We start from the raw sequence: 140,549 nt of genomic DNA on the forward strand, positions 1-140,549 counted from the left end.
AACAATTAACCAAATCTTTTTAAAAAAAAAAAAAGTCTCTAAATGGGAAACACCTAAAGTGTCCCATAAAAATAATGTGCTATTTACAAAACATGATCATAAATATGTGTAGAAATTAAATATTGCATTCTGTGAATGTTACATATTGTTAAATTGGTTCCTGATGGGTCAAATGTGACAAAAATAGGGGAAATCACATTTATTTTCAAAAGTGTCTCATACAAGCCTAAATAACCTGATATTGAATACATTAAAGTTTTACTTCACATCTTGCTACATTAGACTAAACTACAGTTCATTTTAGTTGAGCTCAGATGGTTTTCACTGCAGTGTTAATGACCAGCATGCACTGGTTCCTCATATGAACCACTTTGTGTCTCACATTCAGCCCTAAAAATGTGTCTTTTCCTGGAATAAATATCCATCTGAAACTCCACCTTTTCTTGTTAAAAGCTTGTGGGAAATGAAGCATGCTGCAGAGGGTTCGGGCCTGGCTGTGAGTCACGTTCTGTGAGTGTTTGGCTTTTCCAATCCGTCGGCTCTCGGCCTGGAAGTTGTAAGTGGGACTGCGCGGCGGAGTCGGGCTCTCATTACCGGGCCGGCCGGGTCTCCGGAGCTCTGTCCACAGGAGAGAGCTGCTTTTAGAGGAGCAACTCCCCGCGGCCGTGTCCATCTGAAACATGTCAGCCGCACTCAGATGAATGGGAGGTGACATCTCTCTTGTCACTAATGAGGAGCCCTGAAGTGGTGGAGGGGGGTGGGGGGGGGGGGGGGGGGGGGGGGGGGGGGGGCGAGGGGACCAGGCTCCTCTGGACTTAAACTCTGCATACTTTGAGTGGCTGTGTCTTTATTTTTGCCTCCCTCACGTCCTGTCTTCTTCTTCTTCTTCTTCGTCTCCTTTTCTTTGTGTTGATGCCGTCACAGTGTGTGACTGTTGAGGTTTACTGGCTTTTATCCTGCAGGTGTCACTTTAGGTCACAACCTTCTGCAGGCACTCAGAGCGAGAGGGTCAAAAGTCTAGAAAAATAATCTAAATCAAAATAAGTTTAGTCCCTTGTATTAGTTTATGACGACTCCTCAGCTCAGAGGCATGGAGTTCCACAGGGTTCTGTTTTAGGACCTATATACTTTCACGTTATACATGCTTCCTTTTGAGGCATTTTGTACACTTTTTTTGAGTGTCTTGGACTGAATAATCTGGAGTCTGTTGAGGATACAAATCTCCCATTAAAACCATATTTTAGAAAACAATCAGGTATTTCTTTTTATAGAGCTGTGCACAAAACACATTATTTCATAAAACTGTTGCAATAATACTGTTTTTTAATGCTGAAGTCGACCATCTGACCCCAGACCTTGACAATGTGAAAATGTGGTCCCCCTTAATTGATTTACACACAATATTTCTTTTCACTACATCTGAAGACGTTTGCATTGCTTAATGCTGCATCTGTTCACTCGCAGGATGCACACAAAGTGAAAGTGCAGCATATTTGCTGGAGTGTGCTCCTCAGGATCTTGGTGAATCAGGCCTGAGATCCGAGCGCCGTCCCATATGTTTACCGTTCTCCTCTGCAGAGCAGTCATCCTGCGAACAAATGGCTGCAGCAGGCCTGGCGGCGTGGGGATTTGCTCAGACATTCTGCGGAGATGGTCAGTGCTCTGGTGAGTGTTTGCAGGGCAGCTTCCTGCCACAGCCAACCAAATGCTGCTGTGGAGACCATCTGCTGGGAGAGGGCCGCCGTCTGCCTCGCAGAGCGTGTGTCATCCTCACATGTTCCCGCCTCGCTCTGGTCAGATCACTTTCAGAACGCTTCCCCTTTTTCATCATGCACTTCACAATAACCCTCTTGACAATAACTACCCTGAAAACTGTCTTCTCTGGATTAAATTAGGTTGTTATCGGCATATTGTGTGATTTTCTTCCAGATATGGTAAAACTGATGGCGTTGTAACAAAAACTCAAGCAATCTCTCATTTTACCTAATGCTGGTTGGTCAATAAAGAATGTTGATGCCAATGGCAGCTACACAGTGAGTCGTGTTCATTCATTCAGAAACAACTCTAAAAGAACCTCTAATCAACTACAAACTGAAAGAGTAATACTGAGGACAGACTGGACACTAAAGTTACTCATCATAATGACCATAACGGATGGACCAACGGACACAGCTGAGAAAAACTGAGTGAATCACAAAACTGAAATAGAAACAAAAATATGTGAAGCAAAAGCAGAAAAAGAATGATCCAAATAAAGGTTTTAGTAAATTACATTCACTCATTAAAAAAAAATCTTCATAAACTGTATTCTTGTTTGTTTTTAATGTTTTCTTCGGCCTATTCGGATCATTCAATTTAAAAAACCTTCTGTTTGCAATAAAAAAAAGCCCCAGATCCTCTTATTATGACAGATTCTGGGTCAGTTTCTTTCTGTAAAATCACTTTAAAGCTGCTGGTTATGTTTTGATGGGCGCTAAACCAAGATGATTACAGTTTAGTCAAAGGAATATATTTAACACACACACACACGCACAGAGTGAAGTAGAGTGAAGTTCAACAGGGTGAATCCTGCTCCTGATTGGCTCTTATTTTGATGGACAGGCGTTTCAGCGAATCACACGTCTCAGTTTCACTTGAAGGGCGTGACAAAGATTCAGAGGAAAAAAACGTAGCTTTATGGGTGTTTTCTTACTTTTTAAAACGAAACATAAAAGACAAAGTCTGTGAGATGCAGAAAATTATCGTTTGGGTTCATCTGGGACATTTATAACTCACTTTTTGTTTGAAAGCAGGAATCAGATTATGCAGAATCCATTCTTTCTATAAGTTATATAACTTCTATAGCTTGAACACGATTTATAATTCTTCAGTGAATGTTTTTAGAGCCTTGGAGAGTATATTTTGTGGTGGCTGAGTTTTATTTCTTGATTTTGATTTGATTTAATCTCAGACAAACTCGCTGCTTGTTTCTCTCGCGAGATCTGGCAACATGCCCGATAAGCGGTTTACAGCGACGTTGCCAGATTGGATCCGTTTTCCGCGGACTTCACTTTTTAATTTTCATTTAGATCAAGACTGTAAAACAATCATTAAAGATTGAAATAAAACAAATCATACGAGTAACTAAATCTAGGTCAACTAAACAGAAGTGGTTGTGCTTCACAACGTAACACATTGTATTTATATACAAACTAATGTGGAAGTTTGAGGATAAAGACTGCAATTAATAAACTGTAAATGTTTCATTTACTTTAATGTTCTTACCCATTTAAGCAAGTTTTTTTTTTCATTTTAGGAGACTCAATCTAAGAAATATCCTGTTGTACATGGAGAATTTTGTGAGATTTATTCTCTGTCAGGGTTGTTTGTTAGTGTGACAAAATGTTTTGTCGTTCAGGTTTAGTGATCTGCAGTGATACATTGTTGTTGGATCACTTTTGGAAGTTGCTAAAAGTGCACAGTAAAAGAAATAATCCAATTTCACTTGGTTGCAGCATATTTGATGTCCTTTTCTGTGATTTCTGGACGTAGTTATGAAGCTTTGTGCACTCATAATGTGTTCTCGTGATATATTTACAAGTTTAACACGAGTCAGTAGAGTAATAATAGTCAAGTAACTGCTGTGCTTTTACTTTTGCTCAAAATATCGAGCAAACCGTTTGTAAAATTGTTTCTCAAAACATCTGTTAAAGCTTTTCTTTCCAATGGAAGGAGTGATTGTACTGTATGCACTTCAAATATATAATTATGTATCATTTTTATTATTTGTCCATCATATATTCCCTCCCAGCTTCGTGTTTGTTCATCTCTTTGCTCTGAGAGATCTCTGATCCCTTTTTCTATTCGTCGTTTCCTGGGGGTGTGTTTTATCTATGTTTCCGCTGGAAACTGTCAGATCTGGCAACCCGGCTGTTCTCTGGCTGGCTCGACGGGACAACAACTGTTTCTCACGAGGTCAGCAAACTTCTGATTTTCTTCATTTTTATACATTCAATGCACGATTCACATGATTTATCATGAACTTCCAGCACTTCTGTGTTTACTGATGCAGCGGCCTGATTGCACGTGTTCTGTTAAGACTTAAAAAAAAAGAAAAGGAGAATCGATTCGTACAACATGTTCGAAATCAAAAGTTGTGCTTAATTTCACTGAGATTAAATAATCCACAATGAGAAGTAATGCGAATGATCATGATTCAGGATTGAGTTATATTGTACTATTGTACAGACTTGCAGTTCAAAGGTCTCAGTCTGTTAAATAAGTACACACACACACACACACACACACACACACACCTGATCTGCACCATTTTCTGTAAAATGTAATGTAAGTGTATAAATCACCTTGACTTGTGTTATGCAACACCTAAAACTAAATGAAATGTTGCACAATGAAAATGTAAAAATTCTAGAATAAACTTAAAAGCCCAGCAGAATTCATAGAAAAGCTTATCACACACACACACACACACGCTCAGTCTTGTATTTCTATCCTTGTGGGGACCGTCCATTGACTCCCATTCATGTCTAGCCCCTAACCCTGACCCTTACCCTAACCCTAACCCACACCACAACAAAGCCTAACCCTAAAGAAATGTTTTTGCACTTTTACTTTTTTCAGTAACAACAACATGGTCAAGAAAACACTGTTTCTCCTACTTAGGACCGGAAAAAGGTCCCCACAAGGCACGTCGTTCCACGTTTTGCTATCCTTGTGGGGACATTTGGCCCCGACAAGGATAGAAATACAAGAACGCACACACACACACACACACACACACACACACACACACACACTTCTATCTGCTTGAACTTGTGTTTGAGGACACGCTGATCGGTGTTGACAGTGTTTTTTTCCACATGAAGATTACAGACGTGAAATATTAACTTCTGGATTTTAGTTTTGCTTGAAGATTTTCCCACAGATTGTTTAAAGAAAGTTAAAGATTCGACGATTCCTGTGTTTTTTCCCTGTTTCCATCACTTTTTGTTTTGTTTTTTTTTTCTCCAGAGATCTGACCTGTGACCCGGGCATCATGTCGTCTCTGAGCGGTAAGGTCCAGACGGTGCTGGGCCTGGTGGATCCGGACCAGCTGGGCCGCACCATGACCCACGAGCACCTGACCATGACCTTCGAGTGCTGCTACTTCCCGCCGGCGCCGCGCGACGAGGCGGTGGCGGCGGACCCCTTCCACATGCGCCACCTGCACTGGCTGCGGCAGAACCCGTACAGCTGCCGGCAGAACCTGCTGCTGCAGCAGGAGACGGCCGCCGTGCGCGACGAGCTGCTGGCCTACAGGAAGGCCGGCGGCGGCGCCATCGTGGAGAACACCACCGCCGGCCTGGACCGCGACCTGCCCACCCTGCGGCAGCTGGCCAAGGACACGGGGGTCCACATCGTGGCGGGGGCCGGGTACTACGTGGACTGCACGCACTCGGAGGACACCAAGAGGATGAGCGTGGAGCAGGTGAGGATCCAGAGTCCTCGCTGATCCGGAGCCGCAGGTCTGAACCCCTCCCGCCCGCCGTCTTCCAGCTCACCGACGTCATCGTCGCCGAGGTTCTCCACGGCGCCGACGGCACCGACGTGCGCTGCGGCGTGATCGGCGAGATCGGCACCGGCTGGCCCATCACGGCCAGCGAGACGCGGGTGCTGCGGGCGGCGGCGCACGCCCAGGCCCAGCTGGGCTGCCCGCTCATCATCCATCCCGGCAGGGATCCCGCCGCGCCAGCTGCCGTGCTGCGGATCCTCCAGGAGGCCGGCGCCGACATCGGCAAGACTGTCATGTCTCACCTGGACAGGTGAGAAGTAATCTGCTCATATGCAGCGGCGGCGCCGGGTGACCTTGTAGGGACGAGCCTTCCTCCTCCTCCTCCTCCTCCTCCTCCTCGCCGCTGGGAGGAGATTCATTCACAACATTCATTCAGCCGAAGCGTGTGGGAAACTGTTTCCACTGTTTGAACGCTGAGAGAAAAACCTGTGAGGATTTCCTCTCACTTTGAGAAGGAACTGCTGAACTATAAAAACAGAGGATAACTTTAAATTTCAAAGATCAACGTAAAGATGGAGCTTTTACAAACCTCTGCTGTGGCCGGAGCTCTCACATATGATCATTTTCAGTGATTTGTAGCTTCATTAATGTGGAAAAAAAAGATAAAAATGTGTCAAACTCACCAGTGAGCGACAAGCAACGACGCTGTAAACTTAATTTTTTAACTTTTTCTCTCTTCAGAAATACTGAAAAAAAAACCTGTATTAAGTTACTTTCTGTGTTTTTCCTCTTCTTTAGGTCTTATGATGTTTTCTTAATCACAAAATCACATTTTTGTGCTCATGGAGGCTCCGTTGCGCTCATAAACAATTCATCTATCTATCTATCTATCTATCTATCTATCAAATTATGCGTGGTTGTCATTTAGTGGCTTCTCGACCTGCCAGGAGCGACTTCCTTCACTCAGACGCTGATAATCACCCCCATCGACGAGGCCTCCCGCTTTTCTTTCTTTTTTTTTTAAATCGTTCTGTAATGAGCAGCCACTGCTGCCGTCTGAGGCCGATCAACAGTTACCATGGAAACCACAGGATCAGAAACACCGGCCTTTTCCTGTAGCGGCTGGCGCCGGAGACGGAGGGCCGTCAGGCGCGTCAGTCACGGGTTTTAACGGCCCGCTCCGTGTCGGATCGCCGCCGCCGAGCGCGTTCTCAGCCGGCCACCTCCGCTCTCTCCGCAGGACCATCTTCGACGAGGCGGCGCTGCTGGAGTTCGCCCAGATGGGCAGCTACCTGGAGTACGACCTGTTCGGCACGGAGATGCTGAACTACCCGTACGACCTGAAGGTGGACATGCCCAGCGACTCGCAGAGGGTCCAGACGTGAGTAAACCCGCTCCGCCGGCCCCGATCGCCCTCCCCCGACCGACCCGTGTCCCCCGTGTCCCCCCCCCCCCGCTCCAGGCTGGCGTTCCTGATGAAGGAGGGCTACGAGGACCGGGTGGTGATCGCCCACGACATCCACACCAAGAACCGGCTCACCAAGTTCGGCGGCCACGGCTACTCGCACATCCTCAACAGCATCGTGCCCAAGATGCTGAACCGGGGCGTCTCGCAGCAGCAGGTGGACAAGATCCTGGTGGACAACCCCAAACGCTGGCTGACCTTCAAGTGAATCGGCGAGGGAGGGGGGAGGGGGGGCGAGCGAGGCAGCCTGCAGATACGTTCCCTTCAAATGACTCAACAGCCCGACACAATGAGATCCCTCGTCGGCGCCGCCGCCGCATTCAGACGCTTTTGGACCTTTAAACTCACAAGGCTGCTCTAGGAGTTCGTCCTCTAACTCAGTGCTCAAAATGTTTTCTGAGTCTGTCTTTTCAATCGGGAAACCATGATTACTTTTTATAGCGGCCCTCATTAATTAAAACTCATTTTCCAGATTTTCATATGTAATTTATTCGCCGGATCAAATTCAGCCTCATTTCATGTTTTCCTCTCTCCTCTCTGGATGTTTCCTGTCCTGCTGCACCCAACTAAATCACTAATTGATTATTTTCTTTTATGTTGTTTTTTTTTTTACACACACACACACACACACACACACACACACACACACACACACCAGCGCTGTTGTTTCATTGTACCAGCCGCTGACATTTCTATGAAATAATGAGCGCGTCAGTGATCAGTATGCCGCTCGGCTGGCGTGTTGGATGAGTTGTCCCGTTGCCCCTCAGTGGGGGGGCCGGGGGGCCGGCGCGTGGCGGGGGGGCCCCTCCCCCTTCTACCCCCTCCTCCCCCTCCCCCTCCCAGGATGAAGGACACATTCTCCTCTCATCTGGGAACAGGTGGCTTCGCAGGGTGACTCCGCGACGTGACCGCCGCCACCGCCGCCGCCGCCGGTGGAACTTCTGGCTCCTCGGGGCGGTTCGGCGAGGCGACGTCCCCACACACACACACACACACACACACACACACACGTGTTTGTTTACACTTTGAAATGGCAGGGTTGTTGGAGATGAGCGGGCAGATTGATGGCTCGCTGTCGGGGAAACGGTCCAGTTCTGTGACGGTGACTAACCGGCCGGACCACCCCGTCGCCTCAACCAGCTGCCGTTTGGACACACACACACACACACACACTTAGACACACACACAGGCGAGAAAAATGATGTACAGCCGTGACACCTCCAACACCACAGTGCCCCTTTAAAGTCGTTTTATCCTGCACAGTGTTAAAATGTCAGATTTACACAAACATGCATAAACAGGTTGGTTTTTTTCTTTTTTTCTTCCACAATTTCACCCTGATGCGACACGTTTCGTTGAAAAGAAAATAACAAAGCACACGAAAAACACGTGAATATGTGAGTATATGCATCTATAACCGAGTGCTAAAGGTCAGTATATGTTACCACAGCAGCAGGGAGGAATATTCACTGTTTGAGGGTTTTAAAAAACATGAAAGTAAATTAAAAAAACATTTCCAGCCGCATCATTGACCCTTGTTGTTTCATAGAATAACTTCACACATGAATCTTTCTGTTTGTTGTTATCCTACATGCTTGTTTGTATGATACAGATTGTTAGATGTTGTAATATATTGGAGTAAAATCAAGTGGCCCCCGCCTCACACGGTTCCGTATTTTCACTGCTCTCTGCTTCTCCAGTCGTCACTGTGTGAAGTTTCTGCCTCTTCTCATGTTATGTGACTCAAAGCTGGATAAAGTAAAGGGCTACACCGGGGGTGTCAAACATACGGCCCGCGGGCCAAAATCTGCACGTCAGTATGATGCGTCCAGGCCGAGACGTGAGCAGTGCGATCGCTGGTTTACTGTCGGGTGATTCTCGCTTTCAGCTTTCTCGTGAAGGAGCATTATTGCTCTGAAAAATGAGCCAAAGCTGAGAAAAAATAAATGTCTTGAGGAGCAACAGACGTCCGCCGACTTTAGCCGAAAGATTTCAGATCTTAAACCAGCAAAAAAAAAGAGAAGACATTTGTATTTTCTTGCATTTTTAGTCACAACAAAATGGGAAATAAATTATGGAGGATCTTCTTTGAATTCTGCATTTTGAACCAGAAAGCTTTGCATGATTTTCTTTGGAGAATTCCATTTTTCCAGATTTAAATGAACCTCTGGCCACAGATGGAGGCCATTTGGGGATTTAGGGTGCAGTTACACTGCATTTTGCTCCAGAAGTCACTCCGTCATTTTATAAGCTTCACATTTCCCAGATTTCCAGACTGTGCCGGTCCAGTCAGCATTAAACCGGACTGTATGCGTCCGGGTCTGGATGAGTTTGACACCCCTGGTGCACACTGTGACCTTGAATTCCCATGAAGGATGTACTAAAACAGACTGTGTGACCTTTGACAGTGCTGAAATAGTTTTCTTGTTTTCCATCTTTAAGATCAAGTTAGAAACTGAACCACCAAAAGCAAAGTGAATAAATGAGAGTTTTTCCCCACCACTGAGTAGTCTGTATATTACAGGAAGAGGTCAGAGGCAGCTTTGATGCCCCCCCCCCCCCCCCCCCCCCCCCTCTCCCTCCCCTCCCTCCCCCAGCTTTTACACCTGGCGCCCCTGAAACCCAGAACCAGCGCGCCGCGTCTGCGATGACCCAGCCGACATTGAACGGAACACGGAGCGGTGAAGCAAAGAATTACGCAGAGCAGCTCTTTAATTCGGACGTCCTCCAGTCTCTCCCCGGTGCGCTCAGTCAGCGTACAGCATGAAGCCGGAGAAGGTGCTGTACTTGTTGTTGTTGCCCCCGTGCGCCTTCCCTCCGTCCAGCTTGATGTAGATCTCGTCCCCGGGCTCCAGGTGGAGGACCACGCTGTTGCTGGCGTAGTCGTAGTTCTGGTCCGCGTCCTGGGCGATGGCGCTGGCTCTCACCTGCGGGACACATTTCACATTTGTGGTGATAAAAGTTTTCCTTCTCGTCTTTCCTGATTCCGTTTCAGGACCACGGACAGCTCCGCGTCGGTTCTCATTGCGCACCAGCGTCACAGAACTCGTGCGTAAAAGCGCATAAATTCACGTAAACGTGTCGATGGATGATTAACGATCATGAATTTAGAGAGACTGGATCCCTCGTGGTGGAGTGAAAAGAAAAAGAGAGGCAGTTACCTGGTTGTTCTTGCAGAGGTCAGCCCACATGCTGGTCCCGTCCCCGCCTCGCATCAGCACATGGTAAACAAAGAAGTAAATCCCGGGAATCGAACAGGTGAACTTCCCCGTGGACGGATCGTAGTGGTTGCCGAGGTTTGTGACCACGTCGTCGAATTTGAGCACCTCGTATCCCTCGTGCTGCTTCTTTAGTCCCGCGTAAAACGCGATCTTTGGGATGGTGTTGTAAGTGGCCGCGCTGATGGCTCCGGTCGGCCCGTTCGCTCCCGGCGCCCCCGGTGGACCCGGGGGACCGGGCGCCCCTCTCTCCCCGGGGGGACCGGCGGGTCCGGGAGGCCCCGGCTCGCCGATCGGCCCCCTGGGGCCCATCCTGCCGACGCGCCCCGGCTCGCCCTGGGGACCCTGGATGAACGTCGGGAGCGACTGCACCAGGCGGTTGTCCTTGATGGGGCTGGTCGCCTTGGCCGTGGCCGTGGCCGCGGTCCCGTGGGAGTCGCACACCATCTGACAGGAGCCCAGCATCTCGTAGCGCGCGGGAGTCCCGGCGGAGTTGACCACCACCGGGATCAGAACCACCAGGACCAGCACCAGCGCGACGCCACACACACCAGTTGCGATCATCTGCGCTCTGCGGGCTCGCGGCGTTCTCCCGAGTGGATGGTCTTCCAGCCTGCTGGCGGGCGAGGTCTCCTCGGAGGGCTGAAGAATCGTGCCTGCTCCCGCACGGCGCCGCAACTTTGGGAGGCAAAACAGTCCCCGAGACGATGTCCGCGCGCAAAAGGAAGCATCCACAACTTTTCGGGTTTGTTTTATGCGTCGCGGAGGAGCGCGCGCGGCTGATTCATCTCCTCCTTCAACCCCAGCGAGGAAAAAAGCAACAACAATAATTTGCGAGAGGGAGGAGAACAGGTTTACAGCCTGCCTCTTCCAGCCGGGGAGCTCATCGCGCGGCGCCACGGGAGAGAGTGCGCTCCACACGGACTCGTTTGTGGGTTTGGAGAGCAGCGAGGGGAGGAGGGGTGAGGTGATGGATGGGACACAATCCACGCGCTTCTTCAATCAGAGAGAGAGAGAAAGTGGACAACATGCAAACTTCTCAGTCTCTGAAACGTGACCGGATTCATTGGACGCGCGTCCGGAGCCGCAGAGTTGAGAATTCAACCGAGATATAAAGCAGTATGTATGACTTTTTCCTATCGATCGCTGCAGCCTTGCATCCGCACCACTTCTTATTATCTAACACTTGTAAAGGTCTTGGGCGTAATTAGGCCAATTTCAGACAAAAAGCTATACCGGGCTGGCACCTGGTCACACCTCAGAGGGCTCCCCTGTCCAATTTATCATGTGGTGAAAATCTATGGAGCGCTGAGAGGCAGAGGGGAGTCACTGGGAGCTGGCAGTGAGGGATGACCCCCACCCACAGCGGAGAGATCACCGAGACGCTCCGGTTAGGATTCAACCTTAAGCTCTCCGGCAAATCTTCTGGAATCAAAACAAATAGAAATGATGTGCGGAGCGGGGAGCTCGATGTGCGCGCGGTGAGCGATGAGGGGCTAATCCCCGGCGAGGAGGGCGGAGGATGCGCTCAGGAATGCAGAGGATGTCAGTGCGCGGACGGCGCCGCGCTGCCAGGTGGGGAGATGGATCACACAGGAGGCCGAATCCACACGCAGGCTTGTTTGTTTGGGAGGAGCGCAGCTTTGATTGCAGCCCCAAATTAAATTCTGAGGAAGTAGCGGATGCAAAAAAAAAAACGAAGAAGAAAAAAAGAAAAGAAAAGAAAAAACGGTGTTTTTTTTTTTAAAAGGGGATTAGAAATCCAACCATGTGCAGCTCAAAAGTGTCAAAACTGGAGGAAAATAGGAAAAATATCAAGTTCTGAGACATAAAGAGATAAAAAGTTACAAGCCTGAGTCTCTTAAGAGCTCATTTCATTAGTGGAGTGTGAAGAAATGTGAGTTCCTGCGGTTCAGATTAGTTCAGCCTCATTTTTCTGCAATTTAAAAAGGCAAGAAAGAAACAACAAATATATATTCTCATGGAAAATATATTTTCATTTAACATCCTTACATCAGGATGTTTCTGCTTTATTCAGCTCAAATCAAATGTTTACATTTTCAGTTTAGTTTTCTACGATTATTTTTTTTCTCCTCTCAGTTTCTATGCAGGTCAAATAAATGCCACCTCTCTGACGCGCTTTTTTGCACTCTTGTTTCAGAAAGGTTTTGCGTTTACACTGCAACATTTTTAAAAGTCTACACAGTGATGCAGTTTTAATGTCGGGCCCCTAGTGGGAGCTGTTCGTTGCTTTTGTCACAAAAACACGAAGTCATTTTCAAAAAGTCTTATTTTCAGTGGTTTTGAGCAAAACTCCGACACTCGAAACGCTCTCACTCCAAACCGTTGAGTGTTGGACTCAAACTGCAGCTATAGAGAAGCTTCCTGTGAAGCTCAACCTCCAAACCATCAGACTGATAATCTGATCAATTCTGGGCTGCACCATGGGGCAGTGGTTCGCACTCTTGCCTCACAGTGAGAACATCCCCGGTCTGAGTCCACACTGTCTCTTTGTACTTACACAATCCAAAAACCTGCAGTTGACACTAATAACTGACTTTAAAGTGTGTGTGTGTGTGTGTGTGTGTGTGTGTGTGTGTGTGTGTGTGTGTGTGTGTGTGTGTGTGTGTGTGTGTGTGTGGTTGTCCGTGGTGTTACCTGCCTCCAATTTTCTATTTTTTTCCCTTAAAGTTTCAAATGAAATCAGAGCAATCTCCAGTCATAAGAGCTTCCTGTGGGCCTTGTAGTAAGGCGTCCTTTTTGTATTGAAGGTACTTTAGTATGGAGGAGGACCCAAAATGCTGCAAGTAAAACTACTTTTATTGTCCATAAGCTGAACCAAAAACTAAAAGACCCAAAAGGGGTGAATTTCCCTCTGCAGAAGGTGCTGTGGCACAGGAAGACATGAGCACAGCCCTTGATGGACCCAGGCACCAGGTGACGACAATCACGCACTCAGGCACAGCTGAAACACATCAGGTCAGGAGCGTCAATCAGACACAGGGAGCTTGAAATGAGAGACGGAGTTAGAATACCTCAAAACACAGGAGATAAACACGAACTCTGACGATAACAGGGTTTCTGTCCACCTATTCGAGTCAATGTCTAAAAAGAAAGTTCTTGAGATGGAAGCAGGTTTTGCAGATAAACAATGAAGATTCTCAAGAAAATTTGACTAGATCAATATTTTTATGATTACATTAAAAAACTCTGTACAGTGAGCTGATCAATGGAGATGATTAGAAACAGGGAGATATATTCACTCCTCTCTGAGCGCCTCGTGTCCATGTAGAAAGGGTCGTGTTTAGAAAACAGCAGAGGGCCTTTTAGTTCACAGAGCTTCTGCTGTTCAAAATAGAAATAATAATCATTTATTTACAAAGGAAAAAAGCTATCCCAATGATTTCAGATACTTAGTGTATTTATATACAACAAATTTTAATCGATCAGTTTCATCAATATCAGTGATTGTAATATTGTATTGTCAAATGAAAAACTAGAAGTTTTTTATTGAATCCTAATGATTATAAACCCGGCAGTGTGGACTATCAGCCTGTTAATTGGACTGTAGCTGCAGTATTCAGCACAGCGGAGGCTTTGTGTCCACAGCTGTCAGTGGAATCCGAGCCGTCACTTTCAGACTGTCCAGCTTGACGGACGCAATTAGAAAAAACTCACCTCAGATTCCACAACTCTTCTCATCTGGAACGATCAGCCTGATCTGGACAAGCTGAGTCCCTCATGTGTTAAAGGTGTGTGTGTGTGTGTGTGTGTGTGTGTGTGTGTGTACAGTCTAATATATCTCAATGAGTTTGATGAGTTTAAACAAAAGAATTGTTGAGTCTCTTTCAGGTTATAAACCCACTTTGAGAGAAACAGTTTTAAAGTCTAGCCGGAGTTCTTGGAGACTTTTTGGTATTAATCTGTCGACTAATCCGCTCCACTTCCGAGCCGTTTACACCCACAGCTCCACTGGAGGAGACCTTGCAGAGCGTTTAAGATCCGGGCGTGATGACGGCACACACCTGAATAGCAAACAGAGTCGAAATGTCAGAGGTTTAAATCAGACGGATTCAGTCTGCCACTCTCAACCCAGGCGGTCGTCTTTCACCTCCGATCTGGAATATAAATCTGTGTTCACACTGAAGGCGAAAGAGGCTCAGATCCGACTGTCTCGCCCACAGCGGAGTCAGATCTGAGTCCGTCTAACAGTCCGATCGACTCAAATCCACGATACTTCAATACGTGGCCCTAAATCACAGATACACACACTCGATATTTCCCGTTAAAGTCTCATGCACAGTCTCCAGGTCTTACACCTCGCCTTGGCGCTGGTTGCCCATCGCTCGCCATCTTCACCGCCACCCAAATGTTCCAGACTCAACCTTGAAAAGTCTTTAAGCGGCGTGTTAGAAGCACCGCCCTGCCTCCGTCGCGTCTCACCCCCCTGGTGTGATCACACTCTTGACATCTGAGTTTCTCAGCCAGGTGTCAAGATAACCCTCCGTTTCCCGTCTAGTTTTAATTCCAGTAATTCTATGAACGGAGCGCGCTGTGTGGAGCAGCATGAAAACCCCATAATGTCTCATCTTAGTTTTCCTGTAGTGTGATCGTAGCCACAGCCTGACTGCTGTCTGTACCGCCACGGGGCGCCGTACAGGCTAATCGAGAAAGAAGACGGCCGGATGGAGCGAAGCCTGCAGAGTCACTGCGGATTATAATCTGAGGGATTTTCAGAAAGAGACGCCCTCGGGGCCGAATGCTCTGCCACCGTTTGACCGTCCATCCATCATCCCTGTAGCCCCGTTGGGCAGGGCAGCGTTCCTAGTTGCTGGAGCCGATCCCGGCCGGCCCGGGTGAAGGGCAGGGGACGCTCTGGACGGGTCGTCAGTCATCGCTAACGCAGGGAGACACACCGGCGCCCGGCAACACGTCCGGACCTGACGGCCATTCACAGCCACAGAGAACAGGCCGATCGCGCAAAACAGGGGGGTTCGAACAAGGAACGCTCTGCTGTGAGGCGGCAGTGCAAACCACTGCTCCACCACGCCGCTTCAACAGCGTCGCCTCTATTAATAGACTTTATTTTAACAGGATCAACAACCTTTTCTTGCCCGGAGCAAACATCAGCAGTTTGTCTCAGAGTTGCAGAGAGTGCTGGTATTTTCTGGGTGAATGGATTCGATCCCACACAAACCTCTCAAATCACGGCTCAGGACCTTCTTATTGAACTTTTTAGAAATTAAAACCATTGGGCGATGCTGCTGTGCAGAAAGTTGTCTGTGTGATGCTGGGTAATTGGTGGAGTCACCATTGAACACTCTGCTCCCTGCTGCCGTTTCCCACCAGTCTGAAAGCTCCGCAGTGGATTTATAGATTTCAGGGTGCGAGCGCTGGACGGCCGAAGCAACCGCAGAACAAATACAGAGATAAGATCTGAAAATATAGGTAGAATTACTGGAAATAAACCTTCATTAATGAGCCCGTCTTAATAATGATCACACATCTTGAGGGAGGAAGATGCTCTAAATGTCAAACGCATTTTGGTTCAGGTCGACTTGGAGCCTCATTTAGCTCGTTTTTCTGTCACGATTATAGAATATTGGTCATGTGCTCCAGATGCCGGGAGGAAACTTTCATTTGCAGACTTTGTGATCAAATATTTCAGATGTTTTACATCAAATTAAGACTGATGAATGATCGATGGAATGATCCATCTCATCCAAAACAAAGGAACAATTAAACAGGCTCCAGCTGTATAAATATCATACAAAACGGACAACACAGGAAATGCAAACCAAAAGATCCATGATGTGTTGATCCCAGCATTCCTGAGCTGGTTAAGAAGCTCCATTCACTCAGAGTCATTCCTCCGGCGGTGACATGTTGGATTGAGGACATGTGCGGATCGCCCGCTGTGGGTTACTATCTTAGTTCACTTGACACATAAGCTTCATCTGCCCCCCACACAGGTTTTATGATGTGATTAATCTGAAATGATTCACCGCCTCTTAATATAAAGGCTCGTCACAGATCACTGAATCGCTGCGTGAATCAGTAAACAAAGAGGATCAGTGTTGGCCGGATACGCTCGCAGGTCTTGCGGAGCCTCCTGCGTTTCGGGAACATACTGTGAAGAACGTCGTGACTCTCAAAGTCTTAATGTACTTAAGGAGAAGAAAATAGTCACTGCAATAAGTCAAGGGGATTGGTGTCCAACATATGGTCTGCAGGCCAAACGCAGGCCGCCAGTGGCTTCAATCTGGACAGCAAAATGGCTTCATATGCCATGAAAATAACACAAAAAATGCAAATTAATAGAAATTATTGAAACAAATAAAACATTTAAAACTAATAGTTTCAAAGTTTCCATGCAGAATAATAACAGAATAAAACGAGTTTCGTAATTTCTAGCTTGTATCTTGAAGTTTTGAAAATACAAGGACAAGCTTAAGCATTTTTTTTTAAGCTATTTTAGGTTTTGCAACAAACTAGGGGTGTCAGAGTTAATCAGATTAATCATGATTAATTAATGCAGGGCAAGATTAATTTTCTAAATTGCGATTAATTGCATAATTAGGGTGAGGGCTTCATTCCATTTTGAAAACTGTATCTTTAATGTCAATATTGTATTAAGTGGGTCTGCTTGGCACTTTATTTTGAAATAAAATTGAAAAAAGTCAACAGGAAATTCTTTCTTTGTGTTTGATCCCAAATCAAAAGGCCTGGTTGGAAACCAGGAAGTTGCGATGCTGAAATTTCAACATTTAATTTACATTGAATTGAAATGAATGGTTTATGGGCTGAAAACTGCCTTGAAATGTAAAACAACAGAATTTTAAATATGCAATTCTAAGCATGATTAGTCACGATTAACTATGGAAATCCTGTTAATAATTGTGATTTTTAAAAAATGAATCTTTTGACAGGCCTGTAATAAACATGTTTCAGACTGTTGTGATGTTTCTCAGCTTCAGCAGTGGAGCTGGGGCTTGTGGGTATTATTAGGTGGTTGTTTTGCTTGACCTCCTCCAGTGACTCTCTGCTGCAGCTTGTTTTCAGAAAACAGTTTTTCCACCCTAGAAGCTTCGATTAACACGTTTTCTGAATGTCACTGTAGATTCATCCTGAGATTTTTATCTGAATTCCTCAAGTATAATCTTCCATAATTCACATTTCAGTAATTATGCACAAGATTGTACATTTCCCCCCCATACACATTATTTGTTCACAAAGTCACAAAAAGTTTGTTTCTTTGTTTCCCTTAAAATATCTGGAAATGTCTGAGTTACATGTCAAATTATTATTGTTTCAACAAGAATTGTCAGGAGAAATGTGTCATGAGAATTAATATGTTTTTGATACTTTAACTAGCTTTATGTTACACTGCTCCAACAGCTGTTATCAGAGAGTTATTATCAACATTAGTAAAAGAGAGACAACATGTGCACGATGTACATGATAAATCACCACGAGCTGAAGATGAAACAGAGTCGAATGTGGTTGTGGAAAAAGTTATCAGACACATTGAGTTTGTACTGCAATAAATGCGAAAGGGAAAAGTACAATATGGGAGATAACTGGTCAAAGAAAAGAATGTATAATAAAGTCTACAAATAAACGTCATGAAGGGCCAGGTGAGAAAACGTCTTTCACCACAATAACAGCAGCTTCTCTGTTTGTCAAACACATTAAAAACGGACTCAGTCATGAACATTAGAATTGTTTTTTTCTGACCTTCAAAATCTTATTGCACCCCGTAAAACAATCAATAAGCATAAAGTTCTTTTAGCTTTGTTAGCTTAACGTGCTAGCAGTGCTTTCATAAGTTTCTACTCAATACTGCTTCCAACAATGAAGGAAGTTGTACTGAGGGATGAAGAGTTTGAAAGAAAAACAGAGAGCTTATGGTTTTTTTACATTTTCTTGCTGATACATCGTCTAATGCTGTATTGACTTGTTAACACTGTGTTAACCACAGGAAATAATAGATCATCTCCCAAAGACTCAAATTTATTGTATTTTGGTGTGAAATTTAAATAAACATGACTGCTTTAACATATACAGTCACTCTGTCTGTCGCTGTACATCAGCTTGCTTCCTGTCTTGTAATATTACATTTAAAGGTTAATTAAAGATCTCCCACAAAGACGTGTGAAAAAAACAGCAGCTATTATTGTCTCCCTCTTGTCATTTTTACCTCGGCGGTTAGCGCTGACAGTAGTTTTGGAGCGCCAAAATACCATGATCCTTTTCTCCAGCGACACATTTTCTGTGGGCTGGTGGCAGAGTGATAAATAGAATAGTATATAATTGAATAATATCTAACGCAGTGGGACATACTGCCGCGGGCTGTGAGTCAGCGAGCACTTGTTAGCGGTCAGGCTCTTTCCCTCCAGTTGGCAGCGGCCTCGGGTGACTCAGGGAGGCGAACAGCAGTGTCAAAATCCTCCCAAACGCCGCGGGAACGCCAGCGCCTCTTCACATCCTAAATATTAAGATTTAAACAAATCGGAGGGGAGAGGCGACCTCCGCCGTGTCCGCGACTGATATTTATCGCTCATTTTAGGCGCGCCGTATTGAGAGTCTCCTCCGGGCGGCGCGCCGATCTGACAAGTTGTTTTGAGTCTCGCCTTCGGAGTTCATTTACAACCAGTCAGGCAGGAGTCCTCCGGGAGTCTGATGATTTTTGACACCCGGACAAGCAGATGTTCAGAGGACATGAATAAAACATGCGGCCCGTCTGACCACAGAGACTGACTTCTCTTCTCTTTTTCTTTTTGGCCCAATCCCAATTCTCTGCTTACTCCTCACTCCTCAACCTTGATCCTCAATCTCAAATTAAGTGCCTCCTAAAAACAAGTGTTAAGGAATGTAATGTCACTTGGAAATGGGACAACCCTTAAAGACAGTTACGTCCTTGGACCACAGGGGGCAGCACTGCGCAAGAGGGTAGAAGAAAGCCGAAAGAAGTGCAGCGTTTCCTGTAGGAAAAAGGTTTAGCCAGGGGGGAGCGCGCGGCGGGGAGTTTTTGGACCGTCGGGAGGGTGCTAGGGGCTCGCGCGACACTTCTTTAGACCGTCCGAAGGAGAGAGAGAGAGCGCACACGCGTGGACCGCTGTTTTTTTCCCCTCTCCGTTGTCAAGGCGCTGCAGAATTTAGCGCGGTGGTGGTGGGGGTGGCAGCAGTGATAATTTTGGTCAATGATCCATAACAACGCCCTTTATAATTGTAAGTAATGCGCCTTGCATTAGAAAAGTTTAACATTTTGCATGTGTGACCTTGTTAATAAATGCATTCAAATGAATTGTCTCGATTTCTTTATTATAGCCTTTGTAAATATTATCTGTGATAGAAAGTTAATACAACTACTCCCAAAGTAATATACACCATTTTTTATTAATAAAATAACAGCAAAACGAACTATTTAACAAGCATTCGGGATTCTCCTTAACTCCAAGGTAGGTCTGGTAGAATCTCAAAATTAAGGGAGATAACGTCCCTTAGTCTCGCTCCTTTCCTCAACTTGTTTAGGAATGGGACAGCACTTAACTTCATGGGAGCGCGCATTTTGAGGAATGAGGAGTAAGATTGAGGATTAAGCAGAGAATTGGGATTCGCCCTTTTTCTTTTTTTTTCTAATGTAATATAAGGCGTGATTTCAATTCTCAAAGGAGGGTAAAAAAAAAGAGGAGAGAGGAACTTATCTGCCTTTGTCAGATAAGCGTGATGCTGCATGAAATATGTATGACCTTGGTGCGGCCTGGGCCGATTGGCTAAGCAGCCTTCAGCTGCGGTTATGACAATCACCGCACCGACAGGTTCTGTCGGGGAGGCTGTGTGTGCTGAATGGGAAGGCTGAATGGACACAGCGCTTTCCAAGGCCTTTTTCTGCTCTTTCACAATTTGCTTTTTTTTTTTTCATTTGTTTTCTTTCCCACAGGAAGAAAAAAAAAAAAGAAAAGAGAGAGATATATAATAAAAAGTCAGCGTGAGCCCAGCAGGGGGGGCAACGCGGTGCGATGCCACACCGCCCATTCAAAGCTGCTCCGGTGCCGTATTTAAGACGGAGCGGCGCTTTTCATTCAAGTGGAGGAAGAGGGGGGGTTGAAAATAACAAAAAAACAAAAAAAAAAACGTTAAGGTGTGATTCTGTTGTTTGTTCTCGTCATTTGCCTCCAGCTGCTCGGATCTGCGGAGTGGGAGGCAGCGCGGCCGGCGTCCCGGTGAGAGGGGCCGTCTCCGGAGGCCCGGGTCCCGGTAGAGAGGCGATCCTCCCACGGGAGGCGAGAGAGCGATCTGGTCACACGACAGAGAGGCCATTCACCGCCTGCAGCACACTCATCTGCGGGGGAAAAAAACGCCTTCGTCAACACGGTGGAGCCACGCCACGGTCCTCAACGCAAGCAAGAAATGGCGCCTTTTCTACATGCATGCTCCTATGTAAAGAGAAGGTCTGAGTCGTCAGTTAACCTCAAATATATGTGTTTGGAGAGAAGATGCAAACTTCACACTGAGATCAAACCCATGGCATTCTTACTGTGAGGCAGGAGGGCTAACCGCTGCACCACCAGAGCATGTTTGATCACGAACATCCTCAAATAGCATCTTCGGCTGTGCGTCTTTCCTCACACAAATTATTAGCGTAATTCCTGGACTATATGTTTACATATAAACTGCATTTTTCAGCCTATGTTTTATTAGTTTGACATTAAGAAGCTGGTAAATCCCATTTTTGACCACTAGATGTCCCTGTATGACGACAGAGCGCAACTTATCAATGTTGCATCTCAATACTGCCGCCTAACGCACAGATGTGCCTTTACTTGGTGAAATATCTAAACTCTGCACAGTGAGTTCAGCTCTTTTCTCCATTCCACCTCAAATCTAATAAAATCCAGCATATTGTCCACTGAAAGTATTCTGGTTGTTTTTCCTGGCAGACAGGACAAAACCTGCAGTCCAGACTGAGGGCAGAAACGCCCTCGAAGATCACCTGAACTTGTTATGAATGTTTGAGTGTTTGGGTTTGACAACCGGAGAGTGTTTAGCGCCAGAGATATATTCCTGTTAAGCAGCTCTTCAGGCCGAATCGCACGCCTGCAGCGCAGCAATGAAGCATTCAGAGTGGGAGCGCGGCGGGGAAATCACCACGCCGGCAACCAAAACAACATAAATAAGATGGATGGATGAATATTTAAATACTTTATTAGTCCCAGAGAAAACAGTAACTGTCTGAATGACGAGATAATTTGATGAAAATACAGCAATAAATTCCCATGAGACAGGCAGATTTACACAATATCAAGTGATATTTACTGTACTTTTTTGGCATCTAGCAGAAAGTAGAAGACTTAATAATGTATATTAATATTGTTTGTTTCTTACAACTAGAAATGATGAAATATGAGCAGTTTTGGTCCTTTCTATTCAAGTTTACAAGAAATCTGAGAGGATAGTTAGCTTGTAATGATCCTGAAGTATTACGAATATTAAAAAAAAAAAAAAAAAAAAAAAAAAAAAAAAAAAAAAATCCCGGAACAACACTTTAGTCTAAAAAAACAAAACAAACTAAAGAATAATTTTTTTCTTCTCACTGCAAAAAGATGAAAAATAGCCCTGTGCTCAGCACTGCCCCCTACAGACAGGCAGATGTACTGAGGCCTCAGTTTCTACTTTTCTACAGTGGTCTTAAGTCAGATAATCCTGTTTCAGACACATAAACCACATTATACGTCTCAATGAAGTGAAGATTTCTGATTAATATGTCTATCGATATTACATCGGTGACAAATAAGGAGTCACACAAAACAACATTGCATGAAATGTGAAAAGTTTCAAAATGTCAGATATCTGCACGAGACCAAACTGATCAGATCATTCAATGAAACGAATCAGTTGTTGAAAACACAGGAAACTTCTCCGGTGTGTCTTTAATCAAAATGAGACGTCAGGTTTAAAATGACCTCTCAACTTAAAACCGGAGATCAGATTTCGTTTTTGAGTCACTTCAGAGTTGCAGCATTTTGGATCTATGGTGAATTCGACCACTTTTTAACTCCAGCCGTGCAGATTTTCAACTTTCTGCTTGACTGTAAAGTCACTTTCCTCCTCCGCAGTTAAAACTTTGCGTATCCTGGAATACAGGATTACAGGCCAGGATTATGATAAAACCAAATCCCTCTTGCAACAACAGCGAGAGGGGGGAAGAAAAAAAATAAAAGGTAAATTGATTTTCAACGAGATGTCAATCGATGCTTTGTTTCTCTGATGGCATCAGAGGGCGGAGTGTCACATTTTCTGCCGATGAGATTGAGCGGCAGCGAGGGGCTTAGTGGCAAATACAATCGAGGAGTGTAAACATACCGAGGGCTACAAGAGGCCGATCAATGGCCCCAGTCTGGGATTGATTAATTACCCCAAGAAAGAGACTGAGGTGCGAGGGGCACCAGAGAAACCTGATCAGAACAAGATTTATCACCCAATCTCTGCATCACCCCGTCCCTCTCTCTGTTTTCACCCCTTTATATGCTTTTCTCTCCCAGCAAATCTGCACCTCAGAGCGTGGCGTCAGCCGGCGAATTACGCCTCAATGCTGCTCCTGTTTCTGCAGAACACAAACAAATAGGGAAACGTATCATGACCTTGGTCCTACGGACATCAAAGTCATTAAAAAATCATCTGAAAGCACTAGGAAGTAAATTCAAATATCAACAATTCTATCAACACGATTAAATTCAAACCATCTAAACAGGGCCATCTGTAGTTTTTATATGAAAAGGTATTGATTATATTTAACTGAAGAGTTCTTGAGTTCACTTTCATAAAAACTGTTTTCATTAATTAAATTATAAATATTAAATTCATCAAGACTTTTTGATGCAAACCCGTGGAACTATTATATTTCATAAAGACATTTCTCTCATATTATACTAACATACTATAACCACTTATCTGATTGTATAATTAAGCATGATAAAATAAGTTGTAACGTATCTTAATTTATTTGTCTATTTATTTCATTAAAAGCTCACAAGCTCAACTGCTCCTTCTTGCAACACCACTTTTCACCACAAGATGGTGTTTTGAGTCAAAACAAACTAAAGAGACAACTTTTCTCTCTGAGACTGTAGCTACAGCAGGACAGTCCAAAATCAGGCCCACCAGAAAATGTAATCATGGCCGTGGGCAAGACAGGGCAAACTGATAAATCTGAGAAAAAACTACTGTAATTTGTCTTCTCAAAGATTTTTTTTTTTTTCGTGGGATTTGAGTTTTTAAAAGAGACAAACCACAACACTGATATATCAGTTATGCTGGCCTTGAAGCTAGCTACCTTATTGATAAAATAACATTAGCATCAAAGCTAACAAGGAAAATGTAAAAGTTACTATTAGTTTTCTTTAAAAATGTAAAATTTTTCATGATGAAATATTTGTGTCTTTTTCTATTACACCTCGTAAATTTTGGGGAATTTTCTAAGTTTGTTCGCAGTTCGTGAGATATCTTTTTTGTCTTCAAATTCAGACTCGATCAAATCTGCAGAATATTGACTTTAGAAAATATTTTCTTTCTCTTTATTTACCTTCAAGTCACTGTAGGTCTAAATAAAAATACACATGGAGAAAACAAGGGCATTATGAAGAGGAGGAATCTCACCTCCCCTCATTGTAACACGAATCAACTCACATTCAGAAAAACCCGGGAAGGGTGTGACGTAGAAAAATCTCCTCCTTTCACTGAAATCTGCAATTACGCCACAACTCCACCAGAATCACGCTGTTTGACGCAGTGATTGCAGTCGCTAAGTACCAGCATGACTCGCCTCCAACTGAACAATGCAGCAGCTGATTGAAGCTGATGTTGCCTGACTCCTGTACACTTAACACACGCAACACCTCCATCCACTGGACTGCAACAAAAAACTGACAGCGCCAGACAAAGAAAACCTGCAGAATATAAATAAACAACCTAATATTGTTGTTTTGTTTATTTATAATCTGCTGTAAAATAAATATATATATATATATATATATATATATATATATATATATATATATATATATATATACATACATATACATATATATATATATATATATATATGACTGTGGTCCTCATAATATATTGTGCATTTGACAATGAGCATAGTTAGCTAAATTAGCATCAACTTGTTAAGTCAGTCTTCAAAATGACCTTGTTTCCCAGAAAATGGCTAATCTGTCCTGAAAAAATTCAGGAAATAACCAGAATAAATGTTTTGTACATTTTGAAAGTCTATATTCTTTATAAAATTTAAGTGTAAAACAAAAGTGCGAGGCTAACATTATGCTAACAGCTAGCTTCCAGCTGAAAAGCACAGCTTTAGCACTTAACATGTTCAGAGGTCTTCTTGATATTCCACCAATGTGCTGGAAGGTCTGCCGTAGAAAAGTATCCAAGTATAAAAATGACAACACAAAGAAAAAAACGTGAAATTATTTGAAGACACAAAGAATTCCAAAACCCGTGACTTTTTTAAGTTTTCCCAAAAAGTCCAATTAAAAACTTGAAAAGCAAACAAGTTTGTGCGAATAAAAGTTTTCGCATTTTGAGGGATCATTGGAGGATTTTATTTTTTGTTTTGGAAGACTTCTGCAACAGGGACCCTGAAATCTTCTTATTTATTGTGTTTTTCCTTCAACTCAGTGGTGAAAGACGATCAGAAAGCCTTTTCCAAAAGAAGCTTTCATGGTTCGGCCCAGACAGCCCAGATGTTGGCTTGGTTCTGTTAGTGATCGTAAATATAATACCTGTTGAAGAGCGTACAACTGCATCAGAACGACAGACACTACAACACTGGAGCTATCCTAGAGCGATTATATGAGTCATTTTTTATTTTGTGATGAAAAAAGTCACAATCCTTTTATCCAAGGATTAGCGATTTTGTGTTCCTGTAATTACCAACATAAAAAAAAAAATCACACACCCACACAAATGCCTGAAATATTGTGGCATTTTATTTTAATTCTGAATGCTGAAAAATAGTGATCTTGAGTGTTTTATTTGTTTGTGTTGGGTGACAGTCACTCCTCACACCACCTAGTGGTACAAAGCGGTATTACAGGACTTTAGCACAGTATAGACATATTCGAGATCCTTGACTATTTAAAAAAAAATGTTATGGTCTTTTGTTATTTTTTTTTAATAAATTTAGTTATAAATTATTTATTATCACTTCAGGGAATAAAGGTAACTAAAGCCTCATCTTGAATTCTAGCCCATGTAAAAACTTTGATCAAATAAAAAGCTCCTTCAACAATCGTTAAATTTAAATGAAGCTCCTTCAGTGCCGACGGTCCCTCATTTTTAGTTTTATTGAGTACAGATGCAAACACCAACTTGACTAACTGCACCATCTTATGGTAGAAAATGGGATTACATTGTGATTACACTGGGTACGCCAGCACTCTGTTACTTTTTCTTTGGTTTAGGTCATTTTTGAATATCAGAAAATATTGAGTGTCTTGTCTTATTTTGTGAGATCTCTTATTTCTCTTTTTTGATCATGTAAAGAGTTGTTAAAGTTTCTCACACCTCAGATTGATTGACAATAGGCCGAATGCTGGAGAGCTTCTGTCACTACACCATCTTGTGGAACTACATGTTATTACAAGCTACGTAGTTAGCATGCATTTCCTCTTTTAGAGTGATTTTTTTTTACTATTCTTTACAAACTGCACCAAAAATGACACATTTTATCTCTATATCAAAAAATGTAATCACAAGTTGAAGTATTGAATCTCTCTCAGCTGCATTTTTGTGACATTTACTGGGAGCTCACCTTTTATTTCCATGCTAAATGCCACAGTGAAGACACAACGCTGACGATGAACAGGGTGGAGCCGTCACTTCACAAACACCACGAGGCGTTTCTTGGGCCGGCGGCTCTCCGGCTCTGGCTGGAGGCCGCGCAGAGCGAATAAAGACCGGTGTCCCGTCACAGTCCGGGAGGGACGGCCGGCGTGACAGCGCAGATGTCTGACTGTCGCTCCGTCGCCCTACATCCACACCCCGACTAATGATGACCTTTGATTCCCGAAAGATGTCAGGAGATGAAAGGGGGGAAAAAAACGCAAAAGCACCCAATTAATTTTGGGCGAGGAGCAGTGGAACGTGTGAGTGCGTCAAGCAGCCGGAGTGAACGGTGAAGGGCTCCAGGAAGACACAAAGCTCACTATAATTAGGATTCAGGAGGCCCTTTGTCAAAGATAATTAAAGCTGACAGCCGCCGCCGAGTGGAGAGGAAGAGAGCAGAAAACCCCTTCAAAAACTACAAGCTTCACTTTAAAACACACTCTTTCACTCCATTCCTCATACACACACACACACACACACACGCACGCTTCAAAACCTGCGGCACCATCCATCATCCCAACTCGCTGGGAAACTGCAAACTAGGCGATAAAACAGATGACAGATTAATGGAGACAATAACAGCGGCTGTGCTGTCGAACCTCTTCGGCCGTTTGAGCCGGAAACGACGGAGTGAGATTATCAGACGGGACAGTTTCACTTCTGACCGCCGAGAAATCAACATTTTCCTTTCCAATCAATCGGTGAAGGATGAAACTGTGGTTTCATAAAAGAAGCATTTTTGTCAATACATTGGTGGCACATGTAATGGAGACACACTGAAATGACAAAGATAGCTTTCAGAAATGTTCAACAATGTTCATGAGAACTTTATGCGTCGGTATTTACAATGACATGTTTCTGTCTGTGTGTTTCAACGCCAGTTTCTTTTCGTGCAGGACACAAACACACAACACTCCAGGTGAGCTTGTTTGAATGCAGTCGTTTAATTCATTGAACAGACTAGTGGTAAACTGACTCTATGCACCATCTGGTGGTAAAATGTGGTATTACAAGATGGGAACAGTTGGGGTAGTGAAATAAAACCCATTGATTTGGCACATCTTCAAATGTGTTTTTTTTCCTATTAATTAAAGAAACAAAATCAAGAAACACTAATCGTCATTGAAGTATTAGAAACACTGTTCTGGTGATACAAAGTCAAAATAATAAAGATGCTGCTCAACACATGATTTAACTCCATGTAACCTAGAAACTGGAATTCATTTTAAATAAAAAAAAAAAAATGCACAGTTGTCGATCATAAACAGACTATATTTTAAGTACAGAAAGAAACAAAATAGTCTTGGTAGTTAAAGTGTTAGACTAAAAAAATGGTAAAAACATTTTACTGCCATAAAAAAATCAGAATTTTCTCATGATTTTCATAACTAAAAAAATACTTAAGTTTTGTGAAATACATCTAAAAACCAAGCAATACTTACTCTTTCAGTTAAATTACTGTGAAAAGCACAATGTCCGTGAAATTTCTGATTCCAGATGCATCTGTACAGATGTCCCCGATTCCAAAAGTTAAGTGAAATTGAGAAGCAACCTTGAAACCCTGATTAAACTGACGCAAAGTGAACTCCGAGCCCAGGTCGAGGTTTCCATCTAATACCACTTTCAGCCACAAGGTGGTGCAAAGAGTCGTTTTACACCATTTAGTGTTTTCTGAATCCACTTCGATTCATTTGGTAAAACAGGTTCAGTCGACAGTAGGATCGTGTGGTTTCCTGGAGTCACAGCATATTCCCAATATCGTTCAGGTTAACCCTCCCCAAACCTTTCCCGGCACTGACAGACACCTGTATTTTTTAACTATACAAACTTCCTCCCAACTCGATCCTCATGCACGAGCCGTCTTCAGAGTTCGCTCCTGTCAAGTACGGCCCCAAGGAATGCAATATTTCAACAAGTCATACACATACTCGCAATTTATAAGCAGCGTCGCCTGGTTTTCCGTCATTCGCACCGCTAAGCTACGTTCAAGCTAAGCTATAGTTCACAGACCTACAGTATTTACATCCTCTGGGAGGAAACCAGCACAGGAAACACAGGAAACCGTCTGGTTTTTTTCTTTTTGCTTTGAGACCATCTGGGAGAGAGTTTTTCCTTGTCTTCTTCTTGACTTCCGTTCCAGTTTGGTTTGGTGTTGGCGAAACTGAAAACAGAGCGTCGCCACCACCGCGTGTGAGAAGTCCTCCGACGTCCAGGAGACCGCCGCGGCAAAGGCACGGTTCTGATTGGCTGATACTTTCCCGTGTGGTGGAGGGGGAGGAGGAGGAGGAGGAGGAGGAAGAGGAGCAGGAGGAGGAGCTCGCTTTAGGAGTACTGCAGCGTGAACCTCTGGTGAAACTCTTTGACGTTGTTCAGGAGGATCTGCAGCTTGTCTTTGGGAGGTAAGATCGTCATCCTGACGGGGGAGGAGAAGAAAACCGTTCATACAGATCACTTCCCCGAACTTTTCAGAAAACCTTTGTAAACGATAAAACGATGCAGTTTTTCAGGTAAACATGGCCACTTTCATCCATTCATCTTGTGCTGCAGACAGTTTATGCTAACATGTTGCCTCTAAAATACACTAATGCTGAAGCGACACCAGAAGAATATCATCAAGTCAAGTTAGTTCAGGGTTAATGAGGCGATCCTCATTAAGCAACTGAAAATTAAATTATTCTTATTAAATTAAAGAGCAATATATTAAAAAAAAAATCATTTCAAAACATATTAACAGCTGCCACTATTACAATAACAAATAAATCTCATTTCTTGAAAATAAAGGATTTTTGTTTTTTAGCAAGTTTTGCAGTTTGCTTATTAAAAAAGGCGCAGTGGTTGGGATCATCATTATATTCATTGATTGATTATAAAAAAAATGCAACTCTCTCCCAATTGTTGTTTACCATTTCTATACATTGTTGGCTGCTTCATGCATTTGCTACTTGCCTTATAAGAACACATAAATTTGATTCTATGTCCTCAATAAGAATGAACTTCCTTCAGAATATTTCAATTAATTTTGCAATTTTTTCTGTCTTGTTTTTAAACACAGAGACATTTTTTTAATCATGCTTTATTGAGTTGAACTGATTCAAAAACCTGCCGATATGAAATGTGCTTTACAAATAAAGCTGAACTAAATAATCATTTTTCCTGCATGTACTTTCAGGGAAGAAGTTAGTTTTATTGACTTATTTGGATGATTTGATCTTGTGAAGGTAAATTTATGGCATGTAAAGGGTTTGTGAGAAGCCTTTCCAGAAGACGCCCTGTTAGATGATTCAAGTTCTGTTTTTGGTTTAATTCAAAGCCACATTTTACGACAGAATTTGTAGATATACCATATTTTCAAGACAACAAGATACAATTGTGATTTTTATATCTTTTAGTTATTTTTCTTGTCATGCAGTTCTTATAATTATGAAAATCTCCACTGGCAAACAACATGTTGGACCACTAGAGGTCACTGTATGTCAACACAGCTGTGACAGAAAAAACCTATATTATTTGAATTAACTGAATTTCTACAGCATATGAGTGTCGTATGACTTTTTTTTTTTGTTCTGCAATAATAGAAACGTAGCCACTGTTACTCAGGTTGTTGTGTAGCACTGACAGTTCATCAATAAGAAAAAAAAACAAAAATCCTGGAAAATGTGTCTTCTAATGTGAATGAATGTGTTTTTTTTATTGGAGATCGATTCATTTAAGATAAACAACAAGAAATTCAATATTACCAATAATGACTCTTTTCATCTTGCTCCTCCATTTCAGATAAATGTGCCTTCCTGCTTTGTCTCTCAGTGGTTAATCATTTGAGCCAATCACTCATCGCCCCCTCTTGTGGTACAAAGTGGTATTACAACACAGTTAATCAGCACTTTTTAAATGTTTACCATTTTCCCTCGGGGCGTCTTTTTGCGGCTCCTCTGATTTGCAGTATGTAGGATAAATGTACAGTTGAGACTTAGCAGATAAATGTGATTTCAGAATCAGAATTTTCACTTTTTGAAATTGCACTGGGCTCTTCAACAGCATTAAAAGACCCCAGTCATTCTTTAGCTCTATGCTACGTTGAAAGGACCGAGCTCCCTGAGAGTGACAGATGTTTGAAGGATGTTTGTCAGGCTGGGTCTGTTCCTGCAGATATATGAGACAAACCAGAGCGTTCGGTACCTGAAGTGATAAGTTCCATCTTTCTGTCCGAAGCCGCTCCCGGGTACGAGGCAGATCCCCGTCTCCTCCAGCATCTTCATGCAGTAAAACATATCGGGCGCCTGTCCTTTTTCCTAACAGACGAAAGAAAGAAAATAAGAGAGATTTTAGAGTAGAAAAATGTGCTCAGGACGTTTTTTTTTCTTGTAGCAGCTTCTCGAAAACCGCTTCAATTTATTGGCTACAGTGCTGATAAATTAATCCTGCCTATTCATGGAAACAATTCTACTGTCCTCCTTCATCTCTTGCATATTTACTGAAGCCCCGGCGTCCTTGAGAGAGGTGTATGAGCAGCAGACAGAGATGACAGAAGGGTTTGTGTAAATAAAACAGGAACAGATGAGTATTGATTGGAGGTCAAATTAATCCGGAGCAAACTTAATTTCCCCTCTGATCAAAAGCTCGCGCGCAAGATTTGGAAATGGTTTTTGAAGTGGCTGGAGTGGAGGAGGAGCGGGATTGATCCGGTGTCGCCGGGTCAGCTCCGCTCTGATCACATCCTCAGCAGACCCCCCTGATACTCCCCCACAACCCTCAAATTCCTCCGGAGCGCTGAGCCGTGGGACAGAAGTCACAACACAAGGCATCGGAAATCATTTGTTCTCTTTAGCCGGCGGGCTGGCAGAAGCACGATACGGCGAGCCCGGCTCCACGGCCCGGTCGCCGGCTGCTGTTAGGGAGCCATGTATAGATATCAATGGACATTCTCTAAATCCTTCGCAAATTATGAACAGGAGGTGAAGGGACAATCAATCCCAAAGAGCTGTGCGACCTTCTGCTTTTTCTCGTTTTACACCAAATAAAGGCTCCTAAACTTGTACAGACATACAGAAACACACGTGAAAGTTAATTTGAGTCTTAGCGCCTTCAGGAAAATTCATTAACCCCCCCCATCATAGACTGACTCAATACACCACCTAGTGGTACAAACCGGTATTACATGCTCAGCCAGTTCGCCTGCTGAATTCAACAAACGCTGTAAAAATGCTGAACAAATAGAGTTTTGTTCAGACAGCGCCAGCGGCTGAGGACTGACCGCGGCCTCCTGGACGGCCTTCTCCGGGATGGTGATGCGAGGGAAGGAGTACATGGCGCCCTGCACCGGGTTGCAGCTGATGCCCTCCACCGTGTTCAGGACCTGCTCGGTGAGTTTGGCCTTTTCCGCCAAGGCACTTAACGTGGCTGTGCGTTCCTGGAAACGAGCACCGGAAGAAGAGATCACGAATAAAGAGACACTCAAGAAGCAGAGAGGGTTTCATCACGCCGCGGCGCGGCATTTCCTCCCGGGTACCTTGATGAAGTTGTTGTAGGAGGGCTCGCCGGGCTGCGGCGGGTTCACCACCAGGTCCATGAGGGCCTGTCCGGGCACGGGGGGGCACAGCCGGACCGACACCAGCTTGGTGAGCTGAGCTTTCACGTCGTCGTCCATGTTGATGATCTCCATGTAGCCTCCGCGGAAGCCACACCTGAGGGGAAAGCCGAGCCGGGTGAGGCCGAGTCGTGACCCCGCCCGGGGCCGGTCTGGCCGGTCGGACACTCACTCTCCCATGTAGCACTTGGAGGTGGAGTGGAAGGAGGCCAGCTCCACCGTCTCCGAGTACTCAGGCCCCATCTCGAACAGCACCTTCTTGAAGGAGTGGAACTGGCAGCCGTCGGCGTAAACGTTGTCCTGGTACACCTGGGGGGGGGGGGACGGACAGCGGAGAGATGAGAGGAGGAAGAGGAGGAAGAGGAGGAAGAGGAGGGCTGCTGATGGAGGACGTGTCGGTACAGTCACCTCGTCCGCCATCAGGAAGAGACGCTCCTTGGCCGCGAACCGGATCACATCCTCGATGCACTGCCTGCTCTGCACCTGACCTGAGAGGAGGAGGAGGAGGAGGAGGAGGAGGAAGAGAGGGTCAGAGGAGCTGTGCTGCTGCCATCTAGTGGCCGCAGTGTGTTTGTGCGAGAGAGCCATACAAAGAGATTATTTACTCAAATCTTCACAACTAAAATCTCTAAAGTTTTAAAGGACGTTTCAGTATAAACACCGCTACGTCATTTTTATTTCTGAGTCGACTCAACAGCATGAAACCTTAAAATACACTCAATTCTATAAATGTTTCGGTTTATTTCTTATAAAACAAGAATCCACCACAGACTATCTAGACTGGATTGTTTGTTGTGTCAACTCGCCATACCAAAAGCAGGTTCTATCAAAGATAAACTGTCACTGTAAAATTTTTTCCTGTCAATATATTTTTGTCATATTAATTAATTCAAACTGATTTTTTCTCACCAGGCGTCAGTTTCATGTCTTCAGTTTAAAATTATAACTTTGGAAGAAACTGAAATAATCCGAGCGGCACCAGAAATGATAATTTCACATGAAGCACTTCTACTTCTAATTCTACAAGCTATTTTAATGTTTTATTCCTTCTAAAACACCAGTTTTACATAAATTGTTATCTTATAACACAAATCATTCTCACTGTATCTCATCAAACTCTCCTTCCTTTCATCATCTTGTATCTACGGTTCACTGCTGTGTTTGATCACCACCGTGTTCAGGGTGTGCTGAACTGCTTTAAAGGTTTTGTATCAATAGTTTCTTTGACTCATGGTAGAAGTGTTTTTTTTTCAATAAAAACCTTCGCATCTAATAGAAGCAGGAAGTTCATGACTCATTTCTGTAATTTTAGCTGAAAACTTCACGTAATCACTCAAATTTAGATAATAGCTAATTTATAAAACTCCAAATCAGGGATGTCCAACTCATTTTAGATTTTAGCTAGATTACATTTTAGGGCACAAAAAGCACAATTTCATCTTGAGTGAACCAGTAAAATAATGTTATAATAATCCTTAAATTTAAAATGTCAAGTTTTTCTTTGTTGTGGTGTAGAGTTCAAATAAAATTTAAGGACTTAAAAACTCAAATCTCCCACTGGATTCATGTCTTCACCTGTCTGCCTTCAAACTGTTTCATTCACACACTCTTCCAGACTTCTGTCTGTGTGTGTTGGAACCTGCTGCTGCCCCATTATTAAAGCACTCTAAAGGCATTACAGTTCGATTTAAGTGATGGCTGATCTCTTCACACAAAGTGGTGAGATTCTCATCAGATCAGAGAGTAATCCGATTACTTACGGTCCATGTAACCACAGATAATAAATGTTGCTGTTTTCTGTGGACGGGGTTGAGTAGATAGATATATGAAGCTATATATTAAGCATCCTGAAGACAGATTTCACTTCCTAATCCCATTAAACTAAAGAATATATACCTATTGTCCCTTTAAAGGTTTAATAATCAGAAGACTGATGAAGCGAACCATCTGTGAAGAGGCTAATACGATTAAACTTTCAGGCTCGACGGCTGAATAATTTAATGGAGCATCTGTCACGGAGATACTCAGGCACAGATAGAACTGAGAAAACACATGAATCAGTTGTGCTTCTTGTTTTTTTCCCTGCACCTACCTGTGGGGTTTCCGGGGTTGATGATGCACAGGGCCCGGGGGTTGCAGTAGCGCCGGGCCTCGTTCACGGCGCGCTGCAGCTCCGGGATGTCCAGGCTCCAGCACGCCTCCTCGTTCAGGTAGTAGTTGATCTGCACGGCGCCCAGCTCGGCCAGCGCCGCCGAGTACAGCGGGTACTGCGGGATGGAGATCATCACGCCCGCACGGCTCGTGCCCTCGCCGCACACCAGCAGCTTCAGCATGGTCTGAGACGGACACGGGATTGACGTGAGAAAAAAAAAAAAACAGAAAACACGACCTGAGGGACAAAATCTTTGTCATTTTTGGCCTTTTCCAACATTTATTCATCAATATATATTTCTTTAAAGACAATTCAATATAAATTACACATATTTCATCACAAATTGTGTAAAAAGTACAGAAATATGAATTTTTTTCTGTCTGTAATCACACTTTTTTGCTCTAAAACAGGAGTAAAATGTTGGAATTTATTCTAAAATTTAACCAGTCAGATCAATTATGGCCCTGAAATTGAATTTAGATGGATAAAAATAGGATATTAGGGTCATAAAGGAGCAGAGAATGTGCAGTCACATGCATAATATGCCTGAACTGAAATTTCTAACCCTAATCTGGAAAACTTCTGTCATGCATGGGGGCGCAACATAAGGCTTGAGGGCCAAAACCTGCAAGTAGGCTGCAAGTGGCCCCTGAACTGAAACGGATTAGACTGTTCCAGCTTCAACACACCTGAATCTAAAGGTAAATGTGGCCACAGAGGAAAGCCTGATAAAGCAGCCCAGGTTTCCAGGATCCAGCGAGTCCGGTCCTGCTGTGCAGGTTTTAGAAATCCCTCTGAATACATGAACGTGTTGTCATAAAGCTCTGCACAAATCCTCCGTGGGCGTCGCAATCAGACAGGCCGGAGCCCGGAGATCGCCGCCACTGCAAACGCCGAGGACGTGCAGCTGGTTTACAGAAAACGAGCGTGGAGCTGATCGGGGGTGGCCGGCTCGTACCACGATGCCGTCGCTCGCCCCGGTGGTCAGGTAGATGTTGTCGGGGTCGCAGGGCACGCCTCCGTCCCGCCGCTGGATGTACTGGGCCACGTCCTGCCGCACCGAGTCGATGCCCTGGCTGGCGCTGTAGGAGCCTGCGGCGGAGCCACAGCGAGGCGGCGTTAGAGGCGGGGCAGGTGACAACGAGCGAGCGGTGAAAACCCGGCGGGCTCACCCATGCTGAATCCTCCACAGGACTGCAGAATGCGGCACGCTCTACTTTTAGCGTCCTCGGGGAACGTGCTGTCGCTCAGGAGCTCGGGGTAGGAGCACAGAGCCAGCACCTGAGGACCACACACACACACACACACACACACACACACACACACACACACACGGGAGGAAACACAGCTCGTTCAGCCAATCGCCTTCAAACCGGGGCGCCACGGAGGGCGGGCTATATTTAGCAGGGGAGGTCGAGGAGCCCACCTGTCTGAAGAAGGTGATTGGCTGCTGGCCCATGGCGTGCGCGTCCCCGATGTTGGCCTTGATGACCTCTGCGAAGGGTTTCTTCATTCCCTGCCAAATATACACACAATGTCCAGAAACGCACGGAGAACACAGAGTGCCGCGTCTTAAAGGGACGGGCGGCCGTCCAGAGGGGCTTCATGTGTCTCATTCACACACACACACACACACACACACACACTCACACACAGTCTACCAACAACCCCCAACTGACCCCACGCGACCTGAGAGCTAAGTGACCTCCCATGAGGTTCCTCTGGGGACTCCAGCCCGGCTATAGAGTTTCTCTGTAACTTGGACAAACTCGCATGGAAACACACTTCTAGATGAGTTGAATGAGAGAAATAATCCAACGGTTTGAAAGCTTCTAAACTAAATGTGTCGCGTCTGCTCGGGTTACTCGCTCGCTGCCTTTCAGAGGTTTTAGATGTTATAATAGATGTTTCAAAAAGTTGCGTGTGCACTGGAATCTGACACCGCCGTCCAGTAAACAGACCAGCTTCACTTGAAAATGTCTAAACGGGACAAAAAAAGATATAAAAATGACTTTATTTCACTGATCAGGTAATTGAGACACATGTTTGCTGATAAATCAACATAAAAACAGAACTGAAGGAGTTTCTCTCACCCGAAGCAGAGAGGTTGTGTGAGGTTACTCGGCATGGTTTACTTCTACTGTATTACACACACTCTCACACACACACACACACACACACGAGGACTGAATTACATTTCAAAACTGCCACGCATTAGGAAGTGTTACGTAAACATCAGACGCCAGTTTATGAAGGAGGAGGAGGAGGAGGAGGAGAAAGCCAGCAGATAAAAAGTACTGGGAGAACTTTCCCAGCCTTGGACAGTCAACAAATTGTGGATGTGTGTGTGTGTGTGTGTGTGTGTATACATTATCACCCGGTAACACACAGACACAGTGACATACATCGCGCAGCGGCCGGCCGGTGTGCGTGAGGGGATCTGTTGACTGTTCTCGGGGTAAAAAGTCATATTTGAGCAGGATTATCTGAGGCAGACGCACACTGAACACCAGATGTTCGGGCCGCAGCGTGACGTTGCAGAAAACCCAGAAAACAGCCTTGTTTTCTCTGTGCGAGTACGGCGAGACGGGAGGAAGCCCGAGCGTCTCATTGGCCGACGGGTGAGGCGTCTCTCCAGCTGAGCCAGTCAGGCGGCGGAGGACGGATAACGCCCCTCTGGATCAAGGTGCTCTGAAACAGGCTGACCTCCTGATCCACAGTCAGTCTTCTTCTCTCTCTTTTTTTTTTTTTTTGTTCTCTGCTTCTTTACAAGAAGATTAACCAAGAAGTCAGATCTGAGACCGGAGGGTAAAACCTGGGATTTGATGCTGGATTCTTTAGCTCCTAACAGACCCTGTTCCCCTCCTTGATCACTGCCAGCAAGCTGCTCATTAGACAAAACAAAGGGCGCTGTGTAAAAACCACATGCCGGGCTTTAATCAGCGGGTCAAAGTGTGGCCGTGAACAGCGCCGACTGCGTCGAGGTTTAGAAACCGGGGACTGCTTTGACTGGGAGCGTCCTGAATCTGGTGAAAACCTGCAGCGGAGAGGAGAGCGAGCCGTCCCGGCCCATTGTGTGACCCCCGAACAAAAGACGAGAATACCACAGCGAGCACTTTCCCAACGTAATCCAACACCCACCCCATGAACTGTCCTCTGAATAGAGAGGGGAATAAAGCAGTGTGTGTGTGTGTGTGTGTGTGTGTGTGTGTGTGTGTGTGTGTGTGTGTGTGTGTGTGTGTGTGGGGAGCCAGTTGAAAACAAATCAAAGTTTTTTGAAGTCACCAGAGTGCCACGATGGACTCATCCACAGCGACTGGAGGTCGTGCTGTTCCAGCCTCCTGGCAGACGAGCTGGACTTTTATATAAGTCTGGCTCCAGGTCAACAGTGCGGCGAGTGAAGACACTCCTCCCAGAGCACAAAACCTACCAGCTCCGTGGCAGTTAGAGGGGATTTTCCATTAAGTCTGCACAATACATCACACATGTATCGTTATATCAACATGACGGCTGCCTAATCCGGTGGTGTTTCATTCACCGCCCTTTACTCCGACACCTGTGAGTAAAATCCAGTGGAACCAAGTGTCTCCGGAAGTCACCCAGTTTGTAAACAGAGTTCAGTTGTGAGAGATCTGATCTGAGCAAACAGATTAGAGAACAGCATCACGAAGACCAAGGAGCCCAACTGGCAGGTCAGGGAGAGAGTTGTGAAGTTTAAAGTCGTTTTCAAGTGCAAAGGGAAAAATTCTGTTGTGATTTGGAAATCCGTTTGGAGCTCGCAGCCACTGAAAATGTAGTTGCGCGTCACCTGGAATATAAATCCAACTTCATCGTCTGTCCAGACAAACGTCAGTTTATTCTGATTGTTAATGTTTATAGTGTATTGTTCTCTGCATGTGTGTGTAGTTATTTCACAAAAACCATCAACAGGACCCACTAGAGCTGAGCTATAAGAGAAAACATTTCAAACGCTGAGCATCTCACGGAGAATCATGCAATCTGTCATCGGAAAATGAAAAGAGCAGTGGCATAACTGCAAACCTAACAAGACGTGGCCGTCCACCTGAAGCGACAGGCAGGTGAGAAGAGCTTTGATCAGAGGAGCAGCTGAGAGGCCAGTGCCTCTCCCTGAACGCACCATCCCCACTGTGGAGCACGGCGGCGGCAGCATCATACTGGGAGGCTGCTCAGAGCTGATGGGAGAGGAATGCAGTTAAATCCATGACTGGAATGGCTTGAAAATGTCTGTTCAGATGCTCTACATCTATTCTGACTGAGCTTGAGATGTTTTTCTAAGAAGAAGAGACAAAGCTGGTCGAGACAAACTTCAAAAGAGCTGTGAAGCCATCTGAAGGCGATTCACCAAAGGTTTTACTTGGGGGGAGGAATACTTTTCACTTTTCAATCAAGAAAGAAGACAGAAAATCGTGCATCACTCTTCTTCCGCTTCAAGTTGTGTTGCTCGAGTACATAAACTTCCAATAAAACACATTTACAGTTGTAATGTTGCAATGTGGGAAACTTCAATTGGTATAATACTTTTACTGTAGAGTGCAAATGTATCATTACTGCAACAACAACATGACGAGCACAAAAACCAAGGTGAAAATAACCAAGAAAAGCTTCTAAATGCGAGATAATGTGAAGTGAATGAGAACAAAAATAAAAACAAAAACCCAGCCCAGTCAGAGGTACTGTAAATTAGGGGCAAGAGAAAGAGCACTGTGAATTGGAAGAACATGGAAGCTATTTTCTATTCTTCACCCTCAGACTGATGAGAACGTGGAGGCTGGAGCCGGTGTGTGTTTGGCTCTGTGTGGATGGAGGAGGAAGCTCACGCCAGCCTGGAGCTGCAGGCTCCACCTGCATCTGTTTCTCTGCTGAACACGTCGGTGGGACCACAAAAAACATTGTAATCGCAATGTCAAAATGAAAAAAAAAAAAGTTGTTTAAACAAAACTAAATCAACCAGAAGAAGCTTCTTCTGGACTCAACAGGATCTGAGATGTTTGGCGGCTGCTCCTTTCCACCATGTGTACCAGAGCCTGATGGGAAGCTCATCCTTTCTGACGCAGGGCACTCGATGGGCGCCCGTCTTTAACAGCAGACTGCACTCGGTACACAAGCAGCCGGTTGCCACATCACCATGAAGAGCGTGAGAGCGTATGACCGAGTCGATGAGCTAAAAAGAATCCGACGCCGAAGGAAAATCGCAACTCGCACACTAAGGTCTCCAGTTACGAGGTCCCTGCTTCCAGACGTCAAACGGTGAAGTAAATAAGCACGTCTGGTCCAGATTACGGACTCCCGTCTCTCGCTGGCCATCATTCCTCAAACAGCTGGGGATCAGAATCACAAAGTGGGTCAAAGAACAGCGAACGGATGTGGGGTTTTGGTGAAAGTTAGAAATCAACCACACTGGAACATGATGACATGATCAATGTTTAACACGGTCGAACTGCTCAATTAGTAACTTACTGATGGACTTTGAGAGACCGGTGTGTAAACAGCTCAAACCTCTTAATATATACTTTTATGGAGCTTATCTTGCTGTCCGCAGTCAGAGAAGCCACAGATAGACTATCTTATAACTGCAATATACAGTGTTTTTCCAGGCTTTGACCAAATTACGTAATATTAAAAACCAAGAGAACACACAGTAATCACAGTTTTATGGAATTTCAACGAATTTTCTATGCTTCTCACTTGAAGTTAGAAAGGTAGCCAAGAAGAGCCAGCCTGTAGTGAGTCGAATAAACTGTCCTTTATGTCTGAAACTCACAAAAAAACCGATGTATTCCTTTCACCACCATCAAACCACAAGCTATTTGATTTAGAGTAATTGATCTTTTAATGAGCACAGCCTCAGGGGGGTATACACAACCACAGAAAAACCGACATGTCATTTACTTCTTCATTTTATTGACTTCAGGATATGAACACCGAGAATGTGGGGTGGGTTTTCTAACTCATCCATGTAGCACAACACAATAAAAACACTTCAGTATCAAGTCTGTCCAAAGAGCAGTGATGGAAACTGAAGCCGCAGGAACCAACACTCTTTATTGGAACTCCAACAAATATTTAATTCTTAGCAACCAGTAACAGTGCGAATCCTGTGAGAGGCGGGGTCTCCGACACATTTCAGTTCAGGGGTTACAGTCTGATTTCATCTTGAGCGGTCCTGATCTAATTTTTTACTAACTCTGAGTGTGGACTTCTCACTGCGTTCACCATTCAGGATCAGAACCACCTGACATGAGCCGGCGCAGAAATCACTGAACTCACACAACAGGCTGTGTTTCAGCCTTTTTCTTGGACGACACTGTGCAACTGGGAGGTCTGTAAAGCTGCAAGTGAGACCGGGGTAAACACTGGAAAGTGTAATTATCAGTGCGACCATAAATAAAAGCCTTAGCTCAGTGAAACGCACTGCAGCGTCGGCTGCGTCACAGGGCTCACACGCCGCCGTCGGCTGGCAGCTCGGGTTTGCGTCACACAGCAAAATTCAAACAGAGGCAACCGTCAACAAGTTAATTGCTAAAAAAAAAGAAAAAAAAACCACATCTGAGATTAGAAGTGAGATCAGGCTGGTCGCTGTAGCGGCGCACCACGCAAACCCAGTGCAAACACAAAACGTCAGTTTACTCTCGTACAGCAGGAGACGTGGCAAGTCTCCATCATCTGGTTCATCCTGAACCAAATGAAAAGATGCTTCCAGCACTGTGGCAGAAACGGATCGAACACGGCGGTACAATGCCAACTGTCGCAACCATTACAACTAAGCTTAACTACGCTCGAAACCAAACATGAGATGCTAAGTTTGTGTTTGAATCATTTTATTTTATCATGTTCCAGTCATTTTACCAAGACCTAGAGCACCATTGTTTGTCAATCTTCTTACTGGACAGACCGTAGCTGGATTGACAGGATTGAACAGGATGAGACAAGCTACCAACAACTACACTTCACCAACCTGACCCGGGGTTTTCCTTCTTTAGCTTATTTTGCCAAGTTTAATAGAAAAAAAAATATGTCAACCTGTCCATTTCAAAAAGCAGGGTGTGTACTTTCTTATACTTCAACCATTTGTAAGACATCTGCAGGAAATTGAACACTAAAGTTGCCCCACTAACCTCAGGTTGTCTGGGCTTGCAATATTGTTTTCAGCCACTAGGTGGTGTGGTGAGTCAGTCCAGAATCTAGGAACTTCTCAATACAGGACAAAGCACAGAAGTGAATAAATAAGACAACTGCTGGAGTGAACTGAAGAGTGAATATGAAGTAAACGGAAATGGCAGAAATGTTGTAAACAATGTGGTTAGAATGTTGGGCCTCTAGTGGGCGCTGTTCATTTTTATTATTGAAACCATATGCAGAGAACAATAAAATATCAATATTAATTTCAAGTACAGGATGTCAGTCAGGACAGATGAAGAAGTTGGACTGCGATTATAAAGTAACTCTAAACTATAAAACTACCCAGTCCAGGAGAATCTGGACTGGGAGCCGTGATGCTCTGGAGGGAAACACTCTTAATCTCCTACATCTGCAGAAAAACCATTTAATACTGCTGATGAGTAGCAGCAGAGATGTTCAACAAAGTTCTCCCTTGGGGGCAGAATGACAAAAGTTGCTTTTTTAGTTGCTCTGGGTTCTATTGTCATGTAAACACCCCCCCCCCCCCCCCCCCCCCCCCCCCCCCGAAATGCCACAAAAGTTTTACATTTTCATTTAAAAGGGAGAGACTGATCATTGGGCCAAAACGTCAAAGGTTTTCTCTCCATTTTATTTAGTTTGCTGATGTTTTGGGGTCAGATTAGACGTTTTGAGGGTGATAAATAAAGAAAGCCCCTGCGCAGGGCCGGTGCACCGGGGCCGGGTACCCACCTCAGACAGCTCCCGCTCCAGCTCCACGGCGCGCTGCACGATGGGCCCGCGCACCGCGTACTCCACCTTCTTCACGGTGGGGTTCATGTTGTCGATGGTCAGCACCTTGGCGCGGGACATCATCCCGTTGTCGGTCATCTTCTCCTTGGGGAGTCCCCGGCGGGTCGCGCTCAGACCGGACAGGGCTCTGCCGGGGGGAGAAGAGGGGGAGGCGGACGGAGAGGTGAGCGGCCGCACGGCGGGAGCTCCGCCGCGGAGCGCGGACGAGAGCAGCTGCATCCGCGTCGCCGACATGCTTCAACTTTGTCGTTCAGGAAAGTAAAAAGAAAAGTTCCAGAGCGTCCTCGAATGCTGCTGCTGCTGCTTCAGTCAGAGTGCTGGAGACGCGGCGCGCCGCGCTCCTAAAACGAGGCGGCGCTCGAACCTTTGGACCTCCGGCGGAGGAGGAGGCGGGCGGAGCGGAGCGGCGCGCACATGTGTGAACGAACAGCCCGTCAGAGGGAAGTTTTTATGGAGGAGAGGGCTGGAAGGCTGCTCACATGGCAACACTGCAGCCGGTCTGCGCTGCGCTCCCCTCTGCGGGTGAGCCCCCGCCCCGCGCCGCGCCTCCGGCTCCTCCCGGTGGCATCTGCCGAACGCGCTTCTCCGGTTACTGCCGGTGCAGACCACCGGGACGGTGCAGAGGGGCCCGGCTCTCAGGTGGAGCCATTTGAATTAAAGCCAGTTTTATTCGTTCATGACTAATAGAAACACTTCCACACGTGTTTAATTAGAATAAACCACTTTTTGCTTGATCAACAGAATAAATGGCACCAACACACTGGGTTTGGTACTGTGTGATACTTCTTCTTTGGGCTGCTGTAACAGTGACATTTCCCCATCCTTTGATCAATAAAGTTTTGTTTTATCTTATCTTATCTTATCTTGTCAAGCATTTAAAAATTAACTGCACTCACAGAAAGTGCTCTGAACTTTTTGGATTAGATTAAAATTTAGAATGTCAGGTACAAAGCCTGTAGGCTGTGGGGACATTTTACTGTATTTTGTACTAGAAAGTATCTTTAAAATTGGCTTCATGTAGAGATTTTCTGCAGTAGTAGCTTGGTTTTGTGAAAATATAGGCATTTTCATCATGAGTACTCTGGACCACAACAAAGAAAAACTTCAGTTTAAATTTGAAGGTTGGCACTATTTTACTGGCCCGGCCCACTGAAGATGAAATTGGGCTGTTTGACATCTGAAATAGAATGTCTTTGAAAGTCTGGGATTATATCAAACCACTCAAATAAAGTTCAGTGAGAGAGAAAGCTTGTTGGAATGTGGCTGGCTCCCATCCCGCTGCCTCCTCCTGTTTCCCCTCCTCCCTCAGCTCAGTGGCTGGCATGAGGGACAAAGGAGTTCCCGCCTTTGGGGAGGATGAATGTAAATTAAAGTGGATGCATTGAGCAAACCTCTCTCTCTTTTAACTTTTTTTCTGCAGATTGCATGATGGGGTCAAATAGAGGGAAGACGTTTTGAGTTTCTGATTCCTTGGCATCCTCAAAGAGGAGACTGTCCATTGGCTGAAACGACTTCTAACAATGGCGCCTGTGGCCTCTGCCACAGTGCCACCATTGTAATGCCAGTGGGTGGAAACCAGAGGCCTCGCCACACGTACGTGAACATTTGCTCTTGAGAAAATGTTTTGCTCATTGCTTCCCGATTTCTGCCTTTGGTGGTGACACCAACATACAGCTAAACAGTTCCGGTGATTTTTTAAAAAGTTTTTTTTTTTTGTGGTCGAATTTTTGAATAGATGTGACATATAGTCCAGATACCTTATCTTGAAGTACCATTTCCCACCACAAGGTGGTGCATTGAGTCATTAAAGCTTTTTGTCTGTTATCAGTCCAACAACAAAACATAACATAAAAAAAAGAAAGAAAGAAAGAGAAAAAAGCTGGAGCAGAAGGTGAAAATATTGGTATATTATGGGTGGATGAACTCAAGATGAGCCTTCGCTCATTGTAAGATGTATTTCAAAGCAAACCTGGGCTGGATAAATGGGATGGATGGATGGATGGATGGATGGATCAATCTTACATACTGTCTTTAACTTGTGAGAACATAAGAATCTAAACGAGTCTTCCAGTACCACTGACATCTATAAGGGTAAAGTTACTGTTTCTAGAGTATATTCTGCACCTCCACCCATCAGGAGGCGCCAACACTTGTTTATTGTTAATTGTTTAATGTTGTTTAGGGATCCCTGTTAGCTTCCACCGTGGTGGTTGCTAGTCTTCCTGGGGTCACTTGACAGGTGATAAAACAAACATAACAGCTGAAGATCTTCACAAATAACAACTGAAACTGAAGCAAACACCAGCGATAACAAATGTGCAAGAGTGCCATCACTTGAAACCTAAAGACTGCACCTTTAAATTAAACCTAAAACAGTCTCTTAAAATGATTTTTCAATATTCGAGGTTATTAAATAATCCAGTCTGTTCTCAAGTGAAGATCTTAGGAGTTACTGACTGTATGTCGTCCCAATTCCAACAGCTGAACAATACGCATTACTGGAATCGTGCATACTGCACCTCGAGGTTATGTGACTTCTTGTGCAGTATGTGAGCAGCAGTGACTTACTGGTGCATCTCGTCTGTCCTCGGAATTTAACCATTCTACAGAAGGCTGCATGGTATAAGTTGAACATTGGCACTGATTCTCAGTATCTCTATAAAGGCAGATGTGCTCAATGCTCATTTGTTAAAGATCTCCATGCCTTGAGATTTGTTGTTCTAAATAACAGCATATTCTGAATCAATGGATAATTAATTTTTTATATGGCAATTGTTCATTTTTCGTGAATTAATCACATTTTTCCAGTTTTCTTATACATTTAAATCCGTCATTTTGAATTTCTGGAGCATAAACCTTTTGATTTCAATACTGCACATTTATATCATGATGATGAAAATGTTTTGAATGACTGAAGCAGAAATGTCAGACATCATCACAGAATAATAGTTAGCTCATGCTGATGTCTTCAGCTGAAACCGCCTCAATCAAACCCCTGAGCTTGCAGAGGGAGTGACAGTGAGAATGGGACAGCAGGTGATACGATTGGTCCCATTTATAGCTGCACACTGTGCCGTTACGCAATGAGTCACCAAACCATTGAGTAAGTGGACCTAATGAGGTCTTATCATATCAGCAGGGGGGGGCAACGCAAATAAAACACTCCATGACACAAAATGGTTCAGCAGAAGAAAAAAAAAATCAACTATATTAAAAATCAAACATTCCAACATATTTAAACCAAAATGATACAAACAGCAGAACGTCCAGTGTGTCCTCGTCACATTACGGTCTGAATTCAACGTCAGGTTAACTAACCCTGACGACACTGACAGAGGAACGGCCTTGAAGCCAGAACAGGTCGACAGCAGCAACTTATCTCTTCACTGCAGCACAGATTAAAGCACTTCGGTGTCACATTTTCAATGCTTTTTGGTATTTTTTTGTCAGTTTTACAGAAATAAAATAACATTAACTGTGCAAACTTTAGTCCCCAACATACAAAACTTATCAATGATAACTGATTATATTCATCTTTTCAGATTTTTACAGTTTGATTCAGTTCATGAGGGGCAGCAAAAGCTTTTTCCTCCCCCTCTTATACAGATTAAAATCATTTCTATCAACCTTGAGATTAAAGTACAGAACTACTACTACCTGTCAAGTCTGGGACTTGCGGGATCCAACCGTCTGCTCTTGGGCTGAGAAGGCGCCACCTGCAGATCTTTATCAATGTCTCTGTCCGTAATAAGAAAGAGATGATTTTAATTTGAAATGCATATGATATATAAATCAAACATAGTGGTGACGTCCAAAGATGCTTCAGTCAAAGTGTATTTGTCTCAGTAAACACACTGTTTTCAGCAAATAGCGTTTTCTTCACGGGTCTCAGCTTTTTTAATCCGAGAGCCGAATTGTGCATTACTGTAGTTTGATCAATTCATATCCTTTTATGGGAAACAGGAAGCACTGAATCCCACACAGGTCAATTCAATGCAGCATCTTTCTGACGAATCATTATGTCTAATGCAAACCTCAACAAGGGTTAGAAAAGCCACCCGTGTGTTGATTTCTGGTATTTCCTGAGACTTCTTGCACAAGCATGCAGCTTTCCGGTCAATCCCCGACAACCCGGCAGTTGTGTGAAATTGCAGCTCTGATTTATTCATGCAGGTTCAATCAGTGCTCTCTTTCTGATATCGTGGACACACGGTGAAACTCAGACAGGTTCCACTTTCAACTCTCAGATCTGGTTGGGATCATTTAAACACACCCACGTGCCAATTTCCAAAAAGAGCTGATGCAATAGGGCAGGTGAATTAACCACGTTTCAAATCCTTTTTAGCTGCAGTTACCGTTGAAATGTTTTGACTGAATAATTTGCTTCTTATGTTAAATACAGTAGCTCTGTTCCCCCCCCCGCCCAGTAAAGAACATAGTGGTCCATCCCTGCTCTACTTTTAAATTCACATTACAAACCACCTCTCTTCATCATGGTGGATTCTAGATTATTCTGTCAAAACCCTGTTGCAGCCACGATATCAGCCAGAGTCTGTGTTGCCACTGTCCGCAGAGCGAAGGTGGGAACATCTGGCGGGCTGAGTAAGAAGAGCTGGTGCTGAGGGGTCTGCAGCCCGAAGCTTTTACACTCCTCAGTGACCAGGTAGCACTGCTGGGGCTGGTGGCTGAATCCCTGGAGGAAGTCTCCAACCAGGGCCCGCTCCTCTGGAGGGCCGCACGCCGCCTCCTCCTGGCTGAAGTAGCGGGAGGTGCTGAAGGTGTAGAAGGATCGGAGCAGCTCCCAGCGGCGGGTTTTGGAGAGGGTGTGGTGGTGGGGGAACATCTGCACGCAGCAGACGGAGCGGCGGGTTTCTCGGTTGATGAGCAGGAGGGCCAGCACGTCGGGCCGAAGGGTCACGGATCCGGGAAGGCATCGCTCTCCCAGGGCCAGGCACTCCCTCAGGGTCTCCACCAGGGGCGACCAAAAGCGGCCCACCAGCTGGGCCTCTGCCTCATGGAGGGGGGGCGTCGGCCCGCACAGAACGCACACATCCGCCCCCGGGAGCAGCTGGAAGCGGAGGAGCCGGTGGGCGACGGTGGGGCTGCCCTGAGGGAGGAACACCGGGTAGTCACAGGACGCCGAGCCGGAGCTGGACAGGGACCGGACGAAGGCCGAGAGCAGGATGACCTCCTGCGGGGCCAGACGCCACCACTTCTCGGTGGCGGAGGCAATCCGGCCGTGGACGATCAGGCAGCCGAACTCGCTGTCCGCGGCCCGGGCAAAGCCGTCCACGGTCTCCTGGAGGACAGAGGCGTTCGGGGGCAGCAGTGAGTCAGCACAGTGGGTCAGACTGCCCAGGATGCCCTCCAGCTTCTCCTCCAGCAGCAGATCGATGAGGGAGAAGCAGGATCGCAGCTCCTTCTTCAGCCTCTCCACGTTTTTCACGTGGACCAGCTCGTCCTGGCCCAGAACCAGCACCATGCAGCTCCACACGTTCTCCAGGAGGCGTCGGAGCCGGACCTGCTCCTCCTTACCACCGCCCCTGCTCACCGCGATGAGCATCACGCTGTCCTGGAAGACCCTCCACACCACGCCGCCCCCGGCCTCCGTCTCGCAGGAGGACAGCACGGCCCCCTGCCCTCCTCCGAACATGTGCACGCCGTTCAGGGAGCCGATGACGGAGAAGGGCAGCTGGCGGGAGGCGCCCCGGGTGAAGAGCGGGACCCCGCTGCTGGCCGTGAGGCAGAGGAGCTGCGTGGATCCGTCCTGGAGCATCATCACGGACGATAACAGGAGACCGAGGCGCGCGATGTTGCATCAGCATCACATAAATCAGCCGCACATCAGCGCTATGGCGGCCGCAGCGCGTGAATACACCGCGGCCGCGTGCCAGACTACCACGGGAAGGTTAACAAAACAAGTTACCGTCGTTTCCACAGTAACGCTGTCCCATGGTTCATCTTGAGGGCGGCTTCATCCGGCTGGTCGGGCGGGACGGCCTCGGTTCAGCTCTCGTCGCTGCCGCCTGCCGGGCTCCGCTACGTACAACTGACATCCGTCCGCGAGAGCATCGCGAGACTTCCGCTGTATTCAAGTACTATTGCTCAAGTATCGCGAGAGTTCCCAGAGATACGTAGCCATGGGAACATGTTCCAGAAGGGGAGGGGGGAGGAGTTACCGCGCAAATCTCGCGAGAGGAACAACATGAAAACGAGACCAAAACAATTTTCTCTCAAAAGTGAAAATTCAAATACAAAAAATTGAATATAGAGCAGAAAAATAAATACAAAAAAAAAGAACAAAAAGTCCTGCATGAGGCGCTTGTATATTTACGTTTTTTTCAAACAACAAGTCAGATATGTGAACATTATAAATCAAATTTAGACTCAGTTAATGATTAAAGATTTAGAAAACTATTGAGGTAGGTGAACGTTTTTTTTTTGTTTTTTTTAATCCATAGTTTCATTTTTTTCCAGTTCAGGGCGGCAGGATGCTGGAGTCGATCCCTCCTTGGACTCTGGGATTCCATCAGGATGCAGAGGGATCCACACAGGTCCAGCCAGGATTTGAACCCACACCCTCTCACGATGAAGTGGGACTGCTAAGCGCTGCGCCACTCTTCTGCATTAGTTTTCTCCGTGCTGTTCAATAATTTAAAGTGTCAAATTCACTGTATTGTTACAAAAAATGTTTCTGAGAATTGAGATGTCCTTCTGTCCTATTCAATATTCAGTGGATTTATGTATGAACTTAGCCCATTAAAAGTCAAATACTGATGTGCAGCACTATAACATGAGATTTTCATTTCAGTCAAACATTAAAGTTGAATATTTAAACTTCTCGCTATCAGAAGTGATCATTCTACAAACTTTTGAATAGATTTAAGAAAATTTCATACCCAACACATTTAACAATCCTGTCTTAGAATTTTAGGTCTGACTGAACTGTGATATTTTTTGTGTGCATTCATGTGTGGTAAATTCAAAATGATAGAATTCTAAAAATGAAATATTTTTGATTCATGTACAATTACTCCACAAAAATTGGATAGACCATTTCAAAATATTCATTGGACTGTGTTGGCCAGAGAGGCAGAAGTCAAAAGTCAGGTAAAAATGTTAAAAAACAACAAACTGCTCCATTTTTCAGCACTTCTGGTGGTGGAAACTGCACACAAAAGAAAAAAATAGTTAAAAAAAGTGATCAAATGTGCTCAAGGATTAGGGTCAAGAGAAAAAAGGCTGTTAGAAGTTATCTCTAAGCACAAAGACCTTTTGATGAAAATAACTAGATGTATATGGAAAAAAATTAAGGTTGAAAGATTAAAGTGTTTATTCCATTGTCTTCAGTGTTACATCAGCCATGACTCACTATGAACTCCAGTGGATTATGCAACTGGACTGAAAACAGATTAAGTATTTTTTATATGAACAAATATAAAACCCCAATACCTCAATCAGCAAAACCTCAAAGTATTTTCACCTCACGGGTCTGTTGAAAATTCTTCTGCTCTGTTTGATTTGAACAAAGACGAGACAAACAGAGTAGTAAAGACTGTTTTTATTCCTTGAATACAAAAAAAGTCCTGAACAGTGATGACTAAAATAGAACAATAGAAAAGGCACGATAATTGACTGGAAAATCACACTGTGCCATAAAAATAAAATATGGTCTTCTTTCTTCTACGGTGGCTGGAAAAAAAAAAAAAAAAAGGCTTTCTTCTTCTTCTCTGGAGTGGATGTGACTCCAGAGTGGTACAGTGGAGGAATCCTGTGGCAGTAGGATGGCTTGGCATGAGGAGCAGTGTTGAGGTCGACTTTTCCCTGTAGCATCAGAACAAAGGCCTGCCAACACACACAGACACACACAGACACACACAGACACACACAGACACACACAGACACACACAGACACACACAGACACAAAGGAGCAGTTTATTCGGCTGGCAGTTCACCACTTGGTTCCGTATTGTCCTGGTGCAAACAGCGTGCTAACAGTGGAAGTACTGTAGACACACAGAGAACGCTCTGATTCCGTCTCCGTGGAAACGGGGGAAAAATGCAACCTTTGCAACCACGACCGACAGCACCAACCGGTGATGAGGCACGGTAACTACAGCGTTTTCAGGGTTTCTGTGTAACGGAAAAATGTTCCAAAAACACACAAAAACCTCTGGAATGAAAATACAAAAACGTTTTCAGTGGAAACAGCGAGGAAATCAGGCCACAGTCTGTCAGATTTTATTTAGTTTGTTTGGTGGTTTGTAATCATCCAGAATTTGCGTGTTTATTATTCAATGAGACATTTTTCAGAATGGACACAGGACAGGCTGAGATTTTTTAATTCTGTTAATTAGACAATATTTAACGAGTTTTTATCATTTAAATGTTTTAAATTCGTTCGACATGTTGAGAAATGAGCAAAACAGGTTAAAACAGCCCACAAAGGGAAAAACGGCCATGACAGCTGATTAAGGACTATAAACAGTAATAAATTCACAGCGGTTAATGACTCTACTTTTTATCGTCACTGTATTTTTCTTACTACTATGATTTTACTCAACAGTGTATTGCTACCGTCTTCATTTACTACTGATGTGTTTGTTTTTTTAATTGCATGCCTTTATAAATTTCTCTCTTTTTCCTGAGTGTTGCTGGTTTAACCAGTGGATACTGCTGAAAACTGAATTTCTTATCAGCAAGTGGTGCAGCTTGTTAAACACTTTCAGATTATTTCTATCGTCCAGTTTTCCCTCCATAACCTTCATGCAGCTCTTTTCTAATTGCTAAGCCAAGCACTGTGACGTGAAAAAAAAAGAGTAAGAACTTGTTAAATGGTTTTGCTCACGGTGGGCTGAATGAGTTCTCTTTAAATCTCTCAGAGCCCGGCTCGGTGACTTGCACAGCCTTTCTCCTGGAGGTCTTAAGAGAGCGTTTAAAGCTCGGCGTGATGACAGCACACACTTAAATAGCAGGGAGGAGAGCAGAAGCCTGAATGTCAGAGGTTCAGATCAGACTGATCCAGCCGTCAGTCTCCTCTGACAGCTAATCTGGAAGCTCTGGAGATAATCTGTCGAAGGCATGAGCGTCATCTGTGTAAATTATACAAACAAATCGTTTTTGATCTTTTAGACTGCTGAAGCTGCAAAAATCCTACTTCAAATCCATTCACTACATCTTAATGAGCAACAGTGTCTCTCTTTAGCCTGCTGCTTCCCACTTTACTGGATTTTTACAACCTTTAGCATACATGCCGTCACACACTGACCCTGGAAGATCGGGGTGTGTGTGCGTGTGTGTGTGTGTGTGTGTGTGTGTGTGTCTCACCATTGAACATGGTGGCTGGTTTCACAGGAAGGAGCAGACTTTCTGCGGCCTGAAGGGGTTGGTGCTGGAGGACACGCCGGTGAGCAGGGGGTCCTGCAGAGCGTTCTGCAGGCAGAACTGTTGGAGGTCTGCAGCTGCCTGAGAGACCTGCAGAGAGCGAAGACGAAGAGTCGCTCAGCGATAACAGAGGTCAGGATTCAAGTCTTGTTTACAACACGGATCTGCTTGTTTCTGCTTTCACTTCACTGCTTTACACATGTAAATTGCTCCGTGTGTTTCAAATGTTGTGAATCAATCCCTCCAGTAGAGGGCAGTGCAGGCTGTTGGCTCCATGAGGGACAATGTTTACCAATCTAATCATCCATGAAACCGCTAAAATAAGAATTTGTGTCCATTCTCGTGAATAAAAACCAGTCTGGGGATCATCTGTTGCTTTATGCTGCAACTTTTCAACTCGTGAAGACATTTATAAACTGTTCACCCAAGTCATTTGAAGCTTTTCTTTCTGAGACAAAGTTGCCCTGACTGTATCCACACACATTCACTCCATCTTCCCTCACAACGGACTTTTTTTTATTGCACTGAAAATTGAAGACAAGATGCCTTTTTTTCCAATTTCTCAAACTATATCACTTCATCAGGTCCATTACTCCCAAACTCCTCAAATTAAATTAAAAACCACAGAATATGACCTGAAAAGATTCACTGTCTGCGTGCCGCTACTCCCACATGCTGCTACTTCACACTGTACGCAGCCTATAGAGCATTGATAAAACAACATTTAAAAAAGAACATTTTTTCCCCCCATTATTTTTTAGATTAAACTTACAACTTTAAAAACTGAGCTGAAAATGGCCTGACAAAGGCTTTTATATTTCAAATGCAAGGGAATCCATGTCTGAATCCGTGGGCCTTTCTTTCTGTAAGGATGAATGAAAGGTAAAGGTCAAACTAAAGGTCAAAAATGGACCCGATCTCACAATAGAGGGTGGAGGAACCTGACTGATTCCTGTTTACAGTGTTTGCAAGTCAAAATGAAAACAGTTTCTGTTGCATTCTGGGGGTCTGTTTGCACGACGACGGCAGTCAGAGACACCGAAAAAACAACTTTTTGAAAACAGCTCCAAAGGCAGAACTTTTTGAAAATGCTCTGACTCCTTCTCCATGGAAAGGATCATTTTGAATGACACATGCACACACACATCCTGAACATGCACACCATGGTCATCCTTAATTTTTGTGCACATGCGCAAGCAGATGGACGAAAACGACAATGGTCTCCAGAGTGTCAAGACTCGCAGTACAGATTCTCCTGGGACTTGGTAGTTTATAGATGAAAGTTATATAACAGCAATCCAGCTCCATCATCGTCCATATGAATGTCTGTGTACTCAGCATAGCTGATGTTTTATCACACACTGTTCTCTGCACACGTGTCTGTAGTTTAATTACAAACAAGGCCAACTTACGGCCTGACATACCAGCTACATTTTCAAAATGCTGCCATGTAAACACGAGACTTCTCTGAAACAAAAAACAAACACGGGTATTGAAAAGGTTATAACAAAATATAACCTGATATGTTGCAGGTTTTTGTTGCATAAGTTGCAACCACTTTACTATGTACACGATCAAGTTAGTTTTAACCGTCTTTTTTCGTCATACAGGCTTACTGTGTGTCTGGACGAAGTATGCAGCTGTAAGCTGTGTCTTATGCCTTGGATCTGCCATGTTGTTGTTGATCTAATCACGGGTAGAAAAATAACTGTTATTCAGACACTGAGATGGTTTTTAAATTGGAAACCGGGGTTTTGTCTGACTTATCCTTTTCTCTCTTTCCATCTCCTCACCCCAACCAGAACAGCAGAGAGCCACCGCCACCTCTGAGCCTGGTTCTGAAAAGGTTTCTTCCTGTCAAAGTGGAGTGTTTCCTTTCCACTGTCGCTTATGCTTGCTCATGTGAAGCTGTTAGGTGCTTCTCTGTGAAAGTGCCCAGAAATGGCTGTATTGTGTCACTCTTCAAGTAAACTGAATTGAAATGATCACTGATAGCAAACACAGAGTCATGTCTGAATAATCTCCCACTTCCCCGTTTAACTATATCAAAAACATAACATGTGGAATTTCAGAGACTTATCTCTGCATACATAGTTGAGATGGTTCTTAAGGGAAAAAGAGAAAATACCGTTTGGTGATCGAGTTCGAGAGTATTTACACAAAACGAGTTCACACTGAAACGAATAGGACTGGTGACATCGGACCCTATGCTGATATCCATCTTGCTACCTGCTCAAATCCAGTCTTTGATTAACTTAATTTCATGAACAAGTTCTCAGAGTTGTTGATGTGGTGAGTTGTGAGTCAATCCTCCCGATGAGTTAAACGACGAGGCGGAACTGACAGAAATAAAGAGGGAACTCCCACAACAAGCGCCTGATTCTCACAGCGTGGGTGTGTTTAAAGGTATTTTTAGGTTCGAAGAGGAATGTCTGGCACAGCCTGAACTCCAGTACCTACACACGCAGCCGTAAATAAAGAAAAGATTCTCTATTTGAGCCCAAACAACGCCCCGCTCCCCCGCCTGTTGACTCCGGCTAACTCCGACGCTAGCCTCCGGGGCTAACGCGGATAGCGGAGCGGGGTAACGGAGGAGCCTCTCCCTCACCGGAAAACCGGGCGAAGCGCGAGGAAGCGGGGACTTACTTTGACTCTGTTTATGCTGGCCTCGAAGCGCAGCTGCTGGACCACTTTCTTCATGGCCACCAGGTTGGAGGAGCCCGACATAGTTGGAGGAGTTCGGAGTGTTTGGAGCTGGACGCGGCTGGGCGGCGGATGGAGACAAAAGCCCGGATGATGACGTCACGACTCCGGCTGCAGCGCGGGAGGGCGGCCGCCAGGGGGCGCCAGATCCCACACAGCGACATTGCAGCAGTAACCAATCACTTCCACTATTTTAATATTACATGACTAACGTAAAAACTTGACAATAAAAAAAAAAAAATATATATATATATATATATTGACTTCTGTTTTGTAACATTTTTGTATGTGCTAGAGTGTGTTTATTTTCATATCATGGTGTTTTGGACAAGGTACCGTTTGTTTTACTGTTTACTGACATATTCAGATTCCAAAATTGGGCCTTCCTCTCATTTTTGCCTAACAAATTAAAAATGGAAATTCAGCTCTCTTTATTGTTTTTCCGTCCTGAATGACAATACCAAAGTTTCAGCACCAGACGGCGGACTGAGCTCCGTGTTGCAGTGATTTTGTCACAAAAAAAAAAAAAAAAAAAAAAAAAAGACGTCCAGAAATGATCGTTTATAGAGGCCTTTTTGATTGTTATGAGATTATAAAAGTAACTGAACTGTTGTCATTGTTCAAATAGATCCTTCGTCAACATGTTTCTTATTTTAATTAACATATTTTGCATTATTCTATATCTACAATAAAAGTTTCCACATGGTTTGATTGCTAGTGCAAACACTATACATTAATATTTTCCCTTTATAGTTTCAATTATCTGGTGTATTAACAGACAAACACGTGAAGCATATTAAATAAAAACATCTTTATTGAATTGGTATGCCAGAAGAGCAACACAAAGGTCTACAGTCAATAAACACCTCAAAGTTCAATGTAAACAGTAAAGCTACTTTCAGGATAATGTATGTGTTGTGATTACAACAAGTCAGATAATAGACTACAATCTGTTGTCAGTAATAAAAACTAAGCTAAAAGAAATCCGATAAAGTGCTTTCTTGTTCGACCAGCTTTGTTAAAGTCCAACGTGAAGGAAACTGAAATGTTGGGATTTTCACTAGAGGCTGTTCTCATCTTCGTCCAGAGAGAAAATACTCAGATCGCTGTGTTGAACTCTGCTTTTCGATTTGACCAGACTGTCCCCGTCGTCGGTGTTGCTGGAAACCTGCCAGCGGCCTCGGTTCGACTGTCTGGAGGAACTGAAGACGGGGGAGAAAGATCAACAGCAGCTGCTTGAAACGGGCTGCTATTGAAACATGGAGCATTCCTGTGCAGCGTGAGACACATTTTAAAGTCACCTGCTGTCTGGAGTGAGGCGGAGGGTTCGGTAGCTGTCAGCAGGAGATGGCACGGCGGCGCTTTGTGAAGGAGTGTGTTTGGAGGATTTGGCCCGTGAGGCTTTCCCCGGAGACATCCTGATCTCCGGCTCGCTTCCTGCAACGCAGTCGCACAACAAGCCTCAAATCCATGCAACCTTTGGAATTATTTATCTTCTTGGATTATCGGTTAGGAAATGTACATTTAACTCACAACTACAGAAAGTAAAGGAAAAAAAGGCTCCTGCTGAAAAAAAAAAAAAATAGTGGAAGACTGACATACTGATGGATAAGGCACTCTGAGCGTCGGACAGGGAGCACCGCCGGCGGTCTGTGAACGGAGTCATGTTCAGAAACTGGTTCTTCAGCCAGGAAGCACGATCCTCCTCGAAGGCCTTTTTCTGCGGAACAAGACAAGAATCACATGAGCGTCTCCGACGGGGCGCCGAGCGGAACGCCGGCCGTCGGGACGCTGCGTCACCTCCCGGCCCAGGCGGATGGCGGCCTCGGTGAAGTTCTTCCTCTCCCTCTCAAAGTTCCTCTTCTGCTCCTCGAACAGCCTCCACTCCTCTTTCAGACGCTCCTTCTCCTCCAGGGTGTAGCAGTCGTGAAGGAAGGACGCCGTCTCGTCGTCGAACGACGTGTTCATCTGTTGCTACAAAGACCAGGAGAAAACCAGCTTTACCTCAGAGGAGATGGGGGAGTCCATGGAGAAAAGCAGGCTGGTACTGACCTGCAGCAGCAGCTGCTGGGCGTGGATGAACTCCCTGCACTGCTGCACCTCCTGCTTCATCTTCTCCATCTTGTCCTCGTGTGTTTCCAGAGGAATCACCTCTGCACTGGACTGGATCTGACTCTGCACCTGGAACACTGGAGAGGCAACGCCGTCAGCCGGAGACGGCGTCCGGCAGCACCGCGGCGAGGCAGAACCGCCTGACGGGCCGAACCTTGGCTGTCCAGCTTCTCCACGTGTTTCCTCAGCCTCCTCCACTGCTGCCGGATGCTGTTGGTGAGCTGCTCCCTGGCGTGCTCGCACGACTGGTCCAGAGAGTCCCTGCTGCCGTCCGCCGGCGGATCCTCCCCGTCCGACTCTCTCTGCGGTCAAAACACACACACAGTTATAAAAGTGGCAGCATTAAGTTATTGAAACGTCCACGGCATGCTTTGCTCTTTTAGACCATTTCAGATGCTAAAACTCACTGTACTCAAATAAAAACTTAGATCACTTTTTATGAAATTTTCCTTCACCTTTCCTCCATTTCTAAAGTTTCAAAACTAATGCAATCTGAATCACAGTTAATCATATATATATATATAAACAAATCGTCTTACATTGTGATTAAAAAAAAGAAAAAAATTATATTAGCAAATTGCATTAACAACAAATGGGTGAAACCATAAATAAAAGATTTCAATATGCTATATCACTGTATATTTCCATGTAATCCAGGCAATATGTCCACTTTATAATTAATCAAATCTCAAAAACACAACTTTTAGTCACTTCAGAACATTGAAATGTGTCCTAATTGTAGAACTCTACTCAAATCTCTAATATCAACAAACACTGAGTTATCTCCATTTAAAATAACAAAAAACTGAAAAAATAAACTTTCAGTTTCCAGCCACTGGGTGGCCGTGTTGGAGCACATATTCAGCCATTTCTTTGAAAGAAGAAGTCTGATCAAGCCAAACTCTCAATGTTAAGAATGAGAAAACATGTTGACATGAAGAAGAATCCAGTGATCAGTAGAAAGCGGAGTTAAATGCGGTGTGTGTTGCAGAACCTGCTCCAGGCTGTCGTCAGCGGACGCTCCTCTGGCCGCCGGCTGCCGGGGACTCAGGATGTGGATCATCTCCTTCTTCATCTGCTGCAGGACCTTCTTCAGCTCGGCGTTCTCCAGCATCAGAGCCCTCTGGCTGGCCTCGTAGTCACTCAGCAGGGACTTGAACATCTCGCATTCGTGACTGTTCACAGACAGAAGCTGTTCAGACTCCAGCTGGCTGGTTAACCTGGTCACCAGGCAGCTCTCTGCCGTCTCTCGTTACCTCACGGTGGTTTTCGCGGTCTTCCAGTGGCCCCTCCTGCCGTCCGGCCGGCTCAGACAGTTCAGCATTTCGATGGCTGTTTGGGGAAAAAAAACCCTGTCAGTTCTGCATCTAAAAGCCTGGAGCTGTGTCAGAGGCTGTCCGTCTCACCGAGCTTCTTGTCCCCTCTGTCCACCAACAGCTGGCTGAGGCGGTCCTTCAGCTTGGCGGCTTCTCGCTCCTTCCTCTTGGCGTCGTGGCTGTACTGCGAGGCGCGGCGAGCGATGATGCTCTGGAGCTTCTGGACCTGTCCAGGACGGTCGGTCACGTTAAAGCATCCTCAAACCAGACGGGCTGTAAAGCCTGGGGGGGGGGGTGGACACTACCTCGTCTTTCTCGGTTTTCAAGCAGCCCTGCAGGGTCTTGATCTTCAGCTGCAGCTGGCGCTCCAGCTCGTGAAGACCCGACTTCTCCCTCAGAGACAACTCCAGCTGATCCTGGAAGGAAACGCACAGACCCAAATGATTTTAAAACGTCTGTATCGCTGCTCTGAAACTGATCCCAGTTCACTGTAATTGCGCGCTTGGCTCTTCTTCACTAGCCTTGAGTCTGGCGTTGCTGGACTGCATGTGCTCCAGCGCGCTGCTCTTCCTCAGCTGTTCCTTCTCCAGCTCCTCCAGGCTGGCCATGCTGCGCCTGTGGATGCGCAGCAGCTCGTACACGGCGTTGAGAGCCGGCACCGGGTTGAGGCCGGCCCGGCCGGGCGGGGGGGGCTCCATGCAGGAGGAGGACAGGCCCAGCGAGGACAGCTCCTGGTCAGCAGAGACAGGTTTCAGGGAGGGACTGGGTGTGACGAACGCCACAGTGATAGAGATGAAAGGAAACTCGATCTCACATTCTCAGCAGCCTGAGTGTGAAAACGTGAAGATGGGGCCGAGTGTTGTTGATTTTTATTTTATTTAAACTAAAAAACTAATTCCAATCATTTGAAATAAATAAATACTGGAGACAGCAGTTTGAGAGTAAAGACATGTTGGATGAGCTGTGTGAGCAACATTTCCTCTGTCTTTACCCGTTCTTTTTTTTTTTTTTTTATTGTCAAAGCTGAAATCAGTTGAGTATGTAGCGAGTTATGATGGATTAAACGCACGCACACTTCATCACGTCAGCCAAACCGATATAGAATGTGTGACTGGACCAAAAGGGCTCGTTTAGCTCCAAAAGCTCACAGCGTCGAGGCAGTATCTTCTCCCTATATGTCTATGTTCCTCTCGACACAGCTGTAACTCACTGAGTGGTTGACGTGAAGCTTCTGATGCGTCTGTGCATCAGCATAGAATTAAAACTTATAGAACGAACCGGCGATTCTACGAGCTCTCTGCTTTGTCAGATCGTCAACACGTTGTTAATCCTCCATATCGCACACCGCAATCAACCGCCAACAGCGAAAACACACACCTGTACAATCAATTAAAAGACAAAGGCAAAACTGAAACGTCAGAGGACGAGCCTCCTTGCCTGGTTGATGTAGGAGATGCAGTTGGACACATTGTCCTCTGTGCAGAAGGTGCTGACGAGGCTGTAGGAGCTCCTGGAGAGGGGCAGCGAGCTCACCGGCGCCAGGTTGTTCGGTCTGGACGGAGACATGCTCACACTGGAGATGCTGGAGATATCGTAGCGTTCTGAAAACACACACACACACACACACACACACACACACACAAGTAGCTGTGATGCACCGAGAAGCTTCAACTGGGCTGCTGCACACAGAATGAGAGCGGAGATGTGGGTCACCTCCAACCGGGCCCAGAACAGGCTCCTGAAATAGTTCAGCCATCGCGGCCTATTAAAGGAGAAATTACCAATAGACGTCTCGGTCGTCCACCACTCCTCCATGTCACCGGCGCGTCCGGGGCCGCGGGGTCATGAGTCTCCAGCGGGCGGATCAGGAGAATCACGGCGCTCTGCAAGCGAGCATGGAGCCGTGAGACACACAGCAGCGATACACTATCAGGACCTCATCCGCTCAGGATTTACTGTCAGAGCAGCGCCAGCGGGGGGGGGATTAGGGCTTTACACCAGACGCCCCATTGGTTATTGGAAGCAAAACTGTTGAGTGGGGGTGATCTCAGCATCCAGACGAAGGATTTACAAAGATCAGAGCGAGACAATCCCTCGCAGTTTGTTAGACCCCGGTGCCTTCAGGACAACCGATCGCCGTACTCACAAACAGGCTGGACCAGATACCGAGCTGCACGCACGCACACACACACACACACACACACACACACACACACCCACCGCTCCGCTCACTGTCTGTTCTGACACGTGTTGTTCAGGCCGAGGCCGTCGGCGACCAAACCCTGTGTTTATGAGCTCCGAAACCGGGATCTTATCTTGTAAACCAGAAAACACACCACTTTTATCTGCAGCAACCAGTCTGAGGCGGAGGTCAAACTTACAGTAATGTGTGTTTTAATCTACGTCTACACAGCAGTTTTAGACATTTCCAGCCAAATCACACACAAAAGGACATTTTCCTGTTTTTTTTTTTCTATGTAAATCATACTGAACAAGGTCACAGATTATAAAAAAAGGAGCTATTATTAGAACCATTAAATCTATTCTGGATTATCCCAGAGAGACTGGAGTGTCCGCGCAACACACTGCGTTACACAGGCAGACAAAAACAAGTGCGGTGTGACATGTGGAAGTAAAGCTGGCCAGAAACTGAATAGATCTCTCGCTCGCTTCATCCTGACACACCGATCCACACAGATGGATAATTATCACCACATGATAGTCTTTTGGGCCAATGGATCTTCTGTTCGACACCCCTGTTCTCGCCCATTTACTCATCTTGACATGAAGCTGGACAGTTTTTGTGACTTAAGAAACAAATCAGGGAAGCTTAATAATTAGTTTGATAACAGAAAACAAAGCCATCCATAGATCATCACCAGTTAACCTGATAAATGCATGAGATCCATTAATGTTTCATTCCATAATGTTTCGGCTGCAGGTTTTTCATCTGTTCTGTAAAAAGCATCAAGCGTTACCACCCTGCCAACTGTCACTGGTTATTAATATGAATTATATATTAACAGCAGCTTGTGTTGCTTTCTGGAAATCTGGGCACCACATCCAGCAGGTCCACACACAATACAGGCTTCTTTCCCTCTCCAGGATGTTTCATCCACATGACTTCCACTCCAGCGTCTCTGCCCCGGGCTACTTTACCATGTTACAGCAGAAACTGGGCACGTCCTTTATCCAAGCAGAGACTCAGGCAGGAATTAGCAAGAGTCAAAAAAAAAAGAGCCAAAAGAACTCATATTTATTACTTTTCTTCTGTTTGACACAGTTTTTTGTGCATTAATCTTACAGCCTGTATTCATTATTTTGCAGATTTTAATGCTTGATCTATTTTCTTTAATGAGAAACACTTATATTTTTTGTAATCTTGATTTTCTTTTTTTAAACTCCCTTGAGGCTTTCTCTGCAACTGCTGATTGAAACAATGCAACTGAACCAATTTCCCAGTAAAAAAAAAAAATGTTCAAAATCTGGTTCAATTGAGGCTTTATACAACAGCAAAGCAATCTCATTTGCACTTTTATCCCTTAAAAGAAGAAAAAAAATCTTGTTTAAAATCAGTATTTTATTTTGATTATTTCGGATCACATTAGAAACTATTGAACTAAAACTGGTTGTATTTTTTCCTTTTTAAAACATAAAATGTTAAATCCCATGAAGCTGTTTGCACATTTGTTAGAATATAACTGAATCAAACTCTCAGGATGATTATTTTAAAATGTGTTTTAATAGCAAAACAACCTTTATTTGCACTTTTATGCCTAGAATTAACTTTTTTTTAAGCCCCAGCATTCAGAGCACTCTGTTTTAACGACCCTCTAGCCTCCAACATGACATTTTCTTATATTTATCTGGATTATTTTGGATCACGTTGGAAACTTGATCAACAATAATCCCAGTGGTTTGTGTGACTCAGTCCTCATGAGTTGCACTGCTCCGTTTGTACCTGGTTCATGAAGATTTGTTCATGTTTACTAAAAGCTACAGTATTACTTGTTGGGCCCCACTTTTGGGACTTTAATCCAGACCTGCATGTTTAGTATTTTAGATTAAAACTGGATTTTAGTCTTGACTCGACCTCTTTAACCTAAAACAACACTTTTTATATTATGAATTAATTGTTTACACTCCCCTCAAACTATTTAAAATGTGTTTTGGATATTGAAGGTGCACATCTGACCACATTAATGGTGAAATAAAGTCGATTTGTTTTTTTTTTGTTTTTTTCTGAACTTTGCAGCACCTGTGTGTGTTATCGGATTAGGATTAAGAGAAGCAGCAAACCGTGTGAATACTCACCGAGTCGGAGGGAAACGCTTCAAACAGTCCGCTCGTTTCCAGGCCGGAGCTGAACTCAACACATTCTTCCTGGTTCCAGTCAAATAAAGCTCACCTGCAGCCCAGAAACACGAGCAACTCCACACACACTCACACACACACAAACACACACACACACTGTGTGAGAGGCTGCGGCTTGTTTTTAAGTCCAACCCCACACCAAGGGGAGACCTACAAACCGGGCGCTGATTGGACGCCGCGTTGCCATGACAACAGTAAGCGGGCCGCACGTTGGACGTGCAACGTGGATTGAAGAGAGAAGCCGTCAGGTGTCACCGTCAGGTGTCGTCACGCGGAACAGACGCGCCCCCGTGTGGCAGCAGGAGGGAAGTGTCACACAGATTGAATGAGTCTATTTTTCTATTCACGTTTATATTTAAGTAAAAATAACCTAAAATTAGACGTAAATATGGATGAGTAGGCAAGTTGACATATGCAACTAAACAAATACATATATGAACAGACACAGCTATAAACAAATACATGTAAGTAGACATATGCATAGATAGGTTAATAGTCATAAAGAGTAGACGTGCAACAAAGACAAATATGAGTAAATATATACATACATGCAAGTAGACACATATAAGTAGTGACATTGTAATTTATTAGGAGATATATGTAAAATAGACTCAGATATATAAGAGCAGATATTTCTAAGACAGACACAAGTAGAGACCTTATTGATTGCCTTCTGGTTTCTGATGTCTCAGAGTGGTCACCAACATGCTTCATTTCCAGTGTATTCATTTCTTCGGTTTCATGAGCTCTTTGTACAATTACAGTAACCATGCTAATCATACAGGGCAACGTGAATGTTGTATAACTATCACAGTGTGCAAAATGTGGTTTAACACAATCTTTGTGGACTAAACACGGGGTTCCTTGAAACATGCGTCACTCGGAGGGCAGCACTGTGAATACACACTGGCGTCAGCGGAGTTTCAAAGTTGAGCAGGAAGTCACTCACTTGGTGATACACCTCCAGAACATTACTAATCTGCACTCTGATGGCCTTTCTTTAACCTGGAGAAGACAGCATTTACAATTTCCACAAAGAATCTCAGATCCTGTTTACATGACATTTCTGGTGAAAAAGCATTGTTTTTGTTCTGTGTTGATAAGGTAACTTATTTTCACTGCGAAATATTCATAGTTCTGCTCGAGTGTTTGACCACTAAAGCTATGTACCCCACCGTTGTCCCTGACTCTAGGATTACTCTGGAGTCCTTGTTCCTGTGGATGGCAGATTGAGTTATGCAGTGGTTTACATTTCTGACGAGCAGCAACACAGAATCAAGGCGGTGGCCTTTGATGTGATGTTTGGGTTAATTTCTAACTCTCAGCAGTGACCTTTGTCCTCATAAAAGTAGGTGTTGAAGTTTGGCAGATATGTACCATTTGGAACAAAAACCTCAGCTACTTCATAAATCTATGTTGAAGAAACAATATTTTTCAACTGTGACTCTATTAAAAAAAGCATGTCTGTGTATTTGGAATTGGGAATTTAAGGTATCTGAAGAGTAAAAATGTTCAGTATTTTCTCCCATTGATATAAAATGAAGGTGAGGCAATTCTCAGAGGAAAAGCTGAAGCCACAGCTCCTGGTTTCATCTGAAACATCCGCATGAAGACAAGCAGCAGGTCGGCAGCTCGTCCTCAGTCTGGTATCTTCCAGAATCGGGTTGGTCTCTGCACTCTGCGATGAAGGCCTGGAGCTCTGACACTGGCTCCAAGTCCTTCTGGTGGTGCTGAGAAACAAACAAGGCGGGACTCTCAGAGCTCAGGATACAGGACATTTCTGAGAGACACTTGGTTTCCTCACCTTGATGGTTTCATAGGTGTCGGTAATGAGCGCGATGAAGAGGCTGAGCACCATGTAGATGAAGAGGGAGATGAAGGAGTAGAGGTAGAGTCTGCTGAACAGCCACACCATGTAGGTTTTGCCCCTCAGGTTCAGGAAGGTGGCGTACATGTCGTCTCCGTTGATCAGAGAGAAGAGGCACTCCGTCACCTTGTCCAGTGTTCGAAACTGGAAGAAGTTTAACAGACGGACGGAAGCTGAGACAGAGCACCTCGAGGCTGAGAGGAAATCATTAAACCATTATTTTCAAACCTTGTCATGGTAAGGCCCGAGTACGATCCAGCCACAGAAGCAATACCCGAGGTAGATCATGACCGCACAGCCGCAGAAACGGATCACGTTCGGCAGCGCTGCCCTCAGGGTCAAGATCAGGATCTAAAGAAGAATCGGGGCCAGACTGTTCACTGCATTTGGATTTGATGTGTACATGTTCTCTGAGACACTCTCATGGGAGATCTTACATTGTACTTCTTGAAGAAACCGAGGTAGCGGATCACACCGACCCAGACCAGCATCGTGGCCGTTCCCAGCAGGATGCTGCAGACGTCGTAGTTCGTCAAGAACTGTCAGCAGAAAGGAGTCACCAAAGCACGTCTAGTTATTGTGTCTCTTCATGGCTTTGTTTTTTCTCCATGAAGCAGTTTGAGCTGCATTTATGTCTGAAACGTGACACGGGACTAAAAATGAACGACAAACCTTTGTTTGGATTCCAATTTTCAGCACCGATCCGGCGACCGTCAGCGTGTCGCTAACAATGATGAGGATGTACCATCCGTTCACAAACTCCAGTCGGTCCGAGCAGCTCACGATCTTATTGTAATAGGCGTGAAAGAATGTGTTGAACTCCTACACAAAGGTAACCAAATAAACGAAAAGAAGAGATTATATACCGTATTTTCTGGATTATAAGTCACACCCTGTTAAAATGTAGCAGTATATGCCATTTGGACCACTAGGTGTCACTGTGTGACAACAGAATGCTGCTAGAGCACCACAGAAAAACCTCTTTTATATCAGAGCTGAAACGTCCAGCGCTGTGCTGTAACTTACGAACTGGAGCTGGATGCCGTTGATAACTGAGCGTGTGCAGAGGACGAGGGAGGTCAGACAGGCGAGGATGACCACGGAATCGAACAGTAAGAGGAGGTAGTCGTTCTTCCCAGCTGGAAACCAGACGCCGCAAGTTAGCTGTGGTGTTAGCATTTTAGCTGTGCAGTTTGAGAGTCTTTAATTTCTTTTTATTTTAGATTTTTTTATTTAAATTCATATATTGTTTCACATTATTTATTAATTATAATAATTACTTATTCCTCAGTAGCAAATTAAAACCTTTCCATAAACTAATAAATATGACTACAGCTCCTGAAGGCTCAGGGAACTAGGTGATTATACCGACGTTACCTGCCCTGATATAATGTCTCAAACACGAGTACAAACTTACAGCTTCCTTCCACGTTCCAGTCTCTGCATTCATAAATTCTCACATGGTTTTCAACATCCACCTTGATCCTCCCGCTGTGTGCACGGTTATCAAAAACAATCTGTGTATTGCAGTAAAGAGAAGCCAGGTCAGTGAGACGGTGTGGTTCCGCCTGGTGTTGTCGGGCAGACGTCTGACTGACCGTGACGTTGAAGTCGTAGCAGTCGGGCAGCTCGTGGTGTCGCACCGTCTGCAGGTTGATGGTTTTCAGGGTGAGGTAGATGTTCACTGATAACAGCCTGCACACACACACACACACACACACACACACAGATCAGCAGGCTGCATTATCATCACTGAGCGGGGAAACCTGTATTTTCAGTGCGCTCACCTTTTGAAGTCCAGGGAAAAGTTGGTATGTGTTGGCAGGCTGTCGCCATGCAGCCGCTGCTGTGGGTACACGGACACACACTCTGTGTGGAGGAACGAGGCCACGGCATCAGAAATACACACATTTCTTCATATCAAAAACAAACCACATCGCTTTTAGTGCTTCCTTTTTTTCATGTCACATGTCGACATTGTGAGGATTTTCCAGTCTAGTTATGAATCAGCTTCCATAAATATCTATTTCATGAAACTTCAGACATGGACCGACCCACGGCCATGATGGCTGAAGTTCTGGACTAACTTCAAAGCACACAGCTGAAACCCTGAGAGCCGTATCAGCACCGATGTGTAACACTGAAAGTTTAACAAACACATCCTGTGTTCTTACTTTTATCAATATGGGGATCGATGTCGAAGGTGTCGTTCCCCGGGTCGATGCTGCTGCTCCTGTAATAGACTTGGCAGATGGACAGAGGAGTGTATTCCCCTTCAACCTCCTCATATGCGAGATTACTCACAGACAGATTTTGGAGATTGATGTACTGAAAATTAGAAAAGTGAAAAAAATATATTTCAGGGTTGTGAAATCACAGAAGATGGTGCAGAACGCCAAAGCTCAGTACCCTGTGGATGATATAGTTTATGTGATCGTAGACGTCCGTCTTGGTGTAGAGAGCGTAGCTTCCCATCGTGTGGTCCTTGTATCCTTTGAGAAACAAATGACGGAACGTCATCTGATTCTCGGCTTTGAACGTGACCATCATCTCGTTGCTCAGGCCAAACGAAACTAACTGGAAAAGACAAACAGAGGGAAAATCACTACGTATTAACTGTACATGTTTGTACATAAAGTTTTATCTTTTATTTTATTTTATAAGATACAATTGCTAAAAAAATGTTATCCTCCAAAAGATCAAGAAAGCCTGACTTAACATGCCTGTAACACCACTTCTCACCACAAGGTGGTACAGTGAGTCTCTCTGGTAGGGAGTCTGTGATCGTTATGAATAAAATAAATTTGTAAACAAGCACAGTTGCCATTATACTCTTTAATTGTGTAGCCATTTTATTAATTTTAGCAGCTTTATTCGAGATGGTCATGTCTGGCAGTTTATCTATTTCAGCCAAGTTTACCTATTTCACCATTCTCTGTGTTTGTTTTAGCTATTTTAAAAAATTAGGTGTTGAAACATTTCTGCAATAGTAGATGTTTTACCATAACTGGCCATTTCCAGCAGTTTAAACCATTTCTTTTATAAGTTTTCTTTTTTTAGCATTTTAGATACTGTTTGGCCATTTAAACAGCCCATTTTAGTTTTTTGCAATATTTTATCCATTTCCAGCCAAATTAGCTGTTTGATCATTTCCGTCCATGTTTTAACCGTTTTATCTGTTAATGATTTACAACTTTTAGGCAATTTTTAGCACATTTAACAGTTTCACCATCTATTTTAACCTTTTTGTGACTGTAAACATATTAGTAGCGTTCTAATTTTTAGCCTGTTTTAGCATTTTTAGTTGCTTGGCCCACTTCCATATCAATACCTATGGTACTATTTGTTTACCATCTGTTTATTTTCACATTTCGACTATTATAAGGACTTTATCCTTTAATAGCTTTGTCTGGGAACTTACGCCATTTTAGTGTTTTTGAAAATTTTCTTCTATTATTTTGTTCTATTCTGCCATTTGTAATTTCAGCATCACTTTACTTTCAGGGGAATATGACAGTTTTGTATTTTCCCTTAGCTTTTCACCTATCATTTGCAGGCAAAATTCTCATCATTAGCAATCGGTTGGTAAAAACACAATGTTTAAACTCTCGGCGGTAGAGAAGTGATAAAGGATGATTTCCCCTACCTGAGCCGTGATGATTGCGATTTTCAGGATCTGCAGCATGAGCTTCCAGGGCTTGCGGCCCCGGGCTCTGTACTTCTCACAGGGGTTCATGAAGAAGTACTTGAGCCTCCGTCGGAGGTCCTCCACAGCCTTGGAGTCCTTGGTGTGAGCTCTCCACCCGCAGTGACCGTTCCTCCCCTCCGGCCTGGAGGTCAGCAGCGGCCCCGTGTCGTCCATCGCCTCCACCGCACTGCAGCGCTCACAGAACCATGTTTGAGGGACTTCTGACTCCCCCTCCACCGTACATCTGAAATCTTTGAGCCATTCCAGTCATACTGATGTCTATCAAACTGGTTCTCCTGCTTGTGTCGCTCGTTTCAGCCTCATCCTGGGGTACATACCGTGCTACAGTCAGACACAAGAAAAACATTAATAATGTGGACTGTGTGATTTTTAACCAGTAAAATCAACACTGACCTCTGATGTCCACAGGAACTGACCGACCTACCTGCCTTCTCCTGCTGAACGCCGGTTATCCAGGAGGCATCGTGCAGGATTTGTGAGTGGGGATGATGGTGATCCTCTCACCACAGCAGCCTCCACCACAATGACTGTCACTGCTCTGTGTCATTCTGAGTCTTTCCACTTCTTCCAAAACAGATAAAAACAGCCCCCGGTGACAGGATCCTCCTCTGCACACTTCTTCCAGAAAAAAATATTCAACCATTCTCCTCAGTTTTAAAACCCATTTTGAATGTTAAGCCTGAATTATGATCTAAAGATGTGCTTTCTTGAATGAGTTGTTGCTAAAACTGTCACCATTCAAAAAACTTTTCTGAAACAAAAATGCAAAAATCATGCTGTTGTTTTACTTCCAAGCTGTAGTGAATAAAACAGGAAGAGTCACGCACTGAGGGACTTTTGTCTTTGTCTTTATATTCACTCGGCTCCTGTGCTGTGTGTTACTGACTTCTAAAAACAGACATCAAGCAGAATAGAGACCATAAGTTGACTGTAAGAGCAGCTCAACTACAGGTAATCATAAGCACGTTCATATTTAATCTGAATAGGAAAGCTATGGTGGGTAGCATGATAGCATCCCAGCTAACCGTCAACACGCCTTTTAAAAACTGTTCCATTTATTCAGCCTGCAGAACAATCTATGACGATGTCTTTAAGTGAATTTGGGGACATTTTGGTTGTGTCTTGCTCACCAGAGCCAACATTTCAGATATAGTTAGTTAAAACTTTTCAGAAACAGAGTAATGCACAGGTGCCAGTGGCTGAAGGAGCCAAGAGGGATGCGTTTGGACATTTATTCTGAAAGAGTTTTGGGACTTTCACTTTAGAAGCCAGGACAATCAGATGAACTCGCTAAAGTTTGATTTTTGAAGATTTTTTGAAGGTCGCTTTTATCAAACAACAGAGACTGCAGCGCACAGTGAGGACTGCGGAGAGAATCACTGGAGCCCCCCTGCCCTCCATACAGGAACTGTACTCCTCCAGAACCAACAAGAAGGCAGAGAACATCATCAGAGACCCCACTCACCCTGGACATAACCTGTTCTCCCTCCTCCCCTCTGGCAGGCGCTACAGAGCCCTGCGTACAAAAACCTCTAGACCCACTGACATACCTTTGTTAAACAACTGACCTGTTTTCCCCTGACTTGCACTGCTGACCAATGCACAACTGTATAGAAAATGTTTAGTTTATCCTTTAGTAAAGTATGTTTAGCTAGTTTAGTTAAAGGAATACTCCGAAGATTTTGGACCCACACCCTTTCCCCATCATTGACAAAGTGTAAGCTCATAAATACCTTTTTTGTGTCTGTGCATCCAGTGGCTGGATCCCAGCTGTTAGCATTGTAGTTAGCTTAGCTCAATTGCTGGAGGTGAACAGGAGTCAGAGCCGGACTGACGAAAGTCGACAAAATACCCCTTCCAGTGGTCCAGGGGACGGCGTATTAGCACGTGAAGTAAATCCAAATGATTATAAAACATTTTAAAAGACGTGTTTTCTTTTCAGTCCGTTAAAATAATGTTTCGATACACACAGATCTGCACAAGCATAGTGCTCTGCGGAAGGATATACCGGCGCACAGCGGCTGAGTTTACGGCTTCTGCTGCTGTGCGCCGGTATATCCTTCCGTGTGTAAAGTTGTGGAATTCTTTACCGACCGAGCTGAAGACCATATCTGAGTTTCAAATTTTCACCTCCAGGCTTAAGTCTTGGCTTAAAAGTAATCAAGAGTGTCCTCATTTGTAAATAGCACTGTGAGTGAATGAGAAAATGAGTGTGAGTACGTTAATGTTTTTCAATGTTGTATATAGTAGGCTTGTTTGTGGATGTGTATGTGTGTAATCGTGAGTTTTTAAGCATCTTGTAGATCTGCCTGTCTGAGGGTGGCTTGATTATTTGATTAGTGTTATATTGTGTAGAAAAGCCCAACTAGGGACGAGAGTTGTGAATTAGCTTTGGCTATAAACATCAGCTGCAAAACATTGTTTTGCAACTATGCCTGTCTGCAATTGTCCCTATCAAATAAATAAATGAATAAATAAATTAAAAAAGACAGTTTTTTAAGTAAAAACACAAGTTTAGGACATGCACAAAGTGATAATTTAGCTACAAAATGTCCTTCAGGTGGAAAAACAGATATTTGAAGCAGTTCTATATGGGGAGCCACAAACATACAATTTCATGAAACATTTAAAAAAAAAAGAAAAACTTGGACCCCGACTGCTCCCACTTGATCAAACTTTATGATCAGTTTGACCATAAAGGGTATAAATGTCTGGTTTAAGAGATGCTGGATGTGAATCTCTACCAGCTACTTGATCAGTGCTGGGAGCCAGTGGAGAGAAATCCGCCCAATAGCAGAGCAGGTCTGTATTACTGACAGCAGCAGTCCATTGTTCTGACTGTCTGTCAGTGATCAATACGCAGAGCTGTGAGCCTCAGTGGCCACAGAAGCTCCAACCTGACCTGTGATGTTTTGTCGCTCTGGATGCTCTGAAGTCTCTTGGGATTCTGCACGCTGACATTAAACCAGACAATATCATGGTCGTCTGTGCAGAAGACCGGCCCCTGAGAGTCCAGCTGATTGACTTTGGGGAAGCCTTTCCAGTCTCCAAAGTCCAGTTTGGTCTGGAGTTCCGGCCTGGAGGGTACAGGTGGGTTCAGCCTCCATCCTTTACTTTGCATCAGTTTCTTTCTACACCTCCGTGTTGTTCTGCAGCAGGTTTCAGACTGAACTCCTGTTTTCCTTCCTCAGGGCTCCAGAAGTGTCTCTTGGTCTCCCCTACACCGAGGCCGTGGACATGTGGGCGATCGGCTGCGTCTTGGCCTTCCTCTACCTCGGGAACCACCTCTTCCCATTCCACTGCGATTACCAGATGGTGAGTCTGCTGCTTCCAGCACTCGTCCTTCAGCAGGTGGACCTTCAGCTCACATGTCTCCGTTTGTCGTCTTTCAGATGAAGAGCCTGCTGAAAGTTCTGGGTTTCCCCCCGGACCACCACCTCCGGGCTGGGGTTTACACCCAGTACTGTTTCAAAGAGGAAGAGGCCGCAGACGGCCCCAAGTGGAGACAGCTGGTAATGGAACAGCATTCTTTATGATGAAGACAGCTAAATACTTTAACTTGAACACTTCTAAAACACGTTGCCTTGTTTCCTCAGACTCCAGAAGAACACCTGGCTGCCAACAACATCCCGGCTCTGGAGCCGTGGCCCCGGTTTGAACCCAGCAGCCTGGATGAGCTGATTCATGTAGGCGCTCTCTACTGTCTTCAGCACTCCTGATTTCACATTTTCATGTCTAAATCAGAAAGTTACTTTGATCTGTCCCTCAGTTTGAGGACTGATCCACTGACCTGACTTTGTCTCCTGAACCAGATGGATCCAGTGGCCGAGCCTGCAGAGCTGCAGGACCGGAGGGATTTTGTGGACCTCCTGAAGCAGATGCTGCGTCTTGACGGGACTCAGAGAATTACTCCCCGTCAGGCTCTTCACTGCGTCCAGCCTCATCCAGAACCCGGACAGCTCACAGAGGTAAGAGTCTGTCTGTCTGCTCACATGTCTGGTGATGGTTTCGGTTTCTTGCCGTTTCTGATCAGTTCCCTTCCTCTCGCTCTTCGTCCAGTCTGAACTGTTCACCGGAGGAAATGGATCCAGTGGATCCTTCAGCAGACGCAGCCAGCAGATCCAACACGTCTCTCTCTGGACTTTCTGGACGCTTCAGTTCAAGCAGCGAGTCTGTTTCCAACTGGTTGAGCCTCACTGCACCTGAAGTCAGTCTCTCCTTGGAGGACGACGCTTCAGATGAAGAGCAGCGGCCTGAAATGTCTGAAGAGTCTGAGGAAGCAGCCGGAGCTTCCAAACCCTCTGCTGGCCGCTTCAGAAACACCAAGAAGAGGATCCACAGATTCTTTACAGGGATTTTTAAAACATTTTGCTGCTGCTTTGACTCTCCAGCTGAAGACTGACCGTCTGCTTCACACTGTTCTCCTTCTGTGTAAATAAATGTTGATTTCTTGTTTCGCTGCAACAGAAAGAAAAAAAAAACAGCGCAATTAATCATATAAATATATAACTATTCTTTTCAATAAAGCTCTCATTATATCAGTCTTTTTCCATTTCACAACAGACAACGCATGAGCAGCACAACTTCCAATATAATTCAAACAGACAAAATAGCATTTCCCATTTACAGTTCAACAGTATGGAAGGATTCAGTAACACACATAAAATGTCTGGTCACATGGGATGTCTTTTACAATCTGCTCACGTGCAACAATGATCAGCACAGCAAAACTGCAATCACATAAAACAGAGCAACACATACAATACTAATCAACACCAACAGAAAGCTAATTAATTCCCCGCAAATATATCCTGTTTTTTTTTTTTTAAGACGACCTCATGCTTTTACCTCGTCACTTTGCAGGAGTCAGCATGCTAAGACAACTCTGAAAAGCGCCATAACTCACTGGAATATCGATTGACACGCGGTTCAAAGGGGGTCTGGTGCTTCTGGTCAGCTCCTGCACTTCTGTGGTTCTTCTTGGTCAAACGTGGAACTTAATTCTTGTCTAAAATAATCGAAGCTTCAGCTCAAAAAGCGTCTGCAAATTCTGGCGCAGGCCGAGGAGAGAGAACCAAGATGGTGGAAACTAATTGTTTTTAGGAGTGCCTTAACTGAAAAAACCTGATATGTTGTAAAGAGTAAAGTAACGCCTTCATCAAGCTGTAACCAGAAGGGTGTAAAAGAAGACAGAGTCAGAAAGGTTTTATTAAAGTTTGACTTTTAAACTCATCTGAACATAAAGTTTAAATACCATCAAGTAGACAAGAATAAAAACAGTTTGGTGACGTTCAGCTTCACACGATTTCTAAAGAGGTCTTGATGATCAAATGTGACTTTTTTAAATCCGTTTCAGCTTAATTTAGAAAAATGAGCTGACAATTCCAATTAGATTTCCATCCTCCGTCAAACTTGAGATGCATTCATTCAACACAGCCAAAATGGTATTAAAATATTCTTTAAAAAACCATTTTTTTTAAGGATCTCTTGAGGGTTAATGACAAAACACAAACACACAACATACACTGCTCAAAACAACGAAGGGAACACTTCTTACACGACACAATGTCACTCCAGTTCAATCACAGTTAAGTTAGGAAGCAACACTGACTGAAAACCAGTCTCACCTGCTGTTGTGGAAATGAGGCAACACGACAATGAAATGAAAACTTTCTTTCATTCCTCTTGTATTTTCACACAATATTCCAAAACAGTGAATGACCTCCCGTTATCTCTATTCACCAAAACCAGATAAAGGTTCCTTTTCCGAATTCAACAGTCACCGATACAGAGGAAACTCAAGTTGAATTCATCCATAAAATCCTTAGTAAGAAACAGATTATTGTCCATGATCAGTGAATAAAGACAACAGTCACACAGTTCTTCCACATTGTGATTCACAAATTCTGTAGTGATGAGAAAATAAACAAAACACATTAAAAAGCATTTTAAAAGACCGAAGTGGCTCATTTTTCACACATTATTTGCCCAAGGAGTCATTCCAGTGTATAAAACATGTATTATTTTCTCTGTGACTAAACCACAGCTGCCACGATTTTGATGGAAGAGTAGAAAAAGTTTGCCAGGTGGAGAAGTTTGAACATTTTGAGTTCTATTTTAAAGTGTCAGATAAGCTACTGAGCAACAGAGGAACAGGATGTAACTTATTTCTTCAAAACAATGAAAATAAACCAATAATAACAGAGTGGGAAAAAACAGCATCCATAATATTTTGGCATAATTTAGCAAGCGAACCTGTCTGGGGTTTGTAATGCCAAGTTGACCCACTAGGTGGTGTTTTGAGTCAATAAGTCCTCGGCGAAAAACATGAGAGAAAAAAAAAGCAACCACAGGAGAGTTAAAGCAACTAAAGCACACTTTCAAAACCACAGGCGGAGGCAGAGGCGATCACACATGCTGTATCTGCTGAGTATAAACAGAACTCAGTGGTGTAGTGACTCACGGTTGCGGTCGGATGCATTACAGTGTCGATACCACCTTCAGTTACTGGCGTCCACTGTGGAAATGCTACTCTGCAGCGCTCCAGCATCTTTTCTGTCCAGATTATAAATAGTTTGAGCAGCGGATTGCAACACGAAAAGAAGCTGTAAGAAGGTAAAATGCCAAAATGTAGAGAAGTCGGACTACAGTATAGAAAACTAAAGGCAGCTTTGGATGGATATTTAAAAACAGTTTGACTGCATCTTATCTACTGTAACTTATAAATGTCTTCATATTGTCTCCAATATTGTTTTTTTTTTTTTTTCTGTTTCACTTGATAATTGTTAAAAATTAATTAAACATCTTTCATGTGTATTTATTTTTCCAGATTTTGGACCCGAGTAGCGACACCAGAGGAAAGCGTCTTCATGCACCGGCGGAGCTCGGCGGTTCTGCGTGTCCGTCTCTTCCTGCCGCGTCGCCGCCGTCTCACCGCCGTCTCACCGCCGTCTCAGAAGGGGCTTTTATTGGGTGTGGGGGTGAGCGAGCGGGACCGCAGCGGCTGGAAGTTGGGATCGCCCCCGGTGCTAGAGCAGCCCGGCGTCGCGGCGTCCAGGTTGGAGGGAGACTCCACCATCACCTCGTCCGGCAGCGGGGGCGCCCCGGGGTCCCCGGGCCGCGGCAGGCTGGAGGACGGGTTGGTGGGGGAGGCCAGGCTGGCGCCGGCCACGGAGGCCAGCTCCCCGCCTCGCTGTAACGACGGCAGGGCGAGCGAGCCGGCCACGTCTGAGGACGACGGGCTCTGCTCGCCGTCCGGGTGGAACAGCAGGGTGGAGTTGTGTGAGAAAGAGGCGGGGAGGTCGCTGGTCGAACTGGGAGTGACCAGGGCGCTCTCAGATGAGGAGCTGGATCCGACTGCTGTTTGGTGACAGAAAGAAGGAATTGACATCAACTGAGAAAGTAACATGCATTTTCTTTTAAAGCTGCAGCACTGCTGGAGAGGCTGGTCGCCCCGACACGCCACGGTCCGGGAGCCTCACCTTTGAGAGATTCGATCTTCTCGTTCTTGGCCTTCTGCACCTCGTCTGTGATCTTGGCGATGATGAAGTTCTGCGAGCGCATCTCCCGGATGGACTCGACCAGGGCGTCCAGGCCGCGCGGGTTCTCCGCCAGGATGTCCAGCAGCAGGGCCGTCCGCTTGGTCTGCGTGGTCCTGCAGCTGATGTCCTCCGCGTCGTCCCGGGTCAGGATCCGGCGGGAGCGCAGGAAGTCCAGGTGCCGGTCGGCCCGGATCTTCTCGCAGAGGTAGTGCCGCAGCCTGGTCAGCACCTGGGAAAACCGCAAGAGTCACGGAGGAACCGCAAAAATGAGACACACACACCCGATTTATCTAAGCTAGCCTGGTTCTGCTTCGTCTCATCATCTGGGTCTGAATTACAGTCCAAGCACACATGAAGTGTTTCATCTCTCCAACCATTAAAACATCTTTCATCCTCCAGAAATGCAACAAATCATTGAACACTGTGTTTTAATTCGAAGCCTCCTGTCTGCCACACTGTCTTCTGAAGCTATATGTGGCACAGCACTGATCCAGTAACCATCTCCTCTCAAACTGCCTCCACTACTTGTCTGTAAAGCTCTGCGTCAGTCAACGGCCTGCCTTGCTGTGTGAGCGCCCCCGCTTTCACCCCCCTCTGTCACACTTCAACCACAGAGTGGAGCGTGTTAACACAGTCTGCCCTGATACGCAGCCAGCGCCACTCCTGTCTCAACTAAAGCGACTCCGATCGCCATCTCTCAACCGCAACCAAAAGCTCACTCAGTCCAGCGCACGGTAAGACGACCTGCTCACACACCATCTCTTAATGCGCCACACACACACACACACACACACACACACACACACACACTGTGATAACAAACAGTGGACAAAGCAGTCGTTAGCAACACTGTGTGACAAATACAAGTTACTTTTTTAACACACCCCAGTATTCCCTTGATCCATAAACAGACACACATTTCATCAAACGTATCATGTATGTTGCTATCGAGCTGCATGTGATCACTCATGACTCATTTTAGACAAACTGGTGCCTTTAGAAAAACATCTGAAAAAGGCCTCAACAGGAGCAGAAGGGGAGTTAGGATAGTCAAAGATGCTCTTTTAGTTCTTCAGCTATGATAACTATAGTTAGAAATAATATACATGAATGTTCCTCTGCAATCAATACATGCTGGAAGAAATTCACCCCTTCATCAGACTGAATGCCATTTAATGTTTTGATTGTATGATGGAATCTTCTGTAGTGTTTTCAGTCTATTACTGTGCATGGTGAATATTGCTCTGAAGCTTTATCTAAAGAAATATTGCAAACTGAGTCAAAATCTCAATATCTAGAAAAATCGCATTTAGATTTTTTCATAAAATCCACTCAAACCCTCTCCAGACTGTCATTCCAGGTGGCAGACTGGAAACTGTAGCACCTATATGTGTCAAAACCCCAGATCTAGTCTACCCTCGTATCAATAGAACAAGTGTCAGACTGAACAATAAGCTTAACAGACTGTGGAGCTCCTGGTAGAAACTGGGTAATGAGGTTGTGTTTACGCAACGTTTCAAGTGAAAAATCAGCATTTTGTTGCACGTTCGAAAATGATGCCCATTAGAGTTGTGTTTGTAGTGAAACCACACTCACATGCACACAGAGAACAATACGGTGTAAACATTTCCAACAGTGAGAAAACAGCCACTCACATGGACAGTACAGTTGGGTGATATCCACATTTCATCAGCTTTAAGCCTTCCCTTGCTACAGCATTATAGTATTATACCGTCACTATGTGGTACGACCTGTTCAGATTGGAATTTATGTTCATGCGCTCCAACACATCACAGAACTTTCATAAAAGTTCTGAACTAGCTGTACAGAAACAGGAATAAGAGCAGATTCAACCAACAGCACAGTCTATTTCTCGCCCCAAATGTTTTCATAAACCGCCTCACGATCCTTCTGACTTTTAGGGTGATAAACAGGAGGTGTCAGAAAAGTTCCCACAGGGATCACTGGCTTGTGGCGGCCAAGGGTTCATAGCGACGTCGCTTTTTGATCCTTGTATGTCGCCTCTTCCTATCATTGTGAAGCAGAATTCATGAGAGCAAACCACTCTTCTGTAATAAGCGCCTGTCTGGAGCTGAATCGGGCATGAGCAGTGAACGCTGAGCGCCTCGTATCAAGGAGCCAGCAGCTGCTTTGAGCTGGTTTTGGCAGCAGTTTACTTGGTCCCTTTTTTGTTGATCAGATTAAATTAAGTCCGATTAGGAGATCAGATTGTCCCGTTTACATGAACACTGAATAAAGTAATGATAAACTGGATGACCCAATAAATTTCAGTGGATCAATCCCATAATGCTTTGCACGAGTTAATAGGCAAGTCGTGAGTTGGTTCAGTAAAGTGACTTGCAGGTTTTGAACGAATCGTTCAAACTAGAACTAGAACTTTGTTGTTCTTCCTTTTGAAGTATGAACAGTGACTCACTACTGACCCCTACAGCACAAAGGTGGTACTACTTCAACTTTACACGCTCTTCCATTGACAAATCCAGATTAAATCACATATTATGACCACCATTATGTAAAATATCCAAAGATTGGGACTTTAACCATCTATTTTACTCCTTTTTAGGTGAGGAAAGCTCCTGGTGTGGACACACAGAGGGTGTGGTGGCTTATTTCCTCCTTCCACAGGCCCTGAACACCAAAGTTTCGGCACAAATCTGTACGATCCCCCCTCAGCGGAGGGTTTGTGTTTCTCCCCACTTTATCCTGATACTCACGTCTTTTTTAATCTCTGCCATCTCGTCCTCCGTGAGGCTGGGAGCATCCATCCTTCGCCGGGCCGATGAGCAGGTATCGATTCACGGCAAAGTCCAACTACTCACTCCTGACGGTGAAGTTTATCCCGCCGACAACCGAACCCCGAGAGCCTCACGCGCCGCGACGAGCCATTATCTCCTCTAAAAGCGGCCCGTACCTGCTGAGTTTTGTCTTTTCGAGCCCGGGGGGAACGTAGAAATCCCCGGACTTCCTGATTGTGTCGAGGTTTGAGTCCGTCGACGGGAGAAGAGAGAAGTACACACTTTTCACATTCACTCCCACACCTGCTCCGAGAGGCTGAACTCGGGCGGAAAAGTTGACTTTCTAAGCCGAACGACTGCCACGACTCGAGGACATGTTAGGGGAGAAAGTCGGTTTTAATCCCACGGAGCGCCGCAGAGTGATTTCTCTCAGTTTCCCCACACTGCATGCACACAGGTGAAGAGCGGGGTGCAGTTCCAGCTGACCGCCGCTGGGTGCCGCTGCAGCGCCTCCACACACACACCACATCGTTCAGGAAATCTGCCGCAGATATAGTTAAACATTAAATTTATAATGTATAAACTTTATGATTAAACATTAAGTTTAAAATGAGTCTGGCCATGTGATATAGTTGGTGTCTTGTGCATCACTTTCTGCTTTTTTCTTTTTATTCAAACTACCAATGTTTTTTTATTGACTGAACAAAAATTGCAATTTAGCATCAGTATTCAATGTCTTTTTAACAAAATGAACAACTATTGTAATAAAAATTAAATCTAATTTAAAAAATTCAGTTGAAGTGTTCATACTGTGAAGCATTTTAAAGTGAATTTCCTTTGTTTTTGGAGTCACAGTTTTGAATTGCAATTTTTCAGCTTCTTTTTTTAGTAAAGAAGGGCAGAATTCTGATCTGTTTGATGGAAATGGATAAAGTTTCTAAATGAAAATAATAAAAAGACATTACAGCATCGTGTGGGATGATAGTAATCAATAATGTATGTAACCTAATAAGGGAATGGGGGGGGGAGGGGTAGTTACTTTTCTGCCACACTGTGAGATTCTATAATTGTCACTGAATGCTCTTTGACCTCAAAGCTAGAAACAGGGTGGGTAAATGTGAAAAAAAAGATTTTCTCCAAGGGGATTAATAAAGTATGATTAGTTTAGTTAATAGTTACTTTGACAACGAACAAACAAGTTAATATACTGTATATAGCTATAAAATAAGAGAGTTAACCCCAGAAGAGCTGGATTCACAATTATTGTTAAATAAAACACCATTAACTTACAGCAATCCCACATATTTACAGCATAGATACCAACATTGTTATTACAAATGTTGATTCCTAACTAAGATGAAATAAAACTTTATTTTGGAGTTGTAAATTTTCTGTTTAGAATTTCATTCCAAGTCACTGTCAAAATCAGCTCTATTGTCAATTCTGCTGTACATACAAGACACAAAAGAATAAAAATTAAATCTCTTTTACCCTTCTAGAATGTAAGCACTAAAAATGAAATAAGAAAAATAGAGAATAGGAAAAGATATATCATCCAGTATAGAATAAAATTAAGAAAATAGAGAATATGGACAAGAAAAAGTGCAACAGGATTTCAAAACAGAAGTTAAAAACTGAAATATGCAATATATAATCCAACAGACTCCTGAAGTATCCAGTATTTTATTCAGCACTCCCTTGAAATGAACAAACACGATACAATACACCTCTGAAATGTCTTAAGAGATATCAGTGTCTGCTTTCATTTCTATTTCACTGTCTGACTGCCCTGCTCTCCTGGCACCTCCTGAGCCTCCATCCCCACCACCCTAGAAATCCTTCACTTCTGCAGACAGTGTTGCTTTGTTTCTCCTCATAAATCTGCTCTGAATACAGTTGTGCAGGAAGCGCGTCGATCTCCTCCTACACTTCTGGTTTCAGCCTGATTGGAGCGCCCGTCTGGGAGTGTATGGCCCTCCGCCTCACTCCCCTCTGTTGTTTTTGACTATTGGGATCCAAAGGCAGTAACAATTATAATAGGAAGTGTGCTGATTCGACACTTTAAATTTAACACTGGAAGTTCTATGGTTAGAAACTGGAGTCATCATGTCTGTAAAACTCCTGGTTTTCTTATAATTTATTGTGTTCATGTGTGAGCAGTATGTAAAAAGCTAAGAAATGCCTCTTTTGCCCGTTAGGTGGCAGCAGTGCTTTGATGGAATAGTAGTTTATCTTCAGTCCAGATTTGACCTGCTGAGTTCACTGTGGCCCAACATGAAGACTCCAGTGACAGCTGAGGAACAGTTTATTAGGGTGCACTTGGCTCCAAACACCGTCGGCATGTAGACAGACACCCAAAATGCAACAGTTTTCCATTTTCACCAGAGAACGCCTCTCTGTCTGCCTCCTCTGGGCAGACTGCTGTCAGGCCTGTTGTGTCTCGTCCTGTAATTTGTGCCGCGTCTCTGAAAAACACCGTCTTCAAACTGAAAGGTGCGCTGCCTTTAAATCAAGCCCTGGCCTTTTGTTTCTCTCCTTTTTTATCGTGTGTAATGATGATGATCGGGACTGGAAGGGAAATAGAGGCTCTCTGCTGGCTGCTGCTTTCAGACTCTCTCTGGACAGAGAAGACGCCCTTTCAGCGTCGGGCGAGTGTGAAAAGGTCAAACCGTTTGTAGATTGTTGTTTTTCCAGCAAGAGAATTTCTTTTCCTTGTTGTTTTTAAATGCCGGCGGCGGATCCTGAGAATCCGCTCTAACGGGAGGCACCAGTTTGAGTTAGGAGTCTTTCGAGAAAAGTCAACGTCTTTTAATACCAATCAGCCTCCATTATGAAGAAGCTCATTCATCCGTTATTCACTCCTGGCCCCTGGGGGCCGATCCCGGCTGCCTGTGGGTGTAAGCTGAGCGGACTCTGGACGGTCTTTGCCTGGGCAGAGAGACCACACGCATTCACACCTATGATCAGTTCATATCGACCACTTAACCTCAGACACATGTTTCTGGACTGTGGGAGGAAACCAGAGTCCCCGGAGATGAAGCATGTCGACTCCACACCAGCTCGCGGACAGCCGCATTTAAAAAAAGAAAACACACACACACACACACACACACACACACACACACACACACACACACACACACACACACACACACACACACACACGCACAGTCTTGTATTTCTATCCTTGTGGGGACCGTCCATTGACTCCCATTCATGTCTAGCCCCTAACCCTGACCCTTACCCTAACCCTAACCCACACCACAACAAAGCCTAACCCTAAAGAAATGTTTTTGCACTTTTACTTTTTTCAGTAACAACAACATGGTCAAGAAAACACTGTTTCTCCTACTTAGGACCGGAAAAAGGTCCCCACAAGGCACGTCGTTCCACGTTTTGCTATCCTTGTGGGGACATTTGGCCCCGACAAGGATAGAAATACGAGAACGCTCACACACACACACACACACACACACACACACACACACACACACACACAGAAAGCTCACCAGCACAGAAGGAGGAATCCGGAATCTGTAACCACGTCTCATAGAATACACCCACAGTCACACCTACAGGCCACATATTCAGCTATGAACCTCAGATTAATTGCTTTTGCATTGTGGGAAAGCATATGGCTCAGGAGGACACAAATAAAAACATCAGAAAACTAGTTACAAACATATTTAAAGAGAACAGAAAAATAACACTTTGCTGATTTGCGTGTTATTTTATGCTGCACTGTGTTACAATGTGCTATAATATGCTATATTAACTGCACTATTTTATGATGTGCTCCAGGATGTCACACTGTGCCGCAGTGTGTTACTGTAAGCTAGTGTGTTGCAGGATGTTACAATAGAGAAAGAGAAAACATGGTTCCACAGGTTGTGAAATCAAGCAGGTAAGTCTGAAAACCGTTGACAGACAGTCGCTGTGCTCTTGTCCCACACAGAAAACATTACTGAAATTCCAGAACCAGAAGAAAACCACCGACTTTCCTGCGATTACACATTTCCTGTGTACCTGTCATCAAGCCCCACAGCCTCTGGGAAACTCTCCATGTGAGTCACGGCGTCCGAACATGACTGACTGGAAAACTACAGGGTTCTTTAAGGATGCCGTTCTGCCAGAGGACGACCTTCGAGAACTGATTTTCATTTGCCTATTGGCTGTTGACCAGCAGGTTGTTTGAGTCAGAGAAGCTAAAATCAAGGAAGCTGTCAGACCTTCCTCTTTCACCGAACTTCATTAGACTCCAACATGTTTGACAAAAGAGGAAGTGGTTGCACGCAGACCGTTATGAAACAACGGCAGGGTGTATTTATTCGGATTTGCACTAGACAGGATAGTTGGCAAACACTAAATTTATCCTCCAAAGCTACAGCTTGGATATCAATTAAAAATATTATGGCTGTTTTCTACTTTTGATGCAAAATTCTGTTACGATCGTCCAGTTTCCTGCTTTATACCATCTTTCAGAACATTCTATGTAAATATTTCATTCATTTTTAAATAATTTACATACCATGACTGATCACCTGTTTGACAGAAACACAAACGAGCAGATGGTAAAAAAGGTGGTAAAATAGGTAAAACTGCTGAATTGGCAAAAAAAGAGGAAGAAAAAAAGGGCATACAAAACAACCAAAAGGAAGCAGTTTAAACAGCATAATTGACTCAAAACAGTGAAAAAAGGTTAAAAAAAAACACTCAATAGGTCAAACAATAAATTGCTAACTGTTGAAACTCTTTCAGAAGATAAAAAAATGACGAAAAAGCCGAGCACAGCAGAATATAGCTAAAACTATAAAAAAAAAAATTTTTTTGAAAAATATAAATAATAAAGGCCAAGTAAGCAGTTTAACATTTGATTAAAACAGATATAAATAATAAAATAGTTAAATTAAGTGGAATCCATATAAGTAAAGGATAAAATTGCTGAAAATTGATCAAAATAATAAAAATGCAAAAAAAAAAAAAAAAAAAAAAAGTAGTGAAATATGTATAAACTTCTTGAATGCAACCTCACAAGTAGCTTTTATGTATAGTGTTTTTTTTTAAGCAGTGTTTCCTTCTTTTCAGATGTTTAATGGCAATTCATTTGGTGGAAAATCATTTAAAAAAAAAAAAAAAACCCTCTCTCCTTTTGGTCTCTGCTGAGCAAATTCTTTACATCCCAGCTTCGGAGGGAAAAGTTTCCACTCTAAAACCACAACAGTGGCTGTGATGTGGACGGAGGAGGATGCTCTTTAATCCTGAAAGGTATTTCAAAGGAAACCATCTCTGGAGGAATGTGGCTTCGGGCTTCGCCCAGCTCCATCTTTTCCTCCCTGTCGGCCGCTGTGCTTCTCATTCCGGTCGCTCTCCTTCGTGTCTGTAATCCAAACTGCGATCCATCTGTAACTTTTCTAGCAGTAGAAAGAACAAACACAACCATCACGCTGACTGGAAGCAGTCTAAACACAAGAAATGTGGAGCTTCTCTTCAGTGTTTATACCACGGCTTGTGGCGTTCCGATGCTAAACTCGTGGTTACCGGGCAAAAGGTTGGGAACCACCAAACGGCTAAACTTGCATAAATAGCTAAAAAACGGCTAAACTTGCTAAAACCACTAGAAAAGGGTTTTACGGGAAGGCAACCCAAATGGCAAGAAATTGTTATATTTGGTTAAAAAAAAAAAAAGAGTCAAAACAGCTAAAATAGATAAGGGTGGTCGAAAAGGGAAACTACTAAATCGACTACAATGGCTAAAGCAAATGAAAGCAATTAAAGAACAAAAGGTTAAACAGTGAAAAGGGTTAAATAAGCCAAAACCTCATGTAAAAGTAGTTTGAAATGACTATAAAGGAAAATGGACACCCAAAATGCAAAATGTCCAGAGGAGTCAAATTAGCTTAAATCCGCAAAAGCAGTTCAAAACTAAAACTGCTAAATTGACCACATAGGCTGAAGCAGGTGAAATGGCTGGAACAGCCAACACTGATTAGGGGAAAAAGGGTAAAATAGGTAAAAATGCCTATAGCTACAATCACTAGAAAATATCTAAAGCAACCAAAAATGGTTAAAATCATTAGCATTGTCTCTGACAGATAAACGGCCAGTATGTCGAGAAGAGACAAAACAGCTGCAATCTGTAACAACGGTTATGAAAATGGGTAAAATAAGTGTAAAGGCTACGCTAGCTAAAAAAGGCTAACATACCTTAAAAAACCGTCAGCAAAGGTAGAAACAAACACAATCAATAATGGCTAACATAGTTGGAAATGAGTATAAAGGAAAAAGAGCCTGAATGGGTCAAATAGTCAAAACAGTTGAAAAGAGTCTACATTATTTTATCTGGTTTGCAGGATAATAAAAGTCACTTGCAACTTATAAGTGATGCTTTAATATTTAAAGCTAACTAATTTCTAGCAGACAGTATTTAGAAGAGACATTAGCAGGTTTTACCAACATTAGATACACTGACTGCATTGTTTAGAATGTGTTAAATGGCCACAATTTTAATAGAACTTGGTCTTTTTCCTCTAAAACAGGAAAAAATGTGGCACTGTCTCTAACAAAAGAGCAGGCATCACATCTGTTTCCCAGTATCATCCACTCCATGACAGTTTACATTATGTAACTCTGGATTTGAGATGACGGCGGTGTTCTCTGCGGTGGAAAAGTCCGTTCCAGTTTATCTTGGGCTTGAAGAGCGGCACAGTGAAGAGGAAGAGTGGGCAGTGGGGGGGCCGCCGGGGTGGATCTTGGCAGGTTGTCGGGGGAGAGGAGGAGAATGTCTCGGGCACTGGGGAGACATTCCTCTCATAGTTTTGGGACACCTCTTCAGGCATACGTCAGATCGACTTGAATAAAAGAGCGATGCGGACTCCAGAGGAGGGAGAGCCAGCCTTGGTCTACCTACCGACAGGTCTGGACGGTCTTCTCTTCACCCCCAGGACGGATCGCCTCAGCCTCTAGAGATGTGGAAAGTCTTAGTCATTGCATCTCTTTGTGTTTCACTGGTGAGGAAACTGTCACTCAGAAGCTTCTTCAACTGCTGTTGGAGGATTTTTAGTGTGAAATCAGAGGTTTTTTTTGTTCATGTCTCATCTCAGGCGTCAGCATGGTGTCCGAAGCACTGCCGCTGTCCCTCCGAGGTACCAGCCTGTCCCGGAGGGGCCAGTCTCGTTCTGGACAGTTGTGGATGTTGTAAAGTTTGTGCCCGGCAGCTGTTTGAAGACTGCAGCCGGACGCGGCCGTGCGACAGCGCCAAAGGGCTGGAGTGCAACTTCGGAGGTGGATTTGCCTCCGTTAAAGGCGTCTGCAGAGGTACGCCGACTCCTGTCCTCTCTGCCCTCTACTGTTTGTCTCTCCCTTGGTTTAACAGCCTCTTTTTCTGCCTCTGCAGCCAGATCCGAGGGGAGAACCTGCGAGTACAACGGCAGAATCTTCCAGAACGGGGAGACCTTCCGTCCAAACTGCAAGCACCAGTGCACGTGCATGGACGGATCGGTCGGGTGCGTCTCTTTGTGCCCTCAAAAGCTCTCGTTGGCCAAACTGGGCTGTGCCAAACCCAAAAGGGTGAAGGCGCCAGGAGGGTGCTGTGAACAACTCGTCTGCCCCAAGGGAACGAAGACGGGGAAGAAAGAGAGACGGAAGCACAGGAAGGAGCAAGAAAACGATCCCATCATCAAAAACAAGCTGATGCCTTACAGGATGGAGGAATCCAAGGCTTTATCTGGTGAGATTAACAAGCTAATGGAGTGGATACTTCTTAACATCTTCTCAACATGTCTTATCTCAACCAGATTTCGCAAAAATGGCTAAAAGCGGCTTAGAAAGTTAAAAAAAAAACAGTCCTTCAAGCTTAACATTAATTTACAAACAGCTGAATATAAGATTATTAAATAATTCATGTTCTGTCCAGTCTTCAGGAACCGTCTGATGGGTCACGTGGGGGCCCCATGTGTGCCGCAGACCACAGCTTGGTCCCCGTGCTCCAGGTCTTGTGGTACGGGAGTCTCCACCCGCCTGACCAACAGAAACGCTCGGTGCAAACTGCAGGAGGAAGCACGCCTTTGTAAAGTCCAACCCTGTAAACCAACGACTCTAAAGGTACGGAGTGTTTATTATGACATTTTCTGTTAAAATACTGAGATTCTGCATATAAATTACAAAACATTTAGGGTCACGGGGCCCTCTAGTGGCTGTAGTAAGTATGAAGAATGCAATGTAGAGAGAGAAGGCACAGGGGAAGGTATGATAAAATGAAAATTAAAAGTCACCCAGGAGAATTATGTTAAAGTCTCATATGAAACCAGATGTTAAAGGAATAAAATACCAAATCCAGGAGAATCTGGACCGGGAGTCATGACACTGGAGGCTACCATCGCTGTATTGGTTGATGTCAATGCCAAAGAGAATCAGCGCTGCAACTATTTTAACGTTCCACTGTCTCGATCTTTTCTCTGCTCCAGAAACAGCAGAAGTGGACGCACACGGAAAGTCCAGCTGTCCTGTGAAAGTGTCCTCCGCTGGCACCTGAAACCCCTCAGGACCCCCACACAGCGTCCACTTCCTGTCCAGGAACAGAGGGAGTCTCACCAGGAGGGCGATGAAGGTCGAGTCCTGGAGGTGTCACTCCGACAAAGACACTCTACTTCTGCTTCATAAGATTGGAGCTTGGTGGTTTTGCTTCGTTAAGAAGTCTTTACATTGTGGATATTATTATTTTGTATTTTCTTTTACATTGAAATATACTTTTTTTGTCCACTTTCATGTACATGTTCATGAACTGGAGATAATCCGGCAGCTACTTGTTAAATCTTTACTCAACATGTTGTAGTGTTTGTGTTGATTTTTCTCACAGATTGATCTTATTTATGATGATATGTGTTTCTGATTGTGACCAGTTGGACTGTACAGTGGAGCAGTGGTCTGCACTCTTACCTCACTGTGAGAAAACCTTTGGTTTGAGTCCACTGTTGGCTCCAGTCCCCTCTTTTTTGAAAACATCTTATACTGAATTCCAGATGCTATGTGTATTGAAGTCCTCTGAAAATAGCATTAAAAGAAGTTACATCATTGCGGTTTCTCTATTTATGACTCAAACTGGTTAAATTTCTTGCCAGATTCCTGAAAAATGTTACGCATGCTTTATTTATTTATTTTTTTTATCATCCTTCGACATATTTGAGCACTGCAGCTATATGATAATGTACTATTGGTTTGTTTTATGTTGAACGCATGAGTGAAGAAGGGTGGCAACAGCTGCCTTGATGGTAATTTGAGGCATGTGAAAGCAGAAGTGTGCACTTTCATTATTGTAATATATTCTACAAATCCCACAGAAGCATTAACGCCACCGTCCAGCAGTGTCATGAACATGTGAACCTTCAGAGTCTGTGTGGAGGAAAAAAAAAGAAAACACTTAACAATAAGAATTCATCCACTTGTCCCACTTAAAAGCTACAATATGTGACAATGGCTGTTTTTAAAGATAAAAAAAAGATAGACTGTGAAGAAATATCTGATTTCTAATATTCACGTTATCTATTAAAGTCAGTATGATAGCCTGTCTAGCCTTGTAATACCACTTTATACCACAGGGTGGTGCAAAGGTTCAAAGACAATCAAGTCTTTGCCAAGCTCTCATTTCAATTTCTGAGCAGAAACAATGACAAGAAACATGTTTTGGGGTACAATTACCGCATTGTTGAAACTATTGGCCGCTTTTTTTAATCATTTAGCATTTTGTGACTTATATTACGAAGCGACTCCTGTGGTAAAATATCTGGTAAACAACACCTGGAACCACTGGATGCCACAGTCTCACTCTTCACTGGCTTTATCACATCAACTTTTTTCTTAGTTTTCATTTCTGCCCTTTTTTATACATAACTTTGAGTCAAAATGCAGCATGCAACATACACTTTTATTTTAGGATAATTAAATGTATTTTAAGCTAAAATGAGTTTGGAACTGCTGAAGGCACACTGAAAACGGTGGAATAATCGTACATGACCTTTATTGTCAAACCATGTTTTCACTTGTTCGTTTTGTTTGTGAAGATTGTTGAATTTAGATTCTTAAGTTTGTCTTTCAACTGCCAAATCTTGATATTTTATATTGAAACTCTTCTGAAATAAATAGAATGAAACAAACTGTGTGCAACATTAAAGATTTAAGTTGGCTAACTCAGAGGAAAATATGACTATGTGAGGATTTCTTCAATCTAATGAGGTAATAACAGTTTATACAGACGTCTGTGTGCCGTTTGGGACTTTGATCCAACAACTGATTTTTGAAAACCACATTGGTCATCGAGCTCGTTGGAGGAGAAAGGTCAGGAGGAGTCATAGTTATACTAACAAACCGGAAAAGAAAATTCCGCGAGCGCTCAGCATCATTACGTAAAGGATAAAGAGAGAGGAGGCGTTGATGAAATGCTTCCATCCCCACGATGGTCCGACACAATGCAGCTTTGTCGAGAGAACAAGGACACAACAGAGGTTTATGAGCACAGATCCGAACTAAAACTGAAGGACGGGAAGATTCATGCAGACGACGGAGGTGCAGTCCAGTCTGGGAATATAAAACATCTCCCACAGTGATCAGTGACCCAGTGTTTCATGATAAGAGTTGAGGCGCCGTGTGTCTCATCTCAGTCCAGCAGAGAAGACACTGCACCTTTCTCTGATGCAGGAAATCTCTTTCATTCAGTGTCATCTGTTTCCCATCTTCACTCGTGACAATGGTTCCAAGTTTTGCTCCGTCTCCTCCCATTGCCGCCTTAAAACGCCATATAAACTGCTGACCGTCCACTGCAGAAGGTGGCGTTCATCACCCTTCGCTGAATATGGTCCGATAAGACTTTCTGAGGAAGTCCAGGTAGTTCTGGATGCTCTGCTTGTGGCTCTCGGATCGGTCCAGGCTGAGCTGCAGCTGCTTCAGACGAGCCTCGAACTGCTTCTGCGCCTGCGGACAGACACGGTCAGCCTTCAGATATTCACCCGCCCGACGCCGCGGACCGTGTGCGTCGCGGCCGCCGCGCTCACCGTGACTTTGCTGTGACGCAGAAGCCTCAGCTCGTCCAGCCTCCGGCTCCTCTCGGCTTCCAGCTGCAGGATCTTATTCTGCAGAGCTTCTTCTCTGGACGCCGCCTGCTCCTTCACCCTGATGACCTGAGGCCAATAAATAAATAAATAAAAATAAAAAAACCCTCCTGAAAAGTGTGACTGCCCCATGACTTCCATTAGTGGACTTGATGATGAGACATTTCCTGTATCTGGCACCTTTTCTGATTCTCTTCTGTTCTTCTTTAGGGTTTCAAGCAGGAGGTGTCAGAGAAGTGAGCCTGTCTGCCAGGAGCTCATGGCGAGCTGGGATTAGACGATGTGCTGTTTTAATAGTAATCTCATTCTTTATATTTGCTTTCCCATGTCTGGGTTACTGAGTTCAACCGGACTAAGTCCTATTTTCAGTTGGATTATGTATTGCACCATAAAGTGTCCGCTACCCTCAATAAAACTTCCCGGGGTGGTTGAGATCTGTTCCTGAGCGTCGCCTGACTCCCAGTACCTGCTGCCTGACGTCTGCCAAAGCCGCCTCCAGCTGCCGGTTCAGGGCCTGGCACTCACAGGACCGCCGGTCCAGCTGCCGGCTGCTGCAGCCCAGAGCTTCGTCCTGAGCCGCCAGCCTCCGCACCAGCTCCAGGTTCTCCAGCTGCAGCATGTCCATCCTCCTACACACACACACACACACACTGGTAAGGAGACCCTGAAAACCTCACAGAGAAACTAACCTTTGAGCTCTGCCGTCCTACTTCTGGAGGGAGTGGACGTGCTCCTGCAGCTGTGAGTTGGCCTCCTGAATGGAGCCTTTCATTTCCTCGGAGGAGCTCAGCAGTTCGGCTTCGCTCTTCATCTGTGGACACATCCAGAAGCCACAGAAGCTCTGAGGACTGTCAGTCAGTTGTTGGAGGAAACACACATGAACACACACGGGGAAGCACTGCCGCCTGGTGGCAGACGGAGGCACTGCACTCCCTCACGCTGCACACCTGAGCCTGCAGTTGTCTAATGGACTGGGCCTTTTCTGAGCTGCTCCTCTCCAGGCGCTGCAGGTGGAGCCAGCAGTCGGAGAGGCTCTGCTCGGTGTCGCTCAGTGACCGGCGCTGCGCCTTCAGCTCGTCTGCTCGGCCCTGCAGCTCCCGCCTCGCCTGGCGGGCCGGGGTCACACACAGGGTCACTGTAAACGTGCAGCACCCCCCAGAGGGACGAGCCACTGTCCCCCCTCACGTGGACCCTTTGCTCTGACGCCAGGGTCGCTTTGATTTATTCACGGGTCGCTTTGATTTATTCACACAAGCAGGTTCAGGCGCAACAAACAGGCAAACACACAGGTTTTGAAGCTCTACCTGATCCACTTCGGCCTCCTTTCTTTCCCGCCACTTCTCCGTCTCACTCACAAGATCCATGTATTTTATCCTCCATTCGTCAACCTCGGCTTCCAGCTCTGTGATCTAGAGATGAAAATACCGAAAATCAAGAGCCTGCTCTGAAAAGCTGATTCCAAAAATATAATGTGAAACAGGAGGCGGAACTTTGTGGAGAATTATCAGACAAAACACTTCAAGCAAAAATCAAGTTAAAAGAGTTAAAATGCTTTTCTAGAACACTGCGACTACAGCACATTGGAGGGATTTTATTTATTCTCAAAAACAACGAGTACAATCACAGTTTTCATTTTGAAGTCTGTAAATTAGCTAAATAAAAATCACTGATTCAAAATGGGATGAGATTTTAGAAATAGCAACAAAAAAAGAGCTGTTTTTTAAACACCATGTTTCTGCTTCCTGTAACACAGAGGAGAGACCTCTGTAATCACACTGTGTGCGACTCGTGTTATTTAAAGCCTGTCACTCGTACCTTGAGCAGTGCATTATTAACGTGGAGGTCTCCGGTTAGCCTGTCCGTCTCCTGCAGCCTCGCCGTCAGCTCTGCAATTTGCCTTCAGCGGAAAGGAAAGGTGTTGGATCACACAGCGAGGCCGGGCGGCGGGGCGCATGCAGGGCGGTCCCGACGGCCCACCTGTTCAGGGAGTCGGCCAGAGCACAGAGTTTGTCCTTCTCATCCGCCTCCCGCTCGGCCTGCAGCCTGCTGGACTCTGCGTCTTCACGGGCTTTGGACAGCTGAGAATCCTGCAGAAACACAAATTCACATACTTTAAAATATCAATAAAGCTGTGAATGTGTTACAAAGCTCTGGTTCAGGGCCACATACAGCCCAGTTCCAGCTGAGTAGCCGGACACTATAAACGATTCACACCTTCTCCCTCAGCTGAGCGTAGCATTTCTCCACGGCGACTTCGAACCTCTCGGCTCGCAGCTTCTGAGCTCTGGCGGCCTTCTTCAGGGATTCCTTCTCCTGCGCCGCCTTCTCACCCGCGGAGGCGACGGACGCTCTCAGATCGGCAATCTGCAGCTTCTGCTCGACCACCGTCCTCTCCAGAGTCTGGAAGGAAGACATCCTGAGCCCACAGGAGACGCTCTGAGCCGCGCCGCGCTGGCAGCTTCCTACCCTCAACTGGATGCTGAGCCGGTTGTTTTGAGCCTCCTTGTTTCGCAGCTGCCCCTGCAGATGAGCGCGAGTTGCCTCCACCGACTTGGTGATGTGGACCGCGCTCTTGATGTTTTCCTGCGGGGACGGGACGCTTTGAAACGGCAGTTCTTTGATCGATACATGTGATGGAAGTGCTTTGCCAGCTTACCTGTTCTTCCTTGTGAAGATCCATCAGCTGATTCACTCTCTGCTGAGTTTCACTCAAGTCTTTCTTCAGATGCTTGGAGAGAGGAAACGAGGAGTCGGTAGAAGTTCAATGAAACAATGTTGACATCCTTAAATATCTTGCAATTCAATCAATCAATCAATCAATCAATGGTTTCGAAGGAACACTGACAACAGCATATTACATGTAAATGTGAACATAAGATGTTGATATTTTTGTGTTGATATGAGCCAAATGTGTAATTTCAATGATTCCATCGTCAAAATGACTAAACCTGCACATTTTCTGCCCAGATAAAGAAACACACAGAGTGGAGCACATAACAGATCTGATCTGTAACTAATTTCTCCGTCCGACACTTCCTTTGTCGTTCAGACCAGGCTGAAGGTTTTCTGAGGTGTGAGTTTGTGGAAGGTGAGCGTTTATATTTCCGCTCTCATTCAGACTCTGTCTGCCTTTTGTGGCGCCTCTGTTACCAAAGGTTTAACAGAGGTGGAACAAACTGATCCTCTCTGACATTCACACTGAGAGAAAGGTGCAATAAAGAAGCAGCAGCATGCACACAGACACACGCAGAGACACACACACACACACACAGGATGCACACAGACACACACACACAGACACACACACACAGGATGTAAAACATGCGCGACACAACTCTCACCTCATTTTCACTCTCAGCCTGTTGAATCTTCTTCTGCAGGACGACCATCTGATGGTCCACCTCACTTCGATCAGCCTACAGGAAAAAGATATATTGATAATGTGAAACAAACTGAGGAGAGATTCGACCTGATTCACAGAGAAAATCCATTACCTAAGAAGAATAGATTAACAGACTGAGTTTTTACACAACCAACATTTTCAAGTGAAGTCCCTGAGAGTGGAAGTTTCTGAAAATGCTTTGGCTCAGTTTCTGAGGAAATAGGAAGAAGCACAGCTTTTTGAAAAAGCACAGACTCTACATAGCCAGAGGAAAATGCAACTTCTTTGAAACATCGATGCTGCCCATGCTGGAGTAAACAGTTTTTCTGCACATGTGAGTAGATGGACAAAAACAACAGTGTCTACTAACTCTCTACACCGTTTCCATGTAAACGGACATCATTTTCAAAATGTTGGCTTGTAAACACACAACTTTTCTGAGATAAAAATGCAAAACACATTCATTTTCATTTGACACAATGTCATGTTGGAACAGGATCTATGAGAGTCCTGCAGAAACTGAACCCACCTCTGAATCCTGGAGCTGTTTCAGTCCCTGACGCACAGATTTGTTGACTTTTCTAAAATCCTTCAACTTGTCCAGGAGGAGTTGAACCTGTCTTGCAATCCACTGCTTGTCTTTGGCACACTGTTGTAAAATTATTAACATGAAAAATATTTAGTTGTTCCAGATAAGCTGCAACATAAAGCTGAAGAAAGTCTATAAAATGTAAATAAAAACACAAAACAATGTTAAAATGAATTAAATCTGATTTTTGATGAATGAAACACATTCTCTCATAAAAAGTAACTGAAACCATACATGTTAGAAAGATGTGGGGGGTTTTTTCAGGGAAGTTGAAGTTTAATTCAGTAAAATGAAGCTGAGCTCCATTCTGCAGCATTTATCTGCTTCAGTGAATGTCCTTAATCCAAACCTGTCATCTATGAAAAACATTTCACATTGAACAAACAAAGGAAAACCTACAGCCAATTCCTCCTCCGCAGCATCTTGAAAAGACAAAAGCTGTACTACAGCTGAGTTGGCAGCTGCTTCTGCATCCATCAGTGTTTGTAGGAAGGAGCTCTGTCTTCTGAAGCTAAACAACAGAAGAAGAAGACATGTGAAATCAGACGGACTTCTGGTTTTAAATACTATCCTACACGTTCCGTTGCTCGCTGACCTTCTGATCTCAGACTCTGAGGGTTCTACGTGGAGACAGCTCTGAGCTCTGCTCTTTCCTCCCAGATCATCACTGTTGTCTAAATCACACACATTCATTGGAATACCCTCCCCGGAGGAGGTTAGACCAAGTGAGGGACTGTGGAGCTCCTCCTCTGCAGACATGTCTCTGGAAAATAAGACAACATGAGACATTTCTTCAACTGTTCTGAGCTGTACAATGACATCTTATAACTACTACTGAGAAAAATATGTGTCTATCAATGTACACATACTCATATTTACACATATAGAAGTAACTATATAAGTACAAATACATCTAAACACAGATATGTAAGCAAACAGAGTAGAAGTGAATGGAGATACTTTATAATTCCCAGGTCGTAATTCTTAATATCATATTTGTATTCCATTTCATTTGTGTATTTGCATAAAAGCATGTGTTTGTGAGAGTGTGTGAGTGTGTGGGTGTGTGTGTGAGTGAGTGTGTCTCGGTGTGTGTGTCTTGTAGCTCAAGTAACCCTACCCATAGCAACAGACTGAAGCAGCTGACAGTCTTTTACTCTACAATACACCGAAACGTTTTAGTTAACAGAACATCACTGAGCCCCTGAAAGCACCGCTGTGATAACCACACACAAACCTTGTAAAATTTTAGTTTTTAAAAAACGAGCAGTATAAAGAGTAAATACTACTCACTCAGTCGCCTCGAGTCGGTTGTGAACGACACTTTAAACCGGAGCGGAGGGATCCGCCCCCTCGAATCGGATTGGTCTGCTTTTCCCTACGTCATCACGCTGACCGATTTGGTGGCTGATGATTGGTTTGATGAAGCTGAAAAAGGCGGAACTAAATTTGACAATCCCCATGAAGAGCCAATGAGCTTAAAGAAAGCAAAAAGACTTCCTGTTTCCATGGAAACAAAGCGGAAGTTTATCCATCTCGCCGTCCAGGGAGCGTACACGCACATAAGGGTGTTTTTAAGAGATTTTCTTACAGTTAGCTGGGGTTATTTTGCACCAGGACGGACTGGATGCTTTATTTGTATAGCTGAGCACATGCGGAGCTTTTTAAATCGACTCTAGCAGGAGGAATCAGACATGTTCAAGGCTAAAATCCTCTTCGTTGGTCCCAATGAGGTAAGTCATTGTTGCATCTCCTGTTAAAGAAATATGTAACTAAAACTGTGAAAGCTGGGAGAAACTTATGCATGCAAATATACCAGCACTCTGACACGAACCTATAAAAGCCTTGCAGACATGAAAATTCGAAGTGGAAATCACTGCATGCACCTTCTGACAATCATGTCAGTGTTAGTGAACACATTATCACTGCATCTACAAATACAAGTTGAGAGCAGACAATCTGGAGCTTTTAGTTATGTTTTTTTTCCTAATAACTTATGAATAATGTTAGCATGGCTGATAGAGATTATTATATGCACACTTGTGTTTGTTCTGAATATTACACTAATTTCTTGTATTTGTTTCAAGATATGTACTTCTCTCTGAAAGTCTGAAGAAGAATGGGATCATTGGCTCATTTTTTTGTTTTTGTTTTTGTGAAACATCCCTCTGCAATTAAAACTGCATCAGCTGCTAAGCAAGCAAATGTCAGAAAACAGTAGAAATCAACTAAATGTGCACCTCAAATCTATTTATAAAAGTATTTTTTTTTTATCTTGGTTAGAATTGAATAAATGGAGTGGAAATTAATACTTTGATATGAAAACCACGCTAAATGTGTTTCTACTTTTCACACTTTACCATCCTGCGGACTGGACTGGACCTGATGTTGGGCCTGTTTTGGCCTGCATTCCACATGTTTGGCACTCCACAGATTGACTGTATCACTTGTCTTGTTTGTTTTCCAGAGTGGGAAAACGGTTCTCGCCAACTTTCTCTCCGACATGTCAGAAAACCTGGGAGGAGAATACAGACCGACTCAGGGAGTCAGGTAAAGGCCCTGCATCGATCACTTTGAACTGCTCTTTGCCCACATGACTCATTAAAGGTACAGATCCGTGGAAAGAGTTACAAAATACTGCACGTATTGGATTTATTTAAATCACTGATCTGATGATTATTGATTCTCATAGTATTTGAGAGGTTCATTTTCTGAAAAAGCTAAAAACAGCTATTATTTACTTTTCCCCAGGATAGTAGAGTTTGAATCACAGCCTGAGGGAAGTGCGGACAACAAGACATGTGAGGTTGAACTTTGGGACTGCTCAGGGGATTTCAAGTAAGTCAACTGTAAACACACTCAAATAGGAATTGAACAGTTTTACTTCTATCACACAGCCAGTGACAAGATTTGGCACTTTTAGTTCCCGTTTACAGGACAGCTTTTCAAGTGACAGCATTTTGTTTCAGTAAAGTTTGGTGTTTACACTGGAACTTTTTGAAGATGATGTCTGTTAAACGGCAGAAATAATAAAAAGTATGTTTTTATGTTGGATTAATAGTGGGTACTACTGTTTGTATTGTCATGATGAAACCACACACACACACACACACACACACACACACACACACACACACACACACACACACACACACACACACACACACACAAAGACAACAACACACTACAAATGCGGAGTACACAGATATTTGTATGGACAACAATGAAGGTGACTCTCAACTCTAAAACTACCAAGTCATGGAGAATGTGGACCTGGAGTCATGACACTCTGGAGGTGATCATTGTTGTTTTTTTTTTCATCTGTTTGCGCATGAGCAGAACTATTTGCTATGGCCAGGGTGCGCAGGCGCAGTGTCAGTGTTTCTGCCATCTGCAAAGGGAGTCCGACCATTTCCATAAAGTGCTGTTTTCATCCGTCTACATGATGACAGAGTTGGAGTGTTTTCAAAAAACTCCACTTTGGGAGCTCCGTTGTCTTATTGCAAATGTTTTACATTCTCACTTGAAACTGTTGTTGTGTAAACAGACCCTTACTTCTTTTAAGCATGACCCCCAGATCGTCGATGATAACCATTACTAGTCATTACTAGTAATGACTAGTAATGGTTAGTACATACTAGTCATTAAAGTGAATTTTCACAGTTTGAATGTCCAGTTATAGTCAAGATTCATCAGAATATCACACATTTATAACAGTCAAAAACGCAGTATTACCGGAGGATTTCCAAATATGTAAAGTTATCTTGGATAAAGAGGCAGAAACTCACTCCTTACTTGTTTTGATGATTATGCAGCCAATATCAATGTCCAGAATGAGCAACTCCGCCACCTTGTGGTACAAAGTAGTATTGCAAGACCGGGTGGCTGCAGTTGTGTTTGTACATTAAAGCTTCCAGTAATTCTGATCTTGTGTGTTTGGTGATGGTGGTAATTCACTGTAGTATGTAGCCTGTGCTGAGTTCAGCTCACAGAGTATTGATTTTTTTTTAAATCTTAGTTTTCAGGAACTTTTATGATGACCAAGTCATCGACCCGTTCTGATGGCTGCGTCTTGTTTTACTGACCACATGGCAGACCCATCCATTGAAGAGATGACCGAGATAAATACTTAATCTGCTGATTAAACTTAATCTTTATTTCAGCCTGGTCTATCCAAGAAAACCAAACAAAGCAGACCCAATACCTTTTATGCAGATGAAGGAGCATTCACATCAAAGTGGAAACAAACCTTACAAAGTGATGGCGATGAGCTGTGCTACACTGAAACCAGTGTGCCAGTTTTACAAAAACACCCCTGAACTAAAATATTTGACACGACTGATCTACACCTACAGTGGTAGCACCAACACAAAACTGTATTGTAGTTTAGTCTCCTCTGCTGTAAAACACTTCATTGCCCACACAGAATGTCTTCTTCATGCAGGTTTGAGTCTTGCTGGCCCGCACTGATGAAGGACTCCAGCGGCGTGGTGATCGTCTTCAACCCCGACGTCCCCAGCCACCTCAAGGAGATCGAGAGGTGGCACTCGATGTTCGTCAGCTCCCAGGGTCTGCAGGACGGCCAGTGCCTGCTGGTGGCCCACCATAAGCCCGGCAGCGGGGTGGAGGAGGGACGGCTGCCTCTGGGTAGGGCCGGCACGGATCACAGCAGCTGGAGGAGTCGATGGGGAAGTTATCCACCAACATCTCTGCTGTTTCTCCCGCAGCGTCACATCTGAGCAGACTGCCGCTTATCCACTCCAACCTGGAGAAGGAGCCCGAGGACATGAGGCAGGCTTTCTGCAGGTACCTGGGGAACGTTGTGACCGCCATGTCGGAGAGTCGAGAGCGAGAGGAGATGTCCATCATCACATGAGAGGGAAATCTAATCAAGTGCGCAGCCTGATGAAGAGACATTTGCCACACAGCTCTTTGTTTACCAAATAGATGTACATTAACTGTCTAAACTGTTGTTGCTCATTATTGTGAATAAAATATCTACTTTGAAGACACAAAACCGTGTTTCCTTGTTTTCTCATAAATGCAGATTTATTTGTATTTTTGGTTCTGGTTGTTAAAACAAACTAAGCTGAAACAATAGTTGGATATTTCATAAATACACTTCTGTGCGGCGTTTGCACATTCTCTGGGTCACTTTCAACCACTCTGCCTTGAGATGTGTAAAGCTTTTCTCATACATTCACTAGTTTTATAGATTTCAAAGTTAGAAGAGCCCTATTGACCCTTCTGAGCCACCGTAGAGTGAAGTAACATATGTACGAGTACATCCGCGTTTGGCAGCGTGAGGATGTTTATTCCAAGAGCAGGTATCAGAAACATGCGTTAGGATCGGCAGTCGAAAAAACACACACACACACACAACACTGCGGCTTCTGTAGCCCTCGTCACACTACCGCCTAGACATATGGACATAGATATCTAGATGTAGGTGTCTAGATACGCGTGCACGCCAAGTAGTACATTCAAATCGAACATATATCTGCATATATGACACATCTGGCGACACCGGGCTGTCATGGAGGAGGAGAGGCGTGAGTGGACCATGATGAAATATTGGTGAAACTAATGAGTTTTTGGATGATTAAAGCCGTTTTAGGAGCGGTTATATACATGCCCCGTCTGCTATCAGTATAGGGATGTGCGCCGCTCGATTTTGGATCTAACTTTCTCCCGAAGCACTGTTCGGATCAGAAAAGCCTTCTGGGTGAGTATATTGTTGTAGTTCATTCCATAAACAACGTGAAAACTGTTTAAATCGAACTTATCCTTTAACAAAATTAAGAAGTTGAAATGGGAGCACAGAGACTGCAAGAAGGACTTGGGACACCGCAGCAGTCGTCGGCTGAAAAACAGTTCCTATTTTCCCATGCTGGATTGACGGTTGTGTGCTGAGCGGCAGACCGACAGACCAGGGAGCTGCGGCGCTTCAGAGATCCGCCACGCTGGATGTGTGTGCTGCGGACACCGCCGCCACTAATCCTGGTCATGTTGATTCTGTAAGCACCCCAGTGTAGGGCAAATCAGCTAACTACGAGTCACAGATTAACTACACCTGCACACAAGACATCCAATGAGTGAACATGGAGCTATAAGAGCACTGAGTGCGCCCTCGTAGGTGTATGGACTGTGGTGGATATACATATGCACCTCCATACAAATCCCAGTTTAAATCCCAGAATTGAAATTAAGGGGTGAGAAAGGACAAAGGAGGACAAGTCCTACACTGAGACATATCCTGCCATTTCCAAAGTCAAAAGAGGAAAAGCACAAAAGATAAATTGACTATTAATAGACTAGTAGTTAATCCAGCCTCCTGTACACTGAGATATCTGGCGCTACGGGCAGGGACTGCGTGTTAATCATTCAGCGGGCGTTTCAGATGAGCTGGTTTCCCGGTTAATTGGTGACCGACTTCCTGCCCTGTCCCTGGGTTGCTGGTAGTAACAGAAGGTTTTAAGACTCTCAAAGAGTACGACTTAGAGGAGCTTCAATGTAAATGCGGTTAGATAGCAGCCTCCAACACAAGCTACGGATTTCTTTCGGGTTTTTAACGCTTAAAAAGACGCTTAAAGGAAGTCGGTCACCAGTTAACAAGGAAACCAGTGGATTTGAAACACCGGTGGTAAGCTCACATCTAAACTCCTGACAAAACTTTAAGTAATCATAGACTTTCCCTTGGAGGATCAATAGGCGCTTTTTCTGTTGTTGATTGGGATTTGAGTTATGAATGAATCTGAAAATACTGATGCAAACGGGCAAATTAATGCAGTGGAGTCAAAAGTACTTGTGATGTGCAGCTTTTGTCTTATGATCTTAGTCCTTTGTGGTAGAGTGCTGATTGTTCTAGAGGGTCCAGCGATGCAGATGTGGAAATTCAACATTTTGCAGTCTTATACGCAGATCTTTATTTATTTATTTATTTATTTATTTATTTTTATGCAGATGTGATCAACAATGCATCTTTTCCATTTTATTTAGATTTTTTTTTTTAGCCATGAACAGTGAGACAGAGTTGCCAAGAGCGGTGGTGTGCAGCTCGCCAGCCCCATCCTGCAGATCATCTTCCAGCAGTTCAGGTAAGAATTGTTCAGAAAATGCAAACATCAACATGATCATTGTCTTTTGGCCCATCCTAAAAATGCAAACTACAGCGTCTACTGTGAGTCAACTTTAAATCAAAACTAATTGCTCTTTCGGTGCTTTCATGCACAAACAGAGGAGGACGATTCCTCTGGTCTGCTGCAGTATCTGGAGAAGTCTGAGAAAAGGTACTTGGAGCAACGCCGGCATGGCCTAGACCTGACCACTGCCACACTCCAGAACATTAAAAAAATGGAGAGCAGTTCACGCGCCTTAATTAAGATAATGGGACGCATGGTGTCGGTGCTGGAGCAGTGTCAGAAACCAGCCGCCAGCAGCTCAGGAGTCCCACCCCGCAGTTCACCGGCCCAGTCCGGCAGCTCCTCCAGAAGATCAGGTCAGATCTGTTCACACAGAACTATGGGATTGAAATGGCATGCTGTTTTTCAGCCCATCCTGAACCCCAAACTACAACATTTAAACTGACTTTGTTATAAAGCAGTGATGAGTAATACTTATTTTTGTGCTTTCATGCAGGAAAACGAAAGCGGGATTCCTCTGACCTGCTGCAGTACCTGGAGAGATCTGAGGAAAGGTTCTTGGTGCAAAGTCGGCACAACCAACACCTGAGCAACGTGATGCTCGAGAACATTCAAAGAATGGACAATAATTCAGCTGCCTTAATCGGGTTAATGGGGCGCATGGTGTCGCTGCTGGAGGAGCAGGCGAAAAAATAAATGTGTTTTCAGTGTTTTTATTTTGCTTTGCATACAGTGTAAACTTAGTTTCTGGAAATAAAAATAAACGTGAAGAGAAATAAACATGTTTTGTCAGTAATATACAAATACTTTGCTCAGTATTCAATGCATGTATTGACAGAAAATCAGTTGTGCTTTCATTCTTGGTTTATAACATATCAGGAGGTTTTTTTTTTTTTTTCTTAAACCAGACAAAGGAATTCCATTTTCAGCAACAGCAGATGAGGACAGCCTGGCTGCATCAGTATGATGGAGGGAAAGTCAAACATTTTAAATGGCATTTATTTATTTATTATTTATGTATTTATTTATTATTATTTATTATTTATTATTTATTTAGTTTATTTCAAGAGAAGAGTATGTCTTCATTTCCGAAAACATCACTCACCCTTATGGTTAAAATACTCAGTCATGGCTTCACGCATGATATGAATTCAAACATAACAAAATACAAGTGCCAGTGAAATGAGATCAATAGAATATTTCAATTATCTTTTTCTGGCATTTTAAAAGGTTTATGTTCCAAAGATATTGACTCTGACAAACATGCTGAGGCATTAGAGCCCTACAGGAAAGCAAGAAGAAATTTTTTCCCAAATCCTGTGCTACATTGCTCCAAAATATGAGCTCAAACGACACTCTCAGAGACAGCGAGTGTCCCTGCAGTCCGTTTGTATTTAATGTGAAGAGAAGAGGTCTGGTCATCCATCTTGTTCAGGAGAGACGGTGTTATGTGGGACCTGTGGACAGTCTTACATTGACTTTCTCCTAGTCTACAGATGATTTTATTTAATTTTTTTTGGCAGAGGTTATCGCTCCTTGCCAGTCATCTTCAGTATATTGTTTCAGTATATTGTTTCTCCAACAATAAACCATGGATTAACCCAGAGATAAAGGCTCTCCTTAAGGAGAAAAAGAGAGTCTTTAGGTCTGGTGACAAGGAGGAGCTGCAGTCTGTGCAGAGGGAATTAAGGAGACGCATGAGGAAGGGGAAGGATCCTACAGGTACCCAAAACATCTCACCCCAAGAATTTCAACAGCTTCTGGCCGGTGGCAGTGGAAAATGCAAATCGACTGCTGCTGGTCAGAGGAGAGTGGGGTGTTGTCTGCACGGGGGTGGGGTGGGAGAAGAGTGGTGGGGAGGAGTTCAACTTTTGTGACGTACTTTGGTTTGAAGAGTTTCAAACGAGCTGTTTTCTACCCGAAGGGAGGGGCTGCTGTAGAGAGCAGCAGACTGTAAGAGATTACTCAATACTCAGACATGCATGGATCAAGGTAAATAACATTTTGGGGGTGGTTTTAAAGGGAAATCAACTTTGTGGCATGCTGAAAACCTTAAAAAAGTGGATTTTGCATGATATAGGTCCTTTAATTGACAAACAGATTGTCAGAGTGCACGTTTGGTTTGTTCACCCACACCGCGAGTGGCGGGTGGAGTTAGTTTAGCTTCCATGTTGTGGGAGCATTTGTCCCTACACCCGCACATTCCAGGCGGGCGGTGTTTAATTCACCTATATATGGTTATTCTTCATTCAATGAGGTTTTCTTTGTATTGGTGTCTATTACATGACAGATGCAAATGATTTCTGTTACTGAAAGATGAGAAATACAGAGACTAAAGCTGATTTGTTTATTATTATTTATTTCAGAACTGATTTGTGATCTCGGGCATCAAAGAACAAACACATCTGAAGAGCCAATAAACCTCCCTCCTTGTGTTCTTACCGACACACATCTTGGATGCTGGATCCACCTAACGAACTGCGCCTACTCCACCTTCACCTCACCTGCACTGGTCCTCGCCCATCTCCACCCTCTGAGCTCATCGATGGACCCGCTGCAGTTCGCCTACCAGCCTGGCATCGGGGTGGACGATGCTGTCGTCTTCCTCCTGGACAGAGCTCTGTCCCACCTGGAGCAGCCTGTGAGGATCAGGTTCTTTGATTTCTCCAGCGCTTTCAACAGCATCCAGCCGGCTCTGCTGAGGGACAAGCTGGAGGTCACAGGGGTGGATCACCGCCTCTCGGGCTGGATCCTGGACTACCTCACAAACAGAGCAGTTTGTGAGGACCTGGGACTGTGAGTCTGACATGGGGGTCTGCAGCACAGGAGCCCCACAGACTCTGGTGGCCTCAGCCACTTTCTATGGAGTGGTCTGCTGGGGCAGCAGCACCTCAGCTGCTGACAGGAGGAAGCTGGATCGGCTGATCAAGAAGGCCAGCTCTGTCCTGGGGTGTCCCCTGGACCCAGTGGGGGTGGTGGACAGGGTCTCCCACCCCATGCAGGACACCCTGAGGGCCCTGGAGAGGTGTGTGAGTGACAGGCTGCGTCACCCCAGGTGTGTGAGGGAGCGTCACCGCAGGTCCTTCCTCCCTGCTGCCACCAGACTCTACAACCAGCACTGCTCCAACTACACCAAACACACACACCACACACTCTCCTGAATGCCAAGACAGTCTGCACCTTTATTTACCATGTGCAATCCATCATCCATTGTGCTCTGTGAAACTTCTGTGTATGTATCTTTTGTTTCTCACATTTTTATATTATATTGTACATATGTGTCTGTCTTAAATGTATATTTAAATTATATTTAATTTATATCTGTTAATATTATTATATTGTAAATATATGTCTGTCTTAAATGTACATTTAAATGTATATTAAACGTTTCTGAGTATGGTTGGGCTTTGTAAATGTTCACATTTCACCTTTCTATTCTATTTATTTTTCTTTTTTCTGTGCTGCTGGAACGCTGCAAATTCCCCCTGTGGGACAAATAAAGGACTTTCAATTCAGTTCAGTTCAATTGCCAATATGACCATGTTCCCACTTCTGTATGCTCTTGCTGATACTTGATCTATGTAGTAAAGCAGAATAAGAATGAGTAAGAAAATATCTTGTGTTCTTTGGGTTTAATAAAAATGAATCTAGAAGTGGGAGTGTCTTTGGAGAGATTTTAACCATTGACAGGATAAAATTACGGACTTGAAGGTACCCAGACAAATGTTCAGATTCATTGTCATATTCTTGTTGAATCTGCTGAAAGGGCATTAGTGTTGATCCTTAAATAGACCCTGAAGGAGTCTCATGCATATCTGTCGAGAACACTAGTTTTTACTCCAGAGAGGAACTCTTCATTCTTAGTCAGAGATTTTATTGCAAAAGAACGAGTGTTTTTAAAAAAATATATTTTGTTAGTATTATCTCTTCATCAGCAGAGAAGAGTAATGTGGTTGAGGCCTGTGGCCCAGATGGGCCAATGCAACAATATAACTGCAAAAACCAAACGCAAAGGCTGCAACGTAAGGCTTTGTTTCTGGGGGACAATATTTTTTGACGGAACCAAAACAATGGACGGCAGAGGACACACATTTCAACACAGTGACCAACATTGCTGATTCCTGAAAAGAGATGACTCATTAATCACAACCATAGAGCAGCAATGCTGTACTTACATTTCATTAGACACCCCTGCTATCAAAATTTTACGGCAGAAAATATCGTCCCCCCAGAAACGAAGCCCGTTCTTCCCACTGCTTCACACTATTGTTGTAGCCTCTTTTGCATTTGTGTTGTGGCTTCTGTTGCTGTATTCTGTGCTTTCATCATGTAGACTTTACACCACATTAAAGAAGAACTTGGAACTTTAACGAACTAAAACTTCAATTTAAAGTTTACATTTAAATGTTATCATGGCACCTTTTTTTTTTTTTTTTGATGTCAGCTCTGATCTAAACTTTGGTGCATAGTGAGACACACAAGCGCTCATAAAAACAAATTGGAATCAATCCAGAAATCTAGATTAGACAATAGCTTTGAGGGACGGAATCCAGAAAAAATCCACACATGCACACAGAAAACGTGCAAACTCCACACAGACTCATCCAGACTCGTACTTGCAACCAGGTACCTACACACACAACCAAAGCCTCTGAAAGTCTCATGTATTCAAACTTTGCTCCGATATTCTGTTTAAGCCTTGAAGTGTTTGACACTCACCGAGAACACCAGCATGTGAAGAAACAGCCATTTGATGCCTGAACGGTTTTGTGAAACCACTTTGCACCACAGCAGAGTGCAGTGAGTCACTCAGGCACTCAGACAGTCCCTGGTAGATGCCGACACGTCTCAAGCTGCCGACAACTGCTGTGAAAGAAACTCAAACTGAGGGCAGACTTCCACCTCACACACACACACACACACACACACACACACACTCGTCCCCTTAGCTTCTGTTGTTAACACTGCCCCTTCGAGTGAGTTCACTTCCGCTGAAAACACTCGGATTTGTCATTTCAAATAGCTGTCTTCTCAGAGAGCGTTTGGAAAAAAAGGTACATTTCCTTGAACATTTTCAAAAGACATCAAAAGCACACGCTCACCGTGTTCAGAGCCTCCGTGATTTATTTTCATAATAAGTAAGAATGACCCCAAATTACAAAGCCAGACGAACAAAACAGGTAATTAAAGGATTAGTGTTTGGGTGTGTCCTTTGTGTGAATGTGTTGAGGAGAGTGAAAGGCGAAAAGATAATGTGTCCAACTGCTGTCTGCGTGTGTGTGTGTGTGTGTGTGTGTGTGTGTGTGTGTGTGTGTGTGTGTGTGTGTGTCTGCGCCGTGGTGTGTGTGTCTAGTATTTTCCATGAATGATTGAATGATTACTCACCCTCCTGTGAGTCACTCTGCTGCCCACATGAAACAAAAAAGAATTGGTGGAGCAACAATGTGCCAACAAGAAAGGAGGGCAGATGTACTTTTCTCAGGCAGACGCCCAAACGCTGGTGCCATCCAGTTAAACTCACACTCATATGGAGTCTCGGCTGTGAAACGACAGCCGCAGAAGTGTCCAAATTAGACAATTGTTTATATTTTTGTGAGGACGGTGAAGCAGTTTGCAAAAACTGGTGACAACACCTTCACTTTCTCACTTTCTCAACCCGTTTTTTTCTCCCTTAATCTCTGCAGAGAGATGAATAAAGCTAACTTCTTTGGTGAACATGAGCTGTAATTATCTTTTCTAATGGCGAATCAGCAGAGGGTGCTCTTGAATAGGATGCAGGACTGAGAGGACACAGCAAGGACATCTCATGGACTGAACCGCTTTGATTCCTGCATTGCAGCTACACTGATTTAGGATAATTGTTCAGTTTTTTAAAGTGTCCTAGAGTCTCTTAAGGTAAAGTAAGGGGATTACCTGAGCTACCTATAATATTCCCAAGCCTAAAGTAATGGGGGCAGTCCTTCAACTCCCCGGAGTCAGCTGCATCCTTCGCTGGTTTCATCATTACAAATTCATGTCTGATTGAAAAACACCGGAGAACTTTCATTTGAGGGCAGTCAGTGTTCCTCAAAATGCCAAATATGCCAGTCTAAATTATGAAGAAATCCCATCAAAAGCAAAATAAAAAGAGGTTTCCAATCGCTTTAAGAATTTTCCGTTTCCAGAAGCCAGGAAAATGCCACCCCGGATTGGTCTCAGAGTGACTGTGACAGACGGCCCAAGCTCTTCGTGCACCAGCAATTTCCAAAGTGTGACGGGATGCATGTTTAAGTGACTTGGAAGGGACATTTTAGGGAGCTTTAGGTGGACTTTCAAGGATATATTATAACAATGACTGTGATTTAGCGTGACGCTTAGCACAGATTACACCGCTCTTTATGTGGGAGTACTTGAGGAGACGCTGCTTGATTGCTTAACGGCATGTGCAAAAGTAATAAGACCATTAGGAAACAGGAGGGTTTTTCCATTATATTTTAATGTGAAACAGAAAACAGAATCCTCTCTGAAGCCAGTGAGACGTTCACTGAGTGATTCATTCAAACAAGCATCGCATAAAAGAAACATTTGCAATCGACCAATCAATCTCGCATCCTGCTTTATCCAAGGATAAATCCCAGGCTGGCACCAAGCCCGTCTGACTGTTGGTGACGGACAGGCCACCCGTCCGTCACCGGGCTGATACCGAGAGGCAAACAATCGTGCATCATGCAGCGGGTGGCCCTCAGGGCCTCCTCCTCGATATAAACCCCATAGGCCTCTAATGGGAGTGACCGGGGGTCATCCTCATCAGATGGCCAGTCCAGGGCTGACTCCTCTCACTGTGGAGATGTATTGACTCAACTTTGACCTCTTGACCGTAAAAACTGTCACCCTGAACAAAAAAAACGGTTTGAAAAAAGGCTGTGTCAGGCTTGAGGATGGGTGAGGGTGGGAATGTGGATGGACTGGTAAACAGAGAGCGTCCTTCTGACTGAATAAAGAATGAAACCTCAAGACACTTGAACTCCGCCACCGGGTGAAGCTGCTCGTTCCCTGCCTGGAGAGACGGGATTCATGTCTTATCCCAGGAGCTCTTGGATTCCTCCCACAGTCCAATGACATGCATGCGAGGCTGGGTTAATTAGTGACCATTTTATGGCCATATAGGTGTAAATTATCGACTGGATCTCTGTGCTGAACCCCTGCTCAGAGACTCGCTGAGAGAGATGGAATGAGGGATGGCTGGTTCAAGGTACAAGCGCTTCACTTTCCTAAAAAAAACTGGATTAAAATGCACTGTTTCAGACTCTCTCAGACTATCAAATAGTCCAATGTCCCGAACATCTGGAAAATGCTTTAAAGAGTACTTATTCCCTATCAGAGGTGGAAAGAGTTCTTAAAACTGTCAGGAAATACAGAGAGATGATCTAAATAGGAGTCAGCTAAATAAAAGCACCATAATATCACTCAAGTGAGACTATAATGTAATTTTAACATGATGTTCCCACTTCAAATACTCACTCTTGGTTTGGTGTCAGGCGTTGTAGAGTAAACATTTAACAAATAATCTTTTCCTTCATTAGTGGAGTCTCGCATGGTGAGCGGACACACCGACCACGAGGTTCGATTGCTTCTTAGAGACTCGCTGACTTCAGGTCTTTTTGAGGGTCTTTGCTGGTCAGTGTTTGGAAGTCATGCAGTATCAAGAAGATCAAACTGGACCTGGACCAGAGCCGTGTGTTCTCCACCCTCCTCAGGATGCTGGAGGATGATAAATGTCATAAACAAGTTTTCTACCTTCCGTCAGAAGGATCCTGAACATTTTCTGCCCATTTTCTGGCCTGAGATCATCTCCAAACATTCACTTCTCACGTGATGCCACCAGGAGAATCCTGGTTCTACCCTCCATGGCCATGACTGAAACTCTTCTGATTGTCTTGAAAAGAGGACTAGACCGAAGTTATGGTGAAATTTCAGTCTTTGCACTTCCTGATCATGATCCCGGCAGTGCTCACATCAGTTACATTCCGACGCCATCTTTATGTTTCTCTACAGTAACTCCAGGGAGCTCTTTGCCTTTATCCATCATCGTCTGATTCTGATGTGACACCCTGGAAATGAGGCACCTCCTAACAGACCATCAGGGAGGACTGAGACAGGCAACATTAATTCTCACTCATGAGGTGCCGGGCTGCTTTCTCATCACCATTTATTCTGAATACTGGCTTGGCTTTTCAAATGTTTTTACATCTCTCTTTCTTTATGTGTTCAATACTCTTTCTCTGTCATTTCCCATCATTACACATCATTTAAAGGCATTCATGGTTTAAAGTCATTGGATTGCACCACCGACATCTGGTGAATCCTTCATCTCATTTATTAAAGCTAAATACATATTTTACTTTCTTTAAGAGTAAAGTGACATACCAGAAAAAAAGCATCTAAAATAGAGTTTAATCTCACTGATTTGCTTGCTATCTACAATTCTAAACAGAAAATCCTTAACATTTTATGAATGATGTCAAAGTTTCGCCCATTTTGAACGCTCCGCACGTGACCTGCCGACACAGAAGGGCTGTGAGTCAAACGAGACGGAGACGGACCGAGGTGGACGGAGACAGACAGACGGGAACGGAGGCGACTTCAGTGATTTACTGAAATCTTGCCTTTCATGGTCTGAAGCCTGCGCATGCAGATGAGATCAAAACAAATGACATCAGGACGGCGGCCTGGCCGCCGCTGCGGTGGATCCCGCTAATCAGTCACAGTCCCTGCAGACAGATAAGGACCGCATCCTGTGGGGAAGCGTCACGCTGATTGCTCCAACTGCAGTCATGAAGTCATTTGTATTTTAGTGTTTTTACAATCCGAGACGTCCAACGGCTTATTCCACTGCGCAGATTTATTACATGTTTCTAATTATGGCATTTATCCTGCAGTGTTTATTTATTCCGCTCTCTGGATTTGTATCTGGCTTAATGACCATGAGAGGTTAATCCATCACAAACAGACTGCAGCTCTGCCTGAAATTAGATCCCAAACAACACAGATTTTGATATCTGTGGAAATACAGATTGAGTGGAGGAATTACTGAGTATTTCCATAAAACTGGAAATGTGGGAAAGGTTAAAAAAAAAAAAAGGGGTACAAGATGGTACATGGTGTTGGAACAGCTGTGTTTGGAGCATTTGCATGTTTTATCAGGATGGAAATCTCACAGTTGGTTTTTATCTTGCCAAAGCCGGCATTAGCATGCTCACTGTTGTTCTGCTTTCGCTTCTCAGTCGAGATAAACATACTGTAAACAACCAAACAGCAGATAGATAAACTTACCTGTGTGCTGGCTTAGCAGTTAGAGAGCTGAATAGTGATAGAGGATCACGAACCAAGATGTAATCTTGATACTTTAATGTGTCTTTTAATCTTAATATCACCTTCTTACACCACCTCTGAATGGATAAAAAAAAAAATAAAAAAAATCTGTTTTTTATATCTTTCTGTAACCAAAGACACAAATTCAGTCAGACTTCACAGAGTTTAAGTAACATAAATATTCTCTATAAAATAATATAATTTCCACTATCAGTGGTAGGAAAACTCTGTGAAATTTAACTAACAGAAATAAAGCTGCTTCAGCAAAGAAAATTTAATAAGCTCTGAAGCTGCAGCTCTTATTTTGAACCTCACTTGAAAAATTCAGAAGAAAATTAGATCATGTTATGAAAATCTCTTCATTCTTAGATGAATCAGCCTTGACTAAATATAACTTGTTTTGTTCCATATTGTTAAACGTGCAGAAGAAGCTGTGGAGTGAACCAGCAGCAGCAACATTTAAAAAACTTAAGTTTTCAAAAAGTTGCATCTTCAGTGGCTTCGAGGAACGTTGTCATGTGAACGGACTCCCAAAACACAACCAAAGTTTTCAGTTTTTCTTATTTAAAAACACTGCCAAGAAAACATGGCCTGAGAATATCATCCTAAGCAAACTGCGGCCACTTTCACCACAGCGCACTATGGAAATTGTCAGTCATTATAAATACATGGTTTCTAGTCTCTTCAAACAGTGAAAACCAGACATTTTAATGTTTTTATATGCATTAAAAAAAGCGTGATTGCTGGACAGGGTGTGTAAAGTGGACACAGAGGTTTGGTCATGCCTAATTAAAGAAGACGGCACTGCTGACATTCAGCATTTGGCAGGAAAAGCCCGTCCAGAAGAGTCATTAGTCACACACTGCAGCTGCAGCACGCCCATATTCCTGTGTCAGTGTGCTCGACGATGGGAATATTTGACGAATGTAAAGCGCAGCTGAAACTGGACTGAAGAGGTGATGAACTGATGTGGTTTTGAACGAGTTGAACTTGGATGAGTTTGAAACTGAGCGTTTGCTGGTATGAGCATCAAACGACAGGATGTAAAAGAGTGGGAAGTGAAAGCCATCACGTTAATTAACAACACCGTGCGTCCCTGTATAACCCCACTGTACATGATACAGTGATAATAAAGAGTCTAATCAAGTCAAGCTCCTAATCCCCCAAATGCTCTTCAGTGGCCGTGCACTGCTCCTCTGACATGCATTCAAAGCAGAGGACTGTGTCGAGCCTTGTAATACCGCTTTATACCACAAGATGGTGCGGAGAGTCACTGTAGTGTCATAAAGAGAAAGTGAGGGAGATGTGGAAGATATAGATAGATAGACAGATAGATAGATAGATAGATAAATAAATACTTTATTGATCCCAAAGGGAAATTTAAAAGGCAGTGTGTGCTCACATTCACACTTAAAATGCATTCCAGGATTAAAATAAGTAAAAATTATTAAAAACAAAAGATTAGGAAGTAAAGTGCTAGGGAGTTAAAAAACACTGAAGAGCCTTAATCAACATGGCCCCCCTCTCCGGCCTGAGATGACAGAGTTGTACAGTCTGATGCCACGTGGCACAAAAGAGTTCTTTAGTCTGTCTGTGGAGCAGGTCCATGAGAGGAACCGAGTGCTCACTGAGCTCCTCTGCTGAGAGAACACTGAGTGGACAGGGTGGCCCTGGTTGGGCAAGATGTTCTTTATTTTTGCCAAAAAATAAAGTCTATCAAATATCAAAAGTATTTTAACGGCGATGCTTTCAAACATGACGGAAACTGGACTGAAGGCAGACCAGATGGAACGACGACAGGTGAGTCCGACCGAATGCTTTCATGACGGAGCTTCGAATGTGTTCTCATTGTATGGCGTCGTGCTTTTCAGATGTTGATTTCTTGACTTATGCTTCTTTGGCAGTTTGTGACTCAACAACAGTTCAACTCAAACCATCAAGTTCTTGAATACAATTTCTGTGTGAATCCTTTTCAGGTGTGACGTGGTAATCCTAGATCTGATCCCTCCTGGTCTGGAGATCCCTGAAAGAACTGTAAGAGAGAAACACTGAAACTATGTTCATGAATCACAGGACTGCATTTTCTGAACAGCGCTCGTCAGTAAAATGTAGGAGGCTGAGAGCCGCCATTTTTGACCAGCCAGTTCACCTCATAATGGGGCACATTATCCAAGAGGTGCATTTCTACCATCCCACACTATACCTGCAAATCATTACAATCGCAACACTGAGAGTAGAGAGCAGCTGCTATTTCTGAATCTCTAACCTCGACACCTGTTATTGAGTAAAGTCGACTAACAAAAAGTTCAGAAATGAACTCTATTTGAGGTTAATCTAACTTGAAAAGAAGGTAGATGAAACTTTGAATAGCTTTTGAAAAGCAGTGAAGTTATCGTGTTTCAGGTGCACAAACTCTTTTATCAGAACATGAGAAGGTCAGAAATATTTTCTCTGAAGTGTTCAAAGGGAAGAGATCAATCTCGCTAAATATCTTTTTTTTTTATCTCTGAAGTTCTATTATTATGCTGTGAAAGCTCAAATGAATGTGTTTTATGATGCAATTCTTTTTGCATGCATGGGAAGTAATAAAGACAAAATACTGTCTACTGAATGTGACAGCATGTGATATTTGAACTTTAGAAAAATGGAAAAAGAAAGACTTGTGAGAAAACTGCCCTAAAAAACCTGAAACATGGTTTTGGGACGTCTCTAGAAAGGAGCAAACTAACCAAATATCCCCAGCCAGTCTTGTAATACCACTGTGTGCCACCAGATGGTGTAAAGACACTGCTGTGACTAATCACTGTGTAAAAAAAACAGAAGTCCATCAACTTTTTATTGTCTCTTGTCACATTTCAACACAAATACATTGACTTTCTGTGGTTTACTCTTTCATTGTAATGACAGGTTTGTCAGTCCTGCATTACCATTCTCTTATTTCATTTTTTTTTTTTTGAATTGTGCGTATTTCACATACAACAAGATGCTCAAAGTATGGTTGGGGACTTGACGTAATAATTTTGATTGATTAAAGAAGATAAGTAAGAAATTTATATTTTATTGTGGCCCCTGAGAAAGTTTCTTTATGCCGATGATAATGTAGTGATCCTATAATATTCACTGTATTCCACAGTTAGCTAAAGGACGTGATGATTACAATGGAGGGAAAGTTTCAGGTGAAAAGCTGCAGGATGGATAAAAGCACTGCTGTATGCAAAATATTAAACTCAGAATTTGCATTTCAACGAAGCCAGTCAAATCTTTGGCATCAACTCAGTGGAAAACAGTGAGCGTCTAGGGAAGCTTGTCAAAAAATTTGGCTCGGTGATTTGAAAGTGTCTGAACTGTGAGAGAGGATTGCACAAGAGTCAGGATAAAAGCTATTATTATTAATATTATCATGGACAATGCCAACAATCCTCTATATCTATCTATCTATCTATCTATCTATCTATGTATCTATCAGTGTATCGTCAAGCGCATTGAATTACATTGTTACTGATATTTACCGTATAATTAAAGTAACCTTTTTTATTCAGGTTGAATCAGCGTCTGCTTATTCATGCCAGTAAGCCTGTTTCTGTTCTGCAGCTCTGACTGAAGCCGCCGCTGCGTCCGTCTGCCTGTAGATTGAAGTTGTCGGCAGTGTGTGTGGCGGAACAGCCGGCGCCGTCCGCTGATGACCTTCAGTGTGCATCTTGCAGTGAATTAGCTCATTTTCCTTTCGGCTTCTGCAATGCAATATTTTGATTTATTTACTGATGAAATATATATAGAAATTATTTCATGAAGCACTTTTTTTTGAAGGACTTTGCAGCACATTTTCTCTCTTGTATGACAGACATCCAAAAAATTGAATATGTAATATGGATGAAGCCTTTCTCGCTACAAGTTTAAAGTAAAAACGAATGTTTCATCAGGATATGACTTTAAAAAAGGTTGCACAATTATTAAACTATGTCTTTGTATGTTGCAACAAGGATGTTTTCTGAAGTTAGAAAGTTGATCAACTTGCACCCACTTAGCTACCCTTACCAGTTTACACCACTAGATGGTGTAACGAGTCACTGTAATGTCTTACCAGCTCCAAATGAAGTAACTCATTGTAATATATGAGCAGAAAAGATAAAAACACTGAAAGCAAACAGGCAGAACTGGACCTGCTGGTATGCTGGAGTTTACACAGTCTAAATACAATAAGAAGTAGTTCATTGGGAATAGTTTTTTTTTTTATTTGGAGAAAATCACAATTGTGGTTTCATGTACATACAGCTTTTTTCATGAGTTTTTAGTTCAATTAGCAGATACTATATAATCTTGTCTTTCTAGCTTGATGCTGTTATTTCTTGATATTTCAGTTGCTAATACCAAAATCCATCCCAAAAAATAGGAAACAAGTTCAAGCACCAAATCTAGAGGAAAGAAGAGAAATGAGTCTACACACAGGCCATACCACCTAAAACTAGTTCAAACTCGGTCCAAAAATTGGGAAAAACCTGATCAAACTTGGTTCAGAGGTAGGAAAATGCAATCCAAACTGCAGAATCCTGTCTAAACCCTGTGACTTACTGCAGAAAACTAGTCCTAAACATAGAAAACCAGTTCAAACTCAGTCCTAAGCTAAACATAGTCACAAACTACAGAAAACCCAGTCGAGAAGTACCTAAAACCCTACAGCACAGAAAACCAGTTGAAATCAGTCCAAATCTTGACAAAACCAGTCTAGACGTGAGAATACAAGTTAAAAAGCAGTCTAAAACTCAACAAAACCAATTTACCAGACAGAAAACAAGTCTAAACCAAGTCCAAAAGTAGAGAGAACAAGTCAGAAAACCCATCTCGATGATGTTTGTCCTTCGCTGGCGAAGACGACCACAACTTCTCGAATCACTGGGTCTTGTGACTGCGAAGATGGCCGATCAGTCCGATCCTCGCTCGGGGTGTTCAGGAGGGGTAGTACCTCTGACGGCGGAACAGTCACACCTTCGGGTGGTTCTTCCGCTTTGGTCCCCACCGGCACTCAACTCTCACATGTGGCTCCAAGTAGCTGTTTGCATGCGACAGCGGCCACACCCCGGTAAACCGCTTCGACTGGTGGACAAAACCATGTGAGGGTAGCCGATGGGTCTAAAACCCTCGGTGAGCTCGGGCTTGTCTACCTACGCATGGAAAGACTGGACTCCAGCGGACCACGCAGATGAAACCACCAGATTGGTTCAACGGGCAGAAAGGCGGATACAGTGAAGTGTTGTGGAGCACAATCAGGGCACAGTGAGACACGTAGGACACTGCTGGCCACCCACTGCATCCTGACTCAGCTCCAGCCGTCGCGACAAAGTCTTGCCACTGGTAACAGATGGGCCAGGAAGAGAGAGTGAGGCTGACGACCCTGCGCAACTCTCCCTCACTTAAATCCAACTCACGCGCAAGTCACAACTTCACCCATTATCACCCTTCTTCTTTAAGTCCTGTGGCGACGGGGGCATGGCGAAGCGACAGGTGTGGATACGATGGCAGTCGTATCACAATCCTACACGTAGGCGGCTCAGGCCATAAGGTCGTCTTCCATCGAACTGAAGCAGCGCTGGGATTCGGCAGCCACCTGAGCGACGGAGCAGCCCTCTTCAGGATAGCACTGCTCCCCCCTAGCCTGGGGAAGGGACTAGAAAAGGTGTCCCAAACATTGCCTGCTTCACCTTACCCTGGCCAGCTTGCCGCGGCTGGCGGGGATCCCTCTGCAGCGGTAAGAAGAAAGCAAAGAAATCTACAAAGATGATTATGCAGTTATGCAGACTATAGTACAAGACAACATCATGCATGCTAAAAAAAAAATATAGGTATTGAAATGTTTTCTCTCTGAGACTGTTGAGGTTCAAAACGGTCTTTTCCATTATTGTATTCCCATCAGACGTGTGTTTTGAAGCCTCTCCCTCATTCACAGCAGTGACCAGTGTTTGGTTCACCTTCAGACGGGTCCAGATCATTTATTCCCACAACACTTGCGAAAGCAGAATGCTTTGCTGTGAAATCAGTTTTCATATGTAACCTCAACTTGAACTCTAAACATAAGCTGTGAATCAAAAATATACAATAAACCAAGTAATCATGCAGAGGTCAAAGTCACAGAAGGAAGAGAAACCTTCTCCACAAATTCACTCACTTTAAAATAGTTTTTTTTTTTGGTTTGTCTCATCTCTCTGTCAGCTTTTCACACCCAAAGTTCCCAAATCTGCTGTTTTTGACAATCAGATCATTCAGAATGAGCAAAATACAGCTACTTATTCACTGAGTAGACGATATTCTTTCAAAAGTCAATGAAAAAACAAACACAACCTCGTACGCAGTAGCGGCGTGTTCGAAGCTGTTCGTGTTGACGTAGTGGCCGTGCGGAGGTGGTTCCCATCATGCTTCCCATCATGCTGCGGCTCCCCCAATCACACAGCTGGACTGACAGAAGAGTCAGGATGACTTGATATTTCTATTTGAAGGAACATAAAATGATTGAAATCTTTCAAGCATCCTTTTACTGAAAGTTCCAGTATAATGTGAGTATGATGTCATGGAAGGCTTGAAATTCCAGACTGGAATTCAAACAGCTTTTGCTGGAACACTTTTTGTCGTTAGCCACTGAGTTTACCTTCATTTACCAACAGAGCTACTGATGTTGAACTAATCCGTTCAATAAAACATGAACTATTGGGGTTTTTAATGGTTGATTTTTGAGATGCACCATTGAAAGGATGGGTCAGAGTATGAGTACTAATCTTTAGCTACTTGCTAATAGTGAGTATCTACCGACATGAGTGCTTATAAAATGCGAAAAAGCCTTCTTCGTACTCCATATGCAAACGATACGAGAAGGCCACGAACCGCCTCCACTCAGCCTCCCCGTCGACGATACACACACCTCCAGTCAAGGACTCTGCAAACTTTTTCAACTCGCTTTTCCACCAACACAAACTTAACTCGTTTTTCTACCCAAAAGTTCTGAATCCAGTTAGTTCTGATCAGTATTTCTTAAATTTAAAGCATCTAACTAAATACATGGCTGTAGACACAGGTGTGATGTACTTACAGAGAGGCACCGCCGTCATTTGTCACATATGGAAATATGCATCAGAGAGGAAAATCATTTCTGTTGTGTGTTTTCACAGAGATTTGAGAAAATGTGACGCTACAAAGTGGGAGTGAGGACGCGGGTCTTCTTTGTGTGTGAGAGACCCGTGAAAAAGGAAGTGCTAAATGAGCCTTGCATAAGAGTTCGTGTCAATGTGGAGCTTTTGATGACAAACAACAGGTACGTGACTCACCCAGCGAGACGGACAGACGGGAGGACGAGGTCGTAAAAGTGTCTTTATTTCAGGAAGCAGGGACGTCCTATAGTCTACAGCAGCTCTTATGTAATGATCCATGAAATCAACAAACGGCACAGAGTTATTTTTTTAATCATAGACTGTAGAGGCTTGATGCTGTTGGTGGATAATCTTTAGAAAAGGAAGATTATCTGACAGTTCAGCGTCTCAGATGTTGACAGCCACGATGTCTGTGTGTGTTTTTGTCCTTTATTTTTTTGGTGCAGTTTATGACCCCATTGACTTGATTATGTGAATGCATCATTTTTGTGTTTTACTTTTAGAGATGTTTCACGTTTACAAGGCAAAGTTTTAACAACCATGTCACGCCACTCTGGAGGCCGCCGTCGTTGCTATTGTCCATGTAATCACTCACGTGCAGAAGAGCCGCTGTGTGAATACACGAACAGCACTTCAGAAACGCTTTCTCCATTTTCACAGAGATTGAGTTGCAGCTTTTTCGAAAAGTTCCACCGTTCCAGTTGTGTTTTGAGTGTCTCTGAGCACCGTTGTTGTGTAAACAGACGTGGCCCTTAATGCTCATGTATGCTGTCAAGGCAGTCACAACCTGATATACTGTAAGAAAATCACACTAAGAAGACAAAATAAAGCTGAACTGTTGTTACACAAGATTTAACTAGAAAGTCTTTATTAATCTGTTTTCACACTTTAAAATCAGTATATAGTAAATATAAATTAGCCTGAACCAGGACTCTAACCAAGGATATTTAAGATATACAGTAATCCAAAGTGATGTTTTCAATGTGTCAGCACACTGTCATTAATTTGATAAACTGAGTTAAATGTCACTCTGTTTATTGTGCAGTCAGTGAAAAATCCTGAAAAGCACACCACGTCGTTACATTACCGCCAGCCAATCTGAAAACTGGACGAATTCACTCGATTCTTTGAGGCGAAGATGATTTTTTTTTTTAAATTCCTGATCACGACAGTCGTCTGGATTTATCTGAAGCAATCTTTCATTCAGTGTCACTTACCGGCCTCGTCCTCACTCCCACCTACACACACACACACACACACACACACACACTGACAGAGGCCTTGATGCCGCTCAGGTAAGTGGATCTGAGTGAGGTTGACCTTTTAAACATGATTTATTGGATGGTGGACACCTTCATGGTGAGTCCTCTAAGCGACCATGATCTGCTTTTCTATTTAGAAATGTTTAATTTACATAATTACCAGTGGCATGACATGGCTGTCTAATAAAAGCTAGCACTGTCAGGCTAACATGGACAGAGGCACAATGTGAAAACAACTTTTAACCTCATTCTTAATGACATGTTGCTGTAAGACTCTAACAAAGATCAGGTCTTGATTAACAGTGCACTGACAAACACCAAAAACTGGACTTGGAGACAACGTCTTGTTTAAAACACACACTTTATTATTTCACTGAACACTGGAATTTTTTAAATATCAAAATAAAAAAGGTTGACACATTGACTTTTGTTATGTCCCCTCCTCTGACCCCTTCACACTGAGGTGCGTTTAGATTTTACAAATAGCCCCAAATCTGTGCCGATTGGAAATAAGCAAAACAAAGACCGTCTGGAGTCCATCGTGCTGTGAACAGGCCAGAGAGAGCAGCTTCCTCTGCGTATTTGGGGTTTGCAGCTCTTTTTGTTCATATTTTTATACACCCAGGTCGGTTTCAGTTGAATTCTCTCAGCAAATAAGCAGGAGAAATTAAAACGTCAAGTCTAGACTATAAAATTCATTTGTCCTTATTTTGACAACGTTTTAAGGTTTCATGTATTTTTTTTTGTTGAGTGTGAAGCTAATTGCCCCCCCCCGCCTCCCTCCGGGGCAATAACAGAGATTCTTGAACTTGAAAAGTGGGCGGAGCCGCTGACAGTCCTTTCACATTAAATCATGATCCAAAACACATCACATACCTTCAGAAAATGCAGCTTTGACAGGCCATCCCTCACTTTAATGAACGCTTTTCAGGCATGTCTGTCAGGCGTTCCAGCGAACATGAGAAGACGTGAACAAAAGGCGATAATCGGAGTCCGCTAACAGAAAAGATCGAGACCCGAGGGAGTCTTTCTGGAACCATCCAGACGAATACAGACTGGAAAAACTCTGCTCCTGTGATGTTTTAGTCAAACCAAACCAACAGAAGCAGATTTCCTCCATTGCAGTCCCAACGGCAGTTTTCTTGAAGGCGGTTTGTAGAAAAACAGGAGACGATTTCTGTCTGAGTGCATCTGCAGTGCAGAGAGGGACCGAATCCTCATGGGACGGATGATCCAGACCAGCCGTCGGGTCGCCGATTCTAGAGGGCCTAACTCCGGTTCCTGCTGAACTGAGCCAGTGCTTGTTTAACATCAAACTGTTATCAGCTCAGTAGGCACAGGAGGGTAAGCCCAGGCAGCCGCACCGCCCTGCTTCAACCACCAGGGGAAGAAAAACACAGGTTACTCTGCCTCAGGAGGCTGTTCATGAAATCTGACAGATGGATGGTGTGGTGAGTAAATATCACATCTACAGTACAAGATTATAAACAGACTCTTTTATGGGCACGATAAACACAAAAAATAATAGCTGGAGTTCTTTACAATAGCCTTTTACAAACGCTCTGCTCCAACCATGTTCACAGAAGCAGAATTACACATTTCCATGTATTTCTTATGCATTTTACAGTTCGTTATTTACAGAAGGTTTAAATCATGGATTAACTTTCAAGATATTATCATTCCAGCTGTTAAATGGCAGCAGATGTCAACAATTAGAGAAAAAGCATTTGAAAAAAACTCTAGGTGGCTAACAAAGTGGTTAATGCTAAAGTTAACATCTAAATACCAAAACATGTCAAATGAGCTTCTTTTCTGCTTCATAGTTATTTCAATTTCTATGTTCTCCATGAAACATATCAGTAAATGCCTCACTTATAATTTTTCAAGCTGTTTGTAAAAAGTAGTGGTTGCTAATGCTAATGCTAACAGGTAGCTAAATATAAAATATTAAGCTCTAAAACTGACATTATTTTCAGTCTGTTGGCTTTAACACAGGAAGACAAGTGTTAGCTAAACTAAATTAAAGTTAATAGTTTAACAGTGACATTTAAGAGAGACTCTCCAGGTTTTTAACAGCACACTCACACACACACACACACACGCACACACACACACACTGGATGTGTGCTCTGCTTTCATGGCCACCCAGACAGTAAATGAGCTCCACGTTCACAATTACGTTGCTACTTGTTTTCCCGATGGGACATTTCCTGTGCTTCCTTCCTGTATGACTCAGGCCTCCACTCCCTGCAGCTACGCCGACCCGTCTGCACTCCTTCTCCCCAGAACGCCTCATCTCAGAGAACCGCCGGGCCAAAAGCGCAAAGAACAACCGCGTTTTATTGTCATACAATGTTATTACACGTGAAACCGTGAAGCAGGAAGCCCTTCAGTGTTTTATTTCCTGGTAGCGGGTCGTTGCAGCGCGTCGGTTCACAGAGAGCTGGTTTGATCGCCGGCCTCCTCCAGCCGTGGCGGCAGCGGGAGGCGGGAGCTGGGGAAAGCTTGTGAGGAGCGGAACTTAGCCACTGTGAACACAGGCTGAACTGAACTGTTCACGGAGCGAGCTAAGTCCTCCACCTCAGACAAACGTCGCCTGGACGGCCGCCGCTCCCCTGCATTTATCTTAAAAGCTTGTCCTTTCAAAGCTTCTGCTTTAAAAAAAACTCAGGTCAGGCACTATCCTGATTTGACTAGATATTCCTTAATTGCTTTAAAATGTAGAAAAGAATTTAATACAGTCACAAAATATGGGAAAAAAAACTCACAGGTAAAATATCAAATTGTTGGGTTCTCAGAATCAACAACAGAAATCCAGCAAGAAACACATCACACAATGTTTGATTTGTAGTAATAAATTCAGTTTTTCCTTTTAAAAATGATTTTCTATCTCATGTCAAATCACTAAAGAAGAGTTTTTTTTTCCTGGTTCTAGATGCTGAAATAGTGAGGAAGCTTCATTATTGTTCCATTAAATGTAACGGTTGAGTATTCAGGTGGTCCTCTAAGGGTTAACGGTATGGGATGTGAGATTTAAATAACTTCAAATTTCTGTGATTTTTAAAGAAACAGAGCTAACCTTTTACAAGTCCATAAACCTATAATAAGATAAAGATGAGACTGTCATTTACTGTAATGATACCAATAAGATATTTCATTTTGTACAAGCTTCAGTCACGCTAACGCGCTAACAGAGCCATACATCTGGATAAGCCTGAACAGTTCAGAGGAATTAGACACAGTTAAAATTATTATCCATTGAGAAAATAGCGCTTTCTTTTTTGGGGTTGGCTCAAGTGACTCTGGGAATGGAGCGGAGCAGGATTAAACTTCAAACCATTTCTTGCTGTGTCAGTGTGTGATATGACTCCAGGCTCCGTCACATCTGATTCAGGCAAACAGATTGTTATCAGGAGCCAGTTCTGTTGGAACTGTGTATTATTCTTTAGCTTTATGGAGATTTAGAGGCGATGGAGGTGATAACAAGTCGCTGGCAGTGAGTTATTGCTGAAAAAACCCCAAACAAGGCTTTCAAAAGCCAAGGTGGTTATAAAGAGCGATTAACCGATATCGTCCGCAGCGCCGCAGTCAGATTGTGCGGCGGCCGTCAGGTGTTGGAGACTTCAGCTGTAGCTGGTTGGAAATCCCTGGCAATGTGATTTATATGACTCACAACCAAATCACTCTGCCAGGAATCCCACCAGCTAGAGCAGCCGACGGGCTTCCTGTTCGGAGGTGAAGGAGTCTGCAGGTGTCTATCTGAGCGCACATCAGCATGGCGGGGCGCAGTTAGTCCTTCATCACCGCGTGATTACAGGACTTTTAAACGTTAGCACATGCACACACATACACACACACACACACACACACACACACACACACAGGTCCACTCGTCAGGCCTGCGCTGTGAATGCGAGCTGATGGACTTTCTCTTTTTTCATTTCCCTGGCAGCACCTGGACAAACAGAACTGTGATTTGCAGCGACGCACGCCTGCTGATTGCAGACACGAGTGGGTTCAGGAGCGCTCGTGAGGCTGCGCGTGAGTAATGCATCACAACTCCGTTTGTTAGAAATTATACACCGGCCACAGAAACGGTGGGAGGAATGTCCCACCTTTAAAGGGATACTTCAACATTTTTGACAAATTGGCCCATTTAGCGCAATTCCTTAGTCATTTCGAACAGCATACTTACTTTTTTTGTGAGGGCGAGCTGTTGTTTATTCAGAGGTGAGTCGGGGAAGGTTTTCGGGACGGACACAATGGAAGTGGATGGTATTTTTGGTTCCCCCTCGTCAAACTCATCAAATACACCATCCAACAACCCTAAAACACGTTGGTGGACACGTTATAATCCACACATTCACTACGCTGTGGAACACCAACAAATAATATTGTAGCGTTACGACACTGAAGCAAATACTGGGAACTACTTTTTCTTTTGAAATCACTACGCCCAGACGCCATGTTTAGTAAGTAGTTCCGTCTTAGCAATCTTCGCATAAACAACTCAATCTGGTAATTTTGCATTAATATTTCACAGCGTAGTGAATGTGCGGATTATAACGTGTCCACCAAAGTGTTTTGGGGTTGTTGGATTGTGTATTTGATGAGTTTGACGAGGGGAACAAAAAATACCATCCACTTCCATTGTGTCCGTCCCGAAAACCTTCCCCGACTCACCTCTGAATAAACAACAGCTCGTCCTCACAAAAAAAGTAAGTATGCTGTTCGAAATGACTAAGGAATTGCGCTAAATGGGCCAATTTGCCAAAATGTTGAAGTATCCCTTTAAGCAAGGCATTATATTCTTTTGTCATGATGCAGTTTTTGCACATTGTTTTTATTCATACTACTGACATTTGAAAGAATCCTGGATTTGAGGAACGAATTCAGTACTAGAGACGACTCATTGTCGAGAGGTTGACGTGGATGTGGAGCACGCTTTGTTGGAACAATGTCTTAAAGTGAAAACAGCAAACTTTAATCAGTTTTCAGCTGTGTATTTAGACGACAACAGCCTCAAGAGACCCTGTGGAAGTGAAAACGCGTTATTTCTACATGATGTTTGTTTACACAGAAACAGCAAAAATACTGATAATGATGTAGTTTCCCCGAAGGGCCACTAGTGGGTGCTGTTATATAATAAAACTGCCTTTGCATGCACTCTGTAAACTTTGAAACTCTTGTGAAGCCTTTCTTCGTTGTTTTGATCGATTGTAAGAAGTAAAATGTGTCTCCACATGTGATCCAGATGAGTGTGGAAAATTAAAGTTAAATTCAAGACTGAGCATCAATGGCCTCATTCATTGTTATGATTAGACAGAGTAATTTATTGCAACTTTAGTGCACGTGTTGTTGAAAAGTTTTGTGTAACCACAGTTTTCATGTAAACATACAAACTGCAAGTTTTCTGAAACGTGACAAAGGCTGCAGTCAACAGTTTCTCTGCATCTGTGATCAAGACGATTCAAGAGAAAAAACCATGAATTTACTCGAGATGGCTCTTGCTCTTCACTCGTTAGATTTAAAGGTACCATAAAGCACACCTGCATCTGCATAAGTGGAGACACATTTTGTTCATACAGCAGACTCTGAACGGACCAAAACTACAAAAGAATAACAGCTTCACGGAGCCTGAATGTTTACATCGCACTGTTTTCTGCATGCACATGTGAGTGGCTGTGCAGCTTGTTTTTTGTTTAATTTTGATTCTTGACTCTCCAGCAAGGCGTCAATGATATCTTGAACTGCAGAAGAAACAAGGCCTGGTATTTGGTTGAAGCTCTGTGAGATGGATTAATCACCAATAGTTGGTAATAAAAACAAAGATCCTGCTGTGTAAAGAGCTCAGCAGAGACAACAGTACACACGTCAAAGCTTCGTGCCGTGCTAACCACAAAGAGCTCGTTTGGTAACAATATGCTGTGAAAAAAAAAAAAGGTTCTTTTTCTTTTTTTAAGGAGAAAAAATATAGCTGGATTCACAAAACGTTCATATTAACATGTTGATTTTTATATGAACTTTCCTTTGCTACTCTCTTTCTGTGATCACTTATTTTGTGGTCATTAAGCTTATTATTAACTCCAATTAGTCTTTTTGGACAGACAGAACCGGTCGATCATGAAGACGAGATAACCGGTGTCACATTCTGTTTTAGGTTCTGTTCACACAACAAGGATTTCAAGTGAAAATACAAAACTTTTGTTGCATTTTGTGTGTCTGTTTACAAGACAACAGTCGTTTGCAGCCACTGAAAACACAACTTTGCCATAAGTGGGCCATTACACTCCTGTATTTTTGCAAAGTGACAGTTTATCTTTACATTTTTCAACACTCTATGTCTACGTTGTGTAGAAATGTGCATTCGGTGCCCTCCTGAAGACGTTTTTTTCTTTCTAATCCTTTCAAAATGTTCCCGTCCGTTAATTGAGTTGAATCCGTTTCAAAGCCTCCCTGACGAGATAGCGTTATTTACTTTTACAGGGATCTCACCCCACAGTAAACTCTGCAGAACAAAATTTCCCTCGTAATTCACAACATGTGCGGCCGTTCCCGCACTTATCACCACAGGCTTCCTGTGACAAAGCACTTATGTGAGCCGGCGAAGAAACGAAAAAGAAAGACGGGAAACAACCAGTAGAGCGAAGTCACGTCACACGCGTTTAAATAATTAGGCCGGTCTTTGTTGTTTAGAACGGGTTTTACTTGATTATTGTGACAGCCTCTGGCTCCAGGTACCACAGTCATAAATCAAAATGTGAAATGACTTGTGGGAAACATGCTGAACGGCTGCCTGGTCTTGGCGTCCCAGAAGCAGGGATAAAGGGGTCGGTGAGGCTGGCCTCTGCGAGTGTTTATCTCCGCGCAGAGTTTGATCGAGGAGGAAATATGAGTGACCCAGAGTAAACAGCAGCCTTCCTGTCCCGCTTTCACTGATATGCTCGGCTAAATGTTTCTGCGGCTGTTGGCAATAACTTGTGGAATTACTATTACAGATCAATCCAAACTGAAAGAGTTTGTTTAAACTGGTGCACACAGCAAAGGAGGGTTTGAGTCGGTTGTTCCAGACACTGTTTTCTCTGTAAAACCTGAACAATGAGAACATTGTTGTAACTTTAAAGGTGCAATATTGAAAACGTTTGTAGGTTGGAGGAAGTGCTGGTGGTCCGTTTGGCACATTAACCAACATGTGACAGTTCTTCAAACTCTGTGATACCATTGTGCACCACTAGATGGTACACTGAGATATTAAACTCATAATCTAGATCAGGGTTCCTCTTATCTCCTCTCCATCTTTTTAAATCTGAAGTTATATTCAGTTAGATTTGTAATTCAAAATGCTCAAACATGACTGACAGACCAAGCTACTAAAGCTAAGTGAGTTGCATGAGCTTGCGGACGGTTCAGTAATGTCAAACCCGAATGGTTTTCAGAAATTTTGATTTTGAAATCAACATGTCGAAAACAGGGACTGAGGCCAGACTGAACCCTAAAACAATTCTTCACCACTGCCTAAAGCTCCGAAGTGGCCTGTTAGAAATGGTACATTTTGTTCTTTGACAGATTTGGCAAATTTCAATTAAAGAATAACTAAAACTTTGTTTTTTTGGCATTGGTGTGAGGAGTTGGGTCAGGGATTCACGTTCATTAGGGTATTCTTGTTGCTTTCTCTCTTTTGCTGCTTTTTGCTTCGTACTAACAGTGGAAAAATACAATATGCAACAAGTTAGCGGCTATCTGGAGAACATTTCTGCTTTTGGCTGACAAGCATATTGTATTTACTCTTGTTTAAAAATTCAAACTGACTCCTGATGTTGCTCAGCTCCTAATGTCTTTGTCATATTAACCTGTTAATTACCTGTTAGCTACTTTCAGGCTGCCTCGAAAACTCAATAACCAGGCGCGCTCTGGCTTTCTCCGGCTTGGTTGCATCTGTTGCCCAGCCGTCTGGCGGGGTATTTTTAGACAGCAGAGCATGATAATGCTCCTCTGTGCTGCATTGCTTCTGGAAGGAACGGCGAATCCTGCACATGAACCTGCAGCTTCCCCGAACGAGCCAAACCCACGCAATTACGGCAAGACGCAGCAACGGCGAAGCATGAAACAACACAAGGCCAAATTACCCTTGATTATAACCACCGAGGGTCGATCACATGTCTCTAAAAGTACACTCACATGACAGTGTTGTTGTAAAGTCTTCCATTTCAACCAGTAGAAGGCTTGTTCGGTCCTTGCCGCTGGCTGCCCCTCGGCGGTGCCCGTTTGACAGCTAAATGAGCAACAATTGGTCTGGCCGAGGTCCAGACTGCCTGAGCAAGTCAAAAACAGCAGGAAGTACATACATGACTAATGTCCTCGGCCCACTCGCCAAACTCTTATTCCGTCCTCTTCCCCTCGGACTTTCAGCGCACTTCTGCAAAAACGGACGAGCTGTTTCAGCTTCTGACTATTTACAGACACTGAAGTTTGGATTTATATTAGTTGTCATGTATGATCAATGTCTTCACAAGTCATTAAAAAAAAAACAACCTTCTCATTATCTGAGCGAGACATCTGCTCCAGTTGGGAACCAACTAGCACCGCTGCTCTGCACTTGTGATACCAGATCACACCACTAGATGGTGTATTGAGCCACTCGATAGACTGTGACCCACCCAGTGCCCATAGCCAGCCATGCTTCAATCCTTAAAACCGGGCTAAAATACAACTTGTTTCAGTATCTCTGTAGTTGTGGTGACTGTATGTGAAGCATGGTTTACAACAAGTTATGTTTTTCCCACCATGAATTTTTGGTTTATTTGACTTTAGTTGAAACCTTATGCCGTTTGCAGAGTTCCTCGGTAGACATTTAGGAACAAACAAGTGGAAGAATGAAGGAGCCACTTTAAATGTGGGCACTTTAATCTTCCTGTTATGAAAGACTTTACCAAACCGTTTGAAGTTCCTGACTTTTTTCCAAGTCAGCTGCTCCGTTATTGAAGGGAGTCATCTCAAATTAGAAGCAAATTTCTAGGAAGAACTATTACAAAATAGAAAAATCCAGGGTTGTTGCTTTCAGCATTGAACACAACTGTTGCCTTAAAACGTAGTATTTGCAGTCTGGGGCTCATCTGCTGTGCTGTTTTATCAGAAACTAACATCTCGAATCTCTACATCCATGAGCGCTGGGACACGATTGAGAATGACAGGTATAAAGCTAGCAGAAAATGGGTTTTTCTTTCTCTACACCCTATTATCAGAGAGAAAAGTCTGCTCTGAATGTAGAGTGCCTGAAAGCCCTTCCAGCAGCTGCCGCCTCAATCCGTGGAGGCATTAACCCAACACTCAACGCAGACGGACCTCACCGACTGTGAAACCGAGCGCGGCCTGCCTTTCCGGCTCCTCTCGGCTTACCTTTCCACTCTCTGGAGAGCGAGTCGAAGCCAGAGCTCTTCTCTTGTGATTGCCCCGTGATTTCAACAGCCTCAGCTGTGCTATATTTTGGCTAGACGCTTCTTTTTTTGGGCGATTGCCAAGTGCACACATGATCGGCCGGGGTCTGTCTGGGCCGTGCACATGGATGATTTATCCCAGTCTGACCCACAGCGAGAAAAAGGAAAAGAAAATAGCAGCAGCTACTGGACAGGAAGATCAGATTTGCTGTGATGTTCAAAGGACTGGATGGTTAATTTGATACAGTGACAGTACGAGGTGTGGCACTGACGTAAACCTTCGGGAGAGGCTTTCCTGACAGGCGGCTTTGTGCTGGTGGGGCAGGGAGAGAGAGGCAGGAAGAGGGAGCAGGGGAAAGTCGGAGCGGGGAGACATGACGTAAGACAGGACAGCGAGAGCTTCAAGAGAACGCAGAGATTCTGAGTCAGATAGCCTCCGGCCACGTTTTCAGACTTTTACTGCGAGGCCGCAGATGCTAGGAGAGATATCAAAGACTGTTCAGTGCCATTAGCCTGAGAGGATCAGCAGACCAGTTGTTCATGTCTGGGGACAGACTGTCAGAACAAACTGTGACTTCCACAGGCTTCACTTCAACACCGATCACAACAGTTTCTCCTCAAAGCGAGGATTTGATTGGCTTTGATAAGGGCCGGATTGTGACGGCTGGATGGCTGCGTTAAGGCATCGAGCTGCAGCTTCTGAGAGGTTTTTCCATCCTGCTGCGGTCAGTATTTATCAAAAGTAGCTCAAGGAAGGAAAAGCAATCAGTGTTTTCATGGGCGGCCGAGGCTCGTTGATGCATGTGGTCCCATGAAGCCCCCAACTCTCGGCTTCCAGGTTTTAAAGATCTGACGCTCACGTCTTTGTGTCGGACACAATCAGTGGACGAGGACACGACATTCAGCAAGTGGACACAATGTTATGGCTGCCTGGTGGATGATAAACACACTATGTGGACCGAAGCTATGGACATTTTTTAGATGAACTCCAGACAACCTGAAATCCACTCTAGAAATTTACAATGAGAATGTTGCAGGAACACGCCACCGAAGCTACTGCTCAAACTTCATGGCCTGAATTTGGCCTCAGTCCACCACCGATCTCTAAATAATTTCTGTGTTTTAAATGAACCATTAAGATTTTTCTACTTCCTGTAAGGTAGTAGTAGCTATAGATCTAGAACCGTTTTTTACTATGTTGTTTATTCTGAATTTTTCTAACATTTCATACAACAAACTGCCCTCAAATGCTCTTTAATCTTGTTGTTGTATAAGGAAATGTGTTTTTTATTAGTACTCTAAATCGTCTCTAGCATCGTTTCCGCTTCTTAATGTAACCTGAAATAGATTCCTCCTCCAGATAAAGTCTCAATTGTCAACATATGTGTAAATGAAGGGGGGCGGGGGGCTAAAAATAAGGCTAATTACAAGTCTTTAGATGGCTCACATTTGCCTGTGAAATAAATCAACAAAAATAATTTGGTTGAGGTCCGACCGCAGCAGCCAGATCACTTCTGCAGAAAGCCTTTACCCACTAAATGTCTTGCAGGCCGCGGTCCCAGCCAATCTGGAGGCTAGGACGCCTTTAAAGAGCACTTAACTTTAGTTACCTCTCGGCATGGTACCGAAGGGAACATATGCCTTCGCAGCATTTTAAAGGGTCCTGCAGGGAAGTCTTGGATCAGGACTCGACCAGGAGACCAAATTGCTGCTTTGAGGGTTTGGAACCAAACAGGCCTTTCAAAGGCTCAAAAAGACGGCTTTCATACATGTATAATGATATTTTATGATTGTTATTCATCATTTTCTCTTTAATTTTTGATTACTATTATGAAAAAGTCATTCATAAATGATTAGAGGTGAGATTTCTCTGGTTTCAGAGGCTTGAAGTATTTCCCAGCTCAAAGAAAACACAGCAAACTCATTAATGATCTGTCTATAATGGCATTGATTAAGTGTTTATATGGTCACGGCTCAACTTAACACTGCTACCAGTTCTTTATAACTTCAGTCAAGAAAAACAAATACATTTCAGTAGTTTGCATGGTGTTTGTTTTTAAGGTTTAATGCCGCTTTGTACCACCAGGGGCGCAGTGAGTCACTATGGTGACTCAGGGATGACTAAAACTCACAGCAGCTGCTAAACGATGTCTCCAGCCGACCCAACAAGAAAATGAAACCTGTATTTTTTCACAAACTAATTGACATATTGTGGTTTTTGCATACAAAGCTAATTCACTGCTGAGTTTTAAAGTTCTTTACGAACTGATGCGACCTCTAGTGGACAAATGAAGAACAGCTGCTTCCATGTGTAAAGATGCATGTGCAACACGTGGAAGCTTGTGTTCATTGAGCACATACGATAAACAGTAACATATAAAGATCTCTTCTGTTTTTATGCCCTATTATTTTTAATTTATCACAAACATACAAGAGCACAGAAACTGAAAATGCACTCTATGAACTCTATGCCGTCAGTGTTGTGTTGTGTCTGCACCTCAAGAAATTAAAACGACAAAACAAATCTATGTTTTCTTTGGAATTTTGGAGATTTGCTTGGTGGTTTGGGGGGGTCGGACTGGGTCCACGGGCCTTATGGGTGAGTTCCCTGGGGCGTCAAACTCACACACAGTATATTCCCCCATAACCACAGCGGTCGGCAGACACACCCTCAGTCATCGCGTGTCTGTGTGAAGTGTTACACTGAGCTCAGACGACTGACATTTGTTTGTTATTAAAACCATTGACCTTAAAAAACCTGCCAGGAGCGAACGCAGTAAACTGTATGAATGCCACACACACACACACACACACACACACACACACACACACACACACACACACAGATCCAGAGAAACCGCCACAGGCAAAATGAATTTTTCAGGCAGGGACATCCTCAAGCTAACTCTTGAACACATTTTTGACGAAATCCCAGGAGAGTCGCCCCGAGCCAAGCAGCAGCAGCAGAGGTATCACCAGCAGCAGCAGCAGGAACAGTAGCAGCTGCAGCAGCAGCAGCAATCACAGTTTCCCACACATAAATGAAGGTATAGGCAGTTTACAGGCCTTGGAAAAATGCAATAAAAAGCCTCTCTGTGAATGCAGCCATCTGTGGGACTTTAAAAGAACTTCCTGTAAACAAGGCAGAGGAGAACAAATCCTCTCACACTCGTCCAACACCCACTACTGCCTGCATTCTCTCTTTCATCTTTATTTTTCCTCCATTTTTTAAATGTTTTTTTTTTTCTTTTTTTTTGTTCCCCACCCCTGCTTTCGCTTCACTTTCTGCCTTGGAGTTTCTCTCTTTCTCCCGCCTCGGCCCGCCTGTCTTCCCCCGCCGTGTCCTCAGAGCACCTTGCTGACGTAAAAGCGTTTGTTTTGCCTAAATCAAGCCCGTCAGATGCAGGGCGGCCCTGCAGCAGCTTTATGGGACGTTTGAGGAGGAGGGAAACTATCTCCATTGTTACATTTAGTTTCGCTGGCGCAGAACGAAATAGGTGATAAATTCTGATGTATGGGAGACTTGAACGTTTCTACACTGTAAAATGAGCCGTTTTGAATATATTTTCTATTAAATTGTGTGGATAAGTTATCAATTTCGACATTTTTTTTTTTTACGTGTTTCAAACAGTTTTACACTAGTTGTTAATATGAAGTGAAAAACAGCAGAAACTGAAACAGATTAGTTGTGTGGACTCAATAAAAATAACTAATAGGTTATATAAATGTTGATAAATCATATATATAAGAAAATAACTTGCATTTTATATACATCAACATGATATTTGAAGGTTTGTTAACATAATACACTGAAATACAACCAAACAGATCCATTGTATTTACATAAACAAGCAAAACCTGATTGAACACTAATAAAAGAAGGTGCTTTACTGTTTTTTATAGCCTTAATCAAGGTAATCTTAATTCCATACTTAGTATGTATCGATGCAGATAAATAGACGTTAGTTAGATATCAATAAATATAAACAAACTGGATCAACATTAATCAAAATAAGATGAATGAAAATGTAAATGCTGGATAAAACACTTTTTGAAGAATTCATAGCTTCATGATTTAAAACCAATAAGATCCTCTGGACTTGACTAAACTTAAATACTACTTTAAATGCAATAAATAAAACTAAACAGCAGATTTAGCAGATTAGCAAGTAGTGAACAAGACAAACTGGATTAATATTAGCTGCGTTGAACTGTCATGAAAAAGCTGCATTTAAAACAAGGTTCAAACAAATTTCAAGCAGATTCAAAGTGATCACTTCGGTTTTAGCGTTAATTTTGTTCCATCGACTCATTTGTTCACGTTGCTTTTCCAGAACTAGTTTAAAAGAACTGAGATCAACCAAAACCTCAGGTATTTTTACAGTGTGCTGTTAGACTAAACAGGGCGTGACGGATTAGAAAAAAAAAAAAAAACGGCAGTGAGTCAGCTTCATATCTGGATTTCTTCTTCTTTTGAGGTGGATTCCTGCTCGGTCGCGGCCGCCGCCGCCTGAGGCCCAAACGCCAGCGTCTCTCCAGCCGTTTCCCGGCAGACGTTCGCACACGTCATCTTAGAAGGAGCAGCCGGGTGACATTTTCCCTGCCGCTCTTCCACCGTGCCCAAGAAATCTCCATCTAATAAAACTCAATCAGCGGGGCCTGGACACCCTCACGGCGCACCTCCACTCCTGGGTTCTGCTTTATTAGATCGCCGCCTTGATGGAAAGCAGATTTACAGTGACGCTGCGGACGCATTATGCAGAATTCGGGGATTCGTTGTTGCCTCGTGATGCCAGAGTTGGGTGTTTTAGGAGTTTGCATGATGGCAAAGAAGTGAAGATTAGAGCAAAAATCTGCAAGATCTTCGGTTTATCCAGCGTTTTTGTTGTTAGAATCTTAAAACCCAGCCGGATGGGTCTCCTTTTCTCACCTCTCGAGCATGTTTTCAGCCTCGCATCAAGATGAAGTCACTTTAAAACAGCAAAACGGAAGAATTCACTCGTTCAGCCTTCAATCAAAAAACTAAAGAGGAAACATTTTTTTACACGCGTTCAGGAAATCAGCGGACGCGAAACATTGGGGGCGTGAGGAGCAGCAGCGGGATCTCATGAGAAAAAAACGAGAAAGAAATCAAAAAGCAGCTGCAGACGCTTTTCGGACGTTCTTTTCCCGTCAACGGTAATCTGTCAGAGTGACGAATCACCGCTCCAGGCAGCCTCTTCGTTCAAAGGCCTCAGTTTGTTAAGGGAGCTTAAATCAGCTCTGGAGTGTCTCAGCAGACTCCTACCATAACACACACACATGAACACACACACACGCAGTACAGGCAGGTGTGTCTATATTGGCTTTTTGTGCCTTTCTGGACAGAATCAATGAAGTTTTAACTGCGAGCTGAGGAAACCCAGATAGACCTGTAAAGCCGACACAACTAGACTTGTGTAGTGTGTGCGTGTGTGTGTGAGTGCGTATGCGCACATGTGCGCATACGCACTCACACACACACGCACACACACACACGCACACAGAGTGATGTAAGGTGGAAAAGACCGTCTGCTTCCTCCGTCTGTGCCAGCCTTTCAACGTATGGAGAAGAGGAAGGAAGACAGAAGCGCGAGGCCACATGGTTCCCGGCGATACGTTTTGTGTGTGTGTGTTTTTTTTTTTCTGGAAAACAATAGAATTTATTACTACTTGACTTTGTTATTCGGATTAAACGAGGAGGAAAACCCAGACTTGAGCTCCAACTTCTTTACAACCGAGAAAAACAACTTGCAAAAAAAAAAATATTCCAACGCCGTTCAGAATGCACGGCGAGTTCGAACGCTCGCGACAAAATAGGTTCAACAGCTTTTTCAGGTGTCGCACACACACATCAACGCTTTCATGTTGATCACACACGACGATCACGGCCTTCTGGGGCGGAAGCCTTAACCGCCGAGCGCTCGTTTTCAACGTGAAAAGTGATCAATTTCCCTTAAGGTTTACTGTTTTGGTCAGTTTTTAGGTGAAATTCTTCTGAATGGAACAAAGTTCAGGAAACAGTCAATCAAAAGTGTCAGTACGCCGATACGTGATCCATTGTGAGGAGTTCCCTCTAGTGAGGCAGGAGAAGTAAAAAGCGGCACACATGCACTCACTGCGTCCAACTCCCGACGGGCTCAAGCTCCAAACATCTGCAGCAGAAATCATCTCTTTCACTTTGCGCCATCCACTCACCTCCGAAAAACAAGGAGCACAAACTGCTCTCACACTCGCTCGGGCCTTTTCAACGCAGATTCAAAAAAAGAAAAAGAAAAAAAAAAAAAGACAGAGAGCAAGAAAGAGAGAGAGAGAGAGAGAGAGGGAGAGGGAGAGAGAGACGTCCAGGAGTCAGAGAGTGCAGGCACAAAGGCGGCGCAGGTCACGGCGTGCCGTACGGAAAAGCCTCCCAGCTCAAGTCCAAGCTCAGAGTGTGCTCCCAGAGCGCCGCCCCGCCTCCTGCAAACCCTCCCAGCTGGAAGGGTGTGGACTGGAGCCCGGGCTCCCGCTGCACCATCCACACCATTCACACAAGTTTGCCTCTTGTAGACCACACCCAGCCAGCGAGCGGGCGAGAGACAGAGACAGAGAGAGAGAGAGAGAGAGAGGGGGAAACTAAAGTTTTCCCTCAATAGCAGCAGAGGAGGAGTGAGGAAACCTCTGGTTCCAGGGTCACCCAGAGCCCAGAAATAACCGGGTTGCAGGATCTGTTATGAAAAGAAAATTATGACGCAGAGCGGCGGTCCGCTCAGGATGTTTACGTTGCCGGGGCCGGACCGAGGCTCCTCGGGTCTTTAAGATGGCGGTGGGCGTCTGCCGGGCCCCCCGAGAGAGCGCCAGATCACGGCAGATAAAAGGGGTGGGCTCGCCGGCGTGTTTGTGCCTCCGCCGTGCGTCGCTGTGTGTTTGAGTGGGCACGGCCCGCCGGCCTATAGCCTGATGGCAAACAGCTGCCAGCCGCGCTTCCTGTCTGAGTGGGGATGCAGTCCGGGCCGGAGCGCCGTAATCATACAGTACGCCGACATCTGCTCGGCGTTAGCGGAACACGTGTGATCCCACCGCGGCTGCTCGGCCCCCGCCGTTCATTTGATCTCACTTTATTATAACATGAGGCCCTGATTTGGTAGCGGCTTTCATCAGGCGTGTTTTCTGAGGATCCGTCTCACGTTCCCATCCATTTCTTTGGGAGAGACTGTTTTTTTTTTTTTTTCACTTACGGATTTGCGCCGTCGAAACTAGCCGTTCGCTGGCATTATGGGTAAATCTGGCCAATGGAGCGAGGCTTTCCCAGTACTTTTCCTCTGCGTCTGTGACGGCCTCATTTGTTCCAACCTGTTACGCAACGCCGACTTATTTTAACAGCCCACTCGCTCGGTTCAGGCTAGGTTGAGCCAGCGCCCGGCCGAAAGGCAACATCCACAACCTGAAGTCTTTACATTTACAGGCTGGAATCTCAGATCAAAGTTTTGTCTATAAGAAAGAAAATAAATGACTTTGTTGTCGGTGTTTTGGGGCTGGTGGAATGAGTCGATAAAGTTGCCGTTACCGTAACAACAAAATGGCAAACTGTTGTTAAACACCATCTTCAAGTCAAAACAGAAAACTTCTGTTGTGTTTCAGGTGTCTGTTTACATGACGACGGTGCGTGGAGCCACTGAAAATGCAACTTTTTGAAAATGTCATGACAAAAACAGACAGCAGGATCCAAAATGTTGTCGTGTGACTGAGACATTTCTTTGAAATTAAAAAGAAAAAAACGGATGCTTTTCGTTTGAAAAGTAGCATCCACTGAATGTGCTCGATGACCGAGAAGCTTTCCTGTGGAGCAGGTCGGTTGGAGCAGCTCTGGGTTACAGCAACACTTCGCTCTGCCTTTCTCACCAACGCAACCTGAGAAAACACAATCTGCCAGTATTTTCCCCACATTTCTCTCCAGAGGATTGATGATTTGGATTTGAGCGACTTCCCAGTTTGAATAAGAGGTTTTAGAAGTAATGTCTTCCTGTAAATGTTCCCAATATATAATTGCAGCCTCGTTCTCGCCGTCACGTTCATGCATTTTGCCGCTCGGTTCGTATTGATGGCGACAGGAAACGCATTAATTGCCGTTTGTGTCACCGTCTGCTGTCGTCTGCGCTTTAAATCATCTGTGGAGAACAGTGGAGCTCCACATGCAGACGGCCGATCAGGACCCGGCTGATTGTTGTCACGGGATCAGATTACTGGGTTTGGGGTAATTGTCAGATAATAAAGGTTTTATCAGCGCCATACAGATTGATGAAGGGACGGACCCTGTTAGAATGTGCAGAGAGGCACAATCACACGCAATATTTATATGAGAAAAACCTCGTGGGAGGAAGAAACCCTCGTCTTCCCCCTCCTGCAGCCTGATGGCAACAAAGGACCCAACAAGGCGATTTGTCTCCATCTGGGGCAATAAAACACGTCAGCCCGAGGGCGTTACGATAAATTCAGAGGAAGCGATGTGGAAACTATTCCCCGCTCTCTTCTGGACCACCTGCATCTCGCAAGAGGACCATCAGGCTCTCTGCTGGACTGACGCGACTAACGAGGGAAGAGTTTGGAGGAGCTTCGATGAAAGAGGGGAAAATACAATTAAACTTTTTCTCATATCTTTTTTTGTTTTGTTTTGTTTTGTTTTGTAGAAACTGTGTACATGGTGAATATAACTGGAGTCAGAAATCAGGCCTGAGGTGGCCCAGAGCGGGAAACCACAGCTTCTGACGCGACGCTGTTCGTTAAAACTGTTTCCTGTCAGTTAAAAAGCTTCACGACAACAATAACCACAGGTCAGCTTCAAATGTAGGACGGTCAATTAAACGATGAGGTTGCAATTTATTAAAAGCAGGAAAAAAAATCTACAAGTAGAAGCCAGATGTTTCAAAACTGTCTGAAAACAGGGGGGTAAACATAAGGCCTGTGGACCGAAACTGGCCCACAAGAGATTCCAATCTGGGCCATCAAGTCACAAAGCAAAGTAGCAAGTAATGTGGTTTATATCTGCGTCCATTTCATTTATTTTAAACACTGATGATCACATGGTGAGGCTGAAACTCTCCATGTATTTGGAAGAGTTTCTTTTTTCTGGATGACTTTGTTTGGTGTTTGAACGTCGTGTGGTTCAGAAATCTTCACAAAGTAAAGCGATTCAGAGCAGTTTATGGATCATGTCGTCCTCATTCAGTGATTCTTATTATTTAATTACAAAACATCATCTTTATATTTATCTAGCTGCTGATACGACATGAAGGATTCACCAAAAATAGAACAAATGTTACAATAATGCAAGATTATTGTCTCAGAGAATAAAAAAGCACCTCGATTTAACTTACAATGATCTTTTTTTAAAAAGATAAATACATAAACGATGTGTTGTCGGTGTGTACACATCTAGATAGATGTGTGTACACTGGGTATAGATTTATTCATTTTCTGTACATTTATATATTCAGAAAATATAGATATATTTACTAGGGGATCTGTGTGTGTGTGTGTGTGTGTGTGTGTGTGTGTGTTCATTTCTGTATAGATAGATTGATATTTCTGGAACAAATTAACATTATTTTTTATTTAAAATTGTGTTCTAGGAGCATGAAGGTATTTTTTTAATTCAACCAACCAAATATTCATGTTTTTAATGAGCTGTAAAAAATAACCAGAAAGTAAAAAAAAATCCAAGCTTGATTCTTTTTAAATAAAATTCCTGTTTCAACATAACAAATTAAATATTTCCATTTTGTAAAAGCTAAACGGTCTTAAAAACAGAAATCTTTCCCAAAAACTACAAATTGCATGTCTTCCTCTATGAAATGACTTTTCCTGAGCTTTATTTTTGAAAACTTAATTGGAGAACGGTCCTTCTGTAGCATAAGTTCAGCTGAACTGGTGTCTGGAAGGAATCGTCCTCCGTTAGCGTCTGTTCATGGTTAAATACTGGGTTTCCAGGGAAGTGTCGGCTCTGTGGAAGTTCTGGAATAAACGTATAGAGAAAGGTTCCACAAGGTTACTCTCGGTAGTTTAAACCGCAATCAGCTCCATCAAAACCACACAAACTCTAGTAAAGTGTGTTTATTTGTCTGCTGCGTGTAATTTGCTCCGACTGAATGGATGCTGAACTTTTGACGAATCCGTTCCAGGGAGGCGTATCGGGAGCTCCGAGTCTCCGCTGGCGCTCTGCCCGGACGGCGTGTGAAAACAAAGGCCGTCTACGCACATGCCGTCAGGACAAAGACGTCCAGACGGGACGGCCGATTTCACCTGAGCCGGGCCGGACGGGACAGAGCCGGAGAGGTTCGCCACCGCCGGCGTTTCCTCGCCGCGCCGTACAGCTGCAGAAAGGTAAATAAATGCCTTTAAGAATGCAACAAACAGTGCAGACTCTGTGTGTGTTCCTGTTTCCCTGTGTGTGTGTGTGTGTGTGTGCGTGTGTGTGTGAGTGAATGAGTCATCCGGGAGAAGCCCCACCCTACGTGGGCGGTTGATTTGGCGGGCCGGGGAGTGTTTGGCCTCTGTCAGTCTGCCCGTCCCAGAAAGAGCTGCTCACATAACTGGGCTCTTTGTTCCAAATGTCACTCCTCTCAAAGGAAGAGAAGGGATCCCGCCGCCGCCGCCGCCGCCGCCGCCGGTGCTCCTTCCTCCCTCCGGCCCGGCTTTGTTCTGCCTGGTAACCCTCGCCAGCCCGCCACCGGCTGCGTGTCTTCAAGGTTATCGGGTTGTTTGGGTGGTCACTAAGACTCCAAGTCTTTACTAGCAGAAGGTGCAAACTAAACAAAAAGAGAAAAGAAAAGACATGGGGCTTGCTCTGGCAGGCTTCGCCGCAGCTTCCAGGATCCCTGACAAGACCCGGGTTTGTTGAAAGGTCAAAAGTGACGACAGCCGCTGCGTCTTTTCAATCTCTAATTACAGTAATTACTGAGTGAAGCTGGTCTGATGTTCCAATCTGACAGGTAGCAGCAACACGTGGCGGCCGCACGGTGGTTTAGGAGTGTGAGCGTCTGGAGGTGTGCAGGGACCGCACTGCTCTGGGAACCGGCTGAAGGGCGGCTACTGTTCTGAAACGTGGAGGAAATAATAAAAACAAGTTTTATGGCCTTTTGTTGTCTTCGCTCCTGCACGGAAACGGCAGCTCAGAGGAACCGTCGACCGGAGCGACGCCTCTTTCACTGGCATAAGGCTCCGGTTACAGAGCAAGGTTCTGAAAATGACGTCTGTTTACATGGAAACAACAGAAATGCGACCATGAAGTTTCCATGTCGGGTCACTAATGGGTGCTGTTGGTCGTTTTTGGGAACGATACACTATAAACACTGACACTGCTGAGAAGCATTGGTATGGACGGACGGCCATGTTGGATTGTTGTTCCAGGAGACTCATCGAGTCCAGGAGGATGGACTGAGACTCATGACACTCTGGAGGAAAACATTGCTGTTGTCCATCTTCTTCATGACACACATGGTCCATGATTGGTCCAGCCTGTCAGATGACAGAGAGAGGAGGCGCTGTGATAGGGCGATTTATGCAAAACTTTAACTCATAAAATAAAATCAACAGATGAGTTATATGAATATCAGACTCTGGTGAAGCCACCGCGGTTGTGGAAACTAGTGACAGAGATCAGAACATGTTCTGAAAGCAGGCTTTTTATCTGTTTATTTGCACTGTGAAATTTGGCAGTCTTGAAAGGGTTCCAATGAGACTCGAGCTCTTTTTTAAATCAAGATCATCGCCCCCTGCTGGAATTTCCCCAGAATTACAGCGTTTCTGCACTTCCGCATTGGATTCATTTTTCACCAGGGGAGGCTGGCGCTTTGCATTTTCAAAAAGTTCCACCTTGGAAGCCATTTTCCTAAAGCTGTGTTTTCACTGGCTCTGAGGACGGACACCCAAATTACGAGGAAAGTTTTCAGTTTTCACTTGAAAACCTTAGTTTCTTGATGTCTTGGGGATTTCAAGAGTGAATGTTTAACAACTTGTCCGAGTTCCCAAAGTTTTTAATCCTTGAAGCCTTCAACTCTGCCCTCGTGTTCCACTGATATCAAGGTCATTTTAGCTCTGGGGCCAGAGATCGACCCTATTTGATAACTCCAAAAATACTGTAGATACATTTACATCTGTTACCTGAAATGAACAGTGGTGCGTTTTCAGTTGACATGTTGCATTAAGTTTAAAACTGCCGTCCACGTCTTCAGTTTGCGAAGGTGAGCAGCATAGAGTCCTGTTTTGTGCCAATAGGACTTTTAAAGGCAGGACACAATGCAGTGGTGACGACAGGATGAAGTCAGGTCCTGTTTCAGCGTGATCCTCATCTTTAATAAAACAAGACAAAACAAAAAAGTTAGTGAGAATTTCAGTGGAAATGCATTTGCTTTGAGATGAATTTGCCGGAAACGTGACGCAGCGGGCCTCCAGACTACGAGCCCGTCGTCAGCGGGCCGGATGCGATCGTCCACGGCGAGAATATACAGAGGGAAACATTTGCTGCCGTGGGAGTCGTGTGACAGCAGATTATTTTTGCTTCCAGTTATGAATCGGAGCTATTTGTGTTTGGGCTCTTTGAAGTCTGCGGAGGCCGGGATAAGTTGTGCGGCCTCCCGATGTCCCTTTAATGCCTGTCATTAGATCCCACTTCTGAGTGGCGTGCCTGCAGCGCCGTTCATCTGACTCCAGTGTTTACATGCTCACCAAGCACTTCCAAATGTCTTTCAAAACGCATGTTTTCTCCCACTTGTCACCACTTTGTCCGTCTGGACATCAATCTAAATAATTAGGAAGCTCGCTCTCAGCGGGTCCTGCGGGGTGTCAGGGCCTCCGCTCCTCGTCTCGCATACTCAAACAATATGTATATGAGAAATCCTCAAAAGAAGTCCATAAACAACCCAGCGGGGAGCAGGGAAAAGTCAATAAATCACAGAGAGCAGGCTGCAGGCTGCAGGCTGCAGGCGCTGGGATATTCCAGCAGCAGACGCAAGAAACCCGGGAAGAATGAGGCCTTTTTATTCCTTTTCTCTGTGTTCTTGTGCCAAGGAACATTAGGCTCTCCCGGTATTTAATGGCACGTGAAGTGGCCAGACGGAAAGGTCACACGTAAAAACGCACGGCTTAAAGGCAGCAGGGCAATATGGAAACACTTAAACAGTGAGCTCCATTAGTCCGACACAGCCAACGTCCCGCTCATCAAACCGGGTTTTCGTGTGTGTGTGTGTGTGTGTGTGTGTGTGTGTGTGTGGGAGGAGGCAATTTTCTCTGTCACCTGATAATTGAAAAATACTGTTTAAAAATAATTCTGTTTTGTCAAAACATTGCAATCAAAGGAAAGCCGGTTCTTCAGGCTTGCTCTAAATCAGGGGTGTCAGACGCGTTTTAGTTCAGGGGCCACATCCAGCCGGCGCTCAGCGAGCCGGGTAAACAGTGCCATAATGACCTTTAAATTTAAACTTTAAAGGTTTTCTTTGTTGTGGTGCAGATTTACGTGATGAAAAATGTCGATATTTTCACAAAAACCCAACAACAACAACCCAAGAACAACTCTTATCTCAACGAAAAGGCAATTTTAATAATAATTAAAAAAAAATAATTAAAATAAAAAAAACAGTGAA

General features: G+C 44.0%; 11 protein-coding genes and 1 long non-coding RNA gene across 14 annotated transcripts; 4 read left to right on the top strand and 8 right to left on the bottom strand.

The window, feature by feature from the left end:
- The first annotated feature begins 3,920 nt into the window (after window positions 1-3,920).
- pter (phosphotriesterase related) lies at window positions 3,921-7,508 on the top strand. The gene is made up of 5 exons (XM_030115691.1): window positions 3,921-3,954; window positions 5,011-5,467; window positions 5,536-5,801; window positions 6,732-6,872; window positions 6,954-7,508. Exons 2-5 carry the CDS (start codon window positions 5,036-5,038, stop codon window positions 7,162-7,164), a joined length of 1,050 nt encoding a protein of 349 aa, XP_029971551.1. The 5' UTR covers window positions 3,921-3,954; window positions 5,011-5,035; the 3' UTR covers window positions 7,165-7,508.
- A 207-nt stretch (window positions 7,509-7,715) lies between these two features.
- Window positions 7,716-9,701, top strand: LOC115405919 (uncharacterized). Its single transcript, XR_003933476.1, has 3 exons — window positions 7,716-7,725; window positions 8,205-8,206; window positions 9,616-9,701. It is a non-coding gene; the product is annotated as an uncharacterized LOC115405919 (long non-coding RNA).
- c1ql3b (complement component 1, q subcomponent-like 3b) lies at window positions 9,626-10,741 on the bottom strand. The gene is made up of 2 exons (XM_030115692.1): window positions 10,121-10,741; window positions 9,626-9,886 (listed from the first exon to the last, which is right to left on the bottom strand). Exons 1-2 carry the CDS (start codon window positions 10,739-10,741, stop codon window positions 9,707-9,709), a joined length of 801 nt encoding a protein of 266 aa, XP_029971552.1. The 3' UTR covers window positions 9,626-9,706.
- A 17,303-nt stretch (window positions 10,742-28,044) lies between these two features.
- LOC115405620 (alanine aminotransferase 2-like) lies at window positions 28,045-47,790 on the bottom strand. Of its 2 annotated transcripts, XM_030115245.1 has the most exons (13): window positions 47,687-47,790; window positions 45,418-45,498; window positions 41,701-41,887; window positions 35,237-35,326; window positions 34,983-35,091; window positions 34,769-34,902; window positions 33,751-33,994; window positions 32,067-32,146; window positions 31,831-31,967; window positions 31,581-31,755; window positions 31,326-31,481; window positions 30,251-30,363; window positions 28,045-28,487 (listed from the first exon to the last, which is right to left on the bottom strand). In XM_030115245.1, the coding sequence occupies exons 1-13, from the start codon at window positions 47,719-47,721 to the stop codon at window positions 28,397-28,399; spliced, it is 1,632 nt and encodes a 543-aa protein (XP_029971105.1). In that variant the 5' UTR covers window positions 47,722-47,790; the 3' UTR covers window positions 28,045-28,396. The 2 variants fall into 2 exon arrangements, with proteins under 2 accessions (XP_029971105.1, XP_029971106.1); XM_030115246.1 differs by lacking the exon at window positions 45,418-45,498 and having other exon boundaries at window positions 28,353-28,487; window positions 47,687-47,758.
- Window positions 45,420-47,771, bottom strand: fuz (fuzzy planar cell polarity protein). 2 transcript variants are annotated; one of them, XM_030115248.1, is made up of 2 exons: window positions 47,687-47,771; window positions 45,420-47,527 (listed from the first exon to the last, which is right to left on the bottom strand). In XM_030115248.1, exon 2 carries the CDS (start codon window positions 47,411-47,413, stop codon window positions 46,277-46,279), a length of 1,137 nt encoding a protein of 378 aa, XP_029971108.1. In that variant the 5' UTR covers window positions 47,414-47,527; window positions 47,687-47,771; the 3' UTR covers window positions 45,420-46,276. The 2 variants fall into 2 exon arrangements, with proteins under 2 accessions (XP_029971108.1, XP_029971107.1); XM_030115247.1 differs by lacking the exon at window positions 47,687-47,771 and having other exon boundaries at window positions 45,420-47,676.
- Window positions 47,791-49,306: 1,516 nt separating the features above from the next.
- On the bottom strand, window positions 49,307-53,985 carry LOC115405304 (guanine nucleotide-binding protein G(I)/G(S)/G(O) subunit gamma-5-like). Its single transcript, XM_030114839.1, has 3 exons — window positions 53,792-53,985; window positions 51,089-51,235; window positions 49,307-49,605 (listed from the first exon to the last, which is right to left on the bottom strand). Exons 1-2 carry the CDS (start codon window positions 53,870-53,872, stop codon window positions 51,110-51,112), a joined length of 207 nt encoding a protein of 68 aa, XP_029970699.1. The 5' UTR covers window positions 53,873-53,985; the 3' UTR covers window positions 49,307-49,605; window positions 51,089-51,109.
- Window positions 53,986-54,639: 654 nt separating this feature from the next.
- Window positions 54,640-61,754, bottom strand: ssx2ipa (synovial sarcoma, X breakpoint 2 interacting protein a). Its single transcript, XM_030114837.1, has 14 exons — window positions 61,591-61,754; window positions 59,058-59,159; window positions 58,714-58,877; window positions 57,798-58,007; window positions 57,582-57,692; window positions 57,367-57,502; window positions 57,217-57,292; window positions 56,955-57,135; window positions 56,115-56,262; window positions 55,901-56,037; window positions 55,649-55,822; window positions 55,451-55,568; window positions 55,150-55,285; window positions 54,640-55,050 (listed from the first exon to the last, which is right to left on the bottom strand). The coding sequence occupies exons 2-14, from the start codon at window positions 59,089-59,091 to the stop codon at window positions 54,909-54,911; spliced, it is 1,767 nt and encodes a 588-aa protein (XP_029970697.1). The 5' UTR covers window positions 59,092-59,159; window positions 61,591-61,754; the 3' UTR covers window positions 54,640-54,908.
- Window positions 61,755-62,217: 463 nt separating this feature from the next.
- On the bottom strand, window positions 62,218-67,738 carry LOC115405303 (mucolipin-3-like). The gene is made up of 13 exons (XM_030114838.1): window positions 67,651-67,738; window positions 67,164-67,547; window positions 65,927-66,094; window positions 65,692-65,845; window positions 65,305-65,386; window positions 65,116-65,212; window positions 64,935-65,034; window positions 64,544-64,656; window positions 64,190-64,339; window positions 63,955-64,056; window positions 63,746-63,868; window positions 63,455-63,661; window positions 62,218-63,380 (listed from the first exon to the last, which is right to left on the bottom strand). Exons 2-13 carry the CDS (start codon window positions 67,377-67,379, stop codon window positions 63,240-63,242), a joined length of 1,653 nt encoding a protein of 550 aa, XP_029970698.1. The 5' UTR covers window positions 67,380-67,547; window positions 67,651-67,738; the 3' UTR covers window positions 62,218-63,239.
- Window positions 67,739-72,416: 4,678 nt separating this feature from the next.
- On the bottom strand, window positions 72,417-78,010 carry bcl10 (BCL10 immune signaling adaptor). Its single transcript, XM_030115921.1, has 3 exons — window positions 77,503-78,010; window positions 74,708-74,996; window positions 72,417-74,585 (listed from the first exon to the last, which is right to left on the bottom strand). The coding sequence occupies exons 1-3, from the start codon at window positions 77,551-77,553 to the stop codon at window positions 74,179-74,181; spliced, it is 747 nt and encodes a 248-aa protein (XP_029971781.1). The 5' UTR covers window positions 77,554-78,010; the 3' UTR covers window positions 72,417-74,178.
- Window positions 78,011-81,477: 3,467 nt separating this feature from the next.
- Window positions 81,478-86,823, top strand: LOC115405339 (CCN family member 1-like). Its single transcript, XM_030114898.1, has 6 exons — window positions 81,478-81,587; window positions 84,356-84,530; window positions 84,624-84,837; window positions 84,917-85,249; window positions 85,436-85,623; window positions 85,986-86,823. Exons 2-6 carry the CDS (start codon window positions 84,489-84,491, stop codon window positions 86,028-86,030), a joined length of 822 nt encoding a protein of 273 aa, XP_029970758.1. The 5' UTR covers window positions 81,478-81,587; window positions 84,356-84,488; the 3' UTR covers window positions 86,031-86,823.
- A 703-nt stretch (window positions 86,824-87,526) lies between these two features.
- Window positions 87,527-93,909, bottom strand: LOC115405340 (outer dense fiber protein 2-like). The gene is made up of 16 exons (XM_030114899.1): window positions 93,887-93,909; window positions 93,189-93,356; window positions 92,993-93,104; window positions 92,534-92,653; window positions 91,964-92,038; window positions 91,279-91,350; window positions 91,089-91,205; window positions 90,837-91,022; window positions 90,600-90,709; window positions 90,438-90,519; window positions 89,927-90,031; window positions 89,570-89,728; window positions 89,333-89,433; window positions 89,089-89,251; window positions 88,566-88,691; window positions 87,527-88,485 (listed from the first exon to the last, which is right to left on the bottom strand). Exons 2-16 carry the CDS (start codon window positions 93,350-93,352, stop codon window positions 88,351-88,353), a joined length of 1,827 nt encoding a protein of 608 aa, XP_029970759.1. The 5' UTR covers window positions 93,353-93,356; window positions 93,887-93,909; the 3' UTR covers window positions 87,527-88,350.
- Window positions 93,910-94,145: 236 nt separating this feature from the next.
- Window positions 94,146-97,568, top strand: ift22 (intraflagellar transport 22 homolog (Chlamydomonas)). Its single transcript, XM_030115263.1, has 5 exons — window positions 94,146-94,326; window positions 95,061-95,143; window positions 95,345-95,431; window positions 97,038-97,240; window positions 97,321-97,568. Exons 1-5 carry the CDS (start codon window positions 94,288-94,290, stop codon window positions 97,467-97,469), a joined length of 561 nt encoding a protein of 186 aa, XP_029971123.1. The 5' UTR covers window positions 94,146-94,287; the 3' UTR covers window positions 97,470-97,568.
- Window positions 97,569-140,549: the final 42,981 nt, after the last annotated feature.

Source organism: Salarias fasciatus, chromosome 18 (assembly GCF_902148845.1).
Source record: "Salarias fasciatus chromosome 18, fSalaFa1.1, whole genome shotgun sequence".
NCBI classification, from domain to species: Eukaryota; Metazoa; Chordata; class Actinopteri; order Blenniiformes; family Blenniidae; genus Salarias; species Salarias fasciatus.

Bases quoted from the DNA above. Each gene is read 5' to 3' on its own strand.
- pter (XM_030115691.1), top strand. From the start codon at position 5,036: ATGTCGTCTCTGAGCGGTAAGGTCCAGACGGTGCTGGGCCTGGTGGAT. The intron at 5,468-5,535 runs GTGAGGATCCAG...GCCGTCTTCCAG, and splicing joins AGAGGATGAGCGTGGAGCAG to CTCACCGACGTCATCGTCGC. The intron at 5,802-6,731 runs GTGAGAAGTAAT...CTCTCTCCGCAG, and splicing joins GTCATGTCTCACCTGGACAG to GACCATCTTCGACGAGGCGG.
- c1ql3b (XM_030115692.1), bottom strand. From the start codon at position 10,741: ATGATCGCAACTGGTGTGTGTGGCGTCGCGCTGGTGCTGGTCCTGGTG. The intron at 9,887-10,120 runs GTAACTGCCTCT...TGTGTCCCGCAG, and splicing joins ACCTCTGCAAGAACAACCAG to GTGAGAGCCAGCGCCATCGC.
- fuz (XM_030115247.1), bottom strand. From the start codon at position 47,539: ATGATGCTCCAGGACGGATCCACGCAGCTCCTCTGCCTCACGGCCAGC.
- LOC115405620 (XM_030115245.1), bottom strand. From the start codon at position 47,721: ATGAACCATGGGACAGCGTTACTGTGGAAACGACG. The intron at 45,499-47,686 runs GTAACTTGTTTT...TATTACGGACAG, and splicing joins GCGTTACTGTGGAAACGACG to AGACATTGATAAAGATCTGC. The intron at 31,756-31,830 runs GTGAGTGTCCGA...CTTTCCCCTCAG, and splicing joins TCCAAGTGCTACATGGGAGA to GTGTGGCTTCCGCGGAGGCT.
- LOC115405304 (XM_030114839.1), bottom strand. From the start codon at position 53,872: ATGTCGGGCTCCTCCAACCTGGTGGCCATGAAGAAAGTGGTCCAGCAG. The intron at 51,236-53,791 runs GTAAGTCCCCGC...CGCTCTCTGCAG, and splicing joins CCAGCATAAACAGAGTCAAA to GTCTCTCAGGCAGCTGCAGA.
- ssx2ipa (XM_030114837.1), bottom strand. From the start codon at position 59,091: ATGGAGGAGTGGTGGACGACCGAGACGTCTATTG. The intron at 58,008-58,713 runs GCAAGGAGGCTC...TCTGCTGACCAG, and splicing joins GCATCTCCTACATCAACCAG to GAGCTGTCCTCGCTGGGCCT. The intron at 55,286-55,450 runs GTATGTCAGTCT...ACTGCGTTGCAG, and splicing joins TCAGAGTGCCTTATCCATCA to GAAGCGAGCCGGAGATCAGG.
- LOC115405303 (XM_030114838.1), bottom strand. From the start codon at position 67,379: ATGGACGACACGGGGCCGCTGCTGACCTCCAGGCCGGAGGGGAGGAAC. The intron at 65,213-65,304 runs GTGAGCGCACTG...GTGTGTGTGCAG, and splicing joins TTTTCCCTGGACTTCAAAAG to GCTGTTATCAGTGAACATCT. The intron at 65,035-65,115 runs GTCAGTCAGACG...TGCAATACACAG, and splicing joins GCTACGACTTCAACGTCACG to ATTGTTTTTGATAACCGTGC.
- bcl10 (XM_030115921.1), bottom strand. From the start codon at position 77,553: ATGGATGCTCCCAGCCTCACGGAGGACGAGATGGCAGAGATTAAAAAA. The intron at 74,997-77,502 runs GTGAGTATCAGG...CGGTTTTCCCAG, and splicing joins TGGCAGAGATTAAAAAAGAC to GTGCTGACCAGGCTGCGGCA. The intron at 74,586-74,707 runs GTGAGGCTCCCG...GTCACCAAACAG, and splicing joins GAAGATCGAATCTCTCAAAG to CAGTCGGATCCAGCTCCTCA.
- LOC115405339 (XM_030114898.1), top strand. From the start codon at position 84,489: ATGTGGAAAGTCTTAGTCATTGCATCTCTTTGTGTTTCACTG. The intron at 84,531-84,623 runs GTGAGGAAACTG...GTCTCATCTCAG, and splicing joins CATCTCTTTGTGTTTCACTG to GCGTCAGCATGGTGTCCGAA. The intron at 84,838-84,916 runs GTACGCCGACTC...CTGCCTCTGCAG, and splicing joins CGTTAAAGGCGTCTGCAGAG to CCAGATCCGAGGGGAGAACC.
- LOC115405340 (XM_030114899.1), bottom strand. From the start codon at position 93,352: ATGTCTGCAGAGGAGGAGCTCCACAGTCCCTCACTTGGTCTAACCTCC. The intron at 89,729-89,926 runs GTAGAGCTTCAA...CCGGCCCGCCAG, and splicing joins AGGAGGCCGAAGTGGATCAG to GCGAGGCGGGAGCTGCAGGG. The intron at 88,692-89,088 runs GTACTGGGAGTC...TATTGGCCTCAG, and splicing joins TGGCAGACGTCAGGCAGCAG to GTCATCAGGGTGAAGGAGCA.
- ift22 (XM_030115263.1), top strand. From the start codon at position 94,288: ATGTTCAAGGCTAAAATCCTCTTCGTTGGTCCCAATGAG. The intron at 94,327-95,060 runs GTAAGTCATTGT...TTTGTTTTCCAG, and splicing joins TCTTCGTTGGTCCCAATGAG to AGTGGGAAAACGGTTCTCGC. The intron at 95,144-95,344 runs GTAAAGGCCCTG...ACTTTTCCCCAG, and splicing joins AGACCGACTCAGGGAGTCAG to GATAGTAGAGTTTGAATCAC.